The 142914-nt window shown below is 50.4% G+C and overlaps 3 protein-coding genes across 3 annotated transcripts; 1 reads left to right on the plus strand and 2 right to left on the minus strand.

Annotated features, from left to right (window-relative positions):
• Positions 1 to 1441: 1441 nt before the first annotated feature.
• LOC100516302 (cystatin-9) lies at positions 1442 to 4445 on the minus strand. The gene is made up of 3 exons (XM_003134304.4): positions 4144 to 4445; positions 2462 to 2575; positions 1442 to 1729 (listed from the first exon to the last, which is right to left on the minus strand). The coding sequence occupies exons 1-3, from the start codon at positions 4387 to 4389 to the stop codon at positions 1640 to 1642; spliced, it is 450 nt and encodes a 149-aa protein (XP_003134352.1). The 5' UTR covers positions 4390 to 4445; the 3' UTR covers positions 1442 to 1639.
• A 16343-nt stretch (positions 4446 to 20788) lies between these two features.
• CST3 (cystatin C) lies at positions 20789 to 24220 on the minus strand. Its single transcript, NM_001044602.1, is given in 3 exon segments — positions 20789 to 20887; positions 21505 to 21618; positions 23963 to 24220. Coding segments are annotated over 3 exon segments (441 nt in total). The 5' UTR covers positions 24206 to 24220; the 3' UTR covers positions 20789 to 20803.
• Positions 24221 to 27109: 2889 nt separating this feature from the next.
• On the plus strand, positions 27110 to 40365 carry LOC106506628 (uncharacterized). The gene is made up of 3 exons (XM_085004479.1): positions 27110 to 27251; positions 38864 to 39542; positions 39937 to 40365. The coding sequence occupies exons 2-3, from the start codon at positions 38951 to 38953 to the stop codon at positions 40224 to 40226; spliced, it is 882 nt and encodes a 293-aa protein (XP_084860605.1). The 5' UTR covers positions 27110 to 27251; positions 38864 to 38950; the 3' UTR covers positions 40227 to 40365.
• Positions 40366 to 142914: the final 102549 nt, after the last annotated feature.

A 142914-nucleotide genomic window follows, 5' to 3' on the forward strand; every position in this document is an offset into this window, starting at 1 on the left:
CAGCTACCCTCTGGGGGCAGAACAAAGCCCCACGGTGTGGGCCGATGGGCAGGAGCCAGCCTTGATACCCCCTCGGGCCCCTCCCAGAAGGCTCTGAGCTCCCAAGGGCCAGGCAGCTCTCCCACTGGGCTGACCCCACTGGAGACCCCTTCTGAAGGCACCTGGGGGAACAGTGGGGTTGATTCCTTGGAAACATGATGGGGGTCACAGTGGGTAAAGGACCCTCTGAACTTCCTTCTGCTGAAGCAGCCACAAGGCAGGAAAGGCCAGGGAGGGTTGGGGATGGTCTTCAAAAATGACCATCTGGTCCGGGGCCAGGTGGCTGCAGGGACAAGCACAGCTGTGCACACACTGAGTGATGCCTGCCAGCAGCCAGGACACTGCGGCCAGGCTCTCTTAGGCTCTGCCTGAGCTGCGGACCTGGGAAGCCACCTAGGTGTATGTGCAGGACGCGCCCCCAAGTGTCTTCAAACCATGTGGCTAGTCCCAACCCAGGGGACCCTGCTATGTAGGTGGGGGCAGGTGTTGATTGGGGAGGTGATCGCAGACAGCACAGGGGAGCAGAGGCCAGGAAGGGTCCCGGGCAGCCCCCGACTTCTGCTGTGGAACCCACTTCTGAAGGGCCACCCTGGGACTGGCATGCTGGGCCCTCCCATCTCCATTGCCTCCTGTTCCCAGGGATACTGGCTGTCCTCAGACCTCAACTCTGTCCCTGCAGGTGGCCCCTGCCCTGCTGACGGGCCTCCATGGGCACAGGGAGCAGAGCTGAGCTGGACAGAGCTGAGGCACATGGATTCCAGGTGGACCCAGGCCTGCGATGACACGGGGTCCACGGTCCTGGAGGACTGGAGGGCCTAGCCATGGGTGCAAACAAAGTCTGACTTCTCCTGTTTGTGCTATATTGTCCGCGGCACTCTTCAGACACAAGGCCAATTGGGGGGTCGAGAACCGGGCCCCGGGGTCCACTGGGTCAAGTCACAGTCTCCACAGGATGCAGACAAGTCTGCCTGCTCCTACTCTGGGAAATTCGTGGGAATTAGGGAAAATGCTGCCTCCTTGTCTGAAGGTCTAGAGACTCTGGGACTGCATGTTTCTCAGAGGCCCCAGGAGAGGGAGATGCTGCTCTTGGTGGCTGGGTCCATCCTGAGTGCAGGCTGGAGCCCCTCCTATATCCTGACCTCTTCCCCCCTACCCGGGGCCAGGGAGCGAGTGTGAGCCAGCCCCTGGGCCCAGTGCTGAGTGCTCCCAACCAGGCCACACTAAACCCTTAAGGCCTGGAGGCAGAGCTCAGATGTACCTGGGCTGCTTGGCTGTGCACCTGCAGCTGGCTCAGGTGTCCTAGGGGGAGAGGGCCACCCCCCACCCCTTGGCCTAGCCTGCGTTGCTGTGAAGATGCATCCGCTGCCCAGCCCCCACCCTCTGGAACCAGGCTGCACAAAGCTGCTTGAAACGCTGGTGTTTAATACTAATTCTACGGGATGAAGGGGACAGAGAGGGATTTCCACACGGCCCAGGTGGGACACCCAGGCCCCTGCTCATGAAGAGAACAGGACCAGAGCTGCTGAGACGCTGGGCGGCCCCATCAGGGCACCATGAGTGCCTGGGTGCAGGGCCGAGGAGGCCAGGCTGGAGTGTGGTCTCACTGGTGTCCCTCCAAACAGGTGTCGTTCAGGAGGTCAAACTTTGTTCTCCATGGGTCGGTGCTGATGGTGAAGAAGCAGGTGACTGTCTGCAGGAAGAAGCATGGGGACAGAGTGAGGGAGGGGCCTTGGGAAGCTGGGGCTTGAGCTCTGAAGCCAGTGACCACCCAACCTTGCTCTCCCGAGGTGGGGGTGCAGCCTCTGGCCGTTGGGTGCAAACTCAGCCTCAGTCCTGGATGTTCCTGACCTGGGGCCACCTGGGTGACTCTCCGTCCCCGGGCTTGTGGCCTCCAGGGAGCACCAGCCTATCCCAGTGTAACCCAGATGGAGCTCCCTCACACACATGCCAGCTCACAGGGACCCTGATCTTACGTGGGCTTGTCCCAGGCCAGGGTTCACCCCTCATCACCTGGGGCAGGAGCCGCAGGGCAGCAGGGCGGGGTCTGGGCGGGGGGAGTGTGGTGGGACCCCTTCAGCCCCTCCTCGGGTTCTGGGTCAGAGCAGGGGGACCTGAGAAGCGGCCACTCAGGCAGAGGTGAAGGGCCAGGTAGGAGGGGGAGCACCAGGGAGGGGCTCCAGCCTTGGGACCCAGGAGACCCAGATGCAAGTGGTCCCCCACAATCAGACCCAGAGCGACCTGGGCTGCAGGCAGCTGGAATGGGGCAGGGGGCACAGACAGGCGGGGGCAAGAAGAGACTCCTGTCCTGCAGACCACCCCTCTGCGTCCCTGGGGGTGGCACTGTCACTGTTCCTCATGCCCCCCACGCCCGGAGGCTGCAGCCACAGCTGCCTAACCTGAGGGCGGCTGGTACAGTTCTTACATTGTTCAGGTCTGGGTTTCCTTGAAGCGGACAGTTGTCAATGTCCTCGTCGAACTTCCCACACCTGGTTCGGCCTAACTGCAGCTCCATGGAGAACACCATGCTGATATCTGTCTGGGGTTGTATAGACGCTGATGTGGAAGCGGCCCTCCTGCCCATCAGCAGCGGGAGAGCCGATCCACGCGGTGGGTGGGGGCAGGGGTGTTGGTTCTGCAAGGTTGCCAGATAAGTCAGATCTGAGAAAGGGAGATGCACCTCTGTGCCTCATTGTCACCTGCCCTACAGCGAGGAAAGTGCCATAGGAAGCTACTGCTACACACACACACACACACACACACACACACGCACGCACAAGCACACACAAGCAGAGGCACACACTCACAAACACACGCAGACACAGGCACACACACATAAGCACACGCAAGCAGACACAGGCACACACACACACGCACAAGCACATACGCACACACATGCATACATACACACTCACACACACGTGCTCACACATGACCAGCCATGCCCTCCCTTTCTGCAGAGTGTTCTCAGTAGCACATCTGAATCCATGCGACCATCGCAGCGCGGTGGCATACTGTAGAGAGGCGGTGGCCAAGAGAGCATATAGGCTTAAGAAGCCTGTTCTGGGAGGGGCATGACACACACTCAGTCTGTGTAAGTGGCAGCCCAGGAAGGAGCCCAGAGCAGCTAGGGGTAGAGAAGAGGCCCTGACCTCATGGAGGCCCCACAGGACCGGGAAGCCTGTTGATCCTGACCCTCAAGCCCACCCTCCCTCCCCTCTTGTGTGTGTCTGTCTGTCTCTGTTTTTTCTAAATTAATCTGTTTTTTTTTGTCTTTTTTTTAGGGCCACACCCATGGCATAGGGAGGTTCCCAGGCTAGGGGTCACATTGGAGCTGCAGTGTATCTGAACCACGTCTCAGACCTATACCGCAGCTCATGGGGCAATGCCAGAACCTTAATCCACTGAGCGAGGCCAGGGATTGAACCTGCATCTTCATGGATGCTAGTTGGATTCGTTAACTGCTGAGCCACGACAGGAACTCCTAAGTTAATCTATTTTAATGTTACATCCTTGACATCTTTTCTAAATCTATCTGATGCAATATTTTCTGTCTGGCTCTTTTTGAGTCAATAGCTTAATCCCATTGTAGTCCAGATTTTTTTTTTTTTTTTTTTTTTTTTTTGTCTTTCTAGAGCCACACCCGCGGCATATGGAGGTTCCCAGGCTAGGGGTCTAATCGGAGCTGCAGCTGCTGGCCTATGCCACAGCCACAGCAACGCCAGATCCGAGCCACGTCTGCAACCTACACCACAGCTCATGGCAACCCCAGATCCTTAACCCACTAAGCGAGGCCAGGGATCAAACCCACCACCTCATGGTTCCTCATCGGATTTGTTTCTGCCGCGCCACAACGGGAACTCCAGATTTTGGTCATTTTTAATGACACGCTGTCAACAGGTGGTGAAAACTCAAAATACATTTCCCATGTGCATAGACGGACGGAGGTTTTAGAAATTTCCAAATTATGTCTTTTATAAAAACTGAAAGCAACCGAATAGGTGTGTTACTTCTGTGTTGCTGGCTTCACGTGGTGGTAGGAACCCCTAAGAAGATTCATCCCCAACAGAGCAGGTGCAGGCCAGCCCCCCGGACATGGTTACCTACCTTCTCTCTCCACGACTTGAGGACCCGCACCACTTTGTAGGCATTCCTGTCCCGGCTCTTCAGGTTGAACTCATGTAGGGCATATTCCACGGTGGCAGGGAAGTACAGCTCCAGGGCGCTCTGGTCTTCCTTTTCCGCTTGCCCTTGGGGACCCCAGCTGAGCATCACCAGGAACAGAGGACCTAGGAGGAGCAGAAGTGTGACCCAGGGCTGAGCACCCCTGCAGTGGCATGGCTGGTACAGCATGGCTGCAGTGGCAGTGGGCACCCAGACCTCTGCCCTGCCCTGCTCAGCACCCTCCCAGCCTACGTGATGTGGGTTCGGCTTATCCTCCGGGTCACACTCCGCCCCTGGACCTCCCTTCTGGCATCACCCCCGCGCCTTCCCTCTGCAGCCCTGCCCCCTCCATCCAAAGCTGATAGAATTGCCTCCTGCCCGGGAGAGGGAAGCCAGGCCCAGGCAGCGTGGGTGAGGGAGGCCCAGTGGTGGAGGAGGGTCTCTGCACTGAATCCCAGCTGCACCTGGCCCCGGGCTCTTCGGCAGGAGGGAGACTGGACTTGGATGCCCCTGATTTGAATGTTGAGTCAAGGACACAGTGGACCCAGCAGCAGGGGAGGGTCAGCGAGGCAAGAAGCCGGAGCCAGAGGAAGAGATATTCAGAGTGGCTTTGTGGGCAACAGAGGCAGCCAGCGCACACCTACATCCCAAGCAGGGGAGGTCCTGACAGATCTTCCAGCTACCACCCCCACCCCAAGTTCTGGAACAGACAGGCTCCCTGGCCCCGGGCTGGTACCAAATGAGAGGATCTGCAGGTTCTGGAACCAGGAGGTTCCAACCCAGTTCCCGGGCCCCACCTTGCCCAACCTCATTGCCTGGTTGTTCATCAGAGCCTAGCTGGAGATGTCCACAGGTGGGCACAGCAGGGGTGGCCGGGGACACACACTGGGCCCACAGTGCCCTCGTGGTCAGGGTTTGTCATTCGGGGAGGAGCCTGAGTGGAAGAGAACTGGGTGGGCTGGGGATGAGCCAGGCATGCTGGAGGCTGCACTGTGCCCACAGGGGACGCTGGTGCCCTCTGGTGGCCTCAGGGCACGGTTTCCAGCTGCCGAGTCTGTTTCTGGGGAAGAGACCTTGACAGCCTGCAGCTGGGGCAGCAAGCACATCTCCGTGGCGACCACACAGCACAAGCCCTGGGCAGGCCTCTGTCACAGCTCCTTGAGAACTTGGCAGAGGCCAGAATCCTCTGGGGGAGTGTGGGATCCCCCGCAGCTGGAAAAATAAAACAAAACATATTGTCGAACATCAAAAGACTGCTGCTGGGAATTCCCTTTGTGGCTCAGTGGTCAAAGAACCGGACTAGGAACCATGAGGTTGCAGGTTCGATCCCCAACCTCATTCAGTCGGTTGAGGATCTGGCATTGCCGTGAGCTGTGGTATAGGTCACAGACGTGGCTCGGATCCCGCGTTGCTGTGGCTCTGGTGTAGGCCAGTGGCTACAGCTCTGATTAGACCCCTAGCCTGGGAACATAGATGTGCCACGAGTGCGGCCCTAGAAAACACACACACACACACACACACACAAAAAACAAACAAACAAACAAAAAAAAAAACTATTGCTAATTACAAAAAACCCACGGACATCTCCAGCGAATGATTTTAGTGCGCTTCTATACATGGGAAGAAGCAAGAGTCTGCGCTCATTGAAATCATCCCTTAGAAATGCATCTCACATACCAGTTACTTCCCTAGGGCCAGTGGCCTGCTTTTCTTCATCCCAAGTCCCCTCAAGCTCCTGTGTGGAAGTGGTCGAGGGCTTGATGGCCACAACATCCTTTGTGTACTGAATGGCCGGCTGCATCATTCTTTGTCCACCAGTAAGAATGTTAAGGCAAAGGTAAGAAAATGGAACTTTAGAGAGTTAGGGGAAAATGTGGTTGTTCCCCTAGAGACAGAATGTGCTCCTCTTTTTTTTTTTTTTTTTGTCTTTTGTCTTTTTAGGGCCACACTCATGGCATATGGAGGCTCCCAGGCCAGGGGTCTAATCGGAGCTACAGCTGCCAGCCTACACCACCGCCACAGCAAATGTCAGATCCAAGCCATGTCTGTGACCTACACCACAGCTCACGGCAATGCTAGATCCTTAACCCACTGAGCGAGGCCAGGGATCAAACCTGCAACCTCATGGTTCCTAGTCAGATTCGTTTCCGCTGTGCCACAACGGAAACTCCCAGAATGTGCTCCTCTTTGCTGTTCTCTGGCTCTAGCTAGAGAGAACAGTGGGGAAAAATAAACACATGATGACTTCGAGTTTTAGTTATCCCATGACCCAAGAGGGAATTTCTTACTTTAAGGAAGTAGAGCCAAGGGGAAAATGGACATAACGGGAAAGATGGGATTGTTGCCCCACACCTGGTCTGCCCGGCTGGTGATTTTTACTTGTCTGACCCCCACTCACCCACCTTTAGGGGGTCCTCTCTCCTCCTAAAAATCCCTGAAACTGCCCCCTCTCATTTCTTTGTGATGCAATGATTCGTGTTTACATGCCATCACCCAAGGTAAGCCAAGGTCTAGCCCACCAGGGAGCCTCTCTCCCCCTCTCTCATACGCACACGTGTAAAGACGGAACAGAAATATTAAAAGGTGGAAACTAGTTTGCACACACGCAAGACAGAAGTTTCAGTGGTGAAATGTATTTAGGACCACATTTCAACACCTCGTCCTAAATACATTTCACCACTGAAACTTCCACCTTGCATGTGTCCACCTCCCCTTCCTGTCTCCGCTGCTCCTGCTGGGCTCTTTAGGGAGCAAGGTGGGAGGGGGGTTTCCGAAGAGGGTGGCCACCAGGCAAGAGGAGGAGGGAGGAGGGATGCGGTGAAGGAGATTCCCCTGGGAGCCTTGGGACTATCCCAAGAATGTGGATCCAGGACAGACCAGAGCAGGAAGATATTTCCTGCACGTGGAGATTTCCACCTTGATTCTGTGAATGAAAAATGCCACCTGCCTTATCAGCCAACAAAGGATGTTGCAGCCTCAGCCACGGTAGCCACCCTTGACTGTGAACCTGAAGGAGACCCAGCATGCGACACTGGCCCCGGAGAGCTGAAGTGCACAGCAAAGGGAGGATTTCTGTGAGCCCAGACTCTTGCACATTTCCATACATAGAGAAGCGTGAAATTTATTACCTTGAGATGTCTGGTTTTCTTAATTAATTGCAATTTTTGATGTTCTGACTACCAGGCTTTTTTTGCAAAATCCCTGCATATCTTGGCTGCTTCCTTTTCAGGGGAGTCCCTCAGAATTATCTGAGAGGCTAGGTCCTCAGCTTAAAGTCCTCAGGAAGTCTGCCAAATAAAACATTATTCTCAATTTTTAGGTTGTGTGTTTTTTTCAGTCAACAATTCTAGTCACATGTAAGAGTGATGGTGTATTTTGCATTCACACAAGGCCAGTTCTGTTAATTTCGTGGACAGTGAACTTACAGAATACAGAAAGCATAGAAGCCCACTTTTTCTTTTTTACCTTGTGTATGGTAAGTGGGATTGAAGTTCACTCTTGCCCTATATCTATTTTCCTTTTTTCAAGGATGACTCTCTTGAGCTGTGGCTTGGACACCAGCTCCTGGGTGTGGCCCAGTGAGTCATGATTGGCTGGGAGGTGTGGGCACAAGGGAAGCAGTCCTGTGAGTCAGAAATTCCCCAGCCCTTTCCCTGAGCTTGTTTTTCCCTCAATCTTTTATTTAATATAAGTTCACACTTACAGGGAAGTTGTAAACCTAGCACCAAAGTCCTGTATATCCAGACTCAACCAGTCACTAACATTCTGGACACATTTCCGATATCATTTGCCCTTGGATTTAACATTTCATGACTAGATTTATACTCCTCAATATTTCAGTTGTATTTTCTAAAAATAAGAACTTAGGTCTTGGTATGTTCTGTTTTTTGTTTTGTTTTGTTTTGTTAATTTTCATTTGTCCTTAGAAATTTTTTAATTCCCGTTTTGATTTCTTCTTTGACCCAAGGGTTGTTTAAGAATGTGTCATTGAACTTCCACACATGTGTGAGTTTGATTTCTTCTTTGACCCAAGGGTTGTTTAAGAATGTGTCATTGAACTTCCACACATGTGTGAGTTTGATTTCTTCTTTGACCCAAGGGTTGTTTAAGAATGTGTCATTGAACTTCCACACATGTGTGAGTTTCCACGATTTTCTCTTTAAATCGACTTCTAGGTTAACGCCTCTGTGTCAGAAATAATACTTGGAATGATTTTAATCATCTTAAAATATGTTAAAACTTATTTTGCGACCTAGCATGTGATCCGTCACGGAGACTATCCCCTGTGTGCTCAAAAAGGATGTGTATTCTGCTGCTGTGGGGTGGGATGTTCTGTATGATTTTGTTTGGTGCATCTGGTCTGCAGCATGTTCAGATCTGCTGTTTGCTTATGATATGCTGCCTGAATGACATAACCATTATTGAAAGCAGGATATAGAAATCTCCTATGAATATTGTATTGCTGTTTCTCCAGTCAGATCAGTCAATGTTGGAGTTCCCATTGTGGCTCAGTGGCTTAAGAACACAATGTTGTCTCTAGGATGCAGATTTGATCCCTGGCCTCACTCAGTGGGTTAAGGATTTGGCATTGCCTCAAGCTGCAGTGTAGGTCGAAGATGTGGTTCAGATCTGGTGTTACTGTGGCTGCAGTGTGGGCTGGTAGCTGCAGATCTGATTCGACCCATAGCCCAGGAACAGGTGCTACAGCTGCAGAGGTAAAGAAAAAAAAAAAAAAAAAGTCTGTCAATGTTTGCTTTTCTTTTTTTTTTTTTTTTTTCTCTTTTTTTTAAGGCTTTATCCATGGTATATGGAGGTTCCCAGGCTAGGGGTCGAATCAGAGCTCTAGGCACCGGCCTACAGCACAGCCACAGCAACGCTGGATCCAAGCTGCATCTGTGACCACCACAGCTCACAGCAACGCTGATCCTTCACCCACTGAGCAAGGCCAGGGATCAAACATGAAACCTCATGATTCCTAGTCAGGTTCGTTGACAGCTGAGCCACAGGGGAACTCCTGCTTTTCATTTTCCCGTGTTTTGATGGTGGATTTCCATATATTTATAATTGTTTTGTCTTCTTGTTGAAATGGCCCTTTTATCACCACGTAATGAATTTTTGTTCACTGTGATCAGTTTTGACTTAAAGTCTACTTTGTCTAATGTGCATATAGCTACTCCTGCTGTCTTTGGTTTCCATTTGAATAGAATATATTCTTCCAACCCTTTACTTTCAGCCTATTTGTGTCTGTGAATCTAAGGTGAGCCTCTTTTAGACAGCATATGAACATATTGTCTGGTCTTGCTTTTTATCCATTCAGTCATTTTGTGTTTGAATGGATGAGTTTAGTCCATTTGTAAAGTAACTATTGATAGGTAATTACGGACCTGCTATTGTCATTTTGTTCAATGTTTTCTGCCTGTTTGGCAGTGCTTGTCCCCATTCACTGTGACAATGCTTTGAGCCCAAGGTTCAGATGTCTTCAAGACTGGCCACCCTCAAGATTTCCCGTCGTGGCACAGTGGTTAACGAATCTGACTAGGAACCATGAGGATGAGGGTTCGATCCCTGGCCTTGCTCAGTGGGTTGAGAATCCGGTGTTGTCCTGAGCTGTGGTGTGGGTCAAGGATGTGGCTTGGATCCAAGTTGCTGTGCCTGTGGTGTAGACCGGTGGCTACAGCTCCGATTGGACCCCTAGCTTGGGAACCTTCATATGGCATGGGAGTGTCCCTAGAAAAGGCAAAAAGACAAAAAAAAAAAAAAAAAAAAAAAAGGGACTGGCCACCCTCAGGACTCAGATGTGTTTATAGTCTCCAATCATTAACTATTGTTTTTCTTTAGTTTCCATAGAAATGCCTCTTGTTAACTATCTGATTCAAATACTTGGAACTTGTAGGCCTAATTTTAGGAGCCCACGTGAATCGCTGCCTCCTGAAATGGGACACAACCTTTAACTGAACTGAGTTGTTCCCAGGACCAAGAGTCTCCATCAGTGACATAGAGCAAACTACCAACTCAGGACCAGTTCAAACCTACTTATACCAGATGGCCACGATGTTAAAATATTCCAAAATATTACCTTTTTTTTTTTTTTTTTTTTTTTTTTTGCTTTTTAGGGCCGCACCCAAGGCATACGGAAGTTCCCTGGCTAGGGGTCAAATTAGAGCTACAGCTGCAAGCCTACAGCAATGCCAGATCCAAGCCATGTTTGCAACATACAACATAGCTCATGGCAACACCGGATCCCCGACCCGCTCCACTGAGTGAGGCCAGGGATTGAACCCACATTTTCATGGATATTAGTCGGATTCATTTCCACTGCATCATAGCAGGAACTCCCTATCATCCAAATCTTTGAACAGACTCCCAGGACCCCCCAAGATCAGTGACCTATTTTAATGGCTGGACCCTTCAAATTGGCAGAAGTGGCTAGGACTGGATTTCAGACTCTTACCTGTATAATCATTATGGGATTTATACTAGAACCCTATTTAGATGTGTCATTTCTTGGTTACAACCTGCCTGCACCCACGCCCTTAAACTCTGATGCCTGGCTTCACCAGGTGGAGTACAGTGTAAGCCCTGAGAGTTGTAACGCAAGTGCCTGGCTTAAGCTTTGATGGGAGAGGCACCTATTTCAAAGGGGTCAGTCTTGAGTAAACACATTGCCAGTCAATAACTGAACAAAGAGCCAGTCCCCTCCCCACCCCCGTGCCCTCCATCTCCTTGGTCTTAGAGATCTTCAGTTGATGTAGATAACTGACCATCTGGCCACTTTTCCCCCCTTTCTTTCTGATCTTTAACTCTCACACTTAGACATTTTAAACTCACCAATAAAGGGTGAATCTGGGAATCCCTAAGCCCCCGACCTTGATCTGTGTGGAACCCCAGGTCTGTGTTCTCGCTCTCTTTCCTCCCCCACCCCGCCCCCCGCCCCATGACCTTGCCGCGTTGCCCCAAGTGTGCCCTGCACCCTCCAGGATCTGTGCGTAATAAACCTTGTCTCTTTCAAAGCTTCCTGGGGTTGCTGCGGGGGACGTTTTGCAATCGTAAGAAGAACCGCAAGGGCCAGTCCAGCCACAGCACTGGTTCCCAAAGAGGAAGCCAGGGTCAAGGTGAGAGCCCCCGGCATTTCCAGGCGACACCATGGCACAAAACAGCCATCTTGCTGGGGTCACCCCACTCCTTGCTCCTATTATGAAAACAATTTACCTCCCCATTTCATCACTGCAAAGCTCAAGGCCAGGAATGCTACTGAAAGGACCTGTGTTTGACACTCTGTCTCTAGAATCAGATTTCTTGGCAGGAACGTTTTGGGGCACATTCTTCATATTAGCTTTCAACAGAAACAGCGGAAGAATATAAACCAAAAAGAAGAAAGTTGACTGTGATGGTTAGGGTTTGTGTGTCAACTTGACTGCGATGTCCTGTTGTGGGTCAAACACGGTCTAGATGTGACTCTAAAGGGGTTTTGTGGGTATGATTCACATCTGCAACCAGCTGACTTTAAGTAGAGGATATGACCCTTGAAAACACTGAGGGAACCTCATCCACCCAGGTCAGGGCCTGAAGAGCAAAAGCAAGTTTCTAGGAGAAAAAGGAATTCTGCCTCAAGGTGGTAACATGAGCCCTGCTTGAGCTTTCAGCTGCTGACCAGCCTGACAGAGTCCAGACTTGCCAGCCCTTCAAACACATGAGAAAATTCCCTAAAATTACACATACATGTCGATTAAAAACAACAATAACAACATAACCTAAAAGTTGAGGGTTATGTTTTATCTCATGGACAAAACTGAGGTCTTGGAGTTCCCATCGTGGTACAGAGGAGATAAATCTGACTAGTGAGGTTGTGGGTTCAATCCCTGGCATTGCTCAGTGGGTTAAGGATCTGGCGTTGCCATGAGCTGTGGTGTAGGTCGCAGATGTGGCTTGGATCTGACACGGCTGTGGCTGCCGCCAGCAGTTGCAGCTCCGATTAGCCCCCTAGCCTGGGAACCTCCATATGCTGCTGATGGGGCTCTAAAAAGCAAACAAACAAATAAAACAAAAAAACCTGAGGTTTTAAGCCTCGGAGGCAGCGTTTCAAGTAACCCTGAGAAAATTGCTTCTAGGAGGTGAGAGGCTAGCTAGGATATGTAGGGAATTTTGCAAAAAAGGGCAGATAGTCCAAACGAAATATCACTGTTAATAAAAGAAAACTAGATATCTCAAGTTAAGGAATTTAGTGCTCTTCTATGTATGGGAAAATGCAAGAGTCTGGGCTCACTGAAATCATTCCTTTGATATGAAATAAAATGTAATAAATATGATATACAGAGAGAGTCTTTTTAGGGCTGCACATGCAGCACACGGAGGTTCTCAGACTAGGGGTCCAATCGGAGCTGTAGCCGCCAGCCTAAGCCAGGGCCGTAGCAACTCAGGATCAGAGCTGCATCTCCAGCCTTACAACACAGCTCACAGCAATGCGAGATCCTTAACCCACTGAGCAAGGCCAGAGATCGAACCCACATCTTCATGAATACTAGTCGGGTTTGTTAACCACTGAGCCATGATGGGACCTCCTATATGTATTTTATATATATATATATATATATATATATATAATTGGCTCTACTTCTCTGGAGAACCCTGACTCATTTACTGATTCAGCTAAAGGAGGAGAGAGACTTCCTTGGAGGACCTGGTCCCCTGAGGCCAATAGATCTGAAGGTCAGGCTGGGAGACGGGGACTGAGGCGGATCCAGCTGCTCTTGAAGGGAGCACAAGAAAGGTGAGAGAAACACAAACAAATTAGAAACAGTGACCGAGGCAAAAGCATCTCACGGATGAAGAGAAGCAAGATCTCAGGACAGACTGGACGGCACCTTTGGTGGAGGGGTCTTTGGGGGCACTGTGCAAAGAGCACCCACAGTTACAACAGTTGGGGGTGCCCCTGAGGAGCCTGACCCCGGTCTGGGTGGACCAGGGATTCACATTTACTCAAAGCTCTGAGGTGACCCAATGAGGTGAAGAAAACCATTTAGGCACTAGGTCAGGTTCACCATCAATCTCACCAACCTCAGCTCATCAAAGCTCTATTTGAGGGTCTCTGGGGAGGCAGACACGACAGATGGAGACACTGGTTTGCTTCAGCTCCAAGGAAGGTCATCCAGAAACTCAAGGAAGCTAAGGAAGGAGCAGCAGAGGTGGACACTACGAAAGAGAGGGCCTGATGGGAAACGGCTCCTTAGAGGCAAGTTGTCTGTCTCATAAAGAGAGAAGCGCCAAGATGTATTTCAACATCGGGCCATTTGGGCAGATAGAAGTCATAACTTTATAGCCTAGGGTTGGGACCCCAGGGCAAAAGGCAAGGGTGAGTGGGGCTTGGAGACCAGGAGGGAGCAAAGGTGGGACTCAGGCTGGCAGAGGACACAAGCCTGGCCAGGACCAGGACAGGTGAGGAACCAACCGGAGAGGCAGGCAAACCCATCAAATACATACCTGATCCTTTCCTGGTGGCCCAGTGGGTTAAGGATCCGGCGTCGTCACTGCTGTGGCTCAGGTTCAGTCTCTGGCCCAGGAACTTCTGTGCACCGTGGACGCCACCAAAAATAAAAAAATAAAAAACAAACCAAAAACCCCACAAAAACAAACAAACAAAAAAAAACCCAGCTGACCTGATCCTTGGTGAAAGGCAAGGGGAGAGTGAGAAATTCTGATTCAGCTGTGACCGTTCCTGCAGCGGGAGCCATGGTTCTCAAACAGTATCCTGCATCAGAATAGACGGAGGGCTTGCATATTAGTTGCCCATTGCTGTGCAATGGATTTAGCAACTCAAACACTCATCATTGATTATCTCACAATTTTTGTGGGTCAGATATCCAGGTTCAGCCAAATCGGGTGCCTCCAGCCCCCGGCATCACCTTGGCTGTGGGGCATAATGCAGTCTCAGATGCAGGCTTGGTGGTGTTGGCTGGTGGGGGCTGCTTCCACCTATCCCCATGTGGCTGCTGGCCCGTCTCGACTCTTCATCTGTGAGTCTCTCCAGGGGCTGCCCGAGTGTCCCTATGGTCTGAGGCGGGGCCCCAGAGGGTGCCCCAGGGGAAGCCACAGTCTGCAGGCTTCAGGGATAAGATTGGGCCATGATGCTGTGCAGCTTCTGCTGTGGTCTTGCCATTCAAAACAAGCCACTTCAGTTCCTGCTATGGCTCAGCAGTAAAGAACCCGACTAGTATCCTTGAGGATTCGGGTGGGATCCCTGGCCTCACTCAGTGGGTTAAGGATCTGGCGTTGCTGGGGCTGTGGTGTAGGCTGGCAGCTGCAGCTCTGATTGGACCCCTAGTCTGGGAACTTCCATACACTGCAGGTGCGGCCCTAAAAAAAAGAAATTCACAACGAGCCACTAGGTCCAGCCTATACACATACGAGGGCACAAACCCCAGGAGAGGGAGATGGGAGGCCAGCCAGGGGACTGCCTCCACCATTTTTACCAAGTCATCAGGCCCTGGCCCTGCCCCAGAGTTTCTGATCCAGCAGGGCAGGTCCTGGGCCCAGAATGTTCTTTCCTAACAGACTCCTGGCTGGTGTGCTGCTGCTGCTGCTGCTGCTGCTGCTGCTGCTGCTGCTGCTGCTGCTGCTGGTCCAAGGACCACATTTTGGGAATTGCTGCTTTAAACTCCTACGTCCAGTTGCAGCAGGAAACAGGCTCCAGCCACTGCAGGATCTTGGACCTGACCCAGGCACCACGACCAGAGCCTTCACGGCTGAGATCCTGTTGAGCCTGAGCTGAATAAGAAAGAGGGGAGCAACATGTGTGAACTTAAGCCTTTGGACTTTTAACTCCCGCAAGAACAAGAGAATTGTCTTTGGGGGTTTAATTCCTTTGGTCTTTAATTTCTTAGGACTTCATCTCACAAGGGACTTCATCTCAAATTTGATTTTCCTGGGAACAAGGCAATAGGGGTCAGGGCAGTGTGGAAATTTCTAGGTCAGCTAGTCTTTGCAGTACAATTGTTCGATTGTACTTGTTTAATTTTGTTGAGGCTTGGAAATGTGGCCGGAAATTATTTGGGATGGGAAAGAGCACACACAGTAAACATTTGGTTTGGGGTAAATTGTAGCTTTGGGATGAGTTTTTTGAAAAGAGCTTCATTCAGATGTAATTCGCAAACCATACCATTCAACTGTGTAATGTGTGCAATTCTGCCATTCTTAATCGGAATTGAACAAAATCTCCACAATCTAATTTTGGAACATTTTCATTGCCCCCAAAGAAACCCCCTTCTCATTGCAGTCACTTCCCACCACTCTGCCACCCACCACCCCCAGCCCTAGGCAACGACTGGTCTACATCCTGCCTCCGTAAATTTGCCTCTTTTGGAAATGTAGCATAGACAGAACCGATGCAATAAGTAGGCTTTCTCTTGCTGACTTTTTCAAGTAGCATAATGTTTGCAGGGTTCATCACATTGCAGCATGTATTAGCCCACCATTCTTTTTATTGCCCAATAATATTCCATCGTATAGATAGAATACATTTTGTTTACTTCATCAATTGACACACATTTGAGGGTTTTCCCCCCCTATTTTTTGACACTAGGAATAATGCTGCTATAAGAAATCATGTGCAAACTTTTTTTTGACCACATACGTGGCATATGGAAGTTCCTGGGTCAAGGACTGAATCTGAACCACAGATGCAACCTACGCTGGATCCTTCAACCCACTGTGCCAGGCAGGGGTTTGAACCCGCACCTCCACGGTGACCTGAGCAGCTACAGTCAGATTCTTAACCCACTGAGCCACAGTGGGAAGCCCTACAAATATTTTTATGGTCACATTTCTTTGTTTTTTTTTTTGTTTCCTTGCTTGCTTGCTTTTTAGGGCCACACATATGGCATATGGAAGTTCTCTGGCTAGGGGTCAAATTGGAGCTATAGTTCCTGCACTGTGTCACAGCTGCAGCCACACAGGATCCGAGCCGTGTCTGTAACCTATACCACACCTCACAGCGATGCTGGATACTTAACCTACTGAGTAAGACTAGAGATCGAACCCACATCCTCATGGTTACTAGTTGGGTTGGTTACTGCTGAGCCACAACGGGAACTCCTATGGTCACATTTTCATCTCTATCAGTAGCCACATGGGAGGAGAACTTTTGGGTGATGTGGTAATTCTATGTTTAACCTTTTGCAGCTGCACTGTTTTATGTGCCCACCAGTGATATTTGAGGATTCTAATTTGTTATTGTCTTTCTTTCTTTCTTCTTTTTTTTTTTTATCTTTTTTTGTCTTTTCTAGGGCCGCACCCTCAGCATATGGAGGTTCCCAGGCTAGGGGTCCAATCGGAGCTGTAGCCGCCAGCCCATGCCACAGCCACAGCAACAGGGGATCTGAGCTGCGTCTGTGACCTCCACCATGGCTCACGGCAACTCTGGATCCTTAACCTGCTGAGCAAGGTCAGGCATGGAACCCACAACCTCGTGGTTCCCAGTTGGATGCGTTAACCACTGCACCACGACGGGAACTCCTGTCTTTCTTACTATGACCATGCAGCCAGGATGCAGTGGTATCTCAGTTTGATTTTGATTTGTGTCTCTCTCGTGGCCAGTGATGAGCATTTTCAGGGGCTTCCTGGACATTTGCATGTCTTCTTTGGGGAAATGTCTGTTCGAATCCTTTGGATCTTTAAACTGAGTTATTTGTCCTTTTAAAATTTATTTGGTTTATTCTTTCATTTTTAAATGTGGGGTTTATTTATTTAGCTGCCTTCTTATTGAGTTATAAGTCTTTGTTCTAAATTCTGGACCCATGTTCCATATCAGATATATGATTTCCAAAAGGTTTCTTCCATGCTGTGGATTGCCTTTTTTCTTTCTTTCTTTTTATTGTTTTTTGCTTTTTTCCTAGGGCCACACTCTCCGCATATGGAAATTCCCAGGCTAGGGGTCGAATCAGAACTACAGCTGCTGGCCGACGCCACAGCCATAGCCACAGGATCTGAGCCCCGTCTACAATGTACACCACAGGTCACAGCAACACCAGATCCCCAACCTACTGAGCGAGGCCAGGGATTGAACCCACATCCTCATGGATACTAATCAGATTCATTTCTCCTGCACCACAGTGGGAACTCTTTCTTAGCAGGATCATCAAATGACAAGACTAAAACAGCTGAGGAGCTAACTTGATGCTGTTGGTTGAGACAAACAATCCACAGGCTGGGAGAGGCCAGAGGCACACTCTTCCCCAGGGATTTTGGTCAAGAACCGATTTATAGGAGTTCCTGTCGTGGCGCAGTGGTTAACGAATCCGACTAGGAACCATGAGGTTGCGGGTTCGGTCCCTGCCCTTGCTCAGTGGGTTAACGATCCGGCATTGCCGTGAGCTGTGGTGTAGTTTGCAGACGCGGCTCGGATCCCGCGTTGCTGTGGCTCTGGTGTAGGCCGGTGGCTACAGCTCCGATTGGACCCCTAGCCTGGGAACCTCCATATGCCGCGGGAGCGGCCCAAGAAATAGCAACAACAACAACAAAAAAGACAAAAGACAAAAAAAAAAAAAAAAAAAAAAAAAGAACCGGTTTATAGAGCCTTAGAAGCAACAACAACGAGACAGGGCAGGACAGCTAGGGTTTCATATCTGACTTTATTTAAGAAGATCAAAGGACAGGGAACTAAGCGTAGAGGCAGCATTGGCTAGGCATCTGGGGACTGCCAAAGCCAGCACCCCTGCCACCAGGCTTGGGAACGTCAGGTGAGTGGGCCTCCGTGGACTCCAGCCCATCTGAGCTGATGGGGGCTGCAGCCCTGGCTCTGGCCTGACTGCCGTCAGGGGAGAGGCCCAAGCCACACCTGCCCCAGGGCTCCCTTCCTGAATTCCTGGTCTGCAAACCTGCAAGCAAGAGAAAATAGTTGACCCTCACCTCCCGGTGTTGGGGGGCCTTGTGACCCAGCAGTGGGTCTGGGGCACAGGTGTAGGAGGGGTAACACCCACAAGACTGGCTGAGAGTCCCACTGGCTGTGTGATCTCCAGCTCCCTGCTCCGTCACCAGGCAGGGGAACCCATGTGTAGTGCCTGTAATACAACACCTGGCAGAGCACATGACACATGAAACAACTGGAATCTGTCACATAAATGCATCTTATGTCTCCAGTCAGAATGTGAAGAGACTTTATTTTAGGTGGCCTCTCACAAAGATGGAACTGCATTTTTTCAAATGGGTGATAGGCCTTTTTTTCCTGGGATCTTTCCAAGAACTGCTTCAAAAGATGAGGTTTATTTTTCCCCCAGCATCAGGGCTCAGGGCCGGGAAGGCTTCCCTAGAAAGGGGAGGGGGTGAGGAAGTGGGTGGAAGAAAAGGTATTTGGGGCCCAAACACCTTCTCTGGGGGAAAGGGAACAGGGACACTGTGGGTTTTACCATGTGACTTCTCTTCCTCCTCGGGGCGGGTCACCTCATCATGCCACCAGAAAATTCCATACTGGTCAAGAGGGCTTTGCTGGGACAGGCTGAGACTGCAGTTCGGTGTGGTGTTAAATCTAGGTTTCCTATCTTGGGCTTTAGCACAGGTGACGCCATGTGGGGGCTGTAGTTTTTCCTCTTGAACAGGGTATAATTTAAGTGAAATTACCCATGTAAATAGATTTAGGACAGCACTCTGGATAAATGCTCCATAGGTTCTGGAACCTCTTCACTGATCTAACTATGTTTTGTGGTGATTTAAAATGTGGACACTTCTCACATTGAGAGGTGGGGTCTGTCAACCACGTCGCCTTTGGGTGGGCTCATGACTCCTTCACCCCCAAAACTGCAGAAGCGACCCTGTGGCTTCCAGGGAGCAGGGAAGGCTTCCTCCCCTGAGCTTCCTTGGAACTGTGCCCTGGGAGAAGCCACGTAGAAGGGCCCCATGAGACATGACTTCCCAGGAGACAGCCCAGCAGCTTGGAATGGGGTCTGTTCGGTCAACGCATCCACGAGTCCCAGGCCCCCTGCACGGCCCAGCCCCAGGCCTAGACCTGGCCAGGCCAAGGCTGCGGGTGGAGCTTCACTCCTGGAACCCCAAAGCCTTTCTGTGAAGGCAGGTGCAGGGCAAGAAGGGTCTGCTGCTGCCCCATGAGGATGGGAGACGGGGGGCAAACCTTCGGGGACAGCAGGTGGAGGGGATGGTCCCCACTGTCTTCCAGGTGTTCCAGCTCCAGCCTTGCAGGTGCAGCCGTGGTACGTGGGGTGCTGGCCTTGGAGCTGTTTGGGTGCGTTCCCTCTGTCACTGCATCTTTTGTGGTCACTGCAGCACCACGGGAGGGCCGTCACACTGCCATGAGCATGGCAGGCATGGCCTAGGGGTCAGCGGTGAGGAAGCATCAGTCCAGGAGCAACGGTCAAAGTGAGGACTGTGCAGCGGGAGGGGCTCAGGAATGGATTGTCCCTAGCCTGGAATTCTAAACATCTCGTTTTCTTCAGGACAGTGGTGACACAAGAGATGATATACCCTATTAATTAAAGTCTCTAAGCAAAGGAAAGAGCACACCGTGTGTCCTGAGCTCTCCACCTATAATGTGCAGCACTAAGCCTTGTTTTAACCAGGAGCCCAGAAAAGGGCAGGAGAGGTGGAAATTGATAAAATCCTTGCAGACTGCAGCATCTAGGGTGAGTCAGACAAGGCTGAGGCTCTTATTCTACTTCCCTCCCCACTCCGACCTTGATCGACCTTGAATCTGATAGGTATCCCACCCCCCTTTTTTGTTTTTGTTTTTTTTCTTTTATCTTTTGAGGGCCACACCCACGGCATAGGGAGGGTCCCAGGCCAGGGGTCTAATCGGAGCTTTAGCTGCCAGCCTACACCACAGCCACAGCAATGCCAGATCCTTAACCCACTGAGCGAGGCCAGGGATCGAACCTGCAATCTCATAGTTCCGAGTCGGATTCGTTTCCGCTGCGCCATGATGGGAACACCTCACCCCCCATTTTAATGTTAGCCTTTGTCTCTTTGTAGGTGCCCAAAATTGTTTGTAGAAAGAAGCAGATGCAAATCAGTACTTAATGTGTTTCCAGGGAACGTGACCAGCGAGTCACCCCGGGACTCTGACTGGCCCGCGGGTCCTGCTGCGGGCACCTGGGCTCTGGCACTTCCATCACCACCCCCTCCTCCTGCTCAGCCCCATCCATCATGGTCTGGGCTGACTTCTTTTTAGGCACAGCAGCCAACTCTCCAGGGTCTGAGGCCAAGGTCCCCTCCTCTCCCTTGTCCGATTATCAGGAGGCACCAGGGCTGAAGGCTCGGCTCCCCTGACCTGCCCACTCCCCGCTCCCAGCTGCCCACAGAGCCAGCGAGAAAAGGACCTCTATGAAAGAACCGCTAGATTCTGCTCCTGCAACACCTGAGACAGTGACCAACTCAAGGAGGAGCTGCTGTTACTTTTTTTATTGAGGAACATAGCAGACAACATGCATCTGGTGCACCTGGAAAGCAATTAAAAGAAAGAAAGGAGTTAGAGCCGTTTAAAAAAGGCAGGAGGAGCCTTCTGTGTGGGTCGCTGCGGTGCACGCAGAGGGCGCATCCACCAGGTGGGTCACCCATCAGAGGCGTGAGTGAGAGGCAGTCCACAGCCCGCCTGCTGCCGGGTCCCCTATTCATCGCGACAGCTGGACTTCACCAGGGAGGTGGTGCCCTTCCAGGGGACGGTGTAAACTTGGAAGGAGCACAGCGTTTTCTGCGAAAAGGAAAGAGAAGGAGGTCAGTCAGGGCGACAGTAAGAGGGACAGGTCCATGGCTCCAAGTCCAACATGTCCCCTGCGGCTGCCCGCGGGACTACACAGTCCCGGCCCAGGCACAGCCCTCGAGGGAGCAGCCTGATGGGGCCCCACCCTCCGGCCCAGCCCTGAGACAGGTCCACAGGGAGGACCCAGGGCTGGGACCCCCACTCCTGACAGAGGCAGAGCCTTCGAGGGGTGACAAAGGAGTGCACCCCCCCAAGGCTGAGCCCCCCAAGAACCAGCCAAGCCTCCGGAGAATCTGGCCTTTGGTGAGCAGGGCAGCATCACGGGGTTTAAGCCATCTCCAGGCCGCTAATTCCCTCTAATCAGCCCACGCGGCCGAGGAGGGGATTAAAGGACCCTTTTTTCCTCCCCAGCAAACACGCCCACTGTGTCCTCCATTCAGCAGGTGATAAGCCCAGAGCACATGGTGCCCCAACTTCCCAGCTAAACTACCCTACAAATTCAGAGTGGTCGCTCACACACACGCACACACACACACCCAGCACTCACCTGTGACACTCCTCCACAGGCACACATATGCCCCACCCCTCTGCCCCCATCAGACACATACCTTCTGCAGGTCCGGCTGGTTGGGGAAGGGACAGTTGTCCAGGTTGGCCTGGGACTTGGTGCACGTGGTTCGGCCAATCTCCACTTCCAAGAAGTAGTTCATCCCCGCCACGACCTGTACACATGGAGCGCAGATGAACCTACAACACCTGCCCGCTGCAAACACACGGTCACCTTCCCACGGGCTGCAAAGCTGCACCCAGGAAGCGCCCCTGGCCCTCCCCGGAACTTGTTTATGAGCTGCCCTGAAGCCAGGGACCAACATTCTATTAACTGGGTCCAAGAACAGAAAGTGCAACTCCAGGGGACCAGCCAGAGTGTGGAAAAGCAACAGGCTGGTGCCCGGAGCCTGGGTGGGGACGGAGCACACAGCATCTGCAGGAAGATGGGTGCCTGGCAACTACACTTCAGCGAAACTCCAGTCTCGGGTGGGGAGTCCACAGCATCCCATTCCTCCCCTGTAACCCAGGTTTATTTACACCCTCCCGTAAAAGGAGGAGACAAAAGCTTCACATACACGGATGTTTAAGCCAATAAAAAACGCTTGGAATGCTGACCATTCAAGTGTGATTTTCAACAGGAATATTTCTGAAGTGTGTCACAGTCTGTGTGTCTCTTACACTTGAGATTACAGACGTGAACCCTGGCCACACACTGGTACCCAGACAGGCCTCATTAGAACCCAGAGAAGCACGGGCTGCGAGGCCAGGGACTAGGCTGCAGACCCCACCTGGTGGAGCCACATGGTGTCCCGTGACCCCTCTGCTGTCAGCTTCCCCCCATGGTCCGTGAGCTAGTCTCACACCCAAGAGGAGCAGGCTGGAGGGGACCTGGTGAGCAGGGGCACTTGCCCACCCAAAAAGGACAGCGCCAGTGCACTGCTGCAGGAAGAGAAGTGGGTCTGGTCTTGACCATTTTCTGCCATTTCAGGAGAAAGTGGCAGGAAGCCCTCTGTGCTGGCCGGCATGCAGGTCAGAAGGTCTAAATTCTAGCCTTCCTTCAAGGGCCAGCATGAGGCCCCGCAGCCCTTCCTGCCTCTCCCTCTGCCCCTTCTCCTCAAGAACAGGCTCCTTATCTGGCCAGGCTGGCAAGCAGAGGCAGGGGCAGGCTGGTGTGCCCATCTCAGGGTGGTGGTAAGATGTCACAGCCCAGAGGCTGCCCCCGTGGATGTGACCTGTGGGCGGAAGCAACAGTCCAGGAGCCTTTGGATTCTTACGTCAGACCCCCCGCCACTGCCCCAGTCCAGGACACACCGGCCACCACAGGCCAGCTCACGGACTCGTGTTTGCTGACACCATCTGGGTGCTCCAGGGAGCAGCCAGGCCCCACAGGGAGGACACTTGGAGGGTCGGACCCGAACACCACTGCACGATGGGGACGTGGAGGCCATGTGAGCTGAGCGGCACCTGCCAAGGAGGCTACAAGAAGTGCACACCTGTTCTGTGTGACTTGAGGAAACATCAGGCCAAACCAAATCCAGCGACAGTCTGAGCCACAGCTGGCTGGACCTTCAGAAATAACACCAAGATCACAAGACAGACCAGGGGCTGCCTCGGAATAAAGGAGGCCACAGGACAGCAGCATGTGGCCTGACAGTGTCCTCGGCTATAAAGGACTGGGAGATAGATAACTGGCATCTGAGTAAGATTGGTGTATGAAAGTGTTAGTGTTTGATTCCTAATCTTCAAAATTATTTTGTGCCTTGGAAGAAAACAACCTTGCTTTTAGGAAAAATACACAAACGTGTTGTGTACCCAGGAAGGGTCAGAAAAATTAATGTGTATAAACATCGCTACACACATGTATGTGGGGATGAGGCGGGTCAAGCAAATTCTGCAACTTTTTAACATTTGAGGAATCTGGGTGAGAATCTACAAGGACTCTATGTATCTTTGTAACTGCCCGATAAAGTCTGAAATGATGTTAAAAAGTTAAAAGGAAGGTGCTTAAAGAACCATTCAGGGGCAAAGTCAGGAGCGCAGCCAGGTGTGGGTGTGTTTTTCCCTCTCCTCAGGTCATCTAGATGGCAGCTCGCACGGACCCCCCAGTCCCAGGAGGCTGGTCCCTGACCCCAGCGCGGACCCAGATTGCGGGCCAGGCCGGGCCCACGCCAGGTGACACCCCGAGAAGGGCTGTGGCCGCCGGGAGAGGCCGGGGGGCCACGCCAGGGTGAGAAGCGCATCAGCGTCTGTGCAGATCCCCCGGAGCCTCCAGGGGCTGAAGGGGACCCTCCTCCCAGGACCTGGGGGCTCGGCGGAAGCCGGGCTGGAGACGGCGCCCGGCCTCCCGCAGTCAGGGCCGTCCCGCCCCTGCGCCCCCTGCCTAGTTCCAAAGCACTCAGGCTCTGCACCCTGGCCCCGCGCCCCAGGCCGCTGCTCTCAGGCTCCGCACCCCGCCGGTCCGGCCCCTGAGCTCCGACTCCGCAACTCGATCCCGCGCCCTCTCCTCGGCAGACGCACCTGCTTGCGGACGCGCAGCACGCGCAGCACGCGGCCGTGGTAGGCGTCATTGCTCGCTTTGTTGTACTCGCTGAGGGCAAAGGACAGCGCCTGCTGCACGCCCTCCTCGTTGACATCCGCGTCTATTAGGCCGCCCACCAGGCGGCCCTTGTGGCCCTGTCCGGCCGCGGGGCTCACGGCCAGGGCGAGGGCCAGGGCCAGGGCGGCCAGCAGGAGCAGCGGGGAGCGCGGGGACCCGGCCATGGTCTCTCGGAGACAGACGGAGTTTCGGCCCAGCGGCGATCAGATCGCTAGCCCAGCCGGGCTGGTAGTTGTGCTTTTATCCCCCGCAACTGGGCCCTGGCCCCGCCCCCTGCCCCGCCCGGCTCCTCCTCTTCCGCCCCTCCCCATCCGCCGCCCATCCGATCCTTCCCGGTCCAGCTGCTTTCCAGCTGGATTCTCCTAGGTCTCTCCGAAAGTGTCATCTCCTCTGGGCCGGCGAATCTTGTAACCCAACTCTGTACCCAGGTCTGGAAGGGGAGGAAGGGCGTCTGGCCCCCGGGGGGTGTCTAAGCGCCTGGTCCGCGTCTAGATGTCCCCGGAGCGGGGCTGCGGTTTCCGTCTGCGGCCTGTCCTGGGGAACTTCTTTGCCAAACATTAAGTGAATTAACCTTCATTTGGGAAAAGCTCATCGGGTTCTCTTACTCAAACTCATTTCTTTATTCGACCACCGAACCCTTCTGGGGCTTCTCCCTGGCCAGGGCGTCTGTAGATGGAGCATGGAGGGGTGGGGGTGGGGGTGGGGAGATACTCCAGGCGGTGGAGCCCCTGAGAGTTGAAGATGTTAGGGAAACTATTTTCTAAGAGACACATTAAACAGAGCAGAAAGAAAAAAGTCTATGAAAGCATAATACTTTCTATTTAACCCAATATATCCAAAATTTTTCAACATACACAGCCAATTGTGAATGACACATTCTCCACTCTTCTATACCTGCACTATGTCTTTGGGGTCCTGTGAGTGCATTTTACCCTTCAAACAGGAGTCACTGTCTCACCGGGTCCATCTCCTGTGTCCCATGACCAAGTGTAGCTGCTGTGGGGCGCGGTGGGTGTAGGGCCGTGGGTCGCAGTAATCAGTAATGACGATCAGAGAGTGACAGGGGCTCTGCTGAAAGTGAGGTGAAGGATGAAACAGAGAGAGACATGGACATCCCTGGACCCTGGCCACAGATGCCCCTTTGAGAAGACAGAGCTTTAGGCTGACACCTACCCAAAGGGCAAGAAGTCCCTCAGGCACAAAGAAGGGAGACTTGGGCAGAGGGAACAGCCAGTGGGAAAGCCCTCCAGCGGAACTGTCCTGCTCTGGGGATAGGAAGCTGCTGGTGTTTAAGCAGAGGAGGGGTGTGATCTGGAATCTTCCCCTGGGGCTGGATGTACCATAACATGTGGGTATGGGCCAAGGGCAGAGGGTGGGGAAGACCCCTACTGGGCCAGTGGGGGAGGGGCAGCACCCCCCCCCCCATGCAGAGAATGGCCGTCTCCCTTCAGGGGGCCATGACAGTGGCTCTGGTCCTCTGTCCACTGCTTGGAAAACTTTGTTGATTTTTAAAAGTCAACTTGAATGAGGTATGATTCATATACAATAAAAATGCCTCCTTTTGTGTATCCAGACTGAGGAATTTTAACAAATGCATGCACCACTATTACCACCCCACCAAGCCTGTTACCCTGAAAGTTTCCTCTTGCTTCTTCTGTGGGTTATCCTGTGCCCACCCCTGGCTCCTGGCAATACGCACATGTGCCCTGTAGACAGGGGTTCTGCCTTTTCTTGAACTTCCCACAAATGGGATCATGCAATGTGGGTGTCTGGCTTTGGTGCATCATTTTTGAGCTTCCCCTATTGTTGTGTTAACCTAATTGTTGGCTCCGTTGCTCCCTGGACCAAGAGGACCCAGTTGGCTGGGTACTGTGTGGGCTAACAGGCCTCCAGCGCAGGGCAGGGACCCGAGCATGACCCTGGGGGTGGAGGGGAACGCTGTTCTCTTCTCATCCCGAACCCTACGCGCCCCAGGGTAACTGGGTGACTGATGACCTAGGAAGCCTCTGGCCCCTTGGCACCCACCCAGAGGGATTATTCTGGAAGAGGTAGAGGCGATGGTGAATCTTCACCAGCCCAGACCGGCTGTGGCCTTGGGGCTAGAGCAACAGGGCTCTGCCTAGAATCCAGAACATAGCAGTAATGAATTTTCACATTCGGTGTTTCTGAGACCTTGTTGCCCCAGGGCGAGTTCTAACCATAGGGGCCAGAACATTTTCCTCGTACCCTTCTAGGTTCTTTGGCTGACCTGTAATTAAATTGCCGTAAAAGAGATTAACAAGAGAAAAATAAATTTAGCTTATGCATATGGAGCCCCATAAAAACGAGCCAAAGGGCAGTCAGGCACTCGAAGCTTATGAGGCACCTCATCCAAGAAGAGGTGTGGGGGCTGGGGCTTCGGAGGTGGGAGGGTGACTCACAGGAGGAGGAGGCCTGGGGGATCCGATGTCTGCCTGCCATGCAGATACATTCCTTTAGGCAGTTGGGAGGCCTTGAAAGCACTTCCAGAGCCAGCTGGGTCTTGGTTGCCTTCAACGCAAAATACTCCACATGCCAAAGTGGCACATTCAGGGGGTGGCCTCCCCACCCCCTTCTCCAGCTCCCTTGCTATGAGTCAGGAACCTGGAGAAAGTCACAGTGCCCTGGTGCCCAACCCTCTCCCCCCCAGGCTCAGCAGGGGTGCCTTTGCAGAACAGAGAGGGTGAGGCGGTACCTTCTCGGTGGTGACATAGGAGAGGGGAGAGCCTCAGAGCAGGGGACTAGCCAGTGCCCCGGCAGCACTACTGAGCAGCATGACTGTCTCTGAAGGGTAGGAACTCATCCTCATGGGGCCCCCACCACGTTGGGCAAGGGGGTGGCAGGCACAGGAGGGGTGCTGTGCAGACATGCATGAGTCCTCTCATGGTGTCACCGAGGAAAAGGTGCGGGGCAGCAGAGAGTGGAGCACGGTGGTGGATGTGAGTGTGCTGGGGTGGCCTGAACAGGGACATGTGCTGCTGGATGTTGATTACACTGGCAGGCATTCCCCTTGATTGAGCCACGTCTCTAATCCAAGCACAGGATGCCCATGGGAACCACCAGAGCACCTGCGGGACATCTGATGAGGAGTGAAAGGCCAGACATCTGCTCAGCTCTGGGGATGGCAAACATCACAGATCTGGAGAGGCCAGCCACCTTATTAACCAGTGCCTGGAGGTCAGAAACGCAGAGGTTCGCTTCTGCGGGTACGTAGCACGGTTTGAAATGACGGAGCAGTGGTGGCCTGGTAGCTGGGGCTTCAGGTTTGGTGGGGGTGTGAGGGGTGAGTGAGTGCCTTTCCCTTCTGCCTGGTAAAGAGAAAACCAACTGTGTTCCCACAGGGCTGCCTGTGTGACTGCCGATCCCATGATCTGGATTAGTGGAGTGAGAAATTAAGGCAAGGGAGTGACAGGCGCTCTCGAAACCAAAAAATGGATATTAAGTAATACTTAATAAGTAAACAACCAAACACTTAAAACATTCCCCAGAGTGGTAAGTGGTCACATCAGTGGCCAAGAGGGGAGATTCTGAACACTGGGGCTTTGAGCAATGAAACTTGGTGTCCACAGGTAGCTTAGACTGAGCATCTCTTAGACGGAGTTCTCTTGGGTCTCATTCGGAGGTGGCTTACACGCCCTCCCCCTGAGTCCCTCCCTAACCCTGCAACTCAGACACATAGCTGCTTCTACACACGTGCCTGTGTGGGTAAACGCTTAGGGTTCTGCCAAGGATTGTGCCCTCACAATGGGATGCTGGGATGTTCCCCAGAAAGCCTGTTGGCCTGTTGCCCACAGAAGAGGCAAGAGCGGGCCCAGTGGCAGGTCCCCTGCAGTGGACAGGGGAGAAGAGCACTCTCTCAGAGCTCGAGCCCAGGTCCACCCAATTGCCTTGTGCTGCCAGTTCCCGTTTATCCACTTGAGCAGCAGAGGTGTTGGGGACAGGGGCAGGCGCCCTCCTGTCTCTCTGGGCTTCCGACTGGCCAAGAGGAAGCAGGGTGGCTCTGAGACGGGTTAAGCGGTTCCCATGGCACCTCTGCATGCTCAGCGTTTCCTTTCCAAATCCAGGGTGCAGCCACTGCTCCACTTCCCTCTGGCACTTGCACAGTCTTGGACTCTCTTTCTTTTAGCATCTGTGGTGGCAGGGGCCACGGGTGCTTTGGAGCTGGCTCCCTGGATGTGGGAGCTGGCATTCCCTGCCCACTTCCTGCCAGGCTCACAAGGACAAGTGTCAGAATAATCTTTCTTTCACTCCAGAAGCCCTCCAGGCCAGTGCTCTGCCCGACCCCAGGTTTTGCCTGGAACATGTTGAAAATACTCCTGCCAAGTTGGGGCTTGTGAGACTGGAGTGGGCAGCAGGGGGGCGGGGAAAGAGGCAGATGGGGGATGTATCCCCCCCCATTTTATTATGCAATTTTTCAAACACACAACCGAATTAGAAGGATTTTATGGGAAACATCTTTATATGCACCACCCAGGTTTTCCCACTGATGTGCTTTACCTGCTGTATCCCACGCCTGTCCATCTGCCCATCTTTCTCGGGAGCCATCAAACCATCTTTTAAATGCATTTCACAGTGAGTTCTTGTCATCAGCGCCCTTCACCCAGAAATGCTTACTCATGCAGGGCTCTCACGACAACTTGGTGTTTATTTACAGCTTCTTCATTTGTTGTCAGATTTACCTACAGTGAAGTGCTGGAGTCTGACGTGTATCTTCACTTGATTTTGACACACACGTGTAACCCAGACTCCTGTCAGCTACAGACGTGACCATCACCCTAGAAAGTTTCCTCACCCCCTTCCCAGTCCTTTTGGACCCCACCCCCAGAGACAAGGCTTCACCAATTTTTTAAAAACCTGGATTAATTTTATCTGTTCTGGAAACTCATTCAATGGGATTCTATGGTATGTAGATTTATCCGGGTGGCTTTTCTCACTCTGCTTGATGTTTCTGAGGCTCATCCCTGTTGTTCAAGCTGGATGTCTATGTCAGCCTTTGCCTGGACAGCCTTGCCCCCACAAGAGTCTCTGGAGGGTCCCCGGCCCCGAGTACAGGTGGCATCTGCCAGAATGAGGGTGGCAGGTCTGTCTTGGTGACACAGAGTGCTTGCTGCTGCTCCTGTTTCCAACTCGGAAACAGCTTCCTTCCCCTTTCCTGCCTGCCCGCTCCCCCTTCCTTCTCCCCAAAGCTCGATTGAAGTTTTGAAAACAAGATGCCTCCCTCAGTAGAGGAGAACCTGATTTTAAAAGACAAAGAGCAGATTGTTCCAATGCGTCTCTGTATTTAAAAATAAAAGTTCCTGTTTTAAAAAATCAAATCAGTACAACATGTTTGTTATAAAAACAGAGGAGGAGTTCCCATAGTGGCACAGCCAAAACAAATCTGACTAGGAACCATGAGGTGGCAGGTTCGGTCCCTGGCCTTGCTCAGTGGCTTGAGGATCCGGCGTTGCCAAGAGTTGTGGTGTAGGTCGCAGACACGGCTCGGATCTGGCATTGCTGTGGCTGTGGTGTAGGCTGGCAGCTGTAGCTCTGATTGGACCCCTAGCCTGAGAACCTCCATATGCCACAGGTTTGGCCCTAAAAAGCAAAACGAGCAAACAAACAAAAAACAAAGAGGAAAACAAAGAATAAAGGAAACTAGCTACCTGCGTGCAGGTGACTGTGTGTACCTGTGTGTATATGAGCCCAGGTGAGTGTTTACCTCACTGAGATCACACGATGACTGTAATTCCTGCCCCCCTTTTCACTGTCATTACATGGTGAATCTTTTGCATGAAGTTAATCATCTTTGGAAGCTCTGTTCTACTTCCTATTTAACTTGTCACCACTTCCTCCCATGACAGCTGAAGGCCCACAGAGTGGAGTTAATTCTTGCACTACGTCAATATGTCAGGGAGGGAGAACCTCAGGGAGTTGGAAAAACAGAAGTAAAATTGAAAACAGTATGTGGTACCACTCGTTTTTCATGTCTCAGGAATTTAAGGAAGTGAGACCCACAGAGAGATCAGGTTGCATGGACGAGGCTGCAGGAGGCCGGCCGCTCTCCAAAATGGTCAGGGACCAGATGCACCTGCGAATCCAGCCTCCTCTAAGTGGTTCTGACTCACTGTCTGCAGAAGCAGCTTTTCTACACCTGAAGGACCTGATGGGAATAAAACTGCTTCTCGCCGAGCCGTTCCTGAGCAGCCTGACGTTGGAGGTTGGGAGGCCATGGGCACTTGGGAGCTGATAGACAGAGACAAAAAAGAGGGACTAGTGGGTGCCTCCCACCCGCACCCAGCCCCTGCCTGGCTTCCCGGGTCAGGTGGCAAGGATGGATGATGTCCAACTTGTCCAAGAAGAGGGAGCTTTTGCAAAACGTGTTAGCCCATGTCCCCTCCCAGATGTGACTCTGCCCATGAGGTCGCCAGGTGACCCAATGACAGCAACTGTGGCCATGAGCTTGCAACTGTGGTCACATGAGGTTGGGTGGAATGCTCGGGTCAGTCTGCAAGGTGAAGAAAAAATAAGTGGAAAACAGGGCTTTCAGGGAAGGCTGGGATATGGGCGCCAACCCCCCAGAACCATGTAAATGTGAAGCACAGAGTTTTGCTTTGGGAGGAGATAGTACCCTAACGCGTAGGCCCAGTGTGGTCCCCTGGTTCAGGCTAGCTTGTGGAAGGTGAGAGCAAAATAAGAGAAAAATGACAGCTTTTCTCTTGCCTTTGGTTCTCCCGTCCCTTTCTTCCTTCTCCCCGAAAAACACACGAGTCCCTGCCCGTCAAGCTTCCAGAAACACTGCAGCGAGGCCTGGCACCCCATCAGGGCACCTGGCTGATTGTCTCAGCAGCTCAAGGAAGGACAGTCCCATCCTCATGTGGCCGTGAGGGATGGGGGGACAGCAGGCCAGGCCCTCAGACCCTCCTACTGCTCTTCACTCCCTTGGGTCTGGAAGGAATGCACAGAGCAGCGCGTGAGACTTAGTATTTAGAAAGATTGCAAAGTTATAGAAAAGAGAAAAATAGCTGGTGAGCTTTCTGTGTGTCCTGGGCAGTCTTTGGTCCCCAGTTCCTCAATCAAGCGCTAATCTGGGTGATGCTGTGAAGACATTTGTGGATGTGACTCGAGTCAGTTTGCTGGAGGAAGGAAGTGGGGGGTGGGGGGGGCGCCCTGGCTGATCCTGGTAGGCTTCCTGCAAGGCATCCCAAGGCCTGAGAGCAGAACTGAGGAGCAGAGAGCTGCCTATGGACAGCAGCCCCCACCTGGCCGATGCTGAGTCTACCTCCATAGGCCACACACACACCACACACACGCAGAAAATTAAGTTCAAGTTTGCCCAAGTTGGCAAACACCCTTAGTTCAAGAACAGTTCTAAAGTTGCCCCTTACCTTTCAGAGATCTCGTCTTTTCTTCAGTTTTGGACTTTCCTTTCTTATTATCTTACCAAATCTTTTGAGACTTTTTTCTGGTTGCAGCTGTGGCATGTGGAAGTTACTGGGCTAGGGATAAAACCCACATCGCAACTGCAGCCTGTGCCACAGCTGCAGTGGTGCCAGATCCTTAATCTGATGCACCACAGGAGAACTTCCTCTGATGCTTTTAAGAAATTTAAAAAACACTAGAGTCAGTATTTTTGGTTTTTCTAGTGGGAAGTCGGTCTGCCCCTCATCCTGCCTTATTTCTGGGGCTGGAATCCTCCCCTGAACTTCCAAGACTAGGTTGAACTGCACACTTAGAACTGAACACACAGCATGGCTGTCTGAGCAAGCTAGCATGTGAAGGAACAAGTGTGTTTCAAGTCTTTTTTTTGTTTGTTTTGTTTTCTATTTTTTATTTTTTGTCTTTTTGCCATTTCTAGGGCCATTCCCGCGGCATATGGAGGTTCCCAGGCTAGGGGTCCAATTGGAGCTGTAGCTGCCAGCCTACTCCAGAGCCACAGCAACGAGGGATCCGAGCCGAGTCTGCAACCTACACCACAGCTCATGGCAACACTGGATCCTTAACCCACTGAGCAATGCCAGGGATTGAACCCACAACCTCATGGTTCCTAGTTGGATTCATTAACCACTGAGTCACGATGGGAACTCCCTGTTTTTCAAGTCTTCTAAACTAGTCACTGCAAGTTTCCCTCAGACTATAAAAATTGAACTGCATGAAATTACAGAAATTGAATTGCATTTTAAAAATTTGAAATTTTCTAAGAATTGCTTTCTAAAAATTCAATTTTCTAATCACTGTTAAATTATTTTAGGAATTCCCTAGTGGTCTAAAGGATTTGGCATTATCACTGCTCTGGCTTGTGTTTAATCCCTGGTCTGGGAATTTCTGCAGGCGGTAAATCCAGACCAAAAAAAAAAAAGGTATTTTAAACTTGCAACACTTTATGTAGAAACTATTGTCCCAGCAAACTCAACAATTCAAGAGTGTAAAATGATTCTCTGCAGGCCAATTAGAAGGCAAAAATGTCATCACGTTAGTCATCAGATTATTCAGAATTGGTTAACTTTTCTTTTATACACAATTCAAAGAAACAATATCCTAGGTTCATAACCTTAGAAACAACAACTTGAAAGAAAGCATGCATTTTGAAAGGTGGGCTTATAATAAGAGCCAGGAATGGCATCTGAAAAACTTATTTCATACACACTGACCCTTTGAAGATAAGTTATAGAATTATCGTCCTTCATTCCTCAATGCTTCTGCTTGAAAAAAAGTACTTCCAAGAAAATGACTTTTTAAAAATATATAAAAATGTAGAAGCACAACATAATGATCAAATTCAGGCAGTTTAACCTAGTCCCTCCTTTTCCCAAGTTCTTCCGATTGTCCCCAAATGTCCATTGCAGCATTTTCCCATTCGGCTCTGGATTTAATCCAGGATCAAAGTCTGTGTTAAGCTATCATTTCTCTTAATCTCCTTTAACGTGGAACAAATCATCTGCTTTTATTTGTCTTCTTTGTCACTTACATTTTGAAGAGCACAGAACAGTTTTCAATAATAAGTATGTATTATAAATGCCACTCTCAGCCCTGGGTGCTGCCTGCCTCGCTGTCCTGGTTCTGTGCCTTCTGGGGTTCAGAGCCCCAGGCACAGGCTGTGTGGCATGTTTCCCTGAGATCTCGCTCTCCTCTGAGTGCATAAGAGGCTCTGTGGGCAGCTGTTATGAGGAAGCCCCTTTCCAAGGCCTAGGGCTCCCCCTGAAAATGCCATCACTTTAAGTCTACAGACCTTAAATATGCCCATGGTGGCTAGAAGGGGGTCAAGACAGTGGCTTAAACTTAGAAGCCAGCGCTGTGCTTGAAATGTACATGTAGTTGATTTGAAAGTGTATTTAAGAGGGACTAGTGGTTGATTGTGGCAAAAAGAGTCCCAGCGACCCAGGAGAGGGCCCGATGTCTGACTCTGGGGCAGCCTAACACCATGGCCATGCGCCCAGCCGGGTCCCACCCACACTGCTCCTAGGCACAGGGTGAGGGGGCAGCTGACCTTGGAGACCGCCTGGGTCTCCTCATCCTTTCTGCCCTGCCCACCCCATCCTCTGTCATCTGTGATTTCCAGGCCCAGCAAGATTGGTCAGAGTTGCCCCCTGTTCCCATCTTGTGGCCCTTGGCCCACAGGTACCATCTGGGGTCAGGACAGGGGGAGGTGTCACCCAGCTTACCTGGGGGGACATCCCTGAGAGTCAGGTGCTGGGAAGGGTCCCTCAGGGTCTGACCAGCTGTTCTTACCTTGCACACAGCGGAGCCCCAGAGTGCTGTTTGGAGTCAGACACCACCCAGAGCTTCTGGTCAGCTGCCTGGCAGTGAGGCCCAGGCATCCATAGTTTTCAGTGTCTTCAGCTGATTCTGGGCCGAGGCCATAGGTGGCCAGGACCAAGCCAGGGGTTCACCTTCCCTCGGTCTCAGAACCACACCAAGGTTTTGGCAGTCAAGGAAGCAAGGGCCTTCTGGCGTCCTTTCTCTTAGACGCCTGCCTGGGTGGAGGGGCCTGGCTTCAGAGGCCACTGAGCCCTTGGGCCATGGTGGGACAACCCCAGGGGCCTCTTGGAGTGGGACGGAGCTGCGGTCACTGCCTGGACCCTGCCACAGAGCTTGACTGAAGTTTCCAGAACAGACAGTGCCTGCTGACCTCTTGACTGCACATGTCCACATCCTACCTTGGATTCTCATTTTTATGAAAAGCACAGCTCACCGAATGTTGGCTTCTCATCCTGTGAGACTTACACACAGCCTGGCTCACAAGTCTACTTCCCGAGGTGTGGCCCTGGGACCAGCTGGCAGATTCCAGCACGGGGACCAACACGGGGCGCACGGCTGCTGGCTCCCCTGAGACGCCAGGTGTTTGGCAAACACTACTCGTAACTTTTGAGTCAATATCCTCCTTCCAGTCCTCCAGGGCAGCTTACCCAGCTGGGTAAGGGTCGGAGGACCGTGTGTATGGCGATGTGAGGCCCAGGATCTTCAGCAGAAATGGGGGTTCCTATAAACCTATGGGTTTCTTCCTGAAGTGTCACCACAGGGCTTGGGACGTGGAACTCCCCATCACTCCAAGCCTGAGAGGTGGTGATGGGAAGCGGGGGTGACCTTGACCTCGCCCCTTACTTCAGACAATCTGCGAGGTATTGCCCCTGTAGACACTGACGTCCACCAAGAGCCGGAGTCAGTACGTCGGCAACACTCACACCATTAAAAAGGGTGGGGACCAAACGTGCTTCTCCTCCATTGACATGTGGGGGATGCTCGTGTGAGACCACAGCGCCCGAGGGGACAGAAGGGGCGATGGGATGAAGCTGGCAACCCACGGGCATGGCCTGGGGATGAGAGCTGGGAGGGGCACTGTGGGGCTGGCGGTTCCTGGGCAGCCCCCAGGCCATCTCCCAGGCCTCACGTGACCCTAGGCTCACACCTGCTTCTCAGTAAGATTCAGCAACCCTGCCCCATAGGTCCAAAGGCCACCTAAACACAGGGCCAGGCACCCAGGGGGTTCAGTGGTGATGGTTTGAGGAGAAAGAAATGCATGTGGAAAGCATGTTCTTTTTTTTCTTTTTTTTTTTTTTTGTCTTTTTTTTGTAGGGGCCGCACCCCCGTCATATGGAGGTTCCCAGGCTAAGGGTCCAGTCGGAGCTGTAGCCACTGGCAACGAGGGATCTGAGCCACATCTGCAAACTACACCACAGCTCATGGCAACGCTGAATCCTTAACCCACTGAGCAAGGCCAGGGATCGAACCCACAACCTCATGGTTCCTAGTCGTGTTCATTAATCACTGAGCCACGATGGGAACTCCTGGAGAGCATGTTCTTCAAGCTGAAATCACTGATAGGTGCTGGTCTGAAGGGGCTTAAAAAAAGATGTGGTTGATGAAAAAATGCTTTGTCTTGGCTCCTGCATGGACCCTTTGAGTTCAAGCCTGACTCCTAAGCAGGAGGGGTTCTCAGCCTTTGGCCCGCATTCCTCATTAACTGGCCCAGATGTATGCGAGCTTTGTCCCTTCTAGGGTCTGAATTTCTTCTCATGAGAATAGAGCAGGGAGAGCAAAAGACTGCGCTGTCAGCCAGCGCCCCATGCTGAGACCCAGGCAGCAAGCTCAGGCTGGCCAGACTGGCCTGGACGGGCAGGAGCAACGTCTGGCCACGCTGCGAAGGGTCTTCCTGCCTCCCGGAACAGACAGGACTCAGGCCTTTGTGTCTCGCTGTGTCCTCGTGCTCGCCCACCGGCCCAGCCCCCGCTCTGCCGCGGGTCCAGGGGTCCAGGAGGCAGGGGCTCCTGCTGAGGAAGGGCTTTCTTTAGCTCCCTCACTTCCTGCTTCACTTCCCCTTTCACTTCCTCCCAGAGGATCTGGAATAAAGGCCCAAACCCTCCCACCCGCAGGGGGGAAGCCAGACCTTCTCCAAAGCCCTTTCACTTCCTGCTCCAGGCAGAGCTGAGCTCTCACCAAGGACTGACCTGAGGGTGCAGCTCGCCCACACCTCGTTTACCAAGTGAAGGGAGCAGCTGCCTGGGGTTGTTGACTGAAAAATAATGCACAACCTGAAAGTTGAGAGTTATGTTTTATTTGGTGGACAAGACTGAGGACATGAGCCAGGGAGACAGCCTCTCAGGAGGTCTGAGGGTCAGCTACAAGGAGGCAGGGTCTGGGGAGGGGGAGCAGGATATATAGGAGTTTTTGCAACAGAGACCAGGGAGTCCGAACTTCAAAACATTACTGTTAATTAAAGACAAACCAGGAGTTCCTGTTGAGGCTCCGTGGAAACGAACCTGACTAGTACACATGAGGATGCATGTTCGATCCCTGGTCTCGCTCAGTGGGTTAAGGATTCAGCGTTGCCATGAGCTGTGGTGTAGGTTGAAGACGTGGCTCAGATCTGGCGTTACCGCGGCTGTTGTATAGGCTGGCAGCTGCAGCTCTGATGTGACCCCTAGCCTGGGAACGTCCATAGGCTTCAGGTGCAGCCCTAAAAAGACCAAAAAGAAAGAAAGAAAAAGAAAAGGAGGGAAAGAAAGAAAAAAGAAAAAAAAGGAAATAGACATATCAAATTAAGGAATTTAGCCATTTTTTATGTCTGGGAAGATGCAAAGATCTGGGCTCACTGAAATCATTCCTTTGATGTGCACCTCAGCCGTCTGGGGACAGCATCCTGTGTTTTCCCATCCTGAGTCCCTTCAGGGGGCACATTTGGGGCGGCTGCAGTGGCTGAGGGCTTGTCTCCACCCTGACCTCCCTCAGGGCTCCTCATCAAGGAGCCTGAAATCTGGTGGCTTGATGACTGCAGCATCCCTTGTTTACTGATGTGGCGGCAATATTTTAGTTCACAGGTCTTGCAGCTCACCAGAGACCTCTAAGGAAGTACAAGCCCCTTATTTTATTTTGACAGGAGACCCTGCCCTTGAGAACTCTGCGTCTGCAGACATGCTTATCTGGCTTTTGCCATCACAAGCATTCCTTAGCTTATCGTGCTTTTGCACACACCAAGTTTGCTTTCTGCCGAGTTCAGCAGTTCAGTGGTCTCCAACAGCTCTTATGATGTGACATGAGATGTATGCGCTGTGCTGGCGGCAGATGATAGATCTTGCGTTGCTTGGAAGGGGCAAGCAAGGGGCGCAGGCTTAGTGCTGGATGCTGCGCTCAGAATGGGAAATATGAAGTCTCTGTTTTGCTTGTTTGCTTGTGTCTTTGTGTGTGTGGTACGTGTGTTGTATGGCACTGTCAAAATTAATTCATAAAAGAGCTCTACTTAATTGGCTTAAAAGAAATTACACGCTTACATAAATTCTCAAAATACATAAAGTAAATTAATTTGGGGTTCACGTCAACTGGAAAATATTCAGTGTTTGATACTCATTAATATTAAAGTTTGTTGATCTCACTAATATAGACATGTCTTTAGAGTCATCAGCATTAAGTATAATACCTTATTAGACCTAGGTTTAATAAAAAAAATTCAAATGAGATATTGAGACTTCAATTACTAAATAAAAACTAAACTCATTTAAGACTTAATCATTACGGTTGGTGCCATCCCGAGATGTTCTGTAAAAGATAGTCCGTGGTTGCTTCAAAAAAGTAGGATGTATGTTTTCAGTAAAAAAAAGAAGGAAGAATGAAATTACATTTTATTAAGGGAAAAGAAAGTTAAGTCTGTCTTATAGCTTGTTATTTTAAATGGAAAGAGAGTGGACAAAATAATATGGATACAGAAAATGATGGAAGGTTTGTGAGAAGTGGACAATGAGAAAAGAATTTTATACATGGTCGGGACTGACTACTTTAAAATTTCAATGAACTAATTCTAAAAGGAAACTAGTGCAAAACTTGAATTTGAATTTGGACTCTGTTAAAAAAAAGTTTTCTTAAAATGCTGCTTTTAATAACAGATTATATGAATTTCTTTACCTTTAATGTATATGTGCTTTTAAAACCCTTTGTTACTTTGGTTAGATAGTTAACTAATGCTAAACAATAATCTATAATTCTATCTGACCAGGCATTTTAAAAGTTTTCCTTATTTTTTTTTCAAACTTCCTAAATATAAATTACAGGGGAAACTTTGTCAAATAAAAAATATGGCACAAAAAATTAATCCCTCCTTGTCACACTTTTGTATCCTGATGCCCTTGTGACATGGTAACAGTCTGCTCCTAAATCAGAGAAGTTAGGATAGGTAAACAACAGCTATAAGTTCAATAGTCACAGGAAATCCAAGACGGCCTCTTGGTTCTTCCCGGCTCCCTGACAAACCCAATAATGAAAAAGCACTGGTTAACAAACGTGTTTTCCATTTGGGATATCCTTTCTACAGTCCTAATTTGACTGTATTTGGTAAAAATGAGGGTAATTTAAAAATGAACAAAACCCCCCCCCAAAACACCTGTTTTGATTCATATTCTAGTCTTGCGTATTGAGACAAATTTATGAAGAAAAACTTTATTCCAGACCTCGTTGCCATAACAGACTGCTTATGCTGGTAAGGCTTTTGCTGAATTTTGTCAAGTTTGGGGAATTTTACATGTCACTGGCATCCTTTATAAAATCCCCAAGGACAGGCTAGGGTAGAACGTGCACATCATGAATTGAAACTCCAACTTAAAAAACAAAGGGGGGAGCAAGGAGACTCCTCTACCCCCACAAGGTTATTAAGACAAGTCTGCTTACTTTAAATTTGTTCACATGCAATGATTGAGGAATAATGCCCATAGAACGGCACTATGACCAGTGTATTCCTGATACCTCCCCGTTAGAATACTGGAAAACACCTGAAGAAAACGTATGGAAAAGTCCTGATCCTTTAATAACCTAGGATAGAAGTTACGTTTGTGTTTTTCCAGAAACTGCGGCTACACCTTTCTGGATTCCAGGCAGGTGTGTAAAACAGTGGCTTGGAGGAAGACCAACTGACATGCGCCTTACAATGGATGACACTAGACGCCAACGAAATAAGGATGGCACAAGTAGTCCATCTGAGGATAACAACAAGAAGAGCTCAAGAGGCCAAGCCAATAAGCTGGGGCCAAGTGAAGAAGACACTTAACATGGCAGAAGAATCCCTGCGTCAAGGAAATCTACCTGTTAATCCTCAAAACCTACCCGTTGCCACCTTCACTGTCATCACCCTTGCGGGAACTGGGGCTAATGGGGAACAATATTGGGCTTTCATTCCTAGACCTCCATTATTGAGAGCTATGACCTGGGAGGATAAACTTCCATTAGTATATGTTAATGATACGCAGTTCCTCCCACATCCAAAAATGTCTACATTAGCAGATATGCATTTAGAGGGTGCCCCTTATCATTACACAGGACAAACGGTACACATGCCTTTTTATCTTACCCATAATGCTACAATTTCCCCCTGGTGTGTGCCTATGCATAACCAGGTCTGGTTGATAGAAACTCCAAACGGGAAAAGGAGAAATGTCACTATGTTTTTGCTATCGATAAGTATTTACAAAGGAAGAGAGTCACTAGATGATAAATATGCTAAGCCCCCCGAAAAGCTTTGTAAATAAGCCCTTTCTTGGATACAGGGAGAAACAGAATGGAATGATTGCATAATGAATATACCTTGAGTTTTTTCTATGCACAACACTAGGGTAATAAATTGGGGGCTAATGGAGATTTTAGATCTGCTGATAACAAAATTCTTAGGCTGAGAAAATGGCAAGGGGGCTTTCAGACAAATTCTAGCTTGAAAATACACTGGCATGCTTTGGGATTGGCTGGCCCACAACTAAAAATTGGAAAGGGGCCACTGCAAAATACTCAATGGAAATTAGCTGCAGCCTTACAAAGTGTTTCCCTAAGGTATGTAAATTATACTTACGGTAAACAAATGTACACTTTGGATATCTCTCTTGTTCATTCTAGCTGGATTCAGACTTGTGTCTTTGCTCCTGATGTGCTTATGGTAATTCTAGTTCTCAGATACATCATATTCAATGCACAAATTGTTATTTACATCATTGTATTAACAGATATAACAGGCATCAATCTATTATGATTATGTATCAACCTACTGCAATCTGGCTACCTGTAAATCTTACCGAACCTTGGGAACAAAACCCCACATTACGTATGTTACATAATCTATTTCAAAAGAGGGAAAAAAATGATTGGTTTGATTATTGGAGCTACATTTACTATTATTGGAATAATAACTTCGGTAGCTACATCTGCTACGGCCCTGTCTGAGGAGGTTCAAACCCACACTTTTGTAAATAATCTTGTTCAAAACTCATCACAATTGTGGCATGAGCAACATTGCATAGACCTGGCCTTCTGAGATGAAGCGGATCGTTTGAAAGGTGCAATTTTTTGGATGGGCAAAGAATTGGAGAGTATACACACCCAAATGGAACTCCCTTGTCATTATAATGTAACTACTTACTGTATCACTCCTCTTAAATACAATAACAGCCTTTACAATTGGAAAAAAATTAAGGCTCACGTTTTTGGGAGCGTGGGCTGGACATAATACTACACTAGATATGTTGGCTTTATAAAAGGACACTCAACAATTTAGTTCTATGCGATTGGACACATGTAAAGGTCAGATTATTAAAAGTATTTTAGCAGGATTCCAGGCTTTTGATCCTCGCACCTGGTTTGAAAATCCAAGTAGTTCCTTTATTATTGTTCTAATTGTCACTGTATTCACATTTTTTCTTTGTTGTGCAGTCTGCAGGATTGGATTGATCCACAGAAACCAAATGAACACTCTGCAATCAAAATTTGCTATGACGGTTCTTATACAACAACTAAATAAAAAAGGGGGAGATGTTGGAGACCACTGAACTGCTGAACTCTGCAGAAAGCAAACTTGGTGTGTGCAAAAGCATGATAAGCCGAGGAATGCTTGTGATGGCAAAAGCCAGACAAGCTTGTCTGCCGACTCAGAGTGCAGGGTCTCCAGTCAAAATAAAATAAGGGGCTTATGTGTTAACTATGTTGTTTCTTTAGGCAGCTGCGCTATATCCTAGGTGTATACATCTGTGACTTTTAATGCTAGTAGTCTCCCTAAATCTCACTAAGAGATAGCTTCGACACTCCCTATGCCTGCTCTTGCTCACTAATCTAAACACGTCTCTTTCCCTAATAAAAGTCTTATGGGCTAAGGCCTAGGGGCCTTTGTTCCACGGAACAGAGTGCCTCCTGGTCCCCCACTTTTAAAATGTGAGAGTCTTGTGTGTTTTATATGCCATGCCGTCCCTCTTTCGGGATCTCCTGTTGACCTGCAGCGCAGGACACAGCAAAGAGCGACGAGTTTAATTCACCATTATTTATGACTCTTAAGGCTCCTATCGCTTTAAACCCATAGCCCTGGTCCTCTCTCAGAAACACTTTGAGGGAAAAACTGTTTCAGAGCAGAGACACTCCTGCTCACTGGGCTGCTCAGGAGAGCTTAGGTGAATCTAAAAGTTTGGGTTTCTGTCCTGGACATCTGCTGTCTTAATGTTTTGGGTGCCGTCGAGGATCTGAACGGGCTTCCTCTCTGGGGCACTGGCTAGTGTGTGTCACGTAGGGACTCAGAGGTCCAGCCCAGCTACGTGGCTGAGAAAGCTGGACCCCCTCCTGCCTCTTGGTCGGAAGGACACAGATGCCTGTCAGATTGCTCACACTCCGGATCTTAAATTGGGTTAAGAATAGACACTTTAGGAGTTCCCATTGTGGCTCAGTGGTTAATGAATCTGACTAGGAACTACGAGGTTGTGGGTTCAATCCCTGGCCTCGCTTAGTGGGTTAAGGATCTGATGTTGCCGTGAGCTGTGGTGTAGTTTGCAGACGTGGCTCGGATCCCACATTGCTGTGGCTCTGGCCTAGGCCGGTGGCTACAGCTCCGATTAGATCCCTAGCCTGGGAACCTCCACATGCCGCGAGTGCGGCCCTAGAAAAGGCAAAAAGTCAAAAAGCCAAAAAAAAAAAAAAAAGAATAGACACTTTACAAGGAGGTTCCATGTCCATGGGACAGTGCTAGCAGCCTGCGCACTGCCCTTCTGGCTACAGCGCTGATGGCGGGGTCCCCCGCTGAGAGCCCATGGGAGCTGTCGCCCTGAGCAGTATGCCATGGCCATGATCGGGCTGTGCTCACTTCTGAGCTGGGCTTTCCAGGCTGCCCCACGTTTGTGAATCACCTCATTTCCTTTCAAATGAGCCCTTTTCACTGAAGTCCCCAAAGGCCTGGTTTCAGTTCCTGTGGGTCACGGCACCTCTCTCCTCTGGAGAATCCCATGATTGGGATCAAAACCCCCCAATCAGTTGTCTCACTTCCCACCACCACTGCGACTCTGGCTATCATGGGGTTCCCGATGCTTGTCAGTAAAAGGGCAGTGTAGCCACTCCCCCTAAACCAGAGCAGACCATCTGCCCTGGGAGTCAGTGCCCAACCACACGTGGGAGAAGGTACCCAGGACTTACGTGTCCCCTCCAAGGATTTGCTGGCGAGCAAGTGTGTGGCAGCCCAGCCCCATGGGCTCAGGTCCAGGGTCCAGATGCACTTCCTAACACGGACCACCCGGGATGAGGTTCCCAAGTGAGTAGCTGAGTGTTCAGTTTCCACCGGCCACTTGGGCACATCAGGTGGCATCATCCTGGGGTTCTCTGACTAGTGATCAGCCATGTTCCAGGGAAGCAATTGGCAATGACATTCTCAGAGAGCTGCCATAGTAACGCCAGGGCTTTCAGGGTTAACAACGGGGAGAGGGGGTCAGCTTGGCATCTTGTACTTCCTCCATCTCCAGCTGCTCACCTTGATGCAGCTACCTGCCAAATCGGGAAGATCAAGGTCATGTGCTGAAGGCCCGCCTTCCCTGTTGCCTCCAAGGACGAGAGGAAGCATACCTGTTCTGCTGAGATTTCAGGCATGGAATCCAAGACAAAGCCACCTTGAACCAGAACTATTGAATCACAAATGTCATGTTATTCCCCTGACCGTGAAGGTGAACAGCTAACCTCTGTTAACGGAACTTACTTTAGTGAAACCAAGATAAAGAGGTTAACACCTTGTCTTACCCCCTCCTTTTTTGTCAGAGCCCGAGGCCTGCAAAAGTTCCTAGGCCAGGGATCGACCTGCACCACATCAGGGACAATGTCAGATCCTTAATTTGCTGCACTACCAGGAAACTCCCGAGGTTCATGCCCTTAAAACCAGAATCCATCTGGAATTCCTCCATTGCCCAATGAGGTCACTGAAAGAAGTGCTGATCAGGCACCAAGTGAACCTCTCACATACACACACACACACACACACACACACAGAGCTGTGGGGGCTGGGGTGTGGGGTGTGCTCCATATGGAAGGAAGGCCATGTTACGTGGCCTCTTCCACATGGCTCATCCATGTGGTCTCCCAGGCATCTGGCCTCTGCCTGAGCTGCATGGAAATGTGAACCTGAGGCCTGGGTGGTCCTGGCCCCTTCGGTCAGCTCCAGAAGAAACTGAACATGGTAGCAGCTTAGGAAAATTGTGGAAGCCTTGAGATTTGTCCCTGATAAACGCTGGGTAGGTGGAGGCATCATGGGTTCTCTGTAGTGCAGAGCTTGCTGTAGCCAGTGCCTCTGAGGCCTAACCCGAACCCTGAACTTGACCCTTCCTGCTGCCCAGCCAGACCCTACACATGGCTGAGCCCCTCATAACGCAGGTGCATGAGGATGGCAGTTCCTGGGACAGATGCAGAGGTGGAAGGTGGGAAACCCGGGCCTTGGGGTGTGGCCAGGCGGGAATGTGTGGGCAGGAAGCAGTGGGAGGACAGATGGGGGACCCATCCTTGCGGCTGCTGCTGAGGGGCAGTCGGTCCAGAGGAGGTGGAGTCTGCGCGCTTCCCTGCGACCCGGCTCCACCAGGGACTTGAGACGGGGACTCTACACGCTGCTGTCAGGTCGGGATCTTCGGGGGATCTTAGGGCAGAAGTCCCCTTGCTTCTTGTTTCACTTCTCTGAACTCACGTCCCTTCCCTGTCCCTGCTCCTGAAGTCTCAGCTCATCTGAGGAGGAGGACAGCAGAGGTGTTCCTGGGTATGGGTCCCCGTGGTCACAGTGACTGGGCTGGAACTCAGCTCAGCACCGGGAAGCCAGTCAGAATCCCAGCATTCCTCTCCTGAGATGAGTGCGCTATGCGAGCATTTGGAGAACAAGTTACCACTGTCTGAACGTCATGTCTCTAAATTCAAGGAGGTCACGGCAGTGGGGGGGCACCTGCTGGTTAAGGGGACGTGACTTACGTGGTGTTATGGCTGGTATTCATACTCCCCCTCCGGCCAAGCCTGGCAGCCTGGTTGAAGTCTGTGCTCAGAGCAGAGGACACCCCCAGAGCAGAGCTGCGGGTGCCCCCGCCTCCGACCTCAGCAGAGGCTGCCCCCAGACGCTGCCCTTGGCTGAAGGCCTGGGCGATTGGCCCCTGCCTACCAGATGCAGCCCTTGGCCAGTGACCAGTGATTGGACCCCATGCCTCCACCGGGACAATGCTGTGGTGCCACTCAGGTCCCAGAGACCCTGGGATGACTCTGAGGCTGGAGCTCACCGGAAACCCACCTCTGCCCTCAGCTTCCTCTGCCTCCTGCTTCCCCAGTGCTCTGCAAGTTTCCCTGGGAACATCTCTCCAGGAAACCCTCCCCCCTCCCTCCCCTCCCCCTCCCCTTCCCCCTCCTCCCACCCTCCTCCCTCCTTCCCTCTTTCTTCCTTCCCTCCCTCCTTCCATCCTTTCTTCCCCACTTCCTTTCCCCGCTTCAGTAGGGCTGAGTACAACCCGTCTCCCAAACACCCATCATGTGATCAGGTCAAACCTCCCGCCCCAGTGGATTAGAAATGGGACAATGAAACAGAGTTGGGGTGAGTCAGCCTGGGAACCTCACCAGTCCTGTTTGCCTCTCTTCTGCCTCAGGCTGTACACCTGAAAATGGAGTTTTCTTATCTAAAAACAACCATTCAACATAACCATGGCTTTCCCTGCCTGTTGCCTCTGTTTCTTAGCATTTCGTTTTTAAGTGTCAGATATGGTGTGAGCCTGAGCGCTGCCTGCTCCCTGGCTGCTGTGTATGATGAGGCAGTGGTGGGGTTTCCCCTTTTGGAGGGCGGCCCCTGGCAGTGAGGTCTCCCTCGCTGTGCTCTACCCACTGTCAGGATTGCTCTTGTGTATCCGTGATCCAGGAAGGTACAGGCACCAGCTAGGATGTACCAGGGGAAACACTGAACACTGCTTCTGTAACCCGTAACTGCCTGATTACCTGCGATGGCCCATGAGTTGTGATGGGATGGTGGGAAAGGAAAAGACGGGGGTAGACGCAAGGTGGAGAGGGGGCTAAATCGGATCAGTCAGGCTTCTGCAAGACCTTGACCTCTGAGGGTTTTACACCACACACTTCCTCCCATGCCCTCCCGTCGGAGCATGGCTGTGGCTGGCACAGCTGTGGCTTCGTGCTGCGGCCAGGCTGAGGGGCGGTGGCTGCTCCTCACGGGGGCTCCGAGGGGACAGGAGGACCAGCGGCATCACATGTGCGCTTGCCACATCTGCTCACATGCTGTCACACAGCGCCAGGCCCGGGGGGATTATGTCTGTGTTTTCCTGAGGGCGGTGCTGCAGAGCTGCTGCAGATCTTCCAGCCAGGGAGGCGGCTCTGTTAATCCTATCACACTGGCACAAGCGCCTCTCTGCCTTTCCCAGAAGCAGGGTGTCAGTGCTGGGTTCCCAGGAAACCTGATCTCAGTGGACAGTGGCCAAACTTCAGTTAAGAGGCTGGCATTTCTCCATTTGTTCTTCGTGACCCCAGGCGCCTGGGACCCACTGCTCTTATGTGGGCTTCTCCCTTCCCAGGGCCCCTACTTCCTCGTCTAAGAAAGCAGAGAGAGGACGGCGTGGTCTCAGAATGACTTTCTTGGTGCCACGTTCTTCGTGGTGAAGCGTTCACACTGCGTCCTGCCTCCCCAAGTCAACCATAGGCCACCAGCTTCTGGGCTCCCCACATCACAGCCACAACCTAGGCTGCTGCAGCTGTGGGTCTTGTGGGGAAAACACAGGAGGAAAGGAAAGAGGAATGAGACATAGCAACGACCCTGTGTCCCCGCAGAGGGAGGTGCAGGATGGGATCTGGCAGAAGTAGGGACCCTTCCTTTCTCCTCCCTCTGCCTGAACCACCTGAACAGGCACAGCACCCCCCATCCCCGCGTGCCCCTTCCCTGCCCAGGAAGGCATCAAGGGCTCAGAAGCTGGCGGGACTTATCCCTACCCCTGAGATGCCCTCAGCCTTCCTAAGGAGATCGTGTCGCATTCATGAATTTTACTTTTTTATTTTATTTTATTTTACTGCCTTTTCTAGGGCCGCATCCACTGCATGTGGAGGTTCCCAGGCTAGGGGGTCTAATCGGATCTGTAGCCACTGGCCTACACCAGAGCCACAGCAACGCGGAATCCGAGCTGTGCCTCTGACCTGCATCACAGCTCATGGCAACGCCGGATCTGTAACCCACTGAGTGGTGCCAGGGATCGAACCCTCAACTTCATGGTTTCCTAGTCAGATTCGTTAACAACTGTGCCTCGACGGGAACTCTGCATTCATGAATTTTAAAAGGCACTGATTAGAGGAACTCACAGTCTGCAGCCAGGGTGTCGTGATGGGGGGCATGGAAGGGGAGCCATGTGTTACAGGGAGGGAGGGCCTTCAAGGCTCTGAGAGAGTAGGGGAGTCTGGGGGGCCTGAGGGAGGGAAGAGGCCCAGAGGGGCCAAGCCCACCAACAGTGAGGGAGAAGTGATGCACTGGGATGCCAGGAAGGGACCCTTGAGGGTGATACCTCAGCCATGGGCTCAGGGCAGTGCCAGGGCTGTGGTCACCTGCCAGTAAGTCCCACAGGAACTCTGAGTTTGCAGAGTCTAAGGCTTGGGCCACATCCGCCACTTGACCACAATGACCACCAGAGGGGAGCCTGCACTGGCTGATCCTTCCTCCCCCCGTCCCAGCCCAGCTGCACGTGTGCTGCCCAGTCTGAGAGTGTCCCCAGGTGACTTAGGGTCTGATTTGGAGGACTACCCACTCTGAGAGAGACCACTTCCTGGCTTGGCTCAGCTTGGGGCTCTTGGGCACAGCAAAGGCCAGCAGATGGCAGCAGCCCGCCATTCTCCTGCAGTGAGGCCCAGACCTGCGTCCCCAGGACTCACCATGCAGGAGATGGGGACCTCCTGGGAGCAGGTGACAGTGCATGAGGACATGCCTGCAGACAGGCCTAGGTTCCCCTCCCTCCTCTGTCCCTTTCCTCGTGTCTTCCCTCTGCTCCCTGGCTCTGCTCCCCCTAATTCCCCTTCTCGCTCCTCCGGGGACACAGAATGTGAACATCAGGGAAGGCTGCTTCCATTCCAGGGCTTAACAAGAGCACGTGGCCCGTTCGTGATGGACAGTTTCCCATCCAAGAGGACGTGACTGAGGAGAAAGTTCAGCAGAGTCCTGAGCTAATTCATGCCTGTGCAGACATGAGATTCCCTGCCTGGCACCTGCCCAGGTCTGGTGTTCACACTGCTTCAGTAAGCATCCCCACCTTCACCACCATCATCAGTATCATCACCCCTACCGCCAGCATCCCCACCTTCACCACCACCATCACCATCACCATCACTTTCACCACCATCACCACCACCATCACGATCATCACCACCTTCACCATTACCACCATCACCACCACCGCCATCACCACCGTCACTTTCACCATCACTACCATCACCATATCTTCACCTCCACCGTCTCCACCACCATCTCCACCACCACTGCAGGGTGTCAGCAGTTACTTTGCATATACATTGTGCCGCATCCTTTAAAAACCTCGTCTGATTACCTACCCACAGATAAAAGGAAGGTGGTGATGGTGATTGTTTGTGTGTGTGTGTGTGTGTGTGTGTTTGTGTGTGTGTATTTAGGGTCACACCTGCAGCATATGGAGGTTCCCAGGCTAGGGGTCCAATCGGAGCTCTAGCCGCCAGCCTACGCCAGAGCCACAGCAACATGGGGTACAAGCCATGTCTATGACCTACACCACAGCTCACAGCAACACCAGATCCTTAACCCATTGAGCAGGGCCAGGGATCAAACCCATGTCCTCACGGATGCTAGTCGGGTTCGTTAACCGCTGAGCCACGAAGGGAACTCCTGGTTTTGAACTGAGATATGAGAGTGTAAGAACTTGCTTTCAGCTCTCAAGAACACTCTTTTAGTCAAAGGAATGAGAAGACCCCCACGCCCCCTCTTGCGGGTCCCTCCCCGCCAGCTCTAACCTGGACATCTGCAGTGACATCCTCACTGGCCACTTGTCTCCTCCCTGGATTCTGACTTTGTAGCCACTCCCTCAGTTCTGCCCCATGGGCAGCCCAGCCTCTTAGGATGTTGGACTCCTTGCTGCTCTGCACGTACTCTTGTCTGGGCCCCCATGGCCTTGCCTTTCTGGAACATTCGCCCCTACTTTCCCTCCACCCAAGTCTTTGCCCAAATCTGACTTGTCTTTCAGGTTCAGGTCCACGTGGTCCACCAACCAGAAGTAAGCATTCTCTCTCAGGCCCTACAGCCCTTCCGTGTTCCCCAAAGATGTCTCCCATCCTCCCCATGGGCCTTTATTCTTGTGCGTATTTCTGTACCCATCAGGCCACGAGCCCCAGGAGCAGCGCAGGTTTCCCTCCTCCCTGTGGGATTTGCCTCTCAGCTGTCACTGAAATAACCACAAACAGAAACTAGCTGCTACTGTTACTATCACTACCACCAGCCAATGGTGAACATAGTACTCAGTAATTCACTGTAGCCCCACAAAAACTATTCAGTAGGTGCTATTACCATCCCCATTTTACAGATGAGGCACTTGAGGCACAGAGAGGTTATGAAAGTATCACAAGGTCACACAGCTTGTGAATGGCAGAACCAGGATTTTAGCCCATGGCGTCTGGATCCAAGCCTACGCTCTCACCATGAGAGCATTCTCTAAATCCTTTAGACATTTGGGCGATTCTGTACTGGCCACAGTTAAGCTGCTTTTGAGCTGGAGCTCAGTGGATGGGGCTCTTTGCAACTCTAGGGTCACTGCCCCTCCCGTGATCTTGACACTGATCCATACCCGTATGTCTGGTATGTCTGGACCCTCCTGCTCCAAATTCCCTTCCCCTTAAGCTGCCTCACTGACTATACCTCGCCTTCTGTGATTGAGCAGACTTCCGTGGTCCATGAAGGTGACCGTCCAGTTTGGGGTGCTCAGAAGCAGGTGAGCAATTGCAGGTGTTTTTAGGGGACAGTCACAGGACACACTCTGGGAAGAGGGGTAGGGGGGCAGAAAAGGAGGACAGCTGATACGGGGACTGTCAGCTTTTGCCGGGAATTATGGGGGACAAAGGCATCGGGCGTGGGCCAGGGTCCTGCCAGGGCTTCCTCTCTAGGGCTTCCCTGGGCACCACAGAGGATACTGCAACTGGGATATGAATGGGCAGGCACAGCCCGGAGGACCAAGGGCATGCGGGGATCATCTGCTACCCCCAGTCCCCTGTCCCCTGTGTGGGCTTGGTGCCCTCCTCCTGCTCATCCACATCCATCCTTTCCTTGATATCTCCTTGCCCGTCCAGCACAGGCTTCCAACTAGACTGAAGGCTCAGTGAGGGCTGAAGGCCCTTCTCCTTGATGCCTGCAGCACTGGTCAGTGTCAGGCAGACCACATGCCCAGTAGATACCCGGAGAGTCACGTTAAACAGGCCTGAAAAACTCATAACCCTTCACTCAGAGACTGGAATTTATGAGGGAAGGTGCTTGAATAATTAAAAGAGAGAAATATTTTATAGAAGCTGCAGGAACAAAAAGCAAATTGCCTCATGCAATTTAGAAAATCACCCAGAAAAATTAAAATGCATAAAAATGGAATGGAAGTGAAGGCAAAGGTAGTCAACAGCCCGAAGGCCCAGAAGGAAAATACGGTAAAAATGAAAATGAATCACAGCTGGTGGGATGCTGGCTCGCTTCTGGATAAAAAAGCAATTGGGCAAGAGAGGCAACGGAGCGAAAGGCCAGCCCAGCTCGTCACCAGCAGCCCTCGGGGAAGGCGGCCCTCTCCGCATCCCGGTGACCTTGGCAGCTGAGTTGGAAGGAAAGTGTGAGTGGTCCTCCATGTGCAATCTCCACTCTACCCTGGGTTATCACAAAGATGGGGCAACGTGCTTTTCCTGCACTTTAAGGAATTTTTAATCCTAAGTTGCAATAGATCCTAATCATGCATTTGGTGCCAAAGTCCCCCGGAGATGGGGGATGGTCGGGCAGGGCACAATGGCACAAAGCTGCGGGGCTTTTAGGTGGGCAACACACTGGCCATGAGGGCTGCCCTCTAACTGCTCCTATGGCTTTTCGTGAGAGTCAGCGCGTGTGGCTCTGCCCCATCCCCAAGAGGCAGGAGTAGCCCTGGGGCTTGCTTTGGCCCACAGAGCAGAAGATCAGGTGACGTGTGGACTCCTGTGGCCCTTCTTAGAGTGTGCGCTCAGTGCCTCCGTGCCCAGGCCCCAGTGAGCGCCGCATGGAGCAGAGCCCCCTCGGGCTCGCAGATCAAGCAGGCACACAACCGGATATTTGTGTCTCTGTCTTGTCACCAAGGTTTGGGTTGTTTGTTTCCACAGCAGAGCCCAGATGCCCTGAAGGCAGAGCAGACGGACCGAGAGACTTCTGAGCGGATGTTGGACACGCACCGGCCGGCGAACGGGGCTGTGGGCTCAACTTAGACAAATAATTAACCAAGACCAGAGGAGAAGGCAGAGGAAAGCAGAGAAGAGGAGGAAAAGGAGAGGAATGGATCTTCCTTTGCCTTGTCCTTGAAACGTCCTCCCGTTTTGGTGGTTACGAGAAAAGGAAACAGCTCGCCCACTAATTAGGTAGGGACAGCCCACGCTAATTTATATTGTGATAGAATGTTTGTTTTACGGTGTTTGGATGAAATTGCCACTGAAAACCTTGGAGCCTCTTCCCAGAAGATCCTTCTGGCTACAAATAGAGATAAAATTTCTTAGAGCACTTTGACCGGCCCGCTGCCTTCCTGCAGTGTCTGTATGGCTGTGTTCCTCTGGCTTAGAGCCCCTCCAAATGTGGGGTGACCTGTGATGTGCAGACAAGCCGTTTCTGCCCCGTGCTGGCGGGTCAGGGAAGTGGGCGGACAGCAGAGACAGGTGGCCTCTCAGGGACCCCCCCGGCTCTGCCCACATTCACCCCCAGGTCCGGGTGCTTCCAGAAGAGAAGCTTGTGTCCGCTCTGAGGGTTTGTCACACATGCTGATGCTGATACCTCTACAAATCCTCTACAACCGCGTTTCACAGGAAAAGGGGCTTTGGTCACATGTGCCAACACCTAAAGACCAGCTCTGCTCAGACGGCAAACTCTCTCACCTCCGGGACCCCCGTGCTCTTCTGTGAATGAACCCCTCCCCTTCTACTACACCAAGAAATGGAGCTGGATGTTCCTGTGGTGACACTTGGGGACATGGCTGGCATGGCTCCGCAAAAGTGGGGTCTTTGAGTGTTGGGACGATGTGACAAAATGCGGCTTAGACAAGAGAAGCTGTGTCACAGTCTGGAGGCTGAAGCCAAGCTGGAGGGGTCAGCAGTCTGGTTCCTTCTGAGGCCCCGAGGGAGGACCTGCAGGGGGCCCTGCCCTTGGCGGCTAGAGCCCGACGTCCCTGCCTTCATGCCACCTTCCCTCTGTGTGTGTCTCTGTGTCCAAATCTCCCTTCTTACAAGGACCTCGGTCATACTGGACCCTGACAACCTCATGTTCCCTTGTTCCACGTCTGAAAGATCCCATTTCCATGTGCAGCCACACTGTGAGGTGCTAGGGGCTGGGACTCAGCTTACGCGTGTGAAGGGGGGCCCGTGACACCAAGTGGACCCATCGCTCCACGTCTCATTCTGTGTCGTGATTTTTGCCACGAGCCTGGGAAAGTCGTCATCAAACTGCTCCAATCCTCAGAGTTTTCTTCTGTAAAATGACCTAAAATGTGTCACTGGCCTCCAGTCAGTTCCTCAAATGGTCTCTTTATACAAAGACGAACTTGCCGGAAGTTCACGCTCTTGCCTCTAATTGAAGAGTTTTGATTCTGCCATCCTGTCTCAGGTAGGTATCTTTTAAATATAAACATACAAACATGCCCCCACCCCCAAAACTTCAGCTCTGGATCCCAGCTCCCTGCTGTCCACGCAGCTGTCTAGAGCACATTCAGAGCACCCACAACCAGCGCCTTGTCTCCCTGGATGACATCTCCAGCAGGTGTTCAGCAGCTGCTCACTTTGCTCTCCTGCCCAGCTGGCAGATGCAGCCCCCAGGGCCTTATATCCCCTGAAGGCTGCAGCCCTGACTCAGTCAGGCACAGCACCCCCAGCTCACGCCACCCTCCGAGCCCCACGCCAAAGCACCTGCATCTCTGCCCCCCTTAGAATGTTTTGTTGGATTTAGTTTTTAAAAAGTCAAAGAAGGAGTTCCCATCGTGGCACAGCAGAAAAGAATCTGACTAGGAACCATGAGGTCGCGGGTTCAATCCCGGGCCTCGCTCAGTGGGTTAAGGATCCAGTGTCGCCCTGAGCTGTGGTGTAGGTTGCCGATGCAGCTCAGATCTGGCGTCGCTGTGGCTGTGGTGTAGGCTGGTGGCAACAGCTCCGATTAGACCCCTAGCCTGGGAACCCCCACGTGCCACAAGTGCAGCCCTAAAAAGAAAAAAAAAAAAAAAGTCAAAGAAAAGCATAGCAGACACTCCTGAAGGCCCGCCAGAAATCAATGGGGCGGGTGTATATTTACTCTTATAACAACTTTCTTTCTTCTTTTTTTTTTTTTTTAGGGCTGCACCCATGGCATATGGAGGTTCCCAGGCTAGGAGTCAAATCGGAGCTGTAGCTGCCGGCCTACACCACAGCCACAGCAATGAGGGATCCGAGCCGCGCCTGCGACCTACACCACAGCCCCTGCAACACCACTGAGCAAGGCCAGGGATCAAACCCGCAACCTCATAATTCCTAGTCGGATTCGTTTCCACTGCGCCATGACAGGAACGCCCATCGTGTAACAACTTCCTAAAGCAATTGACCTGTGTTACGTGAGTCCGGCTGCTCCGCGTCCTTGCTGCCAAACTATCCCCCTTTATCACAGCCATCTGGTGGGCATGTGGTTCCACCTCCTTCTTATTTCCCAGAGCAGCTTTTTTCCTCTTGCTTTGGTTGTGTTTTGGATGAGAGGCTCTTCTTGCCATCTGGTAACCTTGGCTATGCGCCCTTTAAGAATGGGAAGTGAAGATGATGGCGCTCGTGGTTCTGTGGAGAATCCTGAGCTTAGCCTTGACCTTAGCACCCTCACGGCTTCCTCTCTTCTGGCAAGCTTCTCAGGGAAGAGTGTCCTAACCGCCTCCCTGGAGAGGGCGGTGTGGCTGCCTGCATGGGGCAGAGGGCTGGGGGGCTTCTGGAATCCACCTGCACACATCCACGCAGCGCACCCCAGTCCAAAGACCTCTGACCCCAGGCCCTCCCCACCCCTCCTTCTCCTGCGGGCTGATCCCTTCGTGTTCAGCTTGCAGCCAAGCCATTCACCTCCTCTCCCTCACCTCCAGAGGGAGCCAAGCCCACTGGTCACGGGGCGAATGAGTTGGTTTTCCACCATTTCCCTCTTCTGGCCAGAGGTCAGTTTCCTGCAGAAAGAGTCAGTTACTTTCATCAATTTTTCTTGCCGATTTCCAACATCTCTGCTGCGATCTCTTCTCCACTCATCCTTGTGGATTTATTCCTGAAAAAGTGGCAGTTTAGTGGGTGTTCAAGATCTCTTCGGGACTTGATCATCCCAAGGCATCAATTCCTAACTGACCAGCTCAGGCACCTGTGGTCTGGAGGCCACTGGGTCAGGCCCTGTGTGCATCCGAGGTCCTGGCCCCTGAAAACTTCCCTCCCTGTGGTTTCCTCCCATCCTGGCTTCGTCCTCAGGTCACCTCCTGCCTCTGAGGCTGGTGCACCCTCCCCCAGGTTCCCCCTGCCCCAACTCCTGCAAAACACGAGTCTGTTGATGTTGCACTCAGAAGAGAATCGTCTGGAAAGAATGGTGCTCACGGATAGGGCTGCGCACAAACCCAGAGCCTCAGGGCTCCTTGGCTAGTTCTGGACAATTAAAAAAGTGGAGACTTTCACCCTCGGGCAGTTGAGAACATTGTCTTTTCACCCCCACGTCCCCATCACCATCTCCTCCCCGGGGTGGTCGCAGGCGTTTGGTATTGGTTACGAGTTGACTGCATTTAACTAAGGGGTCGGTGGGTCATCCTGGAGGTGCCGAGTCACTCCTCCCCGTGTCCAGACAGCCTCTGGGCAGGGGGATCTCCCACTCACCTGGGGCCAGACCCCCGCCAGCAGGGCCTGGATCAGCACCTCACACAGGGAGAATGTGGTGAGTGAGCAGGAAACAGAGTCTGAAAACCAGAAGTTGCTCCATGGAGAACGCTTCCCATCATAAAACATGAACTTCTAAGTGGAGGATCTGGACCTCCTCGGTGCCTGGTCAGAAAGGGATGTTTTCAGAGTTCCCGTGGTGGCTCAGCAGGTTAAGAACCTGACGAGTATCCATGAGGACATGGGTTCGATCCTTGGCCTCACTCAGTGGGTTAAGGTTCCGGCGTTGCTGTGGCTGTGGCATAGGCCAGCAGGTGCATTTCAGATTCAATCCCTAGCCTGGGAACCTCCATAGGGCGTGAGTGCAGCCCTGAAAAGAAAAAAAAAAAAAGTTAGTGAAAACAGTACTTGAAGAAGTAAAAATAGCATGGGTCAGGAAGGAGCATCTGCCCTTCTGCCCTCTGGACGGGTCTAGGGATGAGGACAAAGACAGGTGCCACCTGACCAGGATGCAGATCTCCCTTCTCAGTTTTGAAAGGTCAGAGCCCATTGTCTTTGAGGAACCACTGCCTTCTCACTCAATGAGCAGCCTTGTTCTCCAGATTCAGGGGCTCCCAGGTGCTCTGGTCACTGGAAAAAGAAACATCCTTCTGTTCTGAGGATGCAGGTCACCTTTGTGCAGAGGCACACCATGCAGGCAGATGGGCAGAGAAATCTCCAGAAAACATCCTACATCCGGCTGGACTTCCTGATTTCCAAGATGGACCTGGGTCTCTTTGCAGTCCAGACCTGGCAGTGACTCCTGTACCCTTGGCCCTGCTCCTCTCCTGGTCCATCAAAATACCGCTTCGAAATCCCTTCCCCAAAGCCTGTAATAATGCTCCTCCTCCACTCGGTGAGCCACCAGCGGCCTGGTTGCAGAGCCCGCATGGTGGCTTTGTTGGCTCCGGAACTGGTTTTGCAGAGCTGACAGCGCTTTGGCATATGTTATTTCCCTGGGTTTTGTGATGTCTGTGGTATTTATCAGCATTTTAGGATATTTTAATATGCCATGATTTCTCATTATCAGTAGAATTCTTTTTTGTGCTTAATTTGCTATTGGCAATACGGAGGCATTTTCCTGAAGACATTCCCCTAGACTGTCTAGGCCTTGAACCCGCAGCACCTGGCCCCTCTCGGGCTGTCATGCCACATGTCCCCCCTCGCCCCCAGCCCCAGGAACGATGGCACCAGTCTGCACCCAGTCCTCTCCTGCCAGCGATGTGCCTCCACTGACATGAGAGCATTTCCAGCCTCCTGAGTTTCTGTCTTTTGCCACTGACTTATGACATTACTTTGCTAAAGGAACTCTCAGAAGAGGCATGACATTTCCAAAAGGCCATCCTCAGGGGACCCTCCCCTCTTGTTATTCCAAAGCCCTGGCGCCTCCAGGAGGCAGCTGAGTGCCCACAGAGTGACCATAAGCCAGACACTCCTCACTCTAAACACAGCCCGGCCTCCGCTGTGGGACACCGCAGCAGCCTCCCAGCATCCACCCCCGGGGCCTCAGCACCCACGGTCCCATTTGCCTGGGTCACCTTCCTCTCTAGAAGGGATCACCTCTGCAGGACCCTGGGCTAAGAAACCCCACACAGGGTCTGTTTCTGTCACAAACCCCAGCCCTATACAGATCTGGGACAGAGGCTTATATGTCTTCCTTTCTATAGCTCGCAAGGCAAGCTTGAGGTCTTACTGTTTGCTCTCAGCCTCTCAAAGCAGAAAAACAATAAAAAAATATCACACACAAAAAGGCCAGTAGCCTTACTATATACAAATAGGTTTGCAAAAACATAGCAGTTTTCATCCATGATTGTTTCTGTATAGAAGGCACTCGTGGGAGCAGATGAAGAAGAAACCCTCCCTGGGGAAGGGAGGAAGGAGTGGGATGGACGGGGACTTTGGAATTAGTAGATGCAAACTATTCCATTTTGAATGGACAAGCAATGAGGTCCTGCTGTACAGCACAGGAACTGTATTCAATCACTGGGGATAGACCATGATGCAAGATAATACAAGAAAGGGAATGTATATATATGTGTGACTGGGTCACCTTGCTGTGCAGCAGAAATTGGCACAACACTGTAAATCAACTACAGTTTAATTCAGAAAAGAAAAGAAAGGCTTTCCTGTCGTGGCGCAGTGATTAAAGAATCCAAATAGGAACCACAAGGTTGCGGGTTCGATCCCTGCCCTTGCTCAGTGGGTTAAGGATCTGGCGTTGCCGTGAGCTGTGGTGTGGGTCGCAGATGTGGCTCGGATCGCGCGTTGCTGTGGCTCTGGCGTAGGCCTGCGGCTACAGCTCCAATTCAACACTTAGCCTGGGAATCTCCATATGTCGAGGAAGCGGCCCCAGAAAAGACAAAAGAAAGAAAGAAAGAAAGAAAGAAAGAAAGAAAGAAAGAAAGAAAGAAAGAAAGAAAGAAAGAAAGCCTCCAACCTAATAAAAGAATGAATAGAGGCCATGAATACGGACGGTTTTTTCAGAAAAGTCACTCACAGTTTTGACTGATAACACGCTTTTTCATTAAGCTTTTTATTTTGAGCCAATTGTGAAGGTACATGTTGTAAGCAATAGCACCGAAAGATCCACGTTCTCTTCACCTGTTGTACTTACTGCACACACTCCCACCTGGGAGGCTGACACCGGTACGGTCAGGATCCAGGACATTTGCATCATCACAAGGGTCCCTCTTGTCCTTTTACGGCCATGCTCACTTCCCTCCGGCCCCACCTCCTCTTTAACCCTGGTGACCATCCAGCTATTGTCTGTTTCCATAATTGTGTCATTTCAAGAATGTTATAGCTGGAGGTCCCATGGTGGCTCAGCAAGGTAAGAACCCGACATAGTCTGTGAGGATGCAGGTTCCATCCCAAGGCCTCGCTCAGTGGGTTAAGGATCCAGCAGTGCCGTGAGCTGCGGTGTAACTCGCAGAGGTGGCTCCGATCTAGTGTTGCCGTGGCTGTGGTGTAGGTCAGCAGCTGTAGCTCCGATTCTACCCCTAGCCTGGGAACTTCCATATGCTGCACATATGGCCCTAGAAAGAAAAGAAAAAGAAAAAAGAAGAAACGTTTCTAGAGTCACACTGCAGCCGCAGGTCAAGTTCCTGGTGGAGCCTCAGAAACTGGGAACAGCTGGAAGCTGGCTCCCCAGGACAGCGGGATTCTAGGTGAGCCCTTTTCCCTGCCCTCAGCTCTGACTAACCAAATGAAAGATTTAATTGAACCCAAAGAAAAATCAATTTCCCCTTTTAATTTTAATTGGAACTTTCAGCTGGCAAGAGCATTGAAAAATGAACTTCATTCCCTGTTTGTAATATTAAAGGGAAAATTAATATAATTAAAAAGTAATCACTGTACATTGTTCTGAAATTTCCCTCCTGAATTATTAACATGGGCAACGCTGCCCTACGGCGGCTACATTAGGGCGTGAGTCTCCTGCTGTAGGTGTTTCAGTTTTTGCCTCTCCTTTGCCGCTGTTCTCCTTTAAAATATTTACCCAGATTGACCTTGTGTATCTATGGCAGATGCCATTGGGAATGAATTCTGTATGGTTGCTGCCAACACCGGGATTATAGGAGACTCTCCCTGCCCCAACAAAGAGTCATCTTATTTCCACTTTTAAGATTTTTGTTTGTTTGTTTTTTTGTTGTTGTTTTTTTTGTTTTTTGTCTTTTTGCCTTTTCTTGAGCCGCTCCCGAGGCACGTGGAGGTTCCCAGGCTTGGGGTCGAATCAGAGCTGTAGCTGCCGGCCTACACCAGAGCCACAGCAACGCGGGATCTGAGCCACGTCTGCAACCCACACCACAGCTCACAGCAACGCCGGATCCTTAACTCACTGAGCGAGGCCAGGGATCGAACCCTCAACCTCATGGTTCCTAGTCGGATTCGTTAACCACTGCGCCACGACAGGAACTCCCACTTTTAAGATTTAACGAGCAAAGGTAACGTTTTCATCACAGGACTCAGCCTAAATGCCCAGCAAGGAAGATGCACGTCTACCCAAGCCAATGCTCTCTCCCCAGATGAGGTTTCACACTGCTGTAAAATTGAACAGGCTTCATAAAGGAACGTGGATCCAGCTTATAAATGAGGTTGCTAGGGGAGTGAAATTATAAATGATAGAAAAAGTTAATCTTTCTCAGGTTAAAAAAATAATAAATCTCTGTAATTAAGGTGTTTCAATTTTTCCTTCCAAGCTCAAATTGGATTGCATATAATGAAGATTTCACTAGGGCATACATTGCATTTATTAGAAATGGCTTGTGACAGTCATCCAAAGAGGTATTAAGAAGCACAGAGAGGAGTTCCCATTGTGGCTCAGCAGTCACCAACCCGACTAATACCCATGAGATTATGGATTCAATCCCTGGCTTCGCTCAGTGGTTTAAGGATCCGGTGTTGCCGTGAACTGTGGTGTGTTCGAAGAAGCAGCTCAGACCCCGCATTGCTGTGGCTGTGGTGTAGGCTGGCAGCTGCACCTCTGATTCGACCTCTAGCCTGGGAACTTCCATATGCCACAGGTGTGGCCCTAAAAAGTAAAAAAAAAAAAAGAAGAAGAAGAACAAGAACAAAAGAGGCACAGAGATTTATACACAGGCAGAAACACACAGTGACGTCCCCTTGGAAATTCTAGGGTGTGTAGCTTGTAATTTGTAGACACAGCTTTTCTGTTTAGGTTATAACAATCGAACCCTCCTTTCCTAGAAAAGCAATTCCAGGCAGGGGATCTGGGCCACCACTTAGTTTCTCCAGTAACAATCAGTAGAATGCAAAATAGGAGAATTCTATTTCATGACTTGAGTTTGAAATGACTGAGTCCTGGAGCCCATTCAGAGCTGTTAAATCTGGCCCCAAAAATCCTTTTGAAGATATGAGAACAAAGTGGAATCATCACAGACACCCACCCCCCGCCAGGTCTGGAGAGACCAGGAATCCTGTGGGCATCTCTGTGTGTTTTCTGGGCAGGAATCAGGCATCAGAGAGAAAAGCCTGTTTCCAGCACGAGAGCCAAAGGTTGGCTTCTGCGCTGCAGTCAGGGAGGGAGCGGATACAGGGAGAAAAGCAACAGATGCGGGTCTTCACGATCTTCTGCTCACCCACTGGGAAGCCCTCGGGTTCTGATAAAGTTCCGAAGCTTCCTGGTCATTGAATTTCCCAGGATGTTAAACTGTGGCCCTTGGAAGCATTTCCTTCTGAGTTCTCACAAGCAGGTGAAAACAGAAAGAAAAAACCCAATGTTGTCCAAGAGCTCATTTCCCAAATGTGGGAGGATTTCCTATCAACTTAAAGGCAGAATTGGGAGTTCCCGTCGTGGCGCAGTGGTTAACGAATCTGACTAGGAACCATGAGGTTGCAGGTTCGGTCCCTGCCCTTGCTCAGTGGGTTAAGGATCTGGCATTGCCATGAGCTGTGGTGTAGGTTGCAGACGTGGTTCGGATCCTGCGTTGCTGGGGCTCTGGCGTAGGCTGGGGGCTACAGCTCTGATTCGAGCCCTAGCCTGGGAACCTCCATATGCCGCGGGAGCGGCCCAAGAAATGCCAAAAAAGAAAAAAAGACAAAAAAAAAAAAAAAAGGCAGAATTGGATGAGGAGCAGCTTTGGCGACGGCACGCGCCCAGCTGCCCTAGGCACATGCCTGGCCTGTTCAGAAACCCATCCCAAGCCCTGAACCCAGGAGCCGCCCCCCATGGAAAGCAGGACCGAACCTCGTCCCTGCGTGCAGGCTCCTCTCCATGCAGCCACCCAGAAACCATGGCCACCCAGAGGCAAAACTTGGTTCAAGGGCAAAAGGCACGCATGAATCTTCCTCTCATCCGGAGGTGACACGGCTCCTCGGGGACACATATCTAAATGTGTTTTCTTTTCATACAAAGGTGGGAGAAGCTGCTATTCTAGACATGGAGTTTGTTTGGACAATGGGGAGGTTGTGAGAGCAGAGGGCTGGTTATGGGCACTGAAACTAGTGAAAGCCCGGGTTAACCTGGATTGCTGTCACAGACTCGCACATCCACAGGCATGTATCACCGTCAGTATTTGAGGCTGGAGAAAGAAGGCCAAATCAATCACATGGAGAATTCAAAGGCTCAAACTGTGTTAAAAATGCTCAGAAGTGTTGGGAAGAGCATGAGGAAGCAAAAACATGCTACAGGAGTACCCGCCATGGTGCAGCAGGTTAAGGATCCAGCGTGGTCTCTGCAGTGGCGCAAGTTCCATCCCTGGCTTGGAAACTTCCATATGCCATGTGTGCGGCCAAAAAAAGAAAAGAAAAGGAAAAGTGCTACAGTCCACTTTCTGTGCAACATGAGGAAGCAACCCCAAAGACGTTCTTTGTCCTTGGATTCGAATAAAGAATTATAGGGTGAACCATTGAAACCAGAATGCAAACCTAATACATCTTTTTCGGAGATGAAAGTGCTAAACGCCACTTAAGAGCCACAGCAGCAGCACTGCCACCTGTGCAATGAACATCCCCCTCTGTCATTGTCACCACCCAGGAGCAGAGCCATCAGGAGGATGAGGACGAGGGGCTGTCGCCAGGGTGGCCCTCGGAGGCTGTGGGAGCCAGGGAACCGGCCCTCCATCAGGCAAGAGAGCTGGAGCTGTCTATCTCCTGCCTCCACCCCCGGCTTCAGGAGTGGCCTGGAGGAGAAGCCGGTGCCCCTGGCTGTGGTTTCAGATTCTGAGCTGTACACAAACCTGGCCCAGACCCAGACGGGCTGAAGCAGGAGCTGGGTGGGAGCTAGAGGGCCAGGTAGGTGCTCCACGCTATGCATGGGTATGAGGTACTGCCAGGGCCCTCCCGTCCAGGCCTGGGCTCTGCGGCCCCCGGGCCTGGAGGCCGCTGCTTCGTAGGCTTTCTGGTTCTGGGAACCAGGCAGGGTAGGGTCTTCCTCCTCCCTGTGGCCACTTGGTGCCACTGGCTGGCCCTGTGCTGTGCTGGCAGAGTCCTCCCCTCCCCCAGCCAGGGAAGGAGAGAAGTCTGCTGACTCGACATGGGAGTGGGAGGGGAACAGCGCTGTCTCCATGGTGCCCTGACTATGAATTTCACTGGGGCAGGATGGCACTTGCAGGCCAACTTTCTGGTGGACCTGGGAGGTTGGAGATGGCTCTGGGGCTTTAGGAAGACTTGTTCATAAGGAACATCCTGAGACGTAGGTGGCCCAGGGCTGGAGCTTGGAAGAGTGTGCCCTGAGCCCAGCCTTAACTATTCAGGGGCATCTCATCTTCTCTTAGTGATCACATGCCATACTGTCCTTCCTAATTCTGCCCACGCCCCTCTGGGGCGTCTCTGAAAGCGAGGAAGGCCAGTTTTTCTCGCCTGTGACCAGCACCCACTTCCTCGTCTCACGTCCACCCTGCTCCGTCCACACATCACTTCGCATGTCTACTCATGGGCACATCAGGGCTTGGGGACCCTGCCCACGCTCACTCCATCCCTGATGTCCTCTGGCATCTGATGGCATCCAGTCCAGCACGTGTCCTCAGCCAGGTTCTCGGATCCCCTGGACCTTCCTACCATGACGGGCAGTGCCCAGCAGTGTCACCACCCTCCTTCCCTCTTCTTGCTGGACTGGGATGCACAACCCAGGTCTTGGGTCCCCTCCCCCACCCCGCTCGGCTGATCTGTGGGCCCCTCCCCTCCTGCCTCTACGTCCCCTGGCATTTCAAGGACTACAGTGAGTACTCCAAGTGGTCAAGGCAGGTTCTCACTTTCTGCTTACTTTTTCGTATTGGTTTGGTGGGATGCCCACCTCTTCACTGTTGTTTTTGTCTGCAGTTACATATTTCAACAGAATCCTCAAAGAAAAGTGTAAAATGGTACCTAGGACTTTTTATTAAGATGTTTAGATATCTTACTGACCTTTAAACACACACACACATACACACACACACACACACACACACACACACACACACCAGACCAGGTTATTATTTACATTTAGATGGACTGACGTGTTCATATGTATCAAAGCTAATTTGCCATTTCACCTTTTCGGGGGGACTTCTAATATATTCGTCTATTAGAAAGAGCACACGTTTGCACTCCCTGGGTCTCTGCAGAGATGAAGGTGGTAAATGCACAAAACCTATTAAGCAGTTCCTAAGGAAGCCTCGGGGATGTCAGCCACAAAAGAACGGGCCCCTGGTCCTGGCTTCCTCCAGATTCAAGCCTCGTCCCAGTGACTTCCTAGCAGGGGCGGAGTAACCACGTGCTGTCCATCCCACCCCCTACCCCGTGCTCCTGGAGGGCGGGCTGGAGAGCACCGGGGGTGTGGGCTGGTGGCAGGGCCCTCTGCTGTGCTCCCCACCCCACCTCCTACCACGGAGCCGAGAGCCTGCCTTCGCCATGAGCATTGCTCTCTCCTGAGATGTTGGAAGGATGTTTTGACTTGCTTCCTTAGCTCCAAAAGGTTTGGGGAAGTCATCCATTTTCAGACCATGAGCTGTTTGAAGTACAAAAACCGTGTTTGCTTCTAGCCCCAAATTCCTAAGGCCCTCTCTTCATAAAACCTACACATGCACAGAATCCAAACTAAATCAAGTAATGAATGTTATCTTCATGAGCACTGCCGTTGGGTCCCATCAAACAAAATTTCCTCCAGTGGAATCTAATTAAAGTCACTGCTCTGGGCATATTAGACAAGCGGTTCACCCCCTTCTCACTCGAGGGATGGGAGGCCGGGCTTTCTTGGTTTCATCGTGGGCTTCCTTTGAACCTTCCTCCGTGGGCTGTGCTGTTGGCTTGAAAGGAAAATGTCTAGGCTCCCAACAGACTGCAAAGGAACAGGGTCCAGGGCAAGCAAAGCAAAGGAAACTTCTCATACTTTAGATGTTTGACGTATTGCAAACTCCTCCAAATAGGCGAGGATGCTGGCTGGTGACACAGGCTCGACCCCAAGGACCCCAAATGGCCCTGAGCTCTCATCTGCATCACTCCCCGGTCCTCCCACCTCCCAGCTCCCTGCTCCCTGCCCCTCCCACAGGGGCACCACCAGCCACAGCTACTTGTCTAGCTTAGGGACACATCGCTGAGTGTCCCCACAGTGTTCCGCTCTCCTGCCCCTGACTTCAGAGCACAAGATCTCAGAATGCCATTTCACGCCACAGCTTGTATAGTTCCTTTGGGTTATTGCTTTTTAACCCAGATCATCTTGGAGAGAAATAGTTTTCATCTATATTCCTTTTTTTTTTTTTTTTTTTTTTTTTTGCTTTTTAATGCCACATCCAAGGCATATGGAAGTTCCCAGGCTAGGGGTTGAATTGGATCTGCAGCTGCCAGCCTACACCACAGCACAACAACATGCAATCTGAGCCACATCTGCAACCTACACCACAGCTCACAGCAATGCCAGATCCTTAACCCACTGAGCAAGGCCAGGGATCGAACCCATGTCCTCAAGGATACTAGTTGGGTTCGTTAACCGCTGAACCACAAAGGGAACTCCCAAGGTTTCATTTATTTTCTAAACTCATGCATGGGGCAGCCATGCTTGCTGTTTCAGGAATCTGATTTATTTCGCAGAAATTCACAGAATCACTAAAATCAAGCACATTCCCTGGATGGGTGTAGTCCCTAAAGTGTCCCACTGATGGTGGGGAGAGGCCGGGAAAGAGGCTTATCCAGGCGTTTGTTGTGTTTGGGGCCTTTTATTATGTGCAGGAAGCAGTCCCTCTGGCTGGTCTTCTCCGTTCTCTGGCCCCAGCTCACCACTGTCATTGTGTCTTATTTAATATGGCATCTCCTTCTGAATGAGACAGGGGCTCCTTTTATTGTAGTAAAATATATATAGCATATAACAATTTCTCATCATAACAACTCTCAAGAGTAAAGGACCGAGGCATTAAGTCCGTTCACGTTGTGTGTAGCCTCCACCATCATCTCAAGGATGTCTTTTATCTTCCCAAACGGATTCCCTGTATCCAGGAAACCATGACTCCTTTCTCCCTGCTACCCCAGCCCCTGGGGACCACCGTCCTCCTCTGGGTCCCCATGAGCTTGCCTACTCTGGGGACTCATACAAGTGGAATAAACCATACGCATCCTTTTGTGTCTGGCGTGTGTCACTGAGCATAAAGCCCTCAAGGTTCACCCATGTCGTAGCCTGGGTCAGAACGTCCCTGCTCCTTAAGGCCGAGGACTATTTCGTTGCGTGAAAATAACACCTTTGAACCCTGTCTTTTAACTTCCCTTCCTGGACCTCCTGGGCACGGCTTCCCATTAAGTCCTTAGCTTTGAGGGGAACCCCAGGCAAGGCAGACTTCGCTTTCTTTCCTTTGAGGGATTTAGACCCTGCTCGATACAGAAAATAATTTAAGGCTGTGCCGACTCCAAAAACGTGCTTCTGAAAAAGTAGAAACACCAAAAATATTTTGAGAAAGTTCACGGAAAGGGGTGGAGGCTCCAGAGAAGTCTTTGGGTGGGGGTGGGGAGTCGTGCCCACCTGCCCAGCCAGAAGCAGGACTGGTTGCCAGGCCCAGAGAGCCAGGCCATTTAGAATTTTTTGAGGGACCAAGAACCTGGGCAAAGATTGGCTTCCAGGGACTCTAGAGACAGGAGGGGGCACTGCTCGAACTGATGGGGGCGAGAAGGGAATTCCTAAATTTCTCCCCTTGTGGGGCCTTCCGGGCCTGGGTCGGGGGTGAGTATTTGGTCCTGGCCTGTGATGGCTGAGGTTAGCTGCGGGAGAGCCAAGGTGGCAGAGCCACCCCCAAACTTTCCATGCCCCTGCCGTGGCTCTGCAGAGGTTATGGCCTTGGTGCATCCAGCTTTGAATGCTCAGCACCAACACCTTGAATGTGTCTGCTTCTCTTCTCGGAGCCTTTCCGTGCAGCAGCCGAGCATCTGCCCATTTCTTGACAAAGCAGTGGAGCTGCCACCAGGAAGTCACTCTGGCCTGGCCGTTCCACAGTCACCCTCGACTGCAATTCTTAGGAGTTTTTCACTGAGGTTGTTTACTCTGGTTGGTGAGTTAGGTTATGAAGTGCCCTTTATCAAGACTCCTTCCCACAAGCTTGTTCTTTGCAGGGTGAGAAGTGGAAGATGTCTTCCGTGAAGGGCCTGGAAAGTTCTGAGCCTTTCTTTCCTTGATATTGTTTGCGAGCTGACCGTGTCATGATGCGGGGGAAGAGCTCAGTAAGCTAGCAGTTTGGTGGCAGAGGTGAGGTGCAGCTTGAAGGGTCAGTGGCCAGGGGACCAGGGGTAGAGGCAGCTCTTGGGGAGATAAGGCGTCACGGGGTCCCTCAGAGGTGGCAGTCCTTAGGTGCCCCTCCCCCCATCTGGATGAACCCTTGTAGCAGGTGCCCTCTCTGGCGCCCGTGGTGCTCATAGCTCCCCAGAGCCCTGCTCTGCTCCATCCAGTCCTTGCCCCTCACAAGCGGATGATCAGGAGCAGCAGCACCTGCCAGGAGAGGCAGGTGGGGACTAAAACCCTTTCCTTCACCCTTTTGGGCCAGTTTGAGGCCAGTGCTTGCCAGCTCCAAGCCCTGTGACTGCCTGTGAGCTGCCAGTGGCAGTGACCTTCTCTGTATCACATCCCCAAGACCGTGGGGTCCCGCAGGAAGCAGACACTGGGAGGGAGGGAGCAGAACAGGTGTTTCTCAGGGCAACGCCTGTGAAAGGGGAGGCAGGTGGAGGATGAGGAGGATGAGGCAGGTGGAGCGAGGAAGGGACTCAGAGACTCAGACTCCATGCCTCTGATGGGAAAGAGGCCAGGCCCGGCTGTGGCACAGCCTGAGGCACCTCGGCAACCCCGGGAGATGCCCCAGTGGGACCAGAAGCCCCCTGGAACAGCCCCTACTGGGCAGGCATCCTGGGACTCCAGACCCCGCTTTGCAGTTACTAGGGTCTTCGGCTGGGGCTGCAGGAAAGAGGGCGTGTGGCTCCGAGCAGAGCAGATCCTGGGGGGCTGCAGCTCGAGGGGGCACTGCCATCCTCCATCCTCGGTCACGAAGGCTAGTCCTGTCCCAAAGGGATTCAGGGCCCAGTTCTTCGCAACCCTCCCCCACCTCCTGCTCCCCTGTCACCACCCAAGCCAGTCCTTGCTCTCAGATCCTATCCTTGTGATCACGTCTGGCAGACGAGCTTAAAAGAGGCTTTATTTTTTGTTGTTACTTTATTTTCTAAAATTTCATTGAAATGGAGTTTCCGTCATGGCTCAGTGGTTAACAAATCCGACTAGGAACCATGAGGTTGTGGGTTCTATTCCTGGCCTCGCTCAGTGTGCTAAGGATCCGGCGTTGCCATGAGCTGTGGTGCAGGATGCAGACATGCCTCGGATCCCACGTTGCTGTGGCTGTGGCATAGGCCGGTGGCTACAACTCCAATTCGACCCCAAGCCTGGGAACCTCCATATGCCATGGGTGTGGCCCTAGAAAAGACAAAAGGACAAAAATAAATAAATAAATAAATAAAATTTTATTGACATATAGTTAATTCACAATGTTGTTAATTTCTGCTGTACAGCAAAGTGACTCAGTTATCCGTATGTATTCTTTTTCATATTCTTTTCCATTGTGGTTTATCACAGGATATTCAGACTTTATCTTTGAGCTAAGACTTATGGAGTAGGTTCCACAGACCCACTGTGCAAAGTCAGGTCCCTACAAGGCAGATGCGATTAAGATGCCCATTCCACGGATGGGCTGAGCCTTACCAAGACCAAGCATCCTTCCCTGAAGCCATGTATCTGGGAAGAGGACCTGAGGTTTCTATCTGTCTTCAATGCTTTCTTTTATGCAGTGGTTACTGCTCCCAGGAGTTAGTTCCATTTTCCTCCCAGGGTGAGGGCCTTTGCAGGGAGTGTTCCTGGCTGCACGCGGATCAAAGGCTTAAAGGAGACAGAGCCAATGGAGGAAGAGCTGTCCTCCCGAATGCAGTGTCCCTCTCAGGATGCATGGGGCTCTGGGTCCCGGCCAGGAGCCAGGCCACGTTCTGCCCAGGGTTCTAGGCCCTCTTACAGGTAGCACTCTCCCAAGGAGAAATTCAGAGGGCCTGCAAGAGGAGGGGACCACCTGCAAATTTCAGGAGACTGATTAGCTGCAGAGGATTCCAGCACCTGCCGTCTGCACAAAGTGCTTCCTGAATTGGGGGCCAAGCAGTCGCCGAGGCCTGCGCACCTGCACAGGGACAGGGCTGGGGCACTGTGGTGCTCAGTGAGGGCTAGGTTCCATCTCCTAAGGTAGCCCCGAGAGGCGCCTTTTCTAGCATTTTCCCTTTATGGCCTCCGAAGAAATGACAGCCAGATGCAGATCAAACAAAAGGCATCTGAACCTTTGCAGGAACTGAGATGGGCATCATCCTATCAGGAAGTGATTGCATGAAAAAAAATCAGTTACGAGCGAGATTTCCAATTTATATAAATTGCTGAGATTTGTCCCCCAGGTTATTAAGACTGAACAATAAGCTAGTGGTTCTGTTTGGAGGCCAAACCCTGCAAAGCTATTAACTTGCACACACCCTCTGTGCTTCAAAATGGAAATTAGCTTTTTTAATCGCACCAGCATAAAGCAAATATCTGTTTCTCAGAGGACCTGATTTTAAAGGTAGCTTGAAATTAAGTGACTCCAAGGTCACGTGGGAGTCGCAGCAGCAGCTATGAATCAGGGTGGCTTCTGTGTAATTGGGAGCAGTGCAAGGAAAGTTGAAATAATGAGAGAATTGTCTTTCCTTTACTTTCTTCCTTATTCTTCAGATTTCATCGTCGGCAATTAAGCACTGATTAGTTCCTCCACTGCCGAGGCTTTGAGACATGAATCGCGAGCACTGAGCCTGCAAATTGAGTGGAAACCCCTAGTCACTTAGGTAATGATCCCAGCAGAAGACTCCGCAGGAGGAGACGGCAGGTCTCCTGGTCCTCTCTGTTCACCTGCCTCAGATCAGGTCAAAGGGACCGAGCTGGCTTCCGCGTGCCCTGGAGGAGCAAAGGAGCAGAGAAGACAGGCCTGAAGTCTGGTGCACTGAGGGAGAAAAGGGGACCAACTGAGAGTCCCAGAGGGCAGGGAGAGGAGGGTGGGGGGAGGAGGAGTGGGGAGGGGAGAAGGAGGGAGAAGGGAGGGGAGGAGGAGGGAGAAAGGGAGGAGAGGAGGAGGAGGATGGGGAGGAGGGGGAGGGGAGAGGGGAGGGGAGGAGGAGGAGAGGGGGAGGTGGGAGGGAGAAAGGAAGGGAGGGGAGGGGAGGAGGGGGATGGGAGGGGAGGAAGGGAGGGGAGGAAGGGAGGGGAGGAAGGGAGAGGAGGAAGGGAATGGGAGGAAGAGAAGGGGAGGGGAGGGAGGGGAAAAAAGGAGGGGAGGGAGGAGAGGAAGGGAGGGGAGGAAGGGAGGGGAGAAAGGGAGGGGAGAAAGGGAGGGGAGGAAGGGAGGGGAGAAAGGGAGGGGAGGAAGGGAGGGGAGAAAGGGAGGGGAGGAGAGGAGGGGAGAAAGGGAGGGGAGGGGGAAGGGGCTCAGCCTGTGCTCTGCAGTGCTGTCAATGACAGGTCTATTTCCTATCTCTCTCCACCAGGTTTACTGTTAATTTGGCATCAGCTAGAGTATTTTTCTAAGTTTGCTCTTCGAAAATTCAATAATTATGGTAACAATGGCAACCTGACTTTGTATAGTGTTTCATTTTCTCTGACATACTTGCGATGGTATCTTCCAATCCAGGGTGCAGAGTGAGCCACATCACCGGCACCCGGGAAGTTGGAGTTGAAGAGTGAGAAATAAGACAGCCTCTCCAGGTGAGAAATAAGACAGCCTCTATTGGGGCTGAGGACAGAACCATGGTAAATTACACTGAACTCAGCAGCTTAGAACCTAACTCTGCTCCCAGTCCTGTGGGTCAGGAAGGGCTGGACAAGCAGTTCTGCTTAGGTTTATGTGCTGCTGGGTCAGCCTCTGAGGAGCTACAGCCCCCCTGACAGCTCAGCTGGGCCCATCCTCAAAGCTGACCTTCTCCAGGCATCTCCAGCACAGGGGACGCAGGGCAGTTGGACTCATTAGCGGGCGTCTGGCGCCCCCCAGCGAGTACATCCCAAGAGAACAAGTGCCAGCCAGAGCCCTTCCTCCAGCTCCTGTTAGGCTCCTTCCACTGCTCGGTGTGTACGGTCCTGTTCATGACAGAGTCAAGGGGAGCCTTGGGGACCTCACTTCCCAACAACGGGGGCGCCCTTGTGTGGGGTCATACTGGATAATCACCACAAGAGACTTTCCAATGAAGCGATTGCAGGAAGATGGCCCCAGACAAGCCGTGTCCCAGGATGAGGATCCCAGGAGCCCAGCCATGCTCCAGGGATCTCACTGCTTCTCCGTCTTGCAGGTGCTTCCTGACACTAGATATAAAACGCACGGGATGCTCCAGCATGGGACCTGGTGTACTTGGTATGAAGTAGTTTAAAATACAAGCACCCTCCCCACACTGACTGTCAGTCAACTTGTCATCTGTTGAGCAGCAGGAACAGGCAGGGATGGAGAATGGGGGTAGGTGCAGGAGGGGGGGTCTCCCAGGGGGTGGGGGGAGTCCCCATCTTCCTCTGCATCTCCCCATGGAGAATACAGAGCAAGTCAGCAGGGCCTCCCCCTTGTCCTGTGTGACTTGGAGGGAAACGCTCATCTCAGCCAGAAGCTGTAACCTGTGTCTGGTCCACACCTGCCTTAGCCCCACTGGTGAGCACGAGGCAGCCAGAGCAGGGTGCATAACCTCTCCTATGCGGCATTAGAGGAAATCTCTGGGCAGGTGTGTGTCTGGTGCTGATCTCACACTGGGAATAGACCATCAAGTCATATGTCGATCCTGCCTTCCAGGGACTCACAGCCTAGCAGAGTCAAAACGACAAACCTGCCTGTGCCTGCAAAGTAAGCATGCCTCTCTGCATGTCTGCCTGGCGTGCTGAGCGGCGGGGGGCAGGAGCTGGTAAAAAGGCAGCTCCGGGCTGAGGGGTCAGTCTGAGTGGCCAGAGGGAGAGGGAAGGTGAGGTTCTTCGAAGTTCTGCCACATGTACTGTCCCAGGCAGGTCCTCAGCCCCACCTAGCTTCTGAAGAGTAGTGGGGGCAGGGTGGGGGCAGGTGGATCCATCCAGGATCCCAGCATGTCCTTCCTGGACTCATCTCTGCTCTCTCCCTCAAGGCCACCGTGGCTCTGGAAGCCCCAAGACTGTGGTGAATCTTCCAACTATTAGCCAGTTTGGCATCCCGTTGACATCCCCCAGTTCTGGTTCTGCCCTTGGGGTGCAGGCAGAAGCATAATTACTGTCCCCTAAGTCAGCCCTTCCACTTTCACCAGCCGCTGTCACATTCATCCCAGTCTGGGCCTCTTTAGCTCAAATTGACCTTTACTTCCAAATAAAGGACATAATGCTGCCTCCAAATAGATCCAGATCCATTCCTGCCGCCTCGTCTGGTGGCTCAGACTTCTTTAATGGTGTCAGTTCACTCTAGTCAATGAACTGTGTTTTGTCTCCTCTTGTGTCTTTTGAAATGACCGGAGGTGGCGCGTTCTGGTTTTGAATTCGATTTAGCCAGCGGGGGCTCTGACCGTCTGGACCGCTGCTTGCAAGCTGCTCTGACTCAGGCTGCGTTGTGGCAAAGATAAACACCAGCCACAGCCTCGATGATGCGGCCGTGATTTATTGTTGGCACGTGAGTGGTATGCATAAATGGTTTTAATGATCATGAGACACTTGGAAAATGTCATTCAGCCACAGGGACCAAAGTAAAGCAAAATAACTTCATTATTAACCCAACAGCGGAGCAGCTCTCGATGCTTAGTGGGCAGTGGTGTAGCAGCTCTTGCTCTCACTGCGTATTTTGGGAAACCAACGCATGCGCAGGACTGTTGCTCTTATTTGCATTAGTTTTCCTTACAGACAGGTGGTGGTTGTCACATTCCTTCCAAGATCCGAGAGGTCAACGTGCCTGTTTTCAGCTAGAAAGTCATTAGAGGTCAAGAGAAATTGGAACTATGGCCCAGAAGGAATCCACACGGTGCCAGAAAATCTCATGATTGTACGTATGTGGGGTCAGCCTGCTCCAATGTTGAAAAAAGAGAGTAGAGTAGAAATACAACTATTTTTATAGAGGCGGTAATATAAATTTCCTAATGCTTTCATGTCTAGCCAAGGAATAACGTGTGGCAAAGGGCATGGCCCCCACTCACCTCAATTCCTCCCCACGTCTCAGCTCTTGTTATGAGTTCGGAGGTCACAGCCAAAATGCTTGTCGCCTGTTCTCTTATTTTATTCATCTGAAAATAATTTCCAAATGTTCTCTAGTAACTCTCTGATCTGACATTTTAAAATTCAGGTCATTGGAACCACCCCCTCTTTTTAGCCTCTCCCCAATTTTAAGCAGTACTCTGGTCAGTTACAGTGTAAACAGAAGTAATATAATTGAGGGCACATCTATTTTCTATCAGATTTACATCGCTGGTCATCTCCATTTCTACACACCCGCTCCAACCCCCGTTAACTGGACCTCTCTTGGGGGAGATCACATTTATTTCATACTCTGGACCATAACAATGTGTCGTGTCCTTTGACTGTAGGTTGGTTCAAGAGTTCAAAACCAATACATTTCCTTAGCAATATTATGATAACGTGAATGTTATTTATTCAGAGCTAAGTCATGAAGTCGAGTTGTATTCTTTCCTGTGTTAGGACCTTGGGCCACACAGAGCAGACTTTTCTAGGGTCAAGTTCACCCCTCTGTTGCTCATCAGATCACATTTACCTGGATTCACTTTTAAACCGTGCATTTCTGGAAGGCTTTTTCTTGTCCGGGACCCACATCTCCCCAAACGTGGGAGTCCCTGTCCAGAGGCATGTCCAGAGGCCCTTTAGTTTAAGGGACATGATCCAGGGGCTTGAAGAGCCAAGAGGATGGCAGGGAGTAAATGTGGAAAGACCCTGGTTTCCACAGAGGAGCAGCAAAGGGGGGAAACTGAATGGAACAGATGTACTTGCTGTTGACATCTTAGCCCAGAGGGTGTGTGAGTGGGAAGAGGGGTGTGATATCAAGGGACCAGACTGGACCCTTGCCAGGGTCTGTGCTGGAAGATGGAGGGGAACTGCACCTGCCAGGAGAGAAGAGACCTGATGGGGCACAAAGAAGGGGTGGAAAGGAAATTAAGAAGCACGTATCAGGAGATAAATTAATCAAAGGAGGCTGCATCTGAGTACAGTTCGGTACTCAGATGACTGGAACCACCTTCACTCTTTTTAGCCTCTCCCCAATTTTAGGCAGTACTCCGGTCAGTTACAGTGACTCCGGTAAATAATGGACAACGTCTCTGTCCACAGAGAGTCAAGAGAGAAGTGGGTCCTCTAAGACATTAAATGAAGTCAGGGAGAGACCCCAGCTGCAGTGCTTGGGGTTCTTGAAATCTCCACAACAAAAAGCCGGTTGAGGTTTTGATTAGAGTTGCATTTAGCAGAATTGACATCTTTATGGTATGCTGTTTTCCTACTCGTCATGGCCACGAGATACTCATTTGGTCTTTGGGAGCAAAGGGATGGAAGTGCTTGAGCTGAGGCCACCATCTGGAATAGGAAGACCCTTTACAGCAAGGTGTTAGGGAGTTAGACTCAATTTCCAGCTCCATGAAAGCAAAGTGCAGGAAGAAGAGGATGGAGGAAGAGGACTGGACGTGAGGTCTGGGCTCTGTGGGGTCTGATGCCCAGCCGGCTGGGATGTACGCAGTGCCTCGACCTGTTAGGTGTTCCATGACTTTGAGATAACAGGTGCCAAGCAAACCATCAGAGCTCACACTGGTGCAAAGTGACAGAGCCCGGGGTTGGGGCAGGACACCTTGCCTCTAAGCCAAACGTTTCCCATCCGTTACGACCAGCTTGCTCGCAGAACTCTAAGCTTTTACCTGACTTCCTTTAGGTTTATGAACTGACGTTGTCTCAGCTGAAATTTTCCATCGCATCTATGATTATTACAAATAACTTTTAGCAGAAGGTCCTACTCCAGCTGAGTGTCTATTTGGGGCCAGTTTGGCAGAGGTTCTTCACGTCAGCAGAGGCTGGCGAACTTGCCTCGCGGAGAAATGAATCCCTGTGGTTCTGTTAGTTTCCAAGAGGCTTCAGAGGAGAAAGGGCCTCCTGGCGCCGTGTCGCGAGAAAGAGCCTCGCTTCCCCTCAGTCTCTGCGGTCAGCTGGTTCTTCCACAGCTGACGGGGTGATTTGTTACTCGCAGAAATAAATTGCATTAGACGCCAGCTCTGTCTGTGCAGGCTTGCACTCTGTCTGTGTGATAACCTGCCAGGATTATGCATGAACTTCTAAGTGGCACAGAGGAGGCTTCATTCCATTCCATTTCCCCAGAGATGGGAAGTCTGGTTCAGTTCCAACACAAGGATCTTTGTTCTGAAGCCGTAGTATTTGGAGTCTGTTTTGTGGAGCTGTCGAAGTGCCCTGATGAGATTTTCATTTCATGTATCCCGTCCAGACTTCCCACACGCAGTGGACTGGAGAGGCTATAACTCACAGAACTTTCCTCCTTCCAAACATGCAAAGGGCCCCGATCTTGCGGCTCCCTCCAGGGGGATGTGGTCTCAGCCCCGATAAAATGTAGCTTCTAACTTAGTTTTGTTCCCTCCTTTCTGCCAACCAAATGGTCCACAGTCTGTAGGTGATCTTGAGGCCTCATCCAGTAAAGGGTGTAAAAAATGGGCAGGCACTGCACCCGGGGGCGGGGGGCGTGGGGTGGGGGCAGAACAGGGTCTACTCCACAAATCCTCCCTTGCTTTGGCTGTTGCTCCTGGGGCACATAACAGACCCACTTATAGGTCTAAACTTAAGCAGATTAGCTTTATCCCCTGGGACAGCATCCCTGCACAGCAGGTGAGAAGCAGCACCTCCACCAGGTGTCCTGGGCTGCCCCTCCTGTCTCTCCCCACCTGCTGTACTTCTCTCTGCAGACACCCCCGCCTCCCCCCACACCAGCCAGTGCTCTCCCATGAGCCTGCTGTCCCCAGCCTGAGTCAAGCGAGTGTTGAGCTCAGGTCTGCACAAACTCAGCATCTCTGTCCTGTTTCACACCTCAGAGGGATGCTCAGCTGGCTGGAGACACACACCCCTCCACGGCGCTCAGCAGCAATGGCCAGGGTGGGGGGTGGGGGTGGGGGGGTACCCTGAAGACTTGAGGTGGCTTCTTCCTGATCGCAGCCTTCCCAGGCGGAGGGGGGTTAGAGATGAGTCTGGAGGGAGAATAATATCTCCACAGATATCCGTGTCCTGCATTTGGGAACATGTCACCTTCTGTGGCAAAGAGACCTTGCAGGTAAGGATGAGGTCTTAAGACAGGGAGGTGACCTTGGACTATGCTGGTTGTCTGATGTCATCTCAAGCTCCTTACAGGAGGGAGGCAGGACAGTCAGAGAGGCCGATGTGGCCATGGAAGCAGAGGTTGGGGCAATGCAGCCAAGAGCCAAGGAACATGGGTGCCCATGGAAGGTGAAGGCCAATACCGGGTTTCTCTCCTGTAGCTTCGGGACAGAACTAGCCCGGCTGGCACCTTGGACCTTGTCTCGCCCAGAGAGGCCCACACCAGGCTCTGAGCTCCAGAACCCCATGTTAGTTCATTTTTGCTATTTTAAGCTACGATGTTTGTGTGACTTGCTACAGCAGCCGGTGGCAGGAAATGATACGGGGTGGTGGACATAACTGGAGTCTCTTGTTGTGATCCAGCGGGAGTATATGATCTGTGTCTTTCCATTTCTATGGTTCATTTAGGTTTCCCTGTAGTAACTTATCCTGTGTGTGTGTGTGTGTGTGTGTGTGTGTGTGTGCGCGCGCGCGCGCGTGTGCGCACGCATGTGTGTTTGTATGTGTACACTGTATGAATATCTTACCTACATTTAAAACACACAGGAATAGGTGATGCACATGACGTGAAGGGCATTTTAAACACTTTATTTATTGGCACTACAAAATCTTCCAGCAATGATGATACTATTTTAGTGAGAGCAATAGGATTAAGTAGGCTTCAAAAATTTTGAAAAGATATTTTAGCATTCTATAATAGAGCACTTTGAAAGAGTATTTTATATTGATCTATTTTGATATGTGGGTTCGAAGGCTGTCAGAGCAGACAAGGATGTCTTCCAGGTATAAACATTGCCTATGCCCTCAAAGCCCTAATAGTCACTGTCAATCCCATCTACCTGTTATATGAAGGTGTTTATTTTGCTGTCACTTTCCATCCTCCATGTTGATCCTAATGAATGACTTCATAACCTTCATTTGGAAGATTTTTAAAATTTGAATGGGAAGTTCCCGTTGTGCTGCAGTGGAAATGAATCTGACTAGTATCCAAGAGGATGCGGATTCGATCCCTGGCCTTGCTCAGTGGGTCCAGAATCCAGTGTTGCTGTGAGCTGTGGGTGTAGGTCGCAGATGCCCCTTGGATCCTGTGTTGCTATGGCTGTGGTGTAGGCCGGCAGCTATAGCTCTGATTCGACCCCTAGCCTGAGAACTTCCAAACTTCCATATGCCACATCTGTGGCCCTAAAAAGCAAAAAAAAAAAAAAAAAAAAAAGTGAATACTGTGCAGGTAAGAGTGACATTGAGGTTATACACGTCCATCATTACTAATACAAGGAAGTATTGTCAAATAATCCTTTCACGGTGCCTCTCCCTGCCGTGATGGGTTCTCTTGAACAGTAAGTAGCTTCTTTCTGACTCATCGTCAGGAAGGACCCCACCTAGAAGGGTGGGCAGAGTCTTTTGAATTTGCCTGGAGTCCTGGTGACCAGCTGACCATCCAGTGGGCGTGCTGTTCTTTTGGCGACAGGGGCCCATCAGTGCCAGGGAGCTTGTTGGATGGATGGGCAGGCTGCCACCATCTGGCTGGGCATGTGCCGGGTTGAGGAAGCACCCTCTTCTGCCCCCGGTGTCGTGGGGGTGGACAGGCCACAAGCCTCTGGCATGGCAGTGCCCCTCCCATCTCGAGCTGGGAGAGCCGGATGGATGGGGGATGGCAGAGCGTTTGCTTGGGCGGGATCTTTCCCTCTCTGTTCCGAAAAATGAGTCTGATGCAGTAGCTAAAAGTAACAGGAAAACCACTATTTCTTGACGTTCAGTCCAGGAATAAGAAAGAGAATGTGACAAAGCAGCAGCAGTAGGAGTTACGGGAAAGTACAGCCGTTGCCTCTGGAGGCCCGAGAGCATACACCATTCACACATTCACAGCATCGAGGGTTTTTTTGTTTGTTTGTTTTCTGTTTTATGTTTGTTTGTTTTTTGCTTTTCAGGGCCACACTCACAACATACGGAGGTTCCCAGACTAGGGGTCCAATCAGAGCTACAGCTGCCGGCCTACGCCAGAGCCACAGCAATACCAGATCTGAGCCTCGTCTGTGACCTACATCACAGTTCATGGCAGTGTCAGATCCTTAACCCAATGGGCAAGGCCAGGGATTGAACCCGCAACCTCATGGTTCCTAGTTGGATTTGTTTCCGCTGCGCCATGATGGGAACTTGCACAGCACTGAGTTTTGTTGAATATTTAATTTTTTCAAGAGTTTCAAATGGTTTGCTTTTCCCCCAAAATCATCCTTTATGACAACACCCCAGGGATTCAGATACCCATGAACTAAATTATCAGACCCTAAGAACCTCTGTCTGGGAAGTTCCAGGACAACCAAGAACCCTGTAAGATACCCCATTGGGATCTTGGCAGCCAGTCTGGTCCTGCTGCCACCCACTTGCCTAATCAGCCCTGTCATGAGCCAGGCGTGTTTCAGACAGTTTGAGGCTGTCTCTCCTGAGACCCCTCCCTGACCCTGCACCCTCGCCCCCATAGGACGGCAGCACAAGAACCCGCGCTCTCTGGGCCACCTGTAGTCACCCATCCCTCACAGACCAACAAACAGGGAACCAAAAGGATTTCTCACATCACTGTTTCAGGCTGTTTCCCCACTGAAATCTGCGCTTTGCCCTGTTTCTAACTTAGCCTGAGGATGTTAGGTTTTACTTAGGAACAGGTTTCCGAGCAATCTAAACATTTATACACACAGTGTCTCTCTCTGAAGAGCTGTAAACACTGAGCAGATTGAGAAATAAAACAATCCAATACCTGGCGGCAACATCCCAATGAGGCAGGAATAGCAGGCATGGGGGGGGCCTCTCTGAGGATGTCTACAGCCTGAGATGCTGGAGTCAGGTGGCAATTGGGGATTTGTAGGGGATACGCTCACCACAGCCCCGTGTCCCTAGGGCTACACTCACCACTACGTGTCTCCGCCTAGGTCTCACTCACGGATGCCTTTGTGCTCTCATCTCAGGGAGTCCCACAGTCTCTGGGTTCTGGCTGCTCTGCTCCACTTAAAAGTGGTCTCTCCAGGCCCACTGTGTTCCCCTCCCACCAGGTCTCCAAGAGTGCCTTGCCACCTGGGCCGTCATTGTCACCATGATTAGAAAGTGAGTGCTTGTCAGCCTTGTCCTGGAAAGGGCTCTCCTCCCACAGGTAACGTCTTACTGATGACATCAAGTTGTCCAGTGTCCTCTCCTCCATGTCCTTCACTCAGGGACACTTCCGTTCCCTGTGCCATCATGGATGGACACATACATAGGCGCACACACACACACACCTGCACACACACGCACACACTTTGGTGATGCTCAGGTGAAAGGAGTTTTAAGCAAAGGTGTGTTCTGAGATTTCAATCCACAGCTCACTCATCTTCTTAAGTCCTTCCTGAAACCCTCCTGAATGTTGTCCTCCCGACCTGGGATGACACTGCCCACAGCCCTGCTCACCTCCACCAGGTACTCAGGGAACCGTTGCCTCAGTGTCATGGTCCTGCCCTGTGGCCCATCCTTGACTCTGGCCACTGCTGCAGGAGCCGCGGGCTCTGTAACTTCTGCCAGGGACCTCGTGTGGAGAATTCCCTGTGGACAATCATCCCTTTGCACAGCCTGGTGCCCACCTCTCTGTTTCCATGGAAACCCTGGGGGCGTGGGTGCCTCTGATGTCTAACAGGACATAACCTGTGTGGCACCTTGTTTAATCTTCAAAATAATCCTACAAAGTGCGTGTGACCCATCGATGAGAACACGAGGGCTTCCTCTTGTGCAGAGGCACAGCTGGTGAGGAGATGGCTCAGGGCCTGAGGACAGAGCTGCTGGGCCCATCACCTTTGCAGGCCTAGGCTTTTCTGGTGTTTTCCCTCCCTGACGCCATATATGGGTGACAGTGGGTGGCATCCTACTAAACAGTAACTATTATTGGGTTGAAAGTGTAGCCAGCAGAACACCAGTTTTGTAGAACCAGCTTAGACCTGGCTAATGGGTGCCCTTTAGGACCCCAGCCTGGCTTGTGGCTCATCCTGTGTACCAGGGAGATGCTTACCGAGGGCACTGATCAGACACATTCCCATTGCAGACTCTCTGGCCCCCCAGGTCCCCATCAGCCTCTGGCACTAGCTTCCTCATGTGCTACTGCTTGCCTGAGGGCAGGTGCAGGCCACCTGGCCCTGGTGGGGATTGGCCAGGAGGGCAAGGAGCCAGTGCCCTGGGAGTTTCCCTCAGCCCAGGCTTAGCAGACAAAGAGGCCACTTCTCCTGGACTCCAACTGGTCCCCCAGGGCCCCCATTCAGTGGGGACACATCTCATCCTGACTCTTCAGACCCACCCGTGCCTCGTGGCTTGTGGCCGGCACTCTCATCCATCAGCCTGAGGCGGCAGCTCGTGACAGGACAGGGACACCTCTCCAGAGTGTCCTCCAGGATGTTCTCCAGTGTCCCCCTTGGTGTCCTCCAGAGTGTCCCCCGAGTGTCCTCCAGAGTGTCAACTAGAGGGTTCACTTGAGTGGACCAGAGGTCCAGGCCAGATGGGCTTCGGGTCTTAGAAGCTCTCAGTCCCTCTCTCTTTCCTCTCCGTCTTTTTATCTCTCTGTTTGTCTTTGTCTCTAGCTCTATCTTTCTCTGTCTCTCTGTCTCTGTCTCTCGCTCTGCCTCTCTGTGTCTCTCTGTCTCTGTCAGTCTCTATCTCTCTGCCCATCTCTGTTTCTCTCTCTGTCAGCTGAGGCAGCCTTTGTGAGTTTCTTCCTCCTTCTCTTCTCTGGCATGGACTATTATGCACTTAAATTCTATATTTTCCTCTCCCCTGGAAGAGCAATATTAGATTACCGTAATGACCATATGTTTCTAATGCAGGGAGACAGATTAGACAATTTCTACATGAGCAGAGGCCACTGGGAAGGGCTGCCTTCCTTCCTCCCAGGCCGTGTCCTGTCCTCTCCAGCTGCCTGCAATGATATGAGGTCCTGAGGCTGCTCAAGCAAGACTTTGCCACCCCTGGTAAAACCCAGGGAACAGAATCTTAATTCGCTAACCTCTACTCATCTTGACACATGATTTCATTGTAATTTGGTGTCTGGCACCTTGAGTTCCATTTTCCTTTGAACAGACGGCATCATAATCACATTTGATGTCGGTCCATGAAGCCTGGTTGCTCTGCATGTTTCTAGTGGCTTTGCTTCCCATTTATGAATCCTTGATCTGGATGGAATTCATTCTGAGGTTCAAATACTTTATCTGAAAAGTCAATGTAATTCACCAGTTATCTAAGGCAACACTCAGAGTTCCCGTACTGACTCAGTGGTTAACGAATCCGACTAGGAACCATGAGGTTGTGGGTTCGATCCACGGCCCTTGCTCAGTGGGTTAAGGATCCGGCATTGCCGTGAGCTGTAGTGTAGGTCACAGATGTGGCTCAGATCTGGTGTTGTTGTGGCTCTGGAGTAGGCCAGCAGCTACAGCTCCGATTAGACCCCTAGCCTGGGAACCTCCATATGCCACAGGAGCGGCCCTAGAAAAGACAAAAAGACAAAAAAAAATTTTTTTTAATTAAAAAAAAAAAAAACAGCGCTCATCAGGGACCTTCAAACAGGAAGTTACAGAGTCAGTTCTTTCAAATCTTTTGGCAAAGGGGAAATTACAACCAGATTAAACCTCTAGTGATAAAGCATTTTTGTTGGTAAAGCAAAAATCCAGGCATGGAACAGCCACCTTGTTCCTCACAAGAATGTGACCTTGAGAAAATCATGCATGTTTCTGGCAAAAAGAGGAGACTGGAAAATTCTCAGGCCAGTCAACTATAATCTCAGGTTTATCAAAGCTCTTTAAACTCAACCAAGTCTCTTGGGAAATTTTCAAGATCTTCCCTCCTGTCATGACATCAAAATCCCCAGTAAAGAGAACACTGTGAATGCAGCTTCCATGGACTGTGGGGTCCGTGCGTTTGGCCAGGCTCAGTGTGGGACCAGGATTCTCTGCCCCATGTCTGGACCCGGCCAAGGCACAGGGCTAATAGTGACTCACTCTTGCTGCTGGAGGATGTTGGCCCTGGTCCTGTTGCCATGGCGATGCAGGAGGGGTGCTGGCCTTGGTGCTGAACACAACAGGATCAGGATGTGTGCCGGGCTTGGACGTGTGTGTTCCTAATACTGCCTTTCTGTTTTGAGCCTCCTTTGGGGCTGGTTTGGTAAGGAATGAGGGCTCTGGAACCTTTGGTTCTGGCAAATGCCAAGAGCGGTCTTCCCCTTGGTTGGAGACAGTGGGGTAGGAAGGGCTGTGACAAGGCCTTGCCCCCTCTGCCTAGAAGCTCCTCACTTGGGTCTGGGCTCTGGAGCCTCAGGGACAATAGGGCATCTTCGGGTGGAAAAAGCTGGTCTGATCACATCTCTGACGGACAGAAGAGAGGAGGGCTCTGGGGACGACTGTGTTGGGCAGTGCCACACATCACTCAGACCAGAGAAACTACAGATTCTGTGTTAAAACTGCAGCTGCATGGGGGCAAAGAAGGAATCTGCCACTCTCTAGTTCTTCCTTCTTGGCTGCTTCTGCAGGATCCTATGAAGTGTTCCAAACCAGACCTTGATGGTCAGCATCCCATACCCACCCCGTGTGTCTCTGCTGAGTCCCTGGAGGCTTGGGGCTGAGCAATGGAGATGGAGGGACCCTGCAGGGCAAGTCCTACTCTGCCATGGGGGGGACTCAGCCCAGCAGTCAGGGGTTATCAGGGAATGCTCCTCACCTTACTCAAGGTGATGTTTCCCACCTGTTCCCAGGACATTCCCTCCTATCATCTCACCTGGCCCCTGCAGAGCATCCCTGCAAGATGTCACTGGTTGGGTCCTGACCTCTGCACATGCTAGAACAGAGGTTAGGTCTTAGGGGCTTTTTTGGTCTTTTTTAAGGGCTGCACCTGCAGTATATGGAAGTTCCCAGGCTAGGGGTGGAATCGGAGCTGTGGCTGTGGGCCTACATCACCATAACAGCAACGCCAGTTCCCAGCCATGTCTGCGACCTACACCACAGCTCACAGCAACACTTATCCTTAACCCACTGAGCGAGGCCAGGGATCGAACCCGAATCCTCATGGATATTAGTTGGGTTTGCTAACCGCTGAGCCAGGACAGGAACTCCAAATTCATGGTTTTTAAGGTGAAATCCTTCACCGCTGGATCTGCATTCTTCTTGAAGAAAATGATGAACCCTACTGGAAATCTTTTGAGCCATGCTGCTCTCAGCTCTGCCCATGCAAATTCAGGGAATTTCTCTATGCAAATACTGCAAATATTTTTATCTGGCATCTTCCCCATGTGAACAAATGAGAATTTAATTCACAAACATAGAGCATGCCTGAAATGCTTACGATTAGGGGATATCCCAAAGCAAGTATTCCAGCCCCTTATATTGGCCAAATGAAAATATTTTAAAAACCCTACTGGTCTTATTCTGAACCACGTATTTTCTGGTGAAATGCCAGGATCAGTTAGTTGTAAAACGTATTCAAAGTAACTAAAGAAATTGCCTTTTTATGTTATTATAGATTATAAAGTAAATTTTGAGGGTCATGTTTCAGAATCGTTGATTTGTGTTTTAGAGCAATTGATCTGAGGTCATTCTCTCTGACAATGTTAGAAAGAAAAATGAGTGGCTGATTAATGTCACTCTTTATGACAATAAAACTTTTCAAGAACTTGAGAAAGGAGACTCAATGGTCTGTTTTTCCCGGTGGGAACACATGCAGCCATGTCATTGCATAAGATCATCAAACACTTAACATACACCCAGAAAAATGCATGTGTTTGAGAAGAGACAAAAGTCATCCATCTTGGGTCATTTTAATCCTTTACCTGCTAATCTTGGAGACTGTTCACTCTAACTTTGACTACAAAGGTTGTGTTGGCTGAGATGTTTCTGGAACCATCCTTCCTGGATGTGTTTTTTCCTGAGCCCCTGAAGCTTCACCCACACTTGGTGACTTTTCCTCAGTGGTTGGGGAGGGGGTCCAGTTCTGCCTGTGATCACTTATTACTCTTGGTATTACTCTCTGAGTGTGATCAGCAAGTGCAATTGTGGCCAGGACACACACTCTCTTGTGAAACCCACTCCTCCCCGTGGGAGACATCAGCTTTGCAAACTCATGGCATATTCAAAGGGCACAGTCTGGAAAGGATGGCACAGGAACTCACAGCTCTGCAGTTTGAGGACCTGTACACTATACAGGTTGACCCCATAGAAGCACATGTGTGAAGTCTATGAGCAGGACCAGGATGTGAACACAGGAGCTCAGCAGCTCCAAGACCTCCCATCCCTGGAGCCGCAGGACCAAGTTACTCAGCATCACTCAACTCTGTTGTTTTTAATAGAAGGGACTGTAACAGGTGGAAGCAAAGAAAGCTTCTTGGGTGACAACTTGAACATGAATGTCTTTGCGGACCTTGCTTGGTAGAACCTTGCGGAGGAGAAAATGTCTCAATGTCTCTGAATCTACCAGAATTATGAAGTCTACCCATCTCAGTTGACCAACTATCTGACAGCATCCAGTCCAGACAAAGTCCCACCTCCTTGACCCCTCTCCAAGCCCCAACCCCTCCCAGCTCCCTCTCACCAGGATGTGCAGGTCTCTGAAGCTGTAACGGGTAATAAGCGACACAGACTCTGGTGGCTTCTCACTGGGGGCATGGAAGTGTCAGACTCTGAGGACTCTGGGGCAGAGGGGTGGCCATCTCAGGGGACAGGCCTGGGTGTGCTGATGGGGGCCAGTGGGAGAGGGGCTTATAAGGTCAGTGGAAGCATACTTGGGCTGCTAGAGCTCAGTGGGGATGCATGACATGGCTGATGGGGAACCTCTGCCATGGAGGAGCTCACATCATCCCTTTCTTATGCTATCGAAACTCCAAATGCCCCCTCCCCCCACTGCTTAATGAAAGTTCATAATGATTTACTAAGTGAGTGAGCCATGGAGGAAAAGAGCTGGTGTTGTACCCAACTAATAATATTTGATGGATTCATAGAGCAAGTATGTCTCCTGGTCCAGCCTGGAAACCTGCCCCCAAAGTCTCCTTTGATGACATCATTTTCAGGGGCTCCTGTTGCTTCCAAAACTCCTATAACCTCGGTTTGGGCCATTACACATCATGATAAATAATTTCTTGTCTAGGGATCCCGCTAGACAAGAAAATCACGTTACACATCTACAAACTTTGTCCATCATGTCTGGGGAAAGTACAGGGAGATGGGTCCATCTTCTGCAGGGTCTCAGAAACTAAGAGAAGAAATATTGAAGTACCATCCTTATCTCTTCATGAGGAAATGTCATGCTGGAAAAAAAATCCATGGGGGCTTTATTAATTTTCTAGAGCCTTATATCAAAACTTCTATTACTTTATGTATTTCAATTTGTTTTTTTTTAATTTTTGATTTACAATGTTGTTATCAGGTATAGCAAAGTGAACCAATTATACATATGTGTGTATATAGGTGTATATATGATACACATTGCATATGTATAATGTATATATACACACATATATATCTTTCTTTTTTGTATCATTTCTTATTAGATTCCACATATAAGTGTTATCATAGGATATTTGTCTTTCTTTCTCCTGACTTGAACTTCACTTAGTATAAGAATCTCTAGTTGCATCCATGTTGCTGCAAATGGCATTATTCTGTTCTTTTTATGGCTGAGTAGTATTCCATTGTATATATGTACAACATCTTCTTAATCCACTCATCTGTTGATGGATATTTACATTGTTTCCATGACTTGGCTATTGTGAATAGTGTTACAATAACCATAGAAGTGCATGTATCTTTTTGAATTATAGTTTTTTCCAGATACACACCCAGAAGTGGGCTTGCTAGATCATGTGGTAGTTCTATATTTAAATTTCTCAAGAACCTCCATGCTGTTCTCCATAGTGGTCGTACCAACTTACGTTCCCACCAACAGTGCAGAAGGGTCCCTTTTCTCCACACCGTCTCCAGCATTTGTTCTTTGTAGACTTATTTATCATGGCCATTCTGGCTGGTGTGAGGTGGTACCTCATTATAGTCTTGACTTGCATTTCTCTAATAATTAATGACATTGAGCATTTTTTTTCATGTGCCTGTTGCCCATTTTCCAGTTGGGTTGTTTGCTTTTTTGTTGTTGAGTTGTATGAGTTGTTTGACCCACCTCCATGTTTCTCGGCCTCTGACTTGCATCAGAATCCCCCACGGATCAGCCACAGATGGGTGTCTGGGGGCCCCCATGCGGCCAGCACAGCATCCACATTGCTTCCCTCATGCCTGAACTAAGCTCCAAATGCTGACCCCGCAGCAGAGCACTCCTTTGCTCTTCTCTGCATTGCCCCAAACATGACTTCTGACTGTTCCCCCAGGTCCTTAGCTGGGGGCGCCAAGGGCTCATGTGTTTTCTTTCCTGTTCCATTGCATTGAGCTTCCCACTCCCTGGAGAACCAGGCAGGACACGTTCATGGTGGGGCCTCCACCAGCGCACCGCCCCATCAGGAACGCACCAGCCCATGAACTCGCTTCTTTGCTAATTCCCACCCCCAGGGCTGTTGCAACTCCAGTATGAGCATCAGTGTGAGCCTGAAGGGGGCCACACTGTGGCCAATGGAAAATGCAGGTGACGGCTATGCACAGATGGGCGCATAGGGCAGGCAGCCCAGCTCCCCCGAGAGAAGCGATGCCTGCAGAATTACTACTGATGGCTCCTTACTGCGGTTCCCTGCCCCAGAGAACAGCTTATCATCTTTTATGAAAAGCACGCATGACAGGGAGGAAGCGTGATTAATAAGTCACATCCAACAAAAACAATGAACATCAGCAGGGCCGTTCTTTGGGTTTGAGGAAGAAAAATCTCAGAGCCTCTGGGCTGAGAGCAGCCTCAGCCTCAGCCTCATCGTGGTGTCTGGAGGCAGGTGATGGGTCGCCGTGGTGGAGCTTTCAACAGGCTCTCAGGCAAGCGAATGTCTCTTTCCAGAGTCAGGGGTGGCTCCTGCCAGATGCCTCTTCATCTTGATAAGAGGGATTGCTGCCCACAGTCTGCATTTTCCCCAAAGATTCCAGGTATGGAAATATTCCAGCTTTCAGTAATTTAAGGCTTGACCGCCAAGTAGGACGGGGAAAAACACGGTTCCCAGTAGCCTCGCCCACGTGCATCTGCCCCAGGGCCACTCGCCTGCTCCCCATGCTGTCCCATCTCTCAAGCCAGAGCATCTGAGTCTAGCTTCCTCTGCACTGGCATCAGGACCTTGGTCTCAAGGCACTCAGAGCCTGGTGGGTCCTTGTGCACGAGGGGGATTGGCGACTGTTGTCCTTTTCCAGCTTTGGCTATGCTGGAAATGCCCCGGGCCCCGGACACTTGGCCAGAAGCACACAGTGTGGCAACAAGCTTTCTTTAGCCCAGGGCCAGGCTACAGTTGATTGTGGGTCAGACACACCATTCCTTCATCCTCCACCATCCTACCTTCCCCTCCCTCACTACCAGGTGTGCACACCTGCGCACACAGACTTCACCTGCACATGCCATATGGCTGGGCTCACTCAAGGGAAACCATACACTACTGTGCTTTCCTGGGCCATGGGTTTCTGACCCACGGTGCGAGGTTGGGAAGGGACCAGGATGTTGCTCACATTCTGTGTCTGGGGGTGAGCAGGGCTCCTCCGGGGCTACAGTGCCCCCTAAACCAGTGACATCTTTCCTCCCATCCACCTGCCTGGCTTTCCCACCTGGCCTTCCCATACCCTGACCACAACACACTGAATAAAGCAGCACGAGACCCAGGGTGTAGGAAGTGGCTGACCGTGGCTCATCCAATTGCAGAAAACCCTTTGCTGTTGGTGTCTATTAAACAGAGCATTCCAGTAACCAAGTCTTCTGCTTAGCAACCGAGCCAAGGGAACTGATGTTTAAATGATAACCCCTAGAACTGGGAGACTCTGAAGTGCTCTCTGAATTATCAAAGGGAGATTAATGTTCCTATAATGCCTTGAGATTCATTTCTTATAGAAATGCACAAAGCACAGAATAAAGATAAATGGAAAGAATTCTTAGGGAACAGAGTTTATGTTAATCATTAGATTTGAAGGTTTAGACCTGGAGGAGGGCTTTAGAAAGAATTTAATGTAACTTTCCCTTTGCAGAAGGCAGAGTGAAATTCATGGCTTGCACAGTTTTGAACCCTGGGCTTCCAGCCGTTTCTCTAGGGGTGACCCATGCCTGTTACCACACCCTCTCTTGTTGGCAGACTCAGGAGGGAACACAACCTCAGCATGGCTCTGGTGTCATAAAGCATTGGTGACATAGAGCACTGGTGTCATAGAGCATTGGTGACAGAGCATCGATGACATTGAGCACTGGTGATAGAGCACTGGTGTCATAGAACATTAGTGATAGAGAGCACTGGTGTCATAGAGCATTGGTGACATAGAGCATTGGTGAGAGAGAACACTGATGACATAGAGCACTGGTGTCATAGAGCATTGGTAACATACAGCATTGGTGACATTGAGCATTGGTGACAGAGCATTGGTGTCACAGAGCGTTGGTGACAGGGCCAGTGATTCAGAAGTTCTGGGGAATATGACTGAATGGCCATATTTATTTTCAGGTACTGTTCAGAGGGCAAACATAAGCTCTGCGGAATTCAGAGAAGAGATGGGGATTTCGTGGCAGAGAAAGGAAGGAAGAAGCAAACTATGCACGTGGTAACCAGGTTGCATTGCTCTGACTTCCCTGCTGTCTTGCCAGCTGGCATTACAATCTCGGCAATTGTAACACCAGCAAGGGGATGGATGAATGATGGAAAACCCAATGGACCCACCAGGGGTATGATGTGCCATTCATGGTGCCAGCCACCTCGTATGCACTGTGTCCTATAACCCCTCAAACCTTGGAGCTGGTGCCCCTCTCACCACCCCGTGAGGAAGTGGAGGTGCCGAGCAGTGCCTCCAGGACACGGACTTACTCAGATCCCAGGAGCTCTCGGTGCACCTGCGTGTATATGCTGGGGCAGGTACAGCCCTGCAAACTCATCACAGGTGGAAACCACAGTCAGGGTCTTCCCGCTGCCTCTCTACAGCCACATCCCTCCCATCCCATCCCTTCCCAGCCCACCCCTTCCCTAGTCCCCAGCAACCACCGACCCATTCTCTGTCTCTGTAATCGGTACTTCACGAATGTTATGTATACGGCATCATGCAGTATGTATTATTCTGATATTTGCTTTTTTCACTGAACATATTTTCCTTGAGATACATCCAAATGTATCACTTCTTGGTTCCTTTTTATTGCTGAGACGCTTTCCATGAAAGGCCATTGTGACCTTTAAAGCCATAGATTTGCTAATGAAACAAAATTAACATTAATTCTGTAAGCACAAGGCTATGTAGCTGCTAATCCACTTGACAGGAGTTAAAACTTTGACAGGTCATGAAACATGGATACAAGCACTCAGAAGAATTGTGAGGGGCCAGAATAGGGGCCTGGCCTGTGGCCGGGAAATGGGGCTGCTCGGAGGAGGTGCCTGGGGTACTTATTGGACAAACCAGAGGCCTGTGGTTCCACTCTGGCATTGAGCATCCGCTGTGGCTTTGAGCGTCTGCTGTGGCATCAAGCATCTGCTGTGGCATCAAGCATCTGTTCTGGCATTGTGCATCCACTCTGGCATCATGTGTGCCTGGCTCCAGGCGAGTCCACGAAAGGGGCTGAGTGCCCAGCACAGGGTCTGAGGGAGCGGAACCATCTTAATTTCCAGATGTTTCATGGATCAGGGGACCTAACTGGGCTCCCAGAGCAAAGACCAGGAAATCACAACAGTCAGACACCCAAGCATCAGGCAAGGAGGAGAAGCTCCTTCTGGAAACTGGGGGCACTGAGTCAGTGTCTGGTTTGGAAAGAGGATTGTCCACAGGGTCTCTGGGAACTGTTGTGCAGGTTCTGCACTGCACAATTCCTGTTAGGAGTCCTGTGTGTGCAGTAACACAAGTGCTCTGAGTAAGGAGGGGCCTGGCGTCAGAGCCCCATGGCAATGCACTTGACTTTACTGCAGAGTTCAAGTCACTGGAGAGGAAGACAAGGCCCAGGGAGCAGAAGGTGAAGCCCGTCAGCAGCCAGCAGGCACGTCCAAGACCAGCCTAGGGTTCCAGCCACACCGGGTAGAGGGCACTCCAAGAACAATCAGCCTCCCTGCGGTGGGTCAGCTGTGAGGGAGACTTGGGGCTTAAGGGTCCCTGAAACCTTGAGGTGGGTCTAGGAGTGTGACTTGGTCCTACGTCATGTGGATTTGGTGGAGGAGACTAACAAGGCATCTAGGAGCAAAGCGATGCACAGGAAGAACTACCCTCTCTCAGCTGTGGTCCGAGATCCCTGTCAGGCTGGAGCCAGTCCTGGCCAAGTCTGAGCAAAACCTGTCATCTGACTCATGGATCTCATTATATCCAGTTTATGTTGTGACAATGCAGGCACTGGGGGAATGTCTGAATTAACAAAAATGGAGGAGCATCCGCCAGTCTCTGAGCCCACCTGGCCCCAGGGGTGGGACCCGCCAGGGAGGAAAAGATCCTGCCACCAGACTCCAGTGAAGGATGCAAGGCTGCCATCCTGCTGTGAGCAGAGCACGTGGCCACGGGGCCTGTCCCCATCTCAGGGGCACTGTGGTGGTAGCTGTAAGAGCTGGGCTCCTGGACCCCTCCTTCCGGCTGCCGGGCCTGGGCAGTCTGACTGCAGCACATCTCAGGCCCAGTCCCCTTTGTCCCACCCCATGGCCATCCGTGAGTTCAAGCCTTGCTGGTCCTCAGCTGGGCTTCAGCAAGGGCCTCCCCGCAGCCCCCCTCACCCACCACCACTCGTGCTGCATGCTAAGCCAGCTCCCAATATGCACACAGGGACGAGGTTAGGCTTCCAGGGCTTTCACTGACTTCAGACTATGCTGCAAACCTGCTATCAGAGCATTAGCCATGCTTTCTGTCTAATCTCCTCCAACCCCGCGACGCTCCTCTGTCCTGCCAACACCTAAGCTCCTAGATTCTGGACTGAAAGCCACTCTAAACTCTCTCAGTCTTTCTCTTCCTTCCCCTTCTCTGTTCTTTCTTGTGATAATCTCTCTACCAGACATGCCTTTACCCCAAATACTCCCTTAGGGCTGGATAACGGAACTCATTTGTAAAAACCTGGGGGCAAAGAATATCCAAAAGCTTCATCCTTGCCTTTCCTAAGCATTCCCATGGCACCTTTGATCACATGACCATCCTTTGTCGCAACAATTCTCAGACTGTTTAGGAACCGTTTCCCCAACTAGACTGACAGATGCTCAAGGACCAGGAGCAGATCTTATTCAAAACGTTCTTCCTCTGCTTAGAATATAAGTGCACTGAAAATGCATCTGTTAAAATGAATGTGTAAATGGAGTCTCTGAAAATAATGTCTTTATTATCTCAGTAGTGAAAATTCAATTTTTCTCTCCTGTTAGGACTTTGGAATCTGGAGCAGAATAGAAGTCAGAGTATGGCATAGGGAAAGGAAGGGATGGTACAGACAGATGGACGCTTCTATGTTAAGGCATCACTGCACATAGACTTTTTGAGATGTATTTTCCCAATTAAGAAAAACAGAAATAAAATAAGAGCCAGATTCCTCTTCTGCTTTTAGCTGAATATTCTAGGTTCGCCATCTTAGATGGGCTCAAGCTCATGTTTGTCTGCTTGTGCATGGGCAGAAACCTGCAGTTTTGACTTATCTTGTCACAGACCAGGTGGCAGCATTGGTTGAGCGTGAGTCTCTCTTTCACAGGTGGACGGCGTGGAATGTCCCTAAGGCCCTCTTGGGCCAGACTCCTCACCTAGATCCTTCCCCAGTGGCCTAAGTCCAGAGTGACGTGGACTCTTGAAAACTCTTTGTGCCTCCAAGAGTAATTAACCACCCTCAGGACACAGTGCCTGTAACTCTCCATTATCTGCATCTCTAGGTCTGAGGGCGGGTCACCAGGGAGTCTGTGGGGGGTCCCCTGGCTCATGGTGTGCTGCCGCCACCAAAGGTCTCCCTGGGGCTGGGGTCCATGAGGGCTGGCACAAGGAGGGCCCAGGTGCCAGGGGGGAGGCTCTCGATGGGAGGAGAGGCAGCATCCCTTTGTAAAGAGTGGCTGGATCAGACCACCTGCCACAGCACAGACTAGACCAACACAGTCGTCACTGACCAAAGTGACACCAGCTTGGACCTGAGACCCACCACAGCCAGTGCAAGGCGGACAGAACTCGAGTAAAGTGGAGGGCCCAGACCAACCCCTCCCTCTGCCCTGGCAGCAGGGACTCAGTGTGAGTGGCCCTACATGTGGCATCAAAGAAGACTTCATCAGACTCAAATCTGATCGTAACATGGATCTGGAAGGGGCTGGCCGAGGGGGCACCATGAAAGGACTGCCCAGAGCCAGTCTGTGACATCTGTAGGGTGGAGAAGCCAGGATCTGGCCCTAGCTGCCAGAAGGAGTTCCCAGCCCCCAGACCACCAGTGTGTCCTGTCCCGCTGACCACCGCATGCTGCAGCCCGTCTCTATCAGCTCTGTCTGTCACATCAGTGTGACAAGCGGTAACAAGTACTTCTTAACATGTCAGATATTTTTTTCCCCACTGTACAGCAAGGGGATCAATGTATTACATGTATACATTACAATTACTTTTTTTTTCCCCACAGATATTTTTTAAAAGCCTTCCAGACTTTGGAAGCACCAGGAAGATTGTGGTCACATCCAACGTTACTAGCTTTTGGTGGCGGTACTGTTGGGAGTCTCCCTGGCTGTAGGTATTGGTGTCTCTTCTGTGTGGGGTCAGGTTGGCTTCCCCCGGGACAATGAAGACATCATTGCTGGACCAGGCGGCAGGGCACGGGCTGTGAGCTATTCCCCTCTGGCTGGACTGGGGTCAGTGGGAGAGATGAGGCTTCCCACAAAGCACTGGGATCCCAAGGCTGGTCTTCATTTTACTTGGCAAAGTTTGTGTGGTGCCTACAGACCAGTAGGAAGATGAACTTGGATGTGTACAATCAGCTGCTCATCCTGGGAATCCAGGGTCCCCCTGAAACCCCAGCAAACTCAAGGTTTGTCCAGGTCCAGGGGTGCCGCATCTCCCTAACAGGGAGCCAGCCACAGGATGGTCTCCCCAGCTCTGCACACCCCACCCCCAGAGTTCCAAGTCCCCTGTCACCACCAGTGACCCCACGGGGCAGTCTGCAGGGGGCCCTGGGCCCATGCATTGGCCCCAGGAGACAGTTTCAGCCCCTACTCACCTGTCACAGTCCAATTAGACCACAGCCCACTCAAGGACAGGATCCCGTACTGAGACAATGGCCCCTGACCAGCCTTGGGTTTGCAGGGGTCAAAGGGCAGTCTGCAGTTTGGTGACCTCATCACTTTATTTGGGGAATTAGCCACTGAGCAGGGCTGATGCAGAGACATCGATTCCAGTCAGGGCTCCAGCCCACAGTGTATTAATAATACACATAAGAGATTAAGAATGTACTTGATGTCATTGTTTATATGACTCAACCGTTAGGAAGATACCGTTGGTCTGTCTGATTCAATTGCTGAAGGGATCTTCATTCTTTGAGTTTTATTACAGCTCTGTTAAAACGGATTCAAACCAACCCCGAACAGATATGCGAACAACCAACACACACGTGAAAAGATGTGCATTATTCATCAGGGACACACAAATCACAGGCACGACGAGATACCACCGCACACACCAGCATGGCGGAAATCTTAAACCGATCGACAATGCCGAGTGTTGGCTAGAATTTGGAAGGACTGGGACTCAGTTTGGTAAAGAGTTTGGAGGTCTCTCATAGAGTGAAACATACACGGACTCCAAAAGTAGGGGCACAGGCCCACGCAGAAAGTTGTCCCCTGATGTTCATAGCAACTTTGCGAGAACCAAGGACCTCCCACAGACGGAGATGGGTGGGAGGTACTTGGATGGACCCGAAGCATCCCACTGAGCAAACTGAGCTGGACACACAAGTCTGCAGACTGCGTGATTGAATTCCAGTGGAACCCCAGGAAAGGCAGCTCTGCACCACGGTGACCCTGGTGTGGGCTTGTGGGGTCAACCACAAAGGAGCACAAGGGACTGGGTGATGGCACGTGGGTCCCTGATGAGGAGGGTGGTCCCACGGTTCACATGCTGGTCAGAAGATGCATTTTGCAGTGTGTGCTTTTTGCCTCGGTGAAGTTTGTATTTTAGAGCCTCCCTAAAACGTGATTGGTGGTTATGTCATTCATGACGCAAAACATAGGAAGATCTGACCTCTTCACTTGCCTGCGTGCCTGCTGGGCTGCAATTAGTCGGGCCGAGTGGGGGCTGCCAACGCTGGCGTCTTGGACGTGTCAGCTGGGCCCCTGCTCCTCTCAGGGCAGAGAGAGCACTTTGCTAATGGGATTGGGGCCTTTCGGGCAGGTGCCAGCGGTGATCAGATAATCCTCCAGAGACGGAGTCAGATGGAGCCTCCTTCTGAGTCGAAATATCGATCACTGCCGAGTTCATTTTTGCTAAGTCCCCAGCAGATCCTGTTCCTGATGAGAAGCTGCCACTAGCGTTTTCCTCCTTTTCAACCCAAAGACATGGATGGTTTTTTCCCAAATCAATAGGAATGATGTCAATGGGACCTAGTTTTCTAGCGATGAGCCTCAGAAAGCATATTGACGTGTTTTGTCAAATGGCAGAAAAAACTTCAATAGGACTGAACGTGGTATTTGCATGACCACAGCAGTGAGCTCAGACGATACTCATTAAATGATCATAAGATGCTCTTCAAAATCTGTTACCTAAACATGAGATAAAACTTTCCTCTTTTACGCATCTCCTGATGACGCATGGGAAGGAAACTTTTTGGCTACGTGGATATTTTGGGGGCCATGATGAGATGACACTGCAAAATATAAATCTACCCAGGGAGAAAAATGACCTCTCAGAGAAAATGCTATTTTCTTCACCAGAACTGGAGGCCAGAGGTGCCTCCTGTGATGACGTCATTTCAGACCAGAAATAGCATCTTCTTCCGTCTTGTCGGAGGCCGGCCGTCCTAGGGAACAGAGCAGGAAAAGCCACGTGCCAGGAACAGAGTCAGCCTGCTCCTCTGACATGATCCCTTGCGAGATGGTGCACAACTCGAGATAAAAGTTCAGGCCAGTATCACAGTGGGGAATATTCAGAGCAGATGGTGTCCTTTGGATTCGGATGGCAGGTGGCACCGTGAAGTCAATTTCCAGGTGTGGTGACTGAGCTGCCCCAGCAGGTGTCACGTCGATGGAAGAGGAGGAAGCCCTGCCAACGTGGAGGCTGGACCAGACCTATGTGTCCCCAGGGCCACATCCCAGAGAAAGGAGGGGGCAGCAGCCTTGGGACCCGTGGGCGGGCTCTCCCTCCCCTTCCGGTGGGGGAAGACCTGGGTGTGGTCAGAAGAGGAACCCAAATAGCCCAGATCCTGGTCCATGCAGGAGATTCTCCTCTGACAGTGGGATCTGAGTGCTGGTGACATTCCCCACTGGCAGCAGGGGCTCCCTCTGGAGTGAGCATCCCAGGTCTGATGGCCCAGCTTTTTGGACCAGGTGTGGGGAACTGAAAATGGGGGGTTTGGGTGCAGCTGTCTGGGTTGCAGCCATCCAAGGTGACAGGCCCCATGGGAGCATGGAATGGCCTGGCACCCAGGGAAGGCTGTGACCAGCTGAGGGAGGGACAGGATCCATGCGCTGTGGTCTTGGGTCCCATGTTCCTGGAATTGTGGGCCAGATCAGGATCTAGGCTCACCCAGCACCAAGGAGATGGGATGAGATATAGGTCAGATGCTACTGGGCCAACAGCCCCAAACATTGTCAAAATCATCATTTAACATGTATAATAACTCAGGGAGTTCCCACTGTGGCTCAGCGGAAATGAAGCCAGCTGGTATCCATGAAGACACGGGCTGGATCCCTGGCCTTGCTCAGTGGGTTAAGGATCTGGCATTGCTGTGGCTGTGGTGTAGGCTGGCAGCTGCAGCTCTGATTCAACCCTTAGCCTGGGAACTTCCATATGCCACAGCTGTGGCCCTAAAAAAAATTAAAAAATAAAAATAAATGTATAAGTAACTCAAGAGACAAAGTATAAATGAAAAGGAAGCCCAAGAGGGGTGTCATCCCTCCATTTGCTCTTTTGGGGTGAGGCTGGACTGACCTCACCTCCTGTGCCCTGTCCAATGTGGGTCACCTCCGCAGGGGGCTCTGTGCGTGTCTGCAGCCTCTTCCCAAAGGTTTGGGTCTGTGCCTGCCCCTCGTCTTCTAATCAGAATGGTGATTTTCCATTCACGGGGCCAGCGGATTAGGTCGCAGAATAATCACCAGCAAATTGGCCAGACAGCGCAGGCGAGGCATCTCAGGTCGGCGTGATCTAAAGGTGGGTGGAGACGATCAGAGTGGAGGCAGAGACCAACCCAGGGACGCCTGGGGGAGTAGAGCGAATGTGAGACTGAGGTGTCACAGACCCCTGACTGTGAATCCATCCCCAGGCCACCATGAAGGGAGGGAGGACAACAGGTGCACGTGGCTAGGTGCAGCTGAGCCCCAGCTGGAGCCACCGCATGACTGACCCACCCATGAGTCCTCTCCTCTGAATATGTCCATCCCCAAGGATACCAAGGACCCCATGGCCGGCAGAGCCCTCGGTCCCAATCAGTGACCACAGCACACTGCCTGCCAGCATGTCCAGGCGCTGTTGGCACTGATGGTTCCAGTCGGGAGGATCTCGTTCCCCAGAGAACTGGACTCTAGGAGTGCCGGGCTGCAGTCCAGGCTGGCTAACCAGCTGTCTGCTTTACTTCTGGTCACTTTATTCCTCTGAGTCTCTAGTGACTTATTTGTTAAACAAGGCAACACAAAAAAAAACTATCCTTTTGAGCAGGAATGTTAAATAATCTGAACTATTCATGAATTAATCAAAGGCTTGACTTCTCTCTAATGTGGCGTAAAGCCTGGGACTGCGGCTGAAACTGTGCTTCCTGAGCAAACGCCTGAGCTTGTGCAGGGGGAGCCCCCAGCCTGCCCTGTCCCAGGACCTCCCCGCCCCACCCTCGCCACCCACTACCCCCAGACTCTTCGCTGGCACTTGACCTGCCCCTTTTCCAGTGTGCTCACGCCAGAACTCTGGTCCCTGGACAGCAGCAACAGTGTCCCCTGGAACTTGTGAAAAGGGCAGGGTCTGGGACCCAACCTGGGCCAGCTCAGTCAACCACAGAGACGAGTGACACCAGGGGCGTCCTTGGCCCCTGAGCTCTCCCAAGTCCACCTGTGCAGGTGCCACAGCCCCCCTGTCCTCCCGTCACAGAGGCCTGGTGTTTTCAGATCTGAACCCAGCAGCTGATCCTAATGCTTGCACTTGCCATCTGCCTCTTTAAGGACTGAATCATGAGCCACTGTAGCCAATGACCCTCAACACCCCCTAGAACTGGCTTGTTCAGACCCAGGTTCTCAGGTGTGGGCTATGGAGCCCAGAGACATTTCCAACACATTCCTGAGAGCCTCATGTTAAGTCTAGGAGGCGTTAAGCCTGGGAATCAGGATTGGAGCTCAGGTCCACGGCTCCAGTGTGGACCCCAGAGCGTTTGATTTCCAAACCATTGGCATAGTGGACAGAGGGGCCAGAGCCACTGCCCAGGCATGATTGGTGAGGCCCAAAGCACTGCAGCCATGCCAAGTCCTGGAGCAAGGATGTGGTGGAAGTAGGGGGGGGTGACAGTAAAGCCTGGCAGGTGAAACCACTGGCTGGGGCCTATTCTCAGAATAATATTGCATGGGGGGGGCGCCCAGGGTGTGGGGAGATGCAGACACTGCTCCGCACCCTGACACTGTCCAGCCCTGGCCAAGAGCTCCCCTGATTGGAAGACAGTGGATGGGCATTTGGAAGGATGCAGTTCAATGGGTTTGAACCCCTTTCCCAGGAGCTGCCTTCAGGGAGGGGAGGGCCTGCGCCCAGCAAGGTGCTCCCCTGTGTCGACTTAAAAATATGCACAACCTAAAAGTTGAGAGTTAAGGGGTTTTTTTTTTTTTTTTGTCTTTTTTTGTCTTTTTAGGGCTACTCCTGTGGCACATGGAATTTCCCAGCTAGAGGTCTAATCGGAGCTGCAGCTGCCAGCCTTCATCACAGCCATAGCAATGCCTGATCCAAGCCATGTCTGCGACCTGCACCACAGCTCACAGCAACGCCAGATTCTTAACCCAATGAGTGAGGTCTCGGATCAAACCCATATCCTCCTCATGGATGCTATTCGGGTTCATTGCCACTGAGTTGCAACGGGAAGTCTCGAGAGTTAAGTTTTATTTGGGGCAAAATGAGGATGAGAACCAGGGAGGCAGCATCTCAGAGAGCTCTGAGAAACCGCTCCAAAGAGACAAGGGGAAGGTCAGTATAGATGTGATTTTGGTGCAGCAGAGGGAGGTGCTTGCAGCCAAGCACACATTTTGCAGAAGGTGGCTGCTGGTCTTGCAAAGGTGACTACTAGTCACAAGAAGCAGATATCACCATGCAGGATTTTAGTGTTTTTGTAGATATGACGAGATGTAAGAATTGGGCTCATAAAATCTTCTCCTGAAAAACCTCTATCTATCTGAAGCCCTGTTCTGCACATGCAGTGAGAAATGCATGTACTCAGTGGATTAGCAGGGTCTGTACAAAGCTGTGCTCCAAGATGGGCTGGATGCTGCTCCTGGAAGCCCCCCATGCCCCAGCCAGCAACCCTAGTTTGGGTCTGAGACTTGAGATTCATTGCTCCCAATCAGAAGGCTGCCAGACCTCGCAGTCCATGACACTATCATTCTCCTTGAATTTCAGGAAAATTTATGCATAAAGATAAACCCATTGTTTGCAAAGTCCAAGAGGTTTGACTCTGCCCAAAGCCTGGTTCACAAGTCAACAGTCGTGACTTCAGCTGAACACTCAGACCTTAAACATGGAGGAGCAGCTGTCAGAATGGAAGAAAATAAGACACTAGTATTTAGGCTTTTCTGCCCCGTCTCCTGTCTGCTTGGGACAGGGGCCTGCAGGGTGAGGTGGGGGGCTTTCTTGGGAAAGCAGGGAGGGACAAGGTCCTTCATCTGTAATCATAGTCTCGGCCCAAAACAGACCTGGGAACAGTTGATAAACTGCCTCCAGGAGGCCCCTCAGGTGAGGGGCTGAACTTGATGCTCGACTGGCCAGGGTGTGAAGTCAGAGGTGGAAGGAGCTGGGGCATTTCACGGAATAAGGGAGCTAATTTTGCTGGAACATAAAAGCTTGAGAGGAGAGCATTTTTCATGCTGACATATCCTTAGGATATTTCTCTGGCTTGATACTGTTTTATTTCAGAGCTTGCCAGAGTGAAAAACAAAAACCAAAAAGAACCAAAAGAAGGAAAGAAGTTCAGGCTCCAGAGGTAAGCTCCTCACCACACCTGCCGTGTAACCTGTTTCTAACATCAAACCACTGCCCCTACCACGAGGCAGAGCCTGGAGATCCAGCAGCCTGGGCATTTGCAACAGGGTCTCAAAGGGGTCTATCCCAGCCAACCCTCTGGGTGCACAGAAGTACTAGAACCTCCGTTGATTTTTCTGGATTTTTTTTTCACTTTTTAAAGTTTTATGGAAGTAGAGGTGATTTACAAGGTTGCAATCATTTCTGCTGTACAGCAAAGTGATTCAATTATACATATACACACATCCATTCCCTTTGAGATTCTTCTCCCATATAAATGATTGCAGAATATTGGGTAGAGTTCCCTATGCCGTCGAGCAGGTCCTGGTCGGCCAATCGTTTCGTAGCCCTCAGTGCGCATATGCAGGCTCTGTGGATATTTTTAATCCCAGCCTTCTAAGTGCTCTATTGTAAGCAGGTTTTGTGAGATACAAAGTGTGCTATGTACGCGAGTTCACGGCCAGTATATATAAAGAGGTAAGTGCACACATAGCTGGGTGTTTCCTCGTAGAAGTCCTGGTCAAACGGACTTGAGGGCTTGGTTTGGAAGATTGCAGGAAAGCTAGGTGCGGCCTTGGGTCCCTACCTGGGCCCAGCACGGAGAGTCAAACGGGAGAAGGAGGGAGGCTGCAGGAGGCCGGGATCTCTGCTTGGACCACTGCAGGGAATAGTGAGCGCAAACACCTATCACTCAATTCATTGATGGGACAAAGAGGATCCAACCACCAGCTCTCCACACCAACATTTATGAAAGAGCCCAAGGGCTTCTTCAGAGGACATTCCTGGCCAGGGTTTCTGGCTGCAGGCATCTCGAGCCCTTTGTGCCTGCACTGAGTGGAAATGCAAAGTCTGTCTTTGGAAATTTCCCATCTGGGTTCCGCACCCGCCCAGGACTCCCTGTCTGCATCACACCTGCCCGGAACTCACTGTCCTGGTCCTGGGCCCTGGGTCCTCTGGAGACTGTGTCTCTTTCCTCCGACGCTTGCTTAAGGGCTGGCGGCCTTAAGGAGCCATCTTCCTGGGAGACGGAGCCAAGCCAGGCTGCGGTTCTGCTCTGCATGAAGAGGTCAACGAGATGCCCCCTGCACTCGGCCTGGTCATGCTCCCCTTCCCATCGTGTAACATCAGGCAGTGGCCCACCAGAGAGAAAAGGAAATAAACAGGCAGCATCCAGGCACCCAGGAGGAAGGAGCCATTATCTGCAAAAGAGGAGGGCAGAGATGGACACTTCTGGCATGAACAGCTGGCAAGAACCTGCTCCTCTAGGGATTTTGATGCCCCCCCACCCCGCAACCCCACACTCAAGCAGCTTGACTTCCCTCCCCTTCCTCACACGTCAGAATATTAAGTACATGGCCATTCTGCTGTGCAACCTGTCCCCAGAACCTTCTCATCTGCAAAACTGAAAGTCTGCATCCATTGAACCACAACCCTCCACCCTCTCCCCAGCCCCCTACTTTCTGTCTCTGAGTTTGATGACTTTAGGGACCTCATATAAGTCACATCATAGAATATTCGCCTTTGGTTTTTTTGCTTTGTTTTGTTTTTTGTCTTTTTACCATTTCTAGGGCTGCTCCCACAGCACATGGAGGGTCCCAGGCTAGGGGTTGAATCGGAGCTGGAGCCGCTGGCCTATACCATAGCCGCAGCAACACGGGATCCAAGCCACGTCTGCAACCTACACCACAGCGCACAGAAACGCCGGATCTTTAACCCACTGAGCAAGGCCAGGGATCGAACCCGCAACCTCACAGTTCCTAGTCGGATTCATTTCCACTGCGCCATGATGGGAACTCCAATCTTCACCTTTGTATACCCGTCTTTTGTCACTTAGCACAAGTCCTCCAGATTCATCCATGAAGTGGGACTATGAGGGTTTCTTTCCCACTAAGGTTCAATAATATTCCATTGTGTGTATTTACCACGTTTTCCCTTTTTATCCTTCATCTGTCACTGCTCAGAGGGCAGGCTTTTGTTGGGGTTTTTCTTGTCTGCACCGATTGGCATTTCCGGTTTTCTAGTGTCTTCAGCTCCAAGTCTGGAATAGATGAGGCAGAGAGAACGCCCAGAGGCCTCAGCTCAGGACATTTCTTGGGCCTTCTCTCCACCTTTGTGAGCTGTCTCACGTTCGCTTCACACATGGCATCCAGGGTGTTATGTGCACGGATGGAAAAGAACAGGCCAAATCCACCCACTCCATCTTCCCAGAAGAAAAGGTCCTGCAATTGACTTTATGTTGATTTACAATGAGTATTCTACTCTTCCTGAAAATGTTAATGATCAAAAATGCCCTAAGGAGGAGTTCCCGTAGCGGCGCAGTGGTTAAGGAATCCAACTAGGAACCGTGAGTTTGAGGGTTCGATCCCTGGCATTGCTCAGTGGGTTAAGGTTCCGGTGTTGCCGTGAGCTGTGGTGTAGGTCGCAGATGCAGCTTGGATCCCGTGTTGCTGTGGCTCTGGCGTAGGCCGGAGGCTCCAGCTCCAGTTCAACCCCTAGCCTGGGAACCTCCATATGCCGCGGCAGCAGCCCAAGAAATGGCAAAAAGACTAAAAGCCAAAAAAAAAAAAAAAAAAAAAAAAAAAAAAAGCCTTAAGGAGTTCCCATTGTGGCACAGTTGGTTAAGGATCTGACTGGAGCAGCTCCGGTCACAGCTGTGGCTCGGATTCAACCCCTGGCCTGGGAACTTCCAAATGCCTCTGGTATGACCGTTAAGAAAAATACCCTAAAATTCTGACTTTTTACTGAATCAGACAGAATTTTCCTCCCTTTTTGTTTAAAGTACATGTAGTCGTACTTTTTTTTTTTTTTTTGGTCTTTTTAGGGCTACACCTGCGGCATATGGAGGTTCCCAGGCTAGGGGTCGAATCAGAGCTATAGCTCCCAGCCTAAGCACTCCACAGCCACAGCAACTCGGGCTCCTTAACCTACTGAGCAAAGCCAGGGATCAAACCCGTGTCCTCATGGATACTAGTTGGGTTCGTTAACCACTGAGCCATGACGGGAACTCCTCAAAATTTTACTTTTTGAGACTTGCATTTTATCAGTTCTGCCATTCTTCACATGAAGACATGAAATTAGTTTGCAAAGAAATTGTAACTCAGAGTTCCCGCTGTGGCTCAGCAGATTAAGGACCCGACATAGTCTCCATGAGGATGTGAGTTGGATCCCCAGCCTTGCTCTGTGGCATTAAGGATCTGGCTTTGCGGTGGCTGTGCTGGCAGCTGCAGCTCCACTTCAACCCCTGGCCCAGGAACTTCCACATGTCTCAGGTTCGGCAGTTAAAAAAAAGAGAGAGAAGTTGTAATTCAAAAGGGCCTCACCTTGAACTATATGTAGACTCAGTTTCCCATCTGGTGAGTATCTCATTGTCCTTCTTGGGTGTCAGACTTGAAGCCAGTGACACAAATCTGTTATTGGACCATGGTTTTCAGAATGGCCAGGAGATATGTTCTTTCAAGATTCTCCCAGACTACTCAGATCCCTACATTTTATTGACTTCTGAACACATCGTAAAATTTAAACTTGCTGAGAAAATGATTTGTGATTTATCTTTTAGGAAAGCGCTGGCTTTCCCTCCAGCACAGTGATGATAGACATCAGATTTCTCCACTAACCCTCAAAACCCCTGTATGAAAAATGGGAAGCTGGGCATTTCGTGAATGAAAAACCTGCTCTGACCTAGCATAGATCTTCTGAGGAGCCAAAGAAATTTACTTCTAGTGGAAAAAATCTTCCATTTGAAGGACTGTAAGTATAGATAAAAACTGAATCTAACAGATGCTATTTCCATAAAATTCATATAAATTGTAAAAGAAAGCAAACCTCCTCGACTGCAATACATCATTTCTAAGGCTAGTGTAAGATGTTCTGAGACATTCCTGAACCACCAAGATCCACCCATCTTCTTGGATAGAATTTTGAGATAAAACTGCAAGGGACCAGTCCTTGGAGGGGCTGAAATCAACAAGGGACTGACTCCAAGAAAAGTATAAAAATGAAACGCTATCGTAAAACTCATTCTGGTTTCATTTCTCCTTCAAAGATAAAAAACACTCTCAAAATGCAGAAGCCAGTGTGGCTCCATCTTCCCCCTGGCATGCCCACGTGGAATGTCTTCGTGTCTGTACCGACATCCTGGTCTCGGGCCAAAGGCTTGGGGTCCAGGCACCCAATCTGATGGAGGGTCAGTGCTCCACCAGGAACTTAGGGGGACGTCACCTGGCCCGTCCTCTTCAACCGAGAGTTGATGGTGTAACACTAGAGCAGGCAGAGCTCAAAACTTTCATGTATGGAGTTACTCTGGGGCCATCCCGCTTGTGCAGCGTCTCGGTGCCATGCATAAAGCCCAGCCCAATGCGGGGGCTCTGAGCCAAGACCACACCCTACATGATTCGCTGCCAGGCTCTGTTCAGCACAGTGGCGGATGACAAATGCTGTGTTATGTTTCGCAGCTCTGCGGGACAGGACTCAGCAGGGCTCAGCTGAGATCCTTCTGCTCCGAGGGAAGCGCCAGCCACTGGGGGCTCAGTGGGGCCCCTGCTGGTGGTGGGTCCAAGGTGGCTGTTCTCATGCCTCCTGCCCCTGTGCTGGTGTCTGGGGTCAGCAGAGTCCCTCGGGGCAGCCTGGAGGCCTCTCCCACTCTCTCTAGGGAGGAGTTGCGTTCCTCCCGCAGAGACTCAGGGTACAGCACACGGAACAGGTTCTCACGACACAGCCATCAGCCCCCCAGCACAGCTCTTCTGTCACTGGCAAGGATCCAAGGGTAAAACAAGTCACTGAAGTGGCCGTCACTAACTGGGGGAGATTGCAGGGGCTCTGCCTCTTAATGAGAAAAGCGGTGGGGGACGGCGGCCTTTAGGGTTCTGTCTCAGTTCTCACACACACAGGTAGCATGGTTGTTCTGAGTTTTAAAAAATCATCCTTACTGAAGATCCCAGCAGGACTTAGCCATAAACACAGTCTACATTCTTGATGAAATCCAGAAACTTCCACATAGCTATCTGGCCCAAGGCAGGCCTTCACGGAGATGGCTCGCAGAGATGGGCTGATGGGAGCTGCCTTCCTGGAAGGCTCAGGTGCAAAATGTCTAAAGATGCTGAAAAGACCCATCCTTCGGGGAAGGAGGGCGGCTGCAGCCCATCCAGGCTGACGGTTCCAGAACATTTACAGCAAGACGCTGCTCCATGCCCAGGGCTTTACCTCCACCATCTGTGTCTCCGTCACCACGTCACCTGTGTCAGGTTGGAATGCTGTGTAGACCATCTGCTGATGTGGGTCTTTAAAATTTACTAGGCACTTGAAGGAATGTGCTGTCTTCGTTTATTTAAGCCACGAGGACAAGATGCCGGAATGACTTTCACAGCAGACACTGATTCTCCTGGCCCTGGAGGCTGGGAGTCTGGGACCAGGCAGGGGCCAAGGGGCTGGGGTTCAGGTCTCTTCCTGGTCAGCAGACTGTGGCTTCTTGCCAAGTCCTCACGCAGGGGAGGGGAAGGCCTCGTGGCACCTCCTCCAAGGGCACTAGTGCCATCGTGAGGCTCCTCTGACCCAAGTCCCCCCGACCCTGGTCCCTACCTCCTGACACCACATGGGGTTAGTGCCCCAGCCTCTGGAGGGACACAGGCAGTCCATCCACAGCAGGTACAGTGTCCTGCGACACATCTAACCCCTTTTGAGGATCCCAGCAGCCAGCACAGCACCAGCCCGTGGGTTGACTGAATCAATAAATGAATGAAATTCAAAGCACTTGAATCAGCATCTAGCAAATTAAGCGGCATTTCTGAACAGTGGCATTGATGGCCACTTGAGATGGATGATGTGGCAGCTGAAGGGATGCTGTTTCCCCCAACTCTGTCTCCAGTTGGAGGTGGGGCCCTGGGTGGCAGCTTGTGCTCCAGCGAGAAGCAGGGCTCTTCAGGGGCCGTGTCTGCCCGTGCTATCAGCACCTTAGAGCAGAGGGCTAAAGCAACGAAGAACCCAGAGGCGCACTCCCTTTTAGGAGCACTTCCTGGCCTTTGTTACTTCCCAGGAGCCCTGAGCTTGCCTTCAGATCACCGAAGGATGTGAGCAGGCAGGGAGGGCATTTTGCAGCAGTCATGAGGCTCACACCAGGAGCCCTGGGCCAGGGAGCCCCACGCAGGGTCAGCCCCAGCACAGCTGAACTGCCTGCATTTACGGAGCCTCCAAAAATCCAATTTCATCAATAACAAAAAGTTTGGATTTAGTAGCTAGCTATTTCTAAAATGTCAATGCGATTCTAAAGGAAACGGGAGCAGGATTTGTCTTCCCTGAAATTGAATTCTTGTTCAACAGATAAACCTTTATTGATGCCGCAGCCTCTGCGGAAAAGTGGGTTTTACAGGGCCTGGATGTTGATGAAAAGCTAGGAGGTGGGAGGGACCAACTGAGATGAGGCCAGATCCGTCCTTCACAGTTAACACGGAGTCTGCGTAAGAAGAGAGCATGAGAGGGGCTCCAGCCCAGGCCTGTAGCTCTGGGTCAGTGTGGACTGGACTTGAGGACATGGTCTCTGGAGCAGGTGCATCTTCCAACCACCAGCACCTCCATGCTTTTAGCAGAGTCAGGGCGGGGACGGGAGAGGAACTTTCTGTCAAGAGGCACCAGTTTTGGGGGTGCACACAGTCTGCCTGACACTCTCCCCTGACTCTTAGTTGGTGTTTATGGGCAACTTCTGGACATTCAGTCTGACTCTCCTCACTCAGGTCAGGCCTGTCCACACTGACCGGAAGATGCAAACATAGTACCCAGAAGACCGGTCCTCCCCTGCCTCCAGGAGTCAATTCCGGGCTACAGGCTGGCCCACCTCAAGGCACATCCTTCTTCCTCCACTGGACACGGTCAGTAGCACCTGTTATGTAGGAGGTGCTCAGAAATGTGAGTTGGGTGTGTCAACAGATGGGGGTCCACGTCCATTATCAACTGAGGTCAAGAATAACAATACGTTAAATGATAACTGTCACCAACATACAACTGAGAAGTAGGGAACCTGGGGTGGGGGCCTTCTGAGCTTCATAAAAAAGCTGAAGATGAATGAATATGCTGGCCAGGCCCAGCTTCCTGAGCCCCCGACATGATCCTGGGGCAGTAATGCTATACTCACTCTCCTGTCACAGAGTGTGAAATGCCAGGAAATACCTTATTCCTCTGTGCAAGTGTGTGTGCAAGTGTGTTTGTGTGTGTGTGTATGGGCACATGCACCCATAGGATTTCAAATCGGGGAGATGGGAAAACAGAATCTTATCTGTAGCCCTTCCTCTGACTTTTCTTGACTGGAGTAACAAGTGCCTCTCCAATCTGGAGTCCTGGAGTTTGCATGGTGGCGCAGCAGTAAGAAACCCAACTAGTATCCATGAGGATGCAGGTTTGATCCCTGGCCTCGTTCAGTGGGTTAAGGATCCTGCATTGCTGTAAGATGTGGTGTAGGTGGCAGATGTGGCTCGGATCTGGCATTGCTGTGGTTCTGGTGTAGACCAACAACTGCAGCTTCGATTTGACCCCTAGCACGGGGATTTCCATGTGCCGCGGTGGAGCCCTTAAAAAAAAAAAAAAAAAACTGGACTCCTCATCAATGATATGGAATGTGGAGTTCCTATTGTGGCTCAGTGGTTAACAAATCCGACTAGAAACCATGAGGTTGCGGGTTCGATCCCTGGCCTTGCTCAGTGGGTTAAGGATCCAGAGTTGCCATGAGCTGTGGTGTAGGTCGCAGACACAGCTCAGATCCCACATTGCTGTGGCTGTGGTGTAGGCTGGTAGCTACGGCTCTGATTAGACCCCTAGCCTGGAACCTCCATATGCTGTGGGAGTGGCCCTAGAAAAGGCAAAAAGACAAAAAAAAAAAAAAAAAAAAAAAGATAAGGAATGTTCTGCCTTTTGTGCGTCCTGCGGATGATCAACTCATGTTCTGCATCCATTTCTGAGACCAGACCTTGAGAAACTGGCAGTTGGAGCCCTGAGCACATGTAAGAAGCCCAACCCAACTCTTCTCCTTGGGAGATCACAGAGACACGTGACAGACATGACATGCGGAGGAGGGGGGTTCAGCCCAGCTCCAGCCTTCCACACCAAGTACCAGAGACCAGAGAGCCTCCAGACCAGACCAGCCACTAGCTGACCACCATCAAAGAACCCTGGTCAACACCATACGGCACTGAAGAATCTCCCAGCCAAGCCCACAGCATTCCTGATCCACTGATTGTGAGCACAACAGAGCGATTGCCTCATCTCGGCTTGAGGCTTGTTTGTTATAAAACAATGGCTAATCAGAGCAAAGGCTTCCACTCTTCCTTTCTAAGATCACTAACAGGTCCTCTTACCTGAAATATTCCTACCCACTGATGCCAGGGGCCTGATGCCAAGGACACCCCCAGGAAACCCTGTGGAAGCTATAGCTCCTGTGCCTGCCTGGCAAAATGTAGATACATCAAGAAATAATTAAAGTCACAGTCTCAAATCTTAACTTCTTTTAATTGAGATCATCAAAGAGAAATAGATTTCATTACATGCACAGTATGAGGGCTGCCATCTCTGGAGTTCATGCCTTATTCATTCAAGTGGTTACATTTCACTTGCTGTTTTGTTGCAAATAAGTGACTTAAATCAGCAAAAAAGAGAAGAGAGAATAATTTAAACTAAAGAGTAAAATTTAATACTTTGGTATTAGATTGGTCTGTCAAGAGTGAAACTCCAACTAAATCTTTAATGACTAGTGTAAAAATTTAATACACTGCATGTACCTCTGGAGGAACGATATATTTAATTACTGTTGGACAGCCGGGCAACAACATTCACGGCACAGATACACATCTTCCCACTATTAAAGGGCTTGTGAGTCAGTGGGAAACAGACTGTAATAAAAGGATTTTATCCTGATGTGATAAATGCATTAAGAGACATGTCACAAGTGACAAAAGGGTGAAATGAAGGTTCATTTGCTGCCCTTGGCACATTTAGAACGTCCCAGCTAGATTATCATAATGATCTATAATTAGAAGAAATAATTATTCCAGAAAGGGTTGAGGCTGGAAAACAAATGACCATTAGATGGGAAAATGAGGCAGAGATAAAATGTCATACATAGCCTGGGATGCTGTTAATACCCAGAGGACATGTCACAAACACCTGTCCTTCTGCCTGTCACCACTTCACGTGACCTGACTGCTTGGGCAGCTACCGGCTTTCATGGGAGATGAGTGAGAGTGACAAGCTGCTCCAGAGAATCGCAGGTTCTTCTAGCCACTGAGTAGGGACTATCCACGCTAACCTGCACCCACCTCCTGTTCAGTCCTCATGTCAAAATTTGGATTGTCTTTTGACATTTGCTGCCAGAAATTGCCTCATAGTTGAAACACAGTTTGTCATGGGAAGTTCGTTGTTTTGTTTAACAAGTCAAGGATTAACTTTGTCCGTAGCAGACACCTTAGGACTTCAAGGTGTTCTTTGGCCAAAGTGAAAGGATTCAGGCTTTGGAATCATACCTGCTGGAGGTATCATGTAACTCTGTCTCAGCTTTCTCACCCCAGAGGGATTCTTCTCTCTTCCTCAAGTTGCCCTGAGCAGAGGAGGATAGAAAGTACTAAGGCCCTATGCAGAACGTGGCTGGTGGAGGCCAGGTGGGACCCCTGCCTCTCAACCTCCTGCAGGTCCTTTCCCAGAGCCACGCTCCCTGGCTCTGAGGGAGGCTCAGACACAGTGAAGGAGGCAAAGCACAGACTCATGGGTGTTTCCTGTCTCCTTCAGAAGGAACACCTCCTCTGCACACAAATGTGCACATTCCACGTCCTCCCAGCCCCTTCCTTGCGGGCCTCTCCTCACCTTCTCTGAGGCTCTGGGGAGGTTGGTGTTGCTGCAAGAGTCCCCCCATCCCCTTGAGTTGCTGGTGCAGCTGGAGTGCCCAGGCTCCAGAATTGCCAGTGGCTGAATTAGACCGAGAGGAGGTGTGTCACCACCACGCTGAGCAACTTTTCCAGGGAGACCAAAAGACACAGAGACTTGGTGCCAGGATCTGGGCTCTCGTCTCAGACCCCATGGGTGCCCTGCCCGCATCCCTCTGGAGCCCTCAGCAATTCTGTGCACCCACCTCCAAAGTTCTAATGCCTCACACCTGTGCCCTTCTCCTGCCACTTCCTTTGAGCTGGTGGACCTGTGGACTGTTTACAGCCCCTGCCCCTCTCCATCCCAGGAGGGGGTGCGGCAGGGCAGGTGCTTAGCCAATGGCTGGAGCAGAAGCACAAAATCCCAAACCCCGCAGATGAAACGGATGAACGTGGAGAAATAATTCATGCTCCAGGCTGAGGGTGGGTCTCTGCTCCAAACTGAGCCCCTTCCCTTTCCTGCCACATTGCTCACTGCTTTCTCCTGGGGGCTCAATCCATCCTCACAGCTAGGGCCTCGGTAGGGAGAACCCCACTCCCAGCGCTCTTGGGCCCCCAAAACCCTGGGACGGCTCCCCCCTCAGGCTGCTTCTGAGGCTTTTCTAAAACCTGCCTTCCCCTCCTCTCCCTCATCTAATTCCTCCACCTCTGCCTCGTGAAGGGACCACCATTTTTCTCCAGCTCTGGTCTCCTAACAGCAAATGATGGACAGGCGAGGGAAGATGACATTCCTTTCATTGTTAATTTTCATTTGAATCTTGTCAATAAGTCACACAATTTCATCACTGGAAGTGAGCTGAATAATAATAAAATAATAAAAGAGTTACTGCTTTGTGTCTACTACATGCTAGACACTTTCCTAATTTAGTACATTTAAACCATATTTACCACATCCCCATCTGTGCAAAAAACCGCCTTGACGTGTGAAGTTCATGGCGATTTTCAGAAAAGGGAAATACAGCCACTGCCGTTATGGAACCTGCCATATTGCAAGTCACTGGTCTGTGCTATGTCTAATCTTTGTGGCAGCCGTGAAAAGCAGCTATCACGTCTCCCAGTTTGCAGTTGAGGAAACAGCCTTTCTGAGCTTCATTTACTGGTGGTCATTCGTCCAGGAAGCAAGCTCAGCTCAGGGCTGATGGGTCTCCAGGTTCCCAGCCCTCCTGCGTCTTGCCCTCCTGCTTCTCTTTGAAGCTACTGACGGGACTGGCAAGATCTCCCACAGTCCCCATGCTCCATCCCCTGGCACCACACTCAGCCAGGTAAATGGACCTCAAACAGGACCAAGAACAAGGGCTTCTGTCCTCAGCTCAACCCTCTTCCGCGGGAGAACAAAGCTTTGCTTCTGAAAATAGCTGTTTTGTTTCACGCCTTCTCAGTGAGATTGCAAATTCTTGAGGATGAAGAAAAAGCCTCACTTCCTTTGTTTCTTCCTCAGTCCTAGAAATGTAATAAGCTCTTAAAATGCAAGTTGAATGTAGCGGTGAAATGAGCAGATGCCAGCATTCCTGGCTCAATGGGTCCTTGATAGAAATAAACTTCAAAGACAGAGTTCGCTGAAATGTCAGGGCAGCACCAAGCATCCATCAGCAGAAACCTCAGGACCTGCCAAGCGTCTCTCCCCAAGTTATCCAGGTGTAAAGTGGAGGAGAGTGAGGCAGATGAGAGCTTCTTCATCACATGAGAGGGAGGAGAGCTCGCCCTCAAACTGATCTCAGCGGGGAGGACTCTGATGGGATGAGGACAGACACCCAGAGGCTTCTTCCCCCCCCACCCCCCAGCGATGCTAACTTGAGCGTAACGTCGCACCGATCCGCTGCCAGGATGCTAAGGTATCGATGCTGATGTGTCTACTTTGGGTGGGTTTGCTGTTCTCATCCTACTTAATTACTACATAATCCATTGTTTCACTGATGCCATTGGATTGTTCTCACCTTGGACATGTGCCCGGAGAAGAGCCTCACAGGGGCCAGCCTTCCAGCGCCCTCTGTCCTCCCTTCCCCCAGCTCTGCCAGCTGGCACTTTCCCCTCCTCTCTCCCTTTAAACCAAACTCCCATTTCCTCCAGGGCTCCCCAGGTCACAGGAGGTGCTGGGACCCTAAACCACATGAAGCTTTAGTTGCTTCCATCACAACAACCCCCCGCCCCGCCCAAGAATCATAAGCTCAAATACTGGACCTGGTCTATGAAGGGTGGGGTGGAAGGATCTCGCTGTTCCTCAGCAGGTATTTGTCATTGTTTATCCTTAATCCAAAGGGGAAAATGAAGTGATCTTCATTTCAGATACCAAAACAGGCACACCCAGGAGACATTTAGTGACAAAATTTTTCAGGATTCCAGATCAAATCTGAGCATGAGAGTGGACACCCTGCTATGAACATTAGGTGACCTGCTGACCAAGAACGTGCCTTTGCTCTGTTCTGAGGAGTTTCCCCTGTAAGAGAGCAAAATCTTCCCAAAACAAGTTATGCAGTGGGTACAACCATTGTCCTTGTTTTACAGGTGGGGAAACTGAGTCATAGGCCACATGATTTGCCCCAGGTACATAGGCAATTTTTGGCAGAGGCAGGTTTGGAAGGTGAGCCATCCCAGCCATGAAGGCACATGGGACCAGAGTCAGTGAGTCCACAGACCCCTCGTCAGAGCCACCATGTGCATAAAGTGCCTATTACGTGTCGAAGAATTGAGGGTGGATTCAAAACTATAAGCATTGGCCTTGCCCAGCCTTGTTATCAGGAAACCTCCATTCTTTTTTTTTTTTTTTTTTTTTTTTTTGTCTTTTTTTGCTATTTCTTTGGGCTGCTCCCGCGGCATATGGAGGTTCCCAGGCTAGGGGTCCAATCGGAGCTGCAGCCCCTGGCCTACACCAGAGCCACAGCAACGCGGGATCCGAGCCGCGTCTGCAACCTACACCACAGCTCACGGCAACGCCAGATCGTTAACCCACTGAGCAAGGGCAAGGAACGAACCCACGACCTCATGGTTCCTAGTCAGATTCGTTAACCACTGCGCCACGATGGGAACTCGGAAGCCTCCATTCTTATCAGGAATTAAGGATACGCATAGATTAGTGAATTCCACAGATGTATTTAAAGATATAAAGATATGATTGTTTTCCATAGGTGAAACCATTGGGGGGGAGGGAGGAATTGGGAGGATGGGAGTAACAGACACACACTACTGTATAAAATAGATGATTAATAAGAACCTCCTATCTAGCACAGGAACATCTACTCAATAGTTTGTAGTAACCCTGTATGGGAAAAAGAATGGATGTATTTATATGGATGACTGATTCATTTTACTGTAACCTGAAACTAATAAGACATTATGAGTCAACTCTACCTCAATAAAATTAAATTTTTTTAAAGAAAAAAAAAGATGATTGGGTATAAAAAGAAGAACTTATTGTGAGGAGAAGTCAAGCAACCATGATGGATGATATGGTTCCAGGAGTGAGAGTAGTTCGCCTCAACACAACGAAAGTTCTTAATATCCACTTAGAGTTTGTTGGATATCCTGATAATCAATTTTGATGTGAAAAAAATATAGATCTTGAACCACAAATCTTACAATATTAATAAGCAATGAGAATTTGGGGTCCTAAGCAAATCCCAAGATTGCATTTTGGGGTTTCTTACAAGATCCTTTGGCTTAGAACCTCTTTAGAAAATCACTATGATGAACGAAGTGATTGTCAATTACTGTATTAATTCTTCCCCAAACACACATTCTCCTGAGACACCTCAGGTCTCAAACCCAGGCCCGTCCTAGACATCCCCACACTGCCAGCAGTTGGGTTAGCACATCTCCCAGTTGAGTAAATAAAACATCCCCAGAGCATCCCTGAAATCGTGCATCACTCACATGAAAGAAGAGTGACCTGGACCAGCACCCACTGCCTGGACCACAGCCCACTGCCCAAATGCCCTGAAGGCAAGGGAGATGCCCAAGGAAGGAGGCACTTTGTGGTCTTAAAAACTAACCATCTCCACGGCAGTCGTGCTGTTGGCAAAGGTTCCTTTCCACAATTCCATACTTAAGAATATGACTTTGGAAGTTATAAATTATCAGTTATTATTTGATTATCTCAGCGTGGAGCTTGTGACATAATGACTTCCTCCGTGGGATGCTGAGCTGCTAATTCACACACTCCTTCTGAAAAAGCTTTTCAGGAAATTTGTAACAAATCCATTAAATTACAATGAATTGGTGCTATATTGAGAAGTAACTGAACATTAGGGGGCCAATCCAAATGTCGCTCTTTTTATTTATTTCCTCCAACCCAAGGACCATTCCATTTACTTCTCCTCAGTGAGGGGGCTGCACCCTATTATTTTATGGCCAGGATCCTTATGATTGGTGCAGAGGGAAATCACATCTCTTCATGGGACATGTTGGGAACTATCCTATTTAATCAGATATGTCAGTTATCATCGAACTTTGTAGACAGTGAGCTGGAAATACTTTCAACGTGCAGTTGTATTTCTGAGTTGGGGTTATCACTCTAAAGGGCTGTAGACTGCAACCCTGGCTGCACTTTAGAAGTACCCAGGGAGCCTTTAAAAATCCAGATGCACAGGCCATTGGTTTAATCCAGACCAATTAAATCAGAACATCCAGCCGGGGACCCAGGCAACAGCATTTTCTTTAAAGCCCGTCAGCTGCCTCCCGCACCAGGAAACAGCAAAGCAGCTGGCAGTGCTCTTCCACCCCCAGTTCTGGATGCACAGGACAGGTGCGGGTGAGAACTCCCTGTTGTTCTGGGTCACATGCTCCAGAGGCAGGACTGCAGGTTTGTTCAGACTGCAGGACTGTTTTCTGTTTCTGAACAGAAAACCCGAGTCCACACCCCAGGAGCTCAGGACGTCTGAGCCTCATTTTCAACATCTGTAAAATGGGCCCAGTGGCGAGTCCTCTAACATTTTCTGAGAGAACCCCATGGGACATTCGTGAACCTCCTTGATTAAACTTAAGCTTTGCAACATCTGGCTTCTAGTGGGCGATGAGTGGAAACTTTTTTTTTTTTTTTTGTCTTTTTTGCCTTTTCTAGGGCCGCTTCTTGTGGCATATGGAGGTTCCCAGGCTAGGGGTCTGATCAGAGCTGTAGCCGCCGGCTTACACCAGAGCCACAGCAACGTGGGATCCAAGCTGCATCTGCAACCTACACCACAGCTCAAGGTAACGCCGGATCTCCAACCCACTGAGCAAGGCCAGGGACCGAACCTGCAACCTCATGGTTCCTAGCCGGATTCGTTAACCACTGCACCACGACGGGAACTCCAGAAACTTTTAAAGGATAATATTCAAAAGTTAAAATCATGATTTTAACTCAAAAGTAAATATGCATTAATGATTTATTTAATGCATGAATTAATGATGTATGATGCAAAAACAGGTTCACAGCAGCACCTAAAGAACAGAAACGTGAAAGACAATCAGGATGCTGAGATGAGGTCACTGGGGAATGCAAAACTGGGTAATACTTCAGGCACTAAGATGTAATGTTTGAAAAAAAAATAGCATGTTTGGATAATCCTTTCTTCAGGCTGGAAATCAATCCCATCTCTCCAGAGGAAAAAACGCCGGCATTGTTCTGAAAGGAATCATTTGCATCGTGATGGACATAGAACACCTGTCTGGCCACCTGCCCTCTGCAAGCCTGCCTCTCTCTGCAGGAATCGCCACACAGCAGGAGAGGCACCTCCGTGGAGTCAGACGTGCCAGGGGCAGCAGGTCTGAGTCAGGATTTCATAGATTTTCATAGGATTTCGTAGGCCTCCTCTGCCCCTTTCAAAAGATAGCTTTCTAGAGGAAGCAGGAAATTCAGGAAATTTGTAGACCTGCACGCAAATGATGGCTCCTCCCTGACCTCTTGGAGGGGTGGAGGGATGGAGCCTGGCTCTTCCTCAGACTCCTTCTCTGCCTTTTGCAAAGCCGTGCTGTCCTGTGACTCTCTGACACCAGGACTGGGAAGGAGATGGGGCCAGAGAACAGGTGCCTGTGAGACTCCAGGGGCCCATGTATTGGGCACCTCGTCCCACCCACCTTGACAGTGCCTCCTGAGGACCCATGGATAGGACTATTTGTGCAAAAAAAAAAAAAAAAAAAAAAAAACCAAAAAACAAAAATAAAATCACCCTTTTTTTTCTTTTAGGGGCCGAACACTCGGCCTACAGAGGTTCCCAGGCTAGGGGTTGAATAGGAGCTCTAGCTGCTGGCCTACACCACAGCCACAGCAACACCAGATCCAAGCCACGTCTGCGACCTACACCACAGCTCATGGCAACGCCAGATCTTTAATCCACTGAATGAGGCCAGGGATCGAACCTGCGTCCTCATGGATACTAGTCAGATTCATTTCCCACTGAGCCATGACAAGCACTCCTATTTGTGCAAAATTAAAAACAGACAGCCGGTGAGGACACAGAGGGGAGGGGACACTTCCTTAAGTGGCTCAAAACCTCTCAAATTCATGAGTGCAGGGAGTTGAAAAAGAGATCAAGTCACAGAACACCGTTGTTTCCAAGATAAATCTGGAGGAGTTCAGCTTCCTACATGGAGAAATCCTTTCAGAATCCCTAAAAGAGCCTGGTGTCCGCCCCGCAGAAAACTAGGCTTCTGAAGACCTAGAAAGAGGCTTAAATTTCCTTTTCCAAAGTCTGGTAAAACTTATGTTTGAAACTGCAAGAAGTCCTTTAAAACTTACAAAAAAAAAAAAAAAAAAAGAGGAATGATTGAGAAACAAACATTTCTGAAATGATTAGAATATGTGTGAAAACTTGTCCTGCATTTGCTGAAAAGTTGGTTGTTGAGAGCATTTTCCTACCACCTGTGAAGAAGCTGTGGTGAAGCCTTGAGTCTCACCACTGATTCATCTGAAGGACGCTCTCGATGTGGAGCTGCAGTGGACTTGCTGCATCTGGGGGCACACACATCTGTTGGCAAGAGAGCATCAAGTTGTCCTGCAAAGCTGCTGTTCCCATTAAAGCCCTGGCAGCCCTGGCCAAGCACTGCTGGGCTGGGCTAGTCTCAGGGGCTGATCTAGGGTCTCAGGCAGCGGTCAGAGCACCTCCCTGCCCATCTTCTCATCTATTTGTCCATCTCTGCATCTGCCCTGTGTGTTTTGCCCATTTTTTAAATTTAAGCTTTGGTTCTTTTTTTCTTATTGCTCTCTTGAGATTCCTTCTGCTTTCTGGATATTAATGCCTTGTTTATTGCGTGTTTCAAATACCATTTTCCATTTGTAGCTTGTATTTTTATTTTCCTCACGGGGTCTTTGGATACAATGAAGTTTTTAATTTTTTTAACTTTTTTTTTTTTACTTTTTTAGGGCCTCACCCACTGCATATGAAGGTTCCCAGGTTAGGGGTCAAATCGGAGCTGTAGCCGCCAGCCTATGCCATAGCCACAGCAATGCCAGATCCACATCCGAACTGCATCTGCAAGCTACACCACAGTTCATGGCAACGCTGGATCCTTAATGCACTGAGCGAGGCCAGGGATCAAACCTGCTTCTTCATGGATGCTAGACAGATTCGCTTCCACTGAACCATGATGGGAACTCCAAGTTTTTAATTTTAATTTAGCTAAATGATCAATCTTTTATTTGAGGGTTAGCATTTCATGTGTTTTTTAGAAATCCTTCCATACCCCAAACTGTAAAAATAGTCTTGATTTTTCTTCTAAAACTGCTTAAAATTTACCCTAGGTATTTATATCTTTTATCTAAGTATATCTATACATAGACAATGTATATCTCATTATATTATCTGTTATAATTAGATAGGCTAAGTTACCATAGTTATAAATAGATATATGTTATACATATATAAGATATTTAGGTATGTAAGTTATCTAAGTTATAACTAAGTTATCTAAGTTATAAGTTACCTAAGTTAAATATATAGCTAAGGATATTACCTAATATTAGGTAATATCCTTAGATATATACTTATATATATACTTAGATAAGAGATATATATAGATACAGATATAGATAGAATGTGAGGTGGGATGTACTTTATTTCCCTTTCTACATATGGATAGTTTCCTCACCACAGTTTATTAAAAATAGTCCATCCCTTCTTGACTACCAGGCAGGGCCAACTCTCACTTGTATTACATTCCATATATGCATACTTTTCTGGACATTCTGCCCTGATCCCATGATCACCATATGTATTGATTAGCTAAGGCTACCCTGCCTCATAATATTATATTATATTACATTATGTTATATTGTGTCATATTATATTATAATAAGTCTTGTTTTTTTGGTTTTTTTGTTTTGTTTTGTTGGCTTTTTAGGGCTACATCCACGGCATATGGAGGTTCCCAGGCTAGGGGTCTAATCGGAGCTACAGTTGCCAGCCTACACCAAAGTCACGGCAATGCCAGATCTGAGCCATATCTTCGACCTGCACCACAGCTCAACTCAGTGCCAGATCCTTAACCCACTGAGCAAGGCCAGGGATCGAACCCGCAACCTCATGTTTCCCAGTCGAATTCGTTTCCTCTGTGCCATGACAGGAAGTCCATGTAATAAGTCTTGATAACTGGTAGGTCACACCTTCCCCACATTTACCCCTTGAACACTGGTCTGAGAAATGCAATTGACTTATTGTATATTTGTCATTGTAGGCATTTTGACAGCTATTACTAACTCTCAAAGATTGTACTCTATTATTTTCATTTTTTATGTAGTGTTAGCTCTCTTTTCTCCTTTCCAATTCAATATCTCTCTTGATTATGATGCAAAGCTCAACTGAGATGTTGAATAATGCTGGAATTAGCGGGAACCCTGGTGTCTCCTGATTTTAAAGGAATGCATCTAAATTCTCTCCATTGAAATAGATATTTGCTTTGGAGGCTTTCAGGAGATTCTCCTTATCAGTTAAGTGAGGTTCATTCAATTTTCCAGCTTCTAAACTGTTTTTATCATGAAAAGATGTTCAACTGTATCAAATGCTTTTTAAATATGCATTAAGGTGATTATTAGAACTTTCTCCTCTCCCACCCATATATATATGTATATACATTTTTTTTTTTCTCTCTTTTCAGGGCTGCGCCCGTGGCATATGGAGGTTCCCAGGCAAGGGGTCAAATCAGATCTGCAGCCACCCGCCTACACCACAGCCACAGCAACAGAGGATCCTTAATCTGCTGAGCAAGGCCAGGGATCAAACCTGCATCCTCATGGATGCTAGTCAGATTCGCTTCCACTGAGCCATGACGGGAACTCCTTCTTTCAGATATTAATAGGTGAACTCCATTTATGATTTTTTTGTTGTTGTTTTCTTATTAGGGCCGCACCCGAGGCATATGGAGGTTCCTAGGCTAGGGGTCTAATCAGAGCTCTAACTGCCAGCCTACGCCAGAGCCACAGCAACATCAGATCCAAGCCGTGTCTGTGACCTGCACCATGCTCACAGCAACGCCAGATCTTTAACCCATTGAGAAAGGCCGGGAATCGAACCCGAAACCACATGGTTCCCAGTCAGATTCGTTTCCACTGCGCCACAACGGGAACTCCCATTCATAATTTTTTATAATGTTAAACAACTTCTAGCATTTTTAGAATAAACTTCACCTTGATATTTTAACATTTTAACAAATTGCTCTTTGGTGATCTTAGATGTTATTTAGGAATTGGCATCTGCTTAATCAGTAATTTTCTGTTCTGTCACTATCCTCTCTAGACTCACATTCGGGTTACCATTATCAAGCAGTTACAATATTTTTTTTCTCCTCTGGGAACGTTTTATCACATTAGGATAAACTGTTCTTTGAAAATTTGACTCAAGTTATGTAAAATGGGCTGGTGTTTTCTTTCGTGGCAGATTTGAAATGCTGATATAATTTAGAGGCGGAATAATCACTCAGGTAGTCAGTGTAGGAGCACGGGCTTCGATGCATTCTTTGATATGGCCATTGATTAACATTTGTGGCTTAAGGGCTCCAGGGCGTAACATCCCCACAAGCCTTGCTTCTATAGGGAGTTACCTACACCCAGGTGGACATTTATCTCTAACCCACTCCTTAACCAATAGAAAAGGGATGAGAGGGAGTTCCCGTTGTGGCTCAGTGGTTAACGAATCTAGGAACCATGAGGTTGCAGGATCAATCCCTGGCCTTGCTCAGTGGGTTAAGGATCTGGCATTGCCATGACCTATGGTGTAGGTCACAGATGCGGCTTGGATCCGGTGTTGCTGTGGCTCTGTTGTAGGCCGGTGGTTACAGCTCCATTTCAGCCCCTAGCCTAGGAACCTCCATATGCCGCGGGAGCAGCCCTAGAAAAGGCAGAAAGACAAAAAAAGAAAAAGAAAAAAGAAAAAAAAAGAAAGAAAGAAAAGGGATGAGAGGAATGGTGGGTGACTCAGTCTAAGGGAAGAGAAGCGCAAAGAAACCGTGATACTTAAGGGACATTTCCACTCCTGAGGCCCCTATTGGACAAGGACTGATATAGGCAACGGAGCAAATGGGAGAAAACCACATCTTTCTGGACCCCAAGTTGGTAATCCCCATCTTTAAGGGATAAAAATCCCTATAAGACTATAGAGAGGGGGACCTTTCTTCGCCCTCCCAGCCTGTCCCGGGAGCTGTTTGTTTTCCTGTAATGAAGACTTTGCTGCTTGCTGCCTGTGTTCGCGTAGTTCATTCTTCAGCTCTATGAACAGGAACCTGGATTCCAGTAATATCTTTCCAGCATCAATTTCTTTATTGTTACAGGATTTTCCAGATTTCCTATTCATTCTTGAATCTCTTGTGGAAAGTTTGCTTTTCTAGATTCTTTCCCATTTGCTATAAGTTCTATTTTGATGGCGTTTATAATGAATTTTAAAGTTGTATTGCTGGAACTCAGCTTCTGTCCACCAGTGCCAAATAGAAACAGGGAGACAGAGTTTTGGGTGAAGGAGAAAAAATAGCTTTATCGCTTCTCCACGTCAAGGAAGTTCACAGCAGGCTAATGCTTCAAAGACTGTGCCCCTCTTAGGAGAGATTGGGAGGTGGTTTTACGGTTCGGGGAGTGAAAAATAGGGCTACAGATTGTTACAGCTGCTGCCCAGCAGCCCTGCCGCCGCAGTGTATCAGCTCTAGCGGCAGCCCTGTGGCTGTAGTGTATCAGCTCCAGCAGCTCTTTTACCTGGCAAGAAACCAATCCAGCACTCTTAGAGAGCTGGAGGACTCAGGTTTATTATGCCAGCGGGCTCAGAGGAGATCGTTCTCCCGCTTCCGAGTCTGAGCCCCAAAGAAGGGTTTCACAAGGTTTTTATGGGCTAGCTCTTCCGGGCCGTGCTTGGCTGGTTGGACTGCAGTGAGAACAGGCAGGGGTGTGATTGTAGAAGCAACTTTCCAGAAGCAGATGTGTGGGGAGGGGTGGTTAGGGGCAGTTGGCTGGACTTTGCTTAGTCATCGTGGCAGGGGTGTCTCCATTCTACCTTTTTATCAGGACTTTTTACATTTTCTCCTATAAGATAAGGATCGGGGCAGAGGCGAGCTTGTATTGTTTTCAAAGCTGGTGTTCAGTGGTCTGGTGTTCTTGAAACAGACAGTATTAATGCCTGAACCTAGCCAGAACCTAGATGGGAACTTGAACCCATGTGCAGGGACTGAACCCAGCCTAAACCCAGATTGAGACTTGAACCCAAGGTTTTCATTTTTTTTTTTTTTTTTTTTTTTTTGTCTTTTTGCTATTTCTTTGGGCTGCTCCCACGGCATATGGAGGTTCCCAGGCGAGGGGTCGAATCGGAGCTGTAGCCCCTGGCCGACGCCAGAGCCACAGCAACGCAGGATCAGAGCCGCGTCTGCAACCTACACCACAGCTCACGGCAACGCCAGATCATTAACCCACTGAGCAAGGGCAGGGACCGAACCCACAACCTCATGATTCCTAGTCGGATTCGTTAACCACTGCGCCACTGCGGGAACTCCCAAGGTTTTCAATTAGAAGCACTCACCCTGTGTCTGGACTCCCTGAGGTTCAGGGTCTTCATGTCTCTGCACAGAAAGAATTCAGCAAGAGACAAAGTGATAGGCAAGAAATAGACTTATTAGGATAGGACGCTTGGGAGAGATGCAAGCAGGCAGGCACGAATTGCTCTACCCTGAGGATCTGGTGGGCTACAGTTTTATCATCCAAGGGGAGTGGGGGTTGGAAAAGCCTGCCTCTTCCTTTCTGGGAGTAGTAGCTCCTCAGTATCTGCTAAAGTGTGTATTCAAGTCTGCAGAAGGGGGGTTCTCAAACTCTTGCCCTTGGTCTGAATCTGAATGCAGGCCTCATCCCATCTCCCACCCAACGACCTGAGGCAATTCTCAGGGCTCCATTAATGAAGCAAGCCTGACTTGTTCTGATGGCTTTTTTGAGCAATTTATTTACTTAACAGCTATCTCCCAGCATCCCCTAAGTTTCCCTGTTATCTGTGGTCCTTTATTGGGACTTCTAAAAATACCTGCGCCTACTCCATCCCTATCAGTCTTCTTTCCAAATAAAGAATGCTTCATTAGCATCTTGCATTTGTTGGGGGGTTTAATTCTGCAGAAGAACTCAAGAGATATTGTTAGCTATATTCCTTGAGGGGAGACCTGCCTTCAAAGCTGCACTATGGTCTCTGGACTGCTCCTTCCTGGTCTCTGCATCCCCTCCCTTCCCGGATTAACAACTGCTGGAAACTGCCCTTTGGGATTCAGGGAAGGTCCTGGAAGCTGAAGTTTATTCCCAAAAAAAAAAAAGAAATGAGGGACCTAGAAAGGCTTGTGTGCCCAGGACCCCACAGGGCCCTGCTCGGTTCCAGTTTCATTTTTGTTTCTTCTTTGCTTTGTGGATTATTTACGCATACCTTGTCTAAATGACCAAGATTATAACATTTGGTTTCTCTTTTTACAGTTGATTTCTAACTTAACTGCATTGTGGTCAGAGAGAATGACTTTATAATATAATTCTTTTAAAATCACTGTGCATGCTTTATGGCCTAATCTGTGGGGGGTGCTTATTTTTTGTTTTGGGGGATTTTTGGGGTTTTGGGTTTGGGGTTTTTTTTTGGAAGAATAGGACCTGTATGTACTGGAGAGAAGCACTTATTTTCTGTCTACCAAATCTTCGAAACCCTGACTAATTCTCTGTTTAGTTAACTTAATAGTTAGCAAATGTGTATCAAAATATCCCTCTGTATTAGTGATTTGTCCTTCTATCCTGGGGACCTATCAAGTATGTCATAGATATGTTTATGTATGTAGTCATATATATGTCATATATATATACACTAGTTGAGTACATGTATGCAAATGTATAATTTATGTTTATATATAAACCCAGGAGTACTGATTAGGTACTTTGCGGCATTTCCATCTGTTGGGAGATTTATCTGATTTTTTTTTATGATTAAATTAGAGCTATTGGTTTCCATGGGGTCGACCGATGAGTTAAAACACCTTTTCTATCTCATCCCTTCAAAGTGGCGAACTACCCACAGGACACACCACTCCGGATGCTGAGCTGGCGGGTCGGGTCTCCTGTGAAGTCAGCCTTGTCCCCTTTCCTACTGTCCCTTGGCACGGAGTCACAGGCTCAGCCCACATTAAGGTGTCAGGAGTCACACAATCTCACGGATGCTCACTTGGAGCTCTGGGTTACGACCCAACACCAGGTCCTTTAGTGACACTCTCCAAGGTCCCATCTTGCCCCCAGCGAGCACTTTCCTTGGCTCCTGCGTCTTTTTGACAAACCCCCATGAGTGTGGTTTCTTTATTGGGCTTTGACCACCTCCTTGCTTTCCTACACACAAGACGCTCCACTCTCTTCTATTTCCTGTGCAGTCTTAGAATTGTTATTTTACCAAGAAGCCCTGGACCTTTTCCTGAAGCCCAGGTCCAGATGCTGCCTGTGGCCCTTGTTGCTGGCACCTGGTTTCCTCTGAGACCTCAGCTGAGGGGCACAGCGTATGTGCACACACTATACATGTACTCGTCTGGACACGTTCTGTATGTGACGCCCGTGTGTGTTAAGCTGATAATGCGTTCACACAATGTCTGCCTCTGAATCCATAAGGACATGGACCACGCTAGTCTCCTCCTCCTGATCATCCATAAGCCCCGCCTCCAGCAGGAGAACCTGCTCCCCCCACCCTGTACCCATTCACCTAATTGTCTGCATCCAGGACACGTGCATGGCAGCGTCAGAACATCACCCCTGTCCCCGGAAAGCCCTTGGCCCCTGGAGGAGACTGTGCTCTGAGAGACCACTCATTTCCAGAGGCATTTAGGTCAGCCTCTGCTCCCACTGTCCCCTCCAGTGACCTGCTTCACATTTTCGTAATACACATTTTTTTGTTATGTCTGCATTCTACCCTAGGTTTCTGCCAACTTTAAAAAAAATTTTTTTTTTCCGACTGGGAACCATGAGATTGAGGGTTCGATCAGTGAGTTAAGGATCTGGCGTTGTCATGAGATTTGGGGTTGGTCGCAGACGTGGCTCGGATCCCGCGTTGCTGTGGCTGTGGTGTAGGCCGATGGCTACAGCTCCGATTAGACCCCTAGCCTGGGAACCTCCATATGCTGTGGGAAGAGGCCCTAGAAAATACAAAAAAAAAAAAAGATAAATAAATAAAAATAAATATTTTTAAATTTTCATATGTTGTTTCACTCTTTGTATTATAAAACTCTATGGACTTGACAAATGCAAGGTGTGATGTTTCCACCATCCCTATACCAAACAAAAGAGCTTCACTGCATTAAAGATTCATCTGCACTTGGAGTTCCTGTCATGGCTCAGCGGTTAGTGAACCGAACTAGCTCCATGAGGATGTGGGTTCGATCCCTGGCCTTGCTCAGTGGGTTAAGGATCTGGCATTGCAGTGAGCTGTGGTGTAGGTCGCAGATGCAGCTCAGATCCCACGTTGCTGTGGCTCTGGCATAGGCTGACGGCTACAGCTCCAATTGGACCCCTAGCCTGGGAACCTCTATATGCTGTGGTTGCGGCCCTAAAAAATCAAAAAGACAAAAAAAAAAAAAAAAAGAAAAAGAAAGAAAGAAAAAAAAAGATTCACCTGCACTTGACCTATTCAGCTGGTGAACAGGAGGAACCCCAGCCAGGATCCCCAGCCTGCAGGAAAGGGGGGCAGAGTCCAGAAGCCCCACCCCCACCCCCATGCTCAACAGATGTGACATGGCCCCCACCTGCAAGGACCCTGCAGCAGCTTAGCATTGCTACCCACGAGGAGATGAGCAAGGGAGCTGCCCCTAGCACGGCCTCAGCCCTTAACAATGATCTTGAGACTTGGACAGGCACCTGCAAGGTGACAGTCTCCTCCAAAGACTCAAACAGAAGCCACCTGGACAGCAGGCTTTAGAATTTATTTACAAAATAACCAGGCTTCTCACTCTGCTGGAGACAATTGAGAAATGTGACTTCTTATTTACTAGACACCTACTCTGTAGTAAAATTTAAAATGCTACATAATTACATATTTCAGCAGATTTCTTGGTGACATTACTGCAAGCGCTAGAAAGAAAAATATTTATATGATGCTGAGAGTACGTTTAATCCTGTAAAAGGAACATGCTTGGGCAGCTGTGTTCCCACAATTTACAAATAAAATCCTTTTTAAATGTTCTAGAGGAGCACATATTTTTTAAAAGGTCATGGCAAATTTTCTTATACAACTAACACTTCCTTTTTAATGTGATTATAGTAAAACATACTGAGAATGAAATTTTAATATTTTATCCTGGTTCCGAATCTGTTTCTAATTATCTGTAAACGAGGACCAGTGACTTATCATCTTGGAGCTTCTCTGTCTTCCTCGGCAAAGTGGGATCACTGGCTGGGTCACATCTCAGGCAGCCCGGGGGCCTAGCAGGCCGCCCTGCTCCCTGTTTCTGGGCCCGGTGCTCTGCTGGCCCAGGGGGCTTCCACCAGCCTTGCTGCCCTGGCTTGCGGAGGGTCTGTGATACATTTCAGTTTAACTAAACATGATCCCAAAGGGGTTTCGACCAATCTCTCTCTCTCCCTTCCCCCTTCTCTCTCTATCTCTTCTCTGTCCGTCTCTCTCTGTCTCCCGTCTCTCTGTCTCTCTCTGTCTCTGTTTCTCTCTCTCATTCTTCTCTCCCTCCTTCCCCTGTCTTTCTCTATCTGTCTGTCTCTGTCTTTCTCTCTCTCTCTCCCTCCCTCCCCCATCTCTGTCTCTGTCTCTCTCTGTCTCTGTTTCTCTGTCTGTCTGTCTTTCTCTCTCTCTGACTCTGTCTCCCTCCCCCATACACTCTTTGGTGGGCAGGTGTATATCTGTCAGTGTATTTTCTAAAATAATTTAAACCCCTTAGAGTCCTAGGAAGCAGGGAGACCCCTTGCCCACATGGCTCTGCAAACTCTCTTGCGTGATGTCCAGCCCTGGTGCCCCACTAACTGTGATTTAAGCACAATTTATGATTCCAGTCAAGGTCCTGATTGCATTTAGTTTGCTGGTGACAGAATCAATTCATTTCCTCCAGGAAAAATGATGCATTGGCCATCAGGCTTCTGGTCCGGGACCGTCAGGTTTTCCCAGCACCACCACTCTGCTTCTGGCAGCGCCTGCCTCTGGCTCCTGACATTTCCTAATGAGCGACATTAGGCAGCAGCTCACCTGCTCGGGGGTCGGGGGCAGTGCTCCTCCATCTGTCATCCAGAGCCAGCCAGCCAGCAGGTGACTCCATCAACAGCAGAGCAGACGCCTCAGAAGGAGAAGCAAGCCAATGCCGGCCAGGTCGGTTTACGGACCAGCACACAGCTTGCCTGGAGGATGGGATGATGGGGCCAATCTACCAGCTCCGACAGCAGAGGCTGCAACCAGGGCCACATGCTGGCCGCCTGCCCCAATGCCTTTTAGATCTGGTCTTGATGCCACACTCTATCCACCTCGCATGTAAGCAGGTCAGCCCTACACGCGACTAACTGGAAAACCAACCCTCTGGATAGTGGAGGAAAGAGAGCAAGGAGGTGTCTGCGAGCTGTTGGCCCAGTCATTTGGGGCTGTGTTTTTTCAGTGCTGGAAGTCTGCCGGGTCAGAGGGCTGGTAGCAGATGGAAGCTGAGGTCTGGGACTCGTATTCTCTGGAGACGGAGAAAGGGAAGCAGACCACACCCAGCCCAGCAGAGCTGGTTTAAGGGACCCTTCCTCCAGTGAAAGCTCTGCTCCCCCAAGGTTCAGGCTTTGAGCCCCAAGGGGCGGGTGGGCTCTGCTCAGGGTTGGGTTAGGACATTAGGGCTTGGCCCCCATGACACTGCCCAGGCCACAAGGTTCACATAGGGTCTTGTCACTCCTTGTGCCGACAGCAGAACAGGGCATGTTGAGGTCAAGACCCACACTTGAGCCTCCGCTGTTACATCTCTGACTTGAGGAAATGTAACCTCAAAGAGAAAGGAAGCTGAGCACCCGCCATGGCACAGCAAGTTGAGGGTCAATGACCCAGCCTTGTCCCTGTGGCGACTCGGATTCCATCCCTGGCCTGGGAATTTCCATAAGCTGCGGCAGCGGCCAAAAAAGAGAAAAAAGAAAGAAAGGGAAGCAAGGAGCAGAGTTGACCCCAAACGCCTCCAGCTCCAAGAAGGGTCTTCTCCATGAGAGAAAGGGCATCCCGGCCCCGCAGTTCCCTGGGTTTATTCGGGATTGATTGTTCTGAAATAATACACATGCGGAGGACCCACACGTATGAAAAAGGAGCTGAAACTGCAGGAGACGCACCTGCAGAGACAGACCCCAGCCTTCAGAACCCAGCCCAACTCCCGCCCCAACCCGGCAGCCCTATCTGCTCACGGAACTCATTCAGAAAGGGCACCGTAGGCTAGAAAATCCAGTTCCCCATGGTGGACATTTATTCTATCGCTCACAAAAAAACCCAAAGTGGAGAAGAGCATTCCTTGTGTGTGTGTGTGTGTGTGTGTGTGTGTGCGTGTGTTTTGTCTTTTTAAGGCTGCACCCGTGGCATATGGAGGTTCCCAGGCTAGGGGTTCAATCGAAGCTGTAGCCACCAGCCTACACCACAGCCACAGCAACACCAGAGCTGAGCTGCATCTGCAACCTACACCACAGATCATGGCAACGCCGGATCCTTAACCCACTGAGCGAGGCCAGAGATCGAACCCGCAACCCCATGGTTCCTAGTCGGATTCGTTTCTGCTGCACCACAACGGGAAAAGAGCATTCTTAATTCACAGGACACTTTGAAATCCTGCCATCCCCTCCCCCCTCATCTCTCTCACAGCCTCCATGGCCACTGCCCCACGAGTCCCTTTGTCCTCAGAGCATTTTCCTTCCAGCCTGTCCGGGCTCCGGTCTCTACCCCCTGCCCGTTTCTTCAGGTAACCACTGCAGGTCATCTCCAGGGCACTAACTCATGACTTTACTGGCTGACCTCGCATGTAGACCCCAGCCTTCCCCGAGGCCAGGGCGCACCCCCAGGTAGAAAGGTGTGGGGTCCTCAGCCCACAGGAAGCGGAGCTCTGTGGCTGAGCGTGGCAGCCTGCATGGCGAGCACGTCAAGTTGGGGGCTGCAGCCCAGGTCTGGGCCCCCTGGGTGGGCCCTCAGATGAACACTGAGATGTGTGATGCGCCCGGGGCTCCTTGGGGTCTGCCTGGCCCACCTGCATCCCAGCCCCTTTGAGAGAACTGGCTTGTGTTCCTGGAAACATTCTGGCAGTTGCCTGCACCCCACTTCTGTCCTCAGAATAATTAGCTAGCTCACAGGGAAACATGCCCTGAACACTATCTGGGAGAATTAATTTGGCACATCTTAGTTGGCACTAGCTCTTTCCCTGTAAAAGTCACCTACCTATTAACACCAACCTCGCTTTTGTCTCTCCCTTCACCTGGAATGGTGTGGTCCCAGCCATCAGTCAGGAGGCACCAGGGTTTGTCCAGGAGGAATGAAAGGGAAGCAGAAAGAGCAGAGGAGCCGCTGTTCCCGCCCCCAAAAGGGACTCACCCAAAGCACCTAGGAGAAAAGAGCACCCTTTTCTAAAGGGGTGGTTTTGACCCAATTCCGGGTCCTTTGGCTCCTTTCTTCATCACCCAGCATTTTCAGTCGGATGGAAGCACCAGCCTGGTCTGAGCAGAGAGGGAAAAATCACCAGGCACATAATGAGAATGGCCTGTGGTGGCTCACAGTGTGTGGTGGGTTTTCTAAAAACAGTAGAGATGAAATACCTGCCAGAGAGAACATTCTCGTCTCAGAGACGCAGCGTTGGTAAGTCTATAGCAGGGCAGATGGCGATGAAGCCCTTCCCTCTGACAGCACAGGGCCAGGCTCCCACGAAGCCGGTGTGGGCGTGCGTCCTAGAGGGGCTGCACCTGCTGGAGGGTCACAGTGACGGCCAGTCTGGTGTCTCTTAAGTGGCATCTGACCTTGGGTCTAACTCCCATCATGTGGAAAATGCAGGGAGCTGGAGTTTCTGATCCTGTGGGGCGCTGCTTATGGTAATGAGATAGCTAGGTAGATAATAGATCAATAGATAAGATAACAGACTGTAGGTAATCAATAAAGAGTAGATAGCTAGCTAGATAGAGAGATAGAGATGGTAGATAAAGAGTAGATAGATAGGTAATAGTTAGATGATAGACAGGGAGACAGGGAGACAGATAATAGATAATAGAAAGCGCATAGCTATCTAGATACATAGATACGTAGAAAGATAGGGCAGAACGCATGGTTATCTACAAAAGCACAGAATTCAGACTCAGATTTCATTCAGAGGATCAGAGAGAATGAGAAGGTGGTGAAGACAGAAGGGAGAGAGACAGGTCCAGTGGAAGTGGCCTTGACAGATGGAGTGACAACGAGGGCTCAGGCACAAACCAGGGTCTCCAAGACCCACAGAACATCCTGGAGGGACAGAGACGTGGGGAGAGGGGGACGCAGAAACCAACTCTGCTCAAAGCCAGAGACAGAAATATAATTGTTGTTTCATGCTGCCCTTGGCTTTTTGGAAGCTGGATTTCCTTCCCAGGTGTCTGCTGGTCACTGATGACTCAGTGGCCCCAGAGCTAGAGCCACAGGGAAGGGAAGGGGAGGGGAGGAAGCTGCAAGAGGGGCTTGGGGACGCAGCCTGCAGGGTGAAGGCAGCACCCCTGCTCTGAGCTGAGGGCCTAGGGGCTCAGGACCCAACGGGGCTGCTCTGAGAAGGGGGCAGCAGGGGGCAGACCCTGAGGGGGCAGATGGATGTGGGGATGCAGCCAAGGGGCCAGAAACCAACCAGGCAAGAGCAGGAGCTTATTAAATGCCCATCACCCAGGGGAAGACGGGTGCCCAGCTGCCCTGCCACAGACCCCACCACCCAGCTCCACTTCCCACAGCATCTCAGCCCCCTCCCCACTGCAGACCCCTCCTGGGGGCACAACTCCACAGCTCCAAGGACGCCCCCACTGACCCCCTCCATCCCCCACCATCTGGAACCAGAAGCACTGTCCAACCTGCATCACAAGGACCCCTTGGGTCCTAAATCAGGTAAGAGACCATCCACCCCAGTTTGTTTGTGATTTATGGGGCTTCCCAGGATGCAGAGATTTCAATGGGAAAACCAGGGGGCAAACTGGAATCCTCAGTGTGGGCTCCAGAGGCCAGCAGTCGGGGAAGAAAACTGGTGACCGTCCCAGAGCAGAGGGGCAGGAGACCACCCGGGGTAGCACAGAAATACCCCCACCCACCAAGAACTAGCTCAAACATAGCAAATAATGACACATGGCTTGAAAAATCAGCACAATCCTCAGAGGTCATTTTGTTTAATCCTCACAATAACCCTTGGGTGGAAACATGTCCCCCCAGGGCTCAAAGTTACCCAGCTGTAAGGCTGAAGGCCAAGCTGAGGCCAAGGTCACTGGGCCCCCGTACTGGTCCCTCCTCCACCCTCAGCCGCTGGAGGAGCCGTGATTTGCCCAGCAGCCCCGTCCTTTCTCCCACCAAGGTCCCACATCCTATTAATCTTCCAAATGTCCTGTCTGCGCACAGAGGCCAAGGATAACGGCAATGAAGCATTAATAAGAGCCTAATCCCTCAAACGCACGGCTCCCACCTTTGTCTCAGGCAAGACAATCCTCCCTGTGGTGTTTACACTCGTGCACACGGGAGATAGTGAGAGGCGAGTTGGGCTCCCGGATGCCGATACCAGAATGCGGTTCCACGGTCTTAATTAGTGGGCTTCACTGCAGGGACATGGGACTTATCTGCCGTTCTCAGCCCTGCAGGCTTTATTGTTATGAAAAGACATTTGGCACAAATTAACTCCCTCTTATTGGAGAAGCTGAGCACGGAGACAAAGCTTGTTCACGCGCCTAAGTGTTGGTGTTATAGGGGCGCCTGGTGCCTGTTGCGGAACTGGGTCAGTCTGGACAGGTGTGACTGCAGGTAAACAGTTTACAGCGGGAAACCAGCCCCTGCAGACTGCCAGGTGATTTGAAAGTAAACACATAATTCAATAGCCCCAGTGACCCCCAAAGCCAGCAGAGCGAAAAGTAGCCTTCTGGGAAGCGCCAACATGTGAAGTCAGTTGCTCCCGGGCTTCAGCCAGGTTCTCCTCCGTGCTGATTGCTTTGGGAAACTGGTAAGAACGGGTTACACTTACCGATCACCCATCAGCCAGGCAGCTGGTCATTGTGCATATAGGACATGACAACTGGCTGTCCTGCCCTGCGGGGGGTCATGGTAGGCGATAAACACAGAGGCTCTCAGGGCTTAAGTCTGGGGGCAGGAGTGTCAAGTGCAACCACAGGAGGTCCCTGAGAAACCCCCGCCCATGGGCAGTGTGTCCGAGGCTCCAAGGGCTGCAGGAGGCCAGGGTCTGGGGGGACATCATGGAAAAGGACAGCCCTGGTTGGAGCTCAGGATCTGGGGACACTGAGCAATGTCAGCTAGAGACATTCAGCTGCCCCCTAAGATTGACCACTCAAGAAATAAAACCAGCACCCTGGAGTTCCTGTTGTGACTCAGCAGTTATGAACCCAACTAGTATCCATGAGGAGGCAGATTCCATCCCTATCCCCGCTCAGTGGGTTAAGAATCCAGTGTTGCCATGAGCCGTGGTGTAGGTCACAGACGCAGCGCAGATCCTGCGTTGCTACGGTTGTGACATAGGCCTGGCAGCTGTAGCTCCAATTCAACCCCTAGCCTGGGAATTTCCATAAGCTGTGGGTGTGGCCCCCCAAAAGTAAAATAAAATAAAACCAGCACCCTGAGCTAAGGAGTTGGGGGGGGCTGTCTTCCACCCCCACTGAGAACAGAGTGGGTTCAGGGTCAGACCGAGGGGCCAGGACCACCCCAAAGGGGTCCATTGCTTCTCCACTCTGTACCCTGGTTTCTCGTCTGTAAAATGGAGCATTTTGGTGTCTGCTCCACGGGGTTGCCACAGGGTTAAGTGAGAACTCCACTGAATTCCTATAACCGAGTCTGCATGGGAAGATCACAGAGAAAGGAGAGCTCACACATAGCGGGCCCGCGGGGTTGACCTCTGCGAGCACCGTCAGGAACAACGTTGAGTGAAAGGGAAGGAAAACCAGAATTTCCTGGACTGAGAAGTCCAAGGATCAGTGGGCTGGACCCAGTTGTCCACCCCATCAAATACACAAGGGCAGTATTTGTATTATGCAGGGGGATGACTGAAGCAGCAGCTAAGCACGGGTGAGAAATAGAGTGACCTTTTGGCGTATGAATAGTGGAGATAAGAGTTTGTGGGGTTTTTTTTTAATGCAAGAGATTTTGATGACTGTTTGCGTTGATGAGAAAGTCTGAACAGAGGAGAGGAGGTTACAGGTTCAAGACACAGGACAGGAGGACACAGCCACACAAGCCCGACATGCTTCAGTTCACAGGGCCCCCAGCGGCTTACATGTCTCTCCTTCCCAAATTCCCATCACTCTTTTATCGTAAGTCGGGGAGGGGGGGTGGGTAGCTGGCTTCCAAATGATCATGTGGAGAGTTTGGGCTGTGTATTCGCTCTCTGCCAGGGCACCTGCAATGTGGAGGCAGTGACAGAAGGCAGAAGGCTCTGGAGGAGAACAGAGGATGGAGAGTCCATGCCAGCCTCTTACCAAGAGGTCTCTGAGGGACACAAGGAGGGCAGGTGTGGGGCTGACCACAGGAAAAGGCCATCATGGCCCATTTCCCAGCAGTGTGAGCTCTTGCAGGTGAGGTGTGGTCCCTGTGGTGGCTGGGTGGGGGCTCTGTGGGGTGGGTGGCTATAACAGCTGACACTCAGGGTCACGTGGCTCAGAGGAAGTTGCCCCTGGCGTAAGGGGGTGGGGGCCTTGCTGGAGCTTAGGCAGCAGGGAAAGCAAAACGCATGCTTTTCCTTTTGGGATGGGAGCAGGAAGAAAGGATGGGGCAGGACAGGTGTGCCTGCAGGTGGAAGACAGGTGATAAGGTGGAGATCTGCGGGAAGCAGCAAAAGAGGGTGGAGGAAAGGTTATTTGCTGCATGTGCTTTGAAGGAAGAGCAAACACTACTTGCTGATGAATGTGGGCTATGAATTCTACAAAGAATCAAGAGTGACTCCATGACTTTCCACTAGACCATGTGAAGAAAAGGGACCCCATTGACAGGTGAGAGAAAAAATGCTGGCAGCAAGTGGGCAGGAAGAGGCAGGTGCCCTGTTTGGGGCACAGGCAGGGTGATGGTGATGTGACTTGTCATCCGCACAATGATGAAATATTTCACCTCAATCCAGACACAGTCCTGACGTCTTGCCTTAGTTTCTTTACTTAGTTCAACTCTCGTCAGCTTTTAACAATCACTCTGGGAGGTGCATTCATTTCCTGATGCAATACGGGATTCTGTTTTTCTCCTCTAAAGTGATGGCAGTAAGATTCAGATGCCTTTAGGGACTCGTGGAGGCATCTGAGATCACACACAGCAGGTGGGGAAGGGGCTTTGTTCCAGTAGCACCTGGCTTCCAACTCTAGTCCCTAAAAAGTATGTCTTGCCTGGATAAAAGTTTAGCTGGGCTGCCCTACAGAATCAAGAGATGGTGGGGTTCCACAGCCCTGTCCACTGCCCCCCAACATCCCTTCCCCAGAGCCTCTCTGATACCAGAGCCTCAACCACCTGCTCCTTCAGAGTGTGGGTTTTCCGCAGAGGGATTCAGTCTGGGGCTCCTGGATGGACCCCTCACCCTGAGAGGCCTGTGGCATCTCCCACCTCCCGCAGCTGGAACAGACCCTCGGGGGCCCCCAAGGAGCCCAGCAGTAGAATTCAGAGGTTCCACGAGCTTACCTGAGAAAGCAAGTCCCTTCATTGCCTTTACAATTCATTTTATTTTTTAATCTTATACATTTTGCTTTATGCATCTAAAAATATTCTCCTGAGAAAGGCTGCATGGGCTTCTGAACGCCTGGAAAACAGGGCTGGTGTTTTGTTGGTATAATGACTCTGCCCCAAGGTTGGGAACCATCCCAGGAGATGCTAAGCTAATGCTAGTCAAAGGAATACATGGCTGGATGGTCTGTGATCTTACTTTTTCAAGGCTGAAATTTTTTTTTTTTCTTTTTTAGGGCCATGCCTGCAGCATATGGACTTTCCCTGGCTAGAGGTCAAATCAGAGCTGCAGCTGCCAGCCTACACCACAGCCACAGCAACGACAGATCCGAGTCGTGTCTGCAACCTACACCACAGCTCATAGTGTAGGCTCACAGCCTGATCCTTAACCCACTGAGCAAGTCCTCATGGGTACCAATCAGGTTCATTACTGCTGAGCCACAACAGACATTCCCTCAAGGCTGAAAATTAATCTAAAAGTTGAAAATTGTTGGACACATGGAGTAGCTAAAGTAGGTTTTAAAAAGACCAAGGCCTGACTGTATTTTATCATTTTATTCATTACGACTTATTGGCATCCTTGTGGATTTCGCTATAGTTTCTGTTTGAAGGGATGGTCATCTGTGCTCACCCCACAGCAGGAACTGTCATCTAAAAAGAAAGCTATGGACTTGTCCCATCACAGTTCTTTGGCTGGGGTCGGGGGTGGAGCCAGGAAAGGTTCATTCCTGGGTCTTTCTTCAGCCATGTGGGTTCCAATGGTGACTATGAGGTCATCTCTCCACCCTTTATCTGCTTCCATAAATTCCCTCAGAAAGATGAAATTTGCATCCATTGGTTGACATTCAAAGGGATTATGCATTTATGAATGTAATCTAAATACCAAGTCTCCCAGAAGAATATTTAAGAAAACTCTTATTATTTTTCTTTCATCAAAAATAAGCAAAAACAAACCAGTCAGGGTTGATTCTGGTTTCAAAGCACTGAATCACTGTGGGCATCCCTCAGGCAGGGAGACACAGAGACACGTGGGCAACTCCTGCTCTTCCGGTTACAACAAGTTTCAGGGGCCACGGCCCTGACAGGTGAGGGCAGGGCTCCAGCTCCGGCTGTATTTCAGATCCCAGGTGTCCATTCGAGTTCACCGGGAGACACCCCCGGTCCAGTCGAGGCACAGGTGGCAGAACCAGGGATTTTGCCAGGTTTTCCCATTGGAATGTCTGGTGGACTGTGGCTTTTGTGAAGGAGTGGTCGTCTCTGGATAAAGGGATTCATGGAGTTCCTGCTGTGGCTCAGTGGTAATGAACCCGACTGGTATCCATGAAGATGTGGGTTGCATCCCTGGCCTCGTTCAGTGGGTTAAGGATCTGGCATTGCCGTGAGCTGTGGTGTAGGTTGCAGACCCAGCTGGGATCTGGCATTGCTGTGGTTGTGGTGTAGGCCGGCAGCTGCACCTCCGATTGGACCCCTCACCTGGGATCCTCCATATGTCTCAGGGGCGTTGAAAACAGGGGGCTCATAAGGAGCCCCACACTCCTTCCCCTCCTCCTCCCCCCCTGAGAGGCAGGCCAGGCAAGCCTTCCCCTCTGTGGAAATAACTGCATCTTGAGCCTGCAGGGAGCAGTAGGGGCAAGAAAGAGTGATCTTTGTGGCAGGAACGCTGTGTTCCTGGGACAGGCCTTGTTCTGACCATCCTGCTCTAGCGTGTTTCTGAGTCATTTGCAATCAACCAACGGTGTAACAAGATGCAAAACTAGTAAAAACCAAGACACTGAAAAAGAGTCCCTGCCTGCATGTGAAAATTCTAGATCTCTGGCCGATGAGGTCCTTCCTTGCTCCTCAGGGGAAAACCCTGGCTGCTTATCAGGTGAGGGTCACCCTGCACAAGAGGGGGAACGGGGATGGGCGCTGCGGGGAAGGAACAAGCCTGGGCTCACATCTGCCAGCTGTGGGGGGCGGGGGGTGGTGGTTAACAATCCATGACTGCCGGGACATTGCTGTAGAATCACTCCATCTGCATCTTTGTTGATACGGGTTAATTAATGAAGGGGCGTCCACGGAGCAACCATGGGTCACCTGCTCCTGCTGCCCCATTTCATCTCATCTTCACTGCATCTTGGGACTCACATACTAGTGGCCTGGGGTCTGCAGTCCTTGTAGGATATTAAACCCATCCTATGATTACATCCCACACTAATGTAATAAAATTAATATGTTCATGTAGTTAATATGATATAGTTGTATTGTAGGTAGACATGTGTGTGTGTTTCAAAATAGGCAATGTCATCTGCCTAATGGATCATGCATCTCTCATAACCAGCATTCCTGGCCAGGCCTTTAATGTAGTACCCCTCAAACACTTGACTCCTACAAGACCCTTCCATCCAAACACCACTCATAAGTTATTTTCCTGCCGTGATGTGAAATTCTTTCTATTCATTTCAAGAGAGGTGCCTACCTTGTAGAGTTTTCAGCCAGCCTCTAGGGCAAAAGAGAAGAGTGATAGAAAATCAAAATAATTTGATGCCTGAAATGGAATTCAACCTTGAACTCTTAGTTTGTTGATCAAGAAGTTGCTGTTTCTGAGAGAGATTTTTTTTCATCTAGGGAATGGATGGGGGATCTAATTTAAGATGAAAAATCAGGATCTTGGAAAATATTATCATTCTAAGAGCAGCACTATATTTACCTGAGAAATTGGGCTCATCACCAAAGAACTCACTTTTTTTTTTTTTGGTCTTCTTGCTTTTTCTTGGCCTCTTCCCGCAGCATATGGAGGTTCCCAGGCTAGGAGTTGAATTGGTGCTGTAGCCACCGGCCTACACCAGAGCCACAGCAAGGCAGGATCCAAGCCACGTCTGCGACCTACACCACAGCTCACGGCAATGCCGGATCCTTAACCCACTGAGCAAGGCCAGGGATGGAACCAGCAACTTCATGGTTCCTAGAGGGATTTGTTAACCACTGCACCACGACGGGAACTCCAAGAACTCATTTATAAAACAGAAACAGACTCACAGATTTTGAAATCAAACATATGGTTACCAAAGGGAAAACCATTCGGGGGGATGATGGATAAATGAGGTTGGGATCAACACATACACACTACTGTATATAAACTAGATAATCAGCAAGGCCCCACCGCATAGCACAGGAAGGTCTACCTAATGTTCGGTAATAACCTACCTGGGAAAGAAGAATGGGTATATGTCTAATTAATTTACTTTGCTATACACCAGAAACTAATACGACATTGTAAATCAACTCTAAGAAAAAATTGCTTAAAAAGGAAATTGGATTCGTAACTTTGGCAATAGAAGATTTATTCATTAAAGGCAGCAAAGTATAAAAACATCAATTAATCGTTTATTCCTTTTAAAAAAGAGTTGGAGGAGGTGGTACTTGACCAATGCATGTTTCTAGTGCAATTACGTGAAAGCCAACACCAGTAATAAATCTGCGCCTAAGACAGAGACTGAAGCCTTCCTGGGCTCTCCCTTCAGGCAGGAGGCTTCGCTGTAAATCTTGAACACTCTTCCTGTGACTATTTTATTTTCTTTTATTTTTTGCAAAATGACTGTTCTTTTTCTTCACAGCAGTGAAAATACAAATACGAGCTGCACTGATAGCCAAGGATCACCTTCACGTCAAGCCCTACAGATGTCTGTGTTCCTAGTTATACGCTTATATTCTCACTTGTCAGCTTCCAGATGACTGTCATATTTGTGCCAAGAAGATACAACTGGGAGCTGCAAGAATTATACCTTCATCCCGTGTCCTCCTCCCAGCGGCAGCTTCTCGTCCTACTCTTCAGCCAACCGACCCGCCACACGACGCAAGTAAGAGGGACATAAACTCAAAACCATCAACATCCTGCTAGGAACTGAGAAAAAGAACCCAGGAAGGGGGCCTACCACCCATAGGCTGAAAGGCAGGTCCTGAGGTGTGGAATTCCCTCGCCCAGAGCTATGACCAGTCACCAGAATTGACCTTGTCCGTGACTGCCAGGGGTTCCTGAAAAGACACGTCGCATGTTTACCAAGCACAAGACACGGTGTAACTGAGAAAGTAACCGGGACCACTTGCATAGGCAAGTCACATCTTCACCTGCATTTGATGGTCCCTTTGAAGAGGGTTTGGAGTCGTGACCAGCCCCAAGCTCCGGCACCAGCAGCAGCTGTGCCGGACCAGCCTGGAGGGGGCAGAGTTGGCACAATCATCACCAGAGCGAAGCACTTTTGCTCCGCCACCCTGGAACCTGCTGACTCGCTCTGGCGCCGCAGGCTGTGGGCCTCGATACTCCTTAAAGGTTCTTCAGCATTTTCCTTGGCAGCCCCACTCCCACCCTATCCGGGCCCTTGAGACCCTCGGTGCCTTTCTGTCCCTCCATCCATTCGGCTACCTTCTCTTTGGAGTAACCTCTCGGCCAGAGGTGCAAACCATTAAAGAAAAGAAATAAATGGGACAGTTTTTGAGGACAGGGCTCCATCAGTAGATGCTGTTCCCACCTTCGGGAGGCCAAACACTTTTCTTCAACCTCCTGGTATTGTCATTTTGAAAATTGCCTTTTTATTGAATCTCCTGCACGCACATAAACTATGACTCACTTCAGCAATCGCAAACAACCTTTATCACCCCAAATTGACAAAAATCTAAATCAACCTCAGGGAAAAAGTCAGGCGGCTGAGCAATGACTAGAAAATGGTAATTATGCACTTCCTTGGTCTTATTTTAAGATCATTTTATTGAGTCCTTTAAAAACAGATTGCAAAATCTATCAGCGTCTGTAAGAGAGGGCCCTGATTCCGGGCACCCAGTGGAGAGGTCCCTGCCACCAGGAGGATGGGCAGACTCATAGGGCTGCAAGCTAGAGGGCTCCTGCCAGGCAAGTCCTGTAGGATGGAGGCTCTACCCCTCACAGGTGCATGAACCATGGCCCCCTTTCTGCCAATGCATAAGCCTGCTCCCAGGGCAGACATTCCCTCCTGCCAACTTCCCACCAATCAGTGAGCGGCTCCCAGGGCAGAGAGTGGCTTCCATTCATGATAAATCCACCACCAGGAAGCCCATCAACAGACCAACTGCAAGACTATGATAGGAAGCATCCATCTCATCCTGGGAACGGTTATCTAACATTCCCAAATGGAGTGAGTGCAATGTCTGTAGAACTTTGGCAAAAATGACAATCAAGAAGTGCATAGTCAGAGGCCTCCACAGCGTAAATTTTGTCATAGCCTCTGCAGGGAAGCAAAGCTTAACACCTATCATCTCTCTTTGGCACATGTCTCTTCTGGGCACTATCAAGGCCCAGAAGATTCGGGAAGAAACTTTGACCTCTCTCTGGCTTCCTCAAGAATGTAGAGACAAGGGGCTGTCCAGAAAGGGGCTTTCACCACTGGTCACTCCAGCACAAATAAGGCGTGTGGACAAGACGAGCCGGCAAGGTCTGCGTGTGAAAACCCACTGTGTCCCACTGTCTCTAGTTGGCCTAGCAAGCACTGATTGACCAAACATTGGCTTTTCTTTTGTTTGGTTGGTTTTTTGTTTGGCTATGCCTGTGGCATGAGGAAGTTCCAGGGCCAGGGATCGAACCCGTGCCATAGCAGCGACCCAGGCCACAGCAGTGACAATGCCAGATACTTAACCTGCTGAGCCACCAGGGAATTCCAACACTGGCTTCTCCATCTCCATGTAAATTACCTTCCTCCCCTTGGTGGACCCAAACCACTGCCCCCAACATCTTCCTTTCTCTTTAGCCGAAGATGGTGTTTGAGGCGAGGGCTTCAGGCATTTTGGCGAGTGACTCAGTTTCCCTGGATCTCTCCCATGTCTGCACTTTATTAAGCATTTGGCTGATTTTCTCCTGTTCATCTGTCTCAAGTCAGTCTGATTATTCGTCCATCCAAAAGAACCTGGACAGCAGAGGGGAATTTCTTCCCCCTGACAGCTCCATGGGAAGACTTTATTAAAATGGCAGCTGCCTCATTGTTCCAGAAGGATCTACATCCCTGCATCCAGGCTGAAGTGCCCCCCCTGGTCTTTCCAGTGTGGTGCTGGTGGGCACGGTGCCAGGCTGCGGGGAACAGAAGGGACTGTGCAGTGGGGTTATTTGGCCCCTTCCCTCTTGTGTCGCTGGATCGTAGCCACCATGTAGCCCTCCTGGGTCAACATCCTTAGGTAGTCCACCTGGGGACCAGCAATGACACTGGAGAAATATGTAGGGCCCCTCCTCTCAAACAAGAGTTGGGGGAGGCGGTGGCTCTAGAGTCTGTTCAGATTGTCCTCCTGCCAGCGGGCTCCTCTCCCTGACCACTTCCTGCAGGTGGCTTGAAGGACCCCAGGAAGATGCAGTGTAAAGGTCACTCTGCCTTAGAGTCTGTCTCTGTGAGGCTCCCCTGTGCATGAGGCTGAGCTCCTGATTCCACTGACATCAAATGGTCCATCCAGCACCTGAAACGCCAGCAGAGCCCAGGCCACGCTGCCTTTTCACAAACCAGCTGACAGTGCTACCGTCACTAAGACCTAGAATCCCCAAGAGTGCAGTGAGCTGGATAAAACGTATTTACTCCAGCAAACTTCATCACAGCCCCTCAGTCCCCTGGCTACCGCCCTCAGGCTGGCCTCTGAAGGCACCTTTGCACCAAAGGTTGTGCTTGCCGGAGGAGTCTCACGGACAACAGCGTGTTGGGCACCCGAGGAACCATCACAACAGGCGGGTACCCGGCCTCCCTCCCAGCCTGGGCCTGAGCTCATCCTGACACATGTGGGGCTCCTTTGCTGACTGGCCACATGCCCCCCACCTGCCCCGATGGGATGGAGGTCTCTGCTCACAGATATTTGTCTGAAACAGTGAGAACGGCTGCTGTGATTCCTGCCCTGTAGATGAGGCGGCTCCAATACCGAAAGGCAGCCGGGCGCTCCAATCTGAGGGGACAGGACCCTCTGGCAGTCTCAGGGTCCCCTTTCCTTGAATGAGCAGATATATTCAATATCTTCTTCACTCTGCCCACCCCCCACCTCCGTTGCCCAGTGTTTCCAGAAGGCTTGGTCCACAATACAATTATCCAGGCTCTTTGCTCCCTGCCCACCAACAGAGGCTGGTTGCCATGGAAACCTGGATGGCGCCTCCTTAGACAGACTCACTGGCGCTCTTTACAAAATAGAGTGACTGGTGGTCGTTTCTCTCGGCTCTGACATGCGTCCTGAAGCTGAGTGACCGGGCTGGTCGGTGAACCAGAGTCTCCGTGCTGAGGGGCTGCTCCTCAGCTAAGCCCACCCGCACCCCCACCCCCGACCCCTGCCCAGGAGAGAAGCGAACCTGCACAGACTCTCTGGGGGATACTGCATTTGAGGAAGGGGTTTCCATGGGGTGGAAACGCAGCTGATCCAGTTACTTCCAACCCAAACCAACGCAGTGCAGCCCAGCCCAGATGGTCCACGTGAGGCTCAGGGAGGAAGCCAGGGTCCCTTTGCACCCCAGCGATAGTGACTCCACTTAACCGGGGAAGGTTATTGGTCTGTGAGTTGTGTGGGACATGTTGTGTCTTTGGAAAATGTTCTTATCTGTATTTTGGTAAAACAATGCTTTTATGCATATAGAAATGCTAATAACCACGTTTTAAACTAAAAAAAAAAAAAAAATAACTTTTTTCCAAGAACTTCATGAGTTTAAGCCTAAAAATGGGTCTATGGAGAGACCCTGTTGCATTTCAAGGGGTGCAAAGAGGGCCTTTGCTGGGGTGGGGTTTGCTTAGCTCCCGCAGCCCTGAGTGAAGCCAGGGGCCTGGGGCCTGGGTCAGCCCTGAAGGCTTCTTTGGCTACATCCCCCCAGGTCCCAGCAGCATCATGGGGGGTGCTCAGAAGCCGAGACCGGTCTGCTCTAAGTTCTGCTCCTGGCCTGCTTCCCAGCATTAGTTCCGAAGTCTCCTCATGCCTGTCAGCTTTCGGTCTGCACCCATAAAATTCAAGCTCTGTGTTAAATGAGCGCTGAGCCCCTTTTTCAGACCTGAAATGCCAGTGTGGGGCTGGTGCCGAGACTCCTAATTGGGCAGGTTGGTCCACACTGTTACGTGCTCACTTGCCGGGCTGAGGGGGGCTGACGGGAAGCTGTCTAGGGAGGCTAATTGAGTCCACCAACCTGCCAAGTGCCACCGCCTCCCAGCACCCATCCATCAGTCTCGTTTGGGGGAATAAACAGCAGTGCATGGAACAACCAACGATACATAATTGCTAAGCTCCGTGGTGCTGACTGCAAATCCCTGGCCTGACTGGATAAATTATCATGACAAATGGAAGTGACCACATTTTTCCTCTTCCAGCTTCAGGCACTCTCACTGAGGAATGGAAGCAGGCGCCCCAGGCCAGCTCTGAAGCTTATTCTATGACCCCTCTGCGTCTGATAAGTAGCTTTGATGGTGACTGACACAGCCGCAAAAAGCTGTAATAATTATGACGGGGCCTTCTTAATAAAGCAAGTGTGTACTGAACCGCAGACATCAAAGCCATTGTTTCTCTGTTATTATCTCATCTCTTCTTTTCAACAGTTTTATTGAAATATAATCCACATCTCATACATTTTACCCATTTAAAGTATACATACAAGTCAATGATTTTTTTAAATTATAGTCACAGGGTCGTGCAACCATCACCTGAATTAAGTTGTGTTTTGTTTGTTTGTTTTTTGTCTTTTTGTCTTTTCTAGGGCCGCACCCTTGGCATATGGAGGTTCCCAGGCCAAGGGTCTAATTGGAGCTGTAGCTGCCGGCCTGCGCCAGAGCCACAGCAATATCAGATCCGAGCCAAGTCTGCAACCTACACCATAGCTCACGGCAACGCCAGATCCTTAACCACTGAGCAAGGCCAGGGATCGAACCCACAACCTCATGGTTCCTAGTCAGATTCATTAACCACTGAGCCACGATGGGAACTCCTGAATTCAGTTTTGAACATTTCCTCGCCACTGCAAGAAACCCCACACCCATTAGCATTACTCTCAACCATAGTCAAGGTTCTGAAGCCCCGGGTAGCAAGGCTCTTCTTTCTTTCTTTCTTTCTTTCTGGCTGCACTCAAGGCAGGTAAAAGTTCCAAGGTCAGGGATTGAACCCACACCACAGTGGTGACAATACCAGCTCCTTAACCCACTGAGCCACCAGGGAACTCCTCTTCTTCCTATTTCTATAGATTAATTTATCCTGCACATTTCATATACACAGAATCATACAATATGCTGTCTTTCATGACTGGCTTCTTTCACTTAGCGTAATGTTCTTAGAGTTTGCGTATTGGCAATTCTTTTTAATGGTGAATAACATTCCATGGTATGGATAGACTACATCTAATTCATCCATTCATCAGCTGATAAACGTTTGTCCACTTTTCACTTTTTGATTCCGAATAGCGTGCAATGAACATTCAGGTACAAGTTTCCATGTGGACGCATATTTCCTTTCCCTTAGGTGTGCCCCTCAAGTGGAATCCGTGGGCTACACGGTAACTCTGCTTAACCTTTGGAAGAAGGGTCAGACTTTCCCAAAGAAGCTACACATTTTAGATTTCCACTTTCAGTGTGTGCATGTGCTGGTGTAGTCACAATTCATCAGCCCTTGTTTTTACCTCTTTTTTTATTGGAGTCACAGTGGTAACTGTGCTGCGGTATCTCGTGGTGGCTTTTTTTTTCTCTCTCTCTTTTCTAGGGCCGCACCTGTGGCATATGGAGGTTCCCAGGCTAGAGGTCTAGTCAGAGCTGTAGCCACCGGCCTACACCACAGCCATAGCAATGTGAGATCTGAGACGCGTCTTCGACCTACACCACCGCTCACGGCAACACCAGATCCTTAACCACTGAGCCACAACAGGAACTCCTCTCGTGGTGGCTTTAATCTGCATTTCCTTGAAGGATATTGATGAACATCTTTCCATGTCCTTATTGGCCATTCTCACATCTTCTTTGCAGAACTCTCTGTTCAATATCTTTACCCACTTTAATTGGGTTATTTGTCTTTTTATTGTTGAATTATAAGAGTTCTTTATACATCCCAGTTACAAGTCTCAACATTTATACGGTTTGAAGATTCTTCTCTCTCTCTCTCTGTGGATTGTCCTTTTACTTTGTTGATGGAAAAGTTTTAATTTTGATGATGTCCAATTTATCTATTTTTTATTTTGTTGCCTGTGATTTCCAGGTCCTATCCAAGAAGCTTTGCTTAACTTAAGATAGCAACTGTTTACTCTCACATTTATGCCATGACTCTGTTTCCAACTTCATAATCTCCAGGAAGGCTAAAATTGATTACTCCATTAAGCAATGCCTTCCTGAGCTCTCACTGTATGCCAGATGCTATGTTAATACTGGGGATAGAAGAGTGAGTCTCTATGAAAAACCAACATACAACAGCACGACAAGATTTTTGCCCTGGTAGAGCCTACAGTTCGTGAAGGAAGCAAACACACACACACACACACACACACACACACACACACACACACACACACACACACACAAATTCACAGGTGTAGTTTTAAGTAAAGAGATGCTCTGACCAGTCAAGGGATTCCACAAAGGTTCCCCTGGGGAGGTGACAGTTGAGCTT

This window comes from Sus scrofa, chromosome 17 (assembly GCF_054392235.1).
Source record: "Sus scrofa isolate SSC_HxYL_T2T_F1_AM1 chromosome 17, Sscrofa_HxYL_maternal_Yorkshire_Landrace_v2.0, whole genome shotgun sequence".
Classification (NCBI taxonomy): domain Eukaryota; kingdom Metazoa; phylum Chordata; class Mammalia; order Artiodactyla; family Suidae; genus Sus; species Sus scrofa.

Coding starts and splice junctions, on each gene's coding strand:
- LOC106506628 (XM_085004479.1), top strand. CDS start 38,951: ATGACACTAGACGCCAACGAAATAAGGATGGCACAAGTAGTCCATCTG. Junction 39,543..39,936: donor CCCCGAAAAGCTTTGTAAAT/AAGCCCTTTCTT, acceptor GCTCCTGATGTG/CTTATGGTAATTCTAGTTCT.
- LOC100516302 (XM_003134304.4), bottom strand. CDS start 4,389: ATGCTGTACCAGCCATGCCACTGCAGGGGTGCTCAGCCCTGGGTCACA. Junction 2,576..4,143: donor TCAAGTCGTGGAGAGAGAAG/GTAGGTAACCAT, acceptor ATACAACCCCAG/ACAGATATCAGCATGGTGTT. Junction 1,730..2,461: donor GAAACCCAGACCTGAACAAT/GTAAGAACTGTA, acceptor TTCTTCCTGCAG/ACAGTCACCTGCTTCTTCAC.